Source organism: Salvelinus namaycush, chromosome 2, assembly GCF_016432855.1.
Source record: "Salvelinus namaycush isolate Seneca chromosome 2, SaNama_1.0, whole genome shotgun sequence".
Classification (NCBI taxonomy): Eukaryota; Metazoa; Chordata; class Actinopteri; order Salmoniformes; family Salmonidae; genus Salvelinus; species Salvelinus namaycush.
The window spans coordinates 47,146,215-47,290,393 of NC_052308.1; the positions used below are offsets into that span (position 1 = coordinate 47,146,215).

General features: G+C 43.1%; 1 protein-coding gene and 1 non-coding gene across 2 annotated transcripts; both read right to left on the reverse strand.

The window, feature by feature from the left end:
* Positions 1-5,139: 5,139 nt before the first annotated feature.
* LOC120021955 (disks large-associated protein 4-like) lies at positions 5,140-54,996 on the reverse strand. Its single transcript, XM_038965755.1, has 11 exons — positions 54,043-54,996; positions 53,656-53,985; positions 51,012-51,235; positions 43,985-44,147; positions 39,688-39,952; positions 17,069-17,511; positions 16,173-16,261; positions 14,285-14,799; positions 12,540-12,631; positions 10,110-10,274; positions 5,140-8,846 (listed from the first exon to the last, which is right to left on the reverse strand). Exons 1-11 carry the CDS (start codon positions 54,994-54,996, stop codon positions 8,610-8,612), a joined length of 3,477 nt encoding a protein of 1,158 aa, XP_038821683.1. The 3' UTR covers positions 5,140-8,609.
* Positions 22,117-22,173, reverse strand: LOC120028345. Its single transcript, XR_005473434.1, has one exon. It is a non-coding gene; the product is annotated as a U7 small nuclear RNA (small nuclear RNA).
* Positions 54,997-144,179: the final 89,183 nt, after the last annotated feature.

A 144,179-nucleotide genomic window follows, 5' to 3' on the forward strand; every position in this document is an offset into this window, starting at 1 on the left:
CCCCAAATACAGGTGTGCCAAGCTTGTAGCATCCTACCCAAGAAGACTCAAGGCTGTATAATCGCTGCCAAAGGTGCTTCAACAAAGTCGTGAGTAAAGGGTCTGAATACTTACGTAAATGTGATATATTGTTAATTTTTTTTTTAAACATTTGCAAAAATTAATAAAAACCATTTTTTTCTTTGTCATTATGGGGTATTGTGTGTATATTGATGAGAGGAAAAAATGATTTAGTCAATTTTAGAATAAGGCTGTAACATAACAAAGTGTGGGAAAAAAAAACTTTCCGAAGGCACTGTATATACTGTACCAGTCAAAAGTTTGGACACACCTACTCATTCAAGGGTTTTTCTTTATTTTTTACTATTTTCTACTTTGTAGAATAATAGTGAAGACATCAACACTATGAAATAACACATATGGAATCATGTAGTAACCAAAAGGGTTAAACAAATCAAAATATATTTTTGATTCTTCAAAGTAGCGACCCTTTTGCCTCGATGACAGCTTTGCACACTCTTGGCATTCTCTCAACCAGCTTCACCTGGAATGCTTTTCCAACAGTCTTGGAGTTCCCACATATTCTAAGCACTTGTTGGCTGCTTTTCCTTCACTCTGCGGTCCAACTCATCCCAAACCATCTCAGTTGAGTTGAGGTCGGATGATTGTTGAGGCCAGGTCATCTGATGGAGAACTTCATCACACTCTTTCTTGGTCAAATGGCCCTTACACAGCCTGGAGGTGTGTTGGGTCATTGTCCTGTTGAAAAACAAATGATAGTCCCACTCAGCGCAAACCAGATGGGATGGCTTATCACTGCAGAATGCTGTGCGTTGAATTCTAAATAAATCAGTGTCACCAGTAAAGCACCCCCACACCATCACACCTCCTCCTCCATGCTTCACGGTGGTAACCACACATGCGGAGATCATCCGTTCACCTACTCTGCGTCTCACAAAGACACGGCAGTTGAAACCAAAAATCTCAAATTTGGACTCATCAGACCAAAGGACAGATTTCTATCGCCGTTCTAATGTTCATTGCTCGTGTTTCTTGACCCAAGCAAGTCTCTTCATCTTATTGATGTCCTTTAGTAGTGGTTTCTTTGCAGCAATTCGACCATAAAGGCCTGATTCACGCAGTCTCTTCTGAACAGTTGATGTTGAGATGTTGTATGGTACTTGAACTCTGTGAAGCATTTATTTGGGCTGCAAATTCTGAGGCTGGTAACTCTAATGAACTTATCCTCTGCAGCATAAGTAACTCTGGGTCTTCCTTTCCTTGGCATTCTCTGGTTGAGAGAATGCCAAGAGTGTGAAAAGCTGTCATCAAGGAAAAAAGTGGCTACTTTGAAGAATCTCAAATATAACATTTATTTTGATTTGTTTAACATTTTTTTTCTTACTACATGATTCCATATGTGTTATTTCATAGTTTTGATGTCTTCCCTATTATATGTAGAAAATAGTACAAATAAAGAAAAACCCTTGAATGAGTAGGTGTGTCCAAACATTTGACTGGTTATGTATATAATTATTTTTTTAACAAATTAATAAAAATGAAATATCTTTTCACTTTGACATTATAGAGTATTTTGTGAAGATCAATGACAAAAAGAAATCACAATGAAATGCATTTCAATCCCACTTTGTAACGCAACAAAATGTGGGAAAAAAACAAGGGGGTTAAACTTTATCAGCTTGAGACCCAAATTAGAAATTGAACGTCCTCCTGTGACCCAAATCATCCTCCAACGACCCAAATTAAAAAGAAATAGTGTGTGATTATAGATGTATTCTCATAACTCGCGACCCATGTATCACATGCCCAGGGCCCACTTTGGGTCCCGACCCATAAGAAACCCTCATATAGATTATAGTCTCGGTGGTCTAGATCAAATACTATATTATCAAAATATATCATAGACTGTAATCGGTTTACTCACTATATCAAAATAATCTGACACCCATCAACCCAAAAAGGATGAACAAAATAACCATTGTGAACATTTTGAGAAAGTATTGTGTGCAATTTATTGAATGATATTCTCTCTTCATTATACAGTACATATTTGAACAAATGAGCTCTTTGAAATTGTATAAATAAATCTACAACATTGTAAAAGATTAAGCGGTTCTCTGCGTTCAGATTTAGTTCTTATTTACAACAGAATGTGATTTTGATGAGCACATGGGGAATTACTAGCTGGTCCCAGATCTGTTTCTGCTGCGTTACAATGACCATACGCCAAGACATCACAAACAGATCTGGTACCAGGCTAGTGAATTACTTTATCATAACATGTTCAACTTAGCATGAAACCAATTTACTCAATTCATTTAGTATTTCATAATATGCTTTAATGTTACCAGAGTAGATATAGTCACAGGAATCATAGTAAATCTAATTTCATTTCATCTCAACCTTTTACACTAAACCAAAAACCCTGACATATACAGCCTAACTTGTATAGCATTATCAATAATGAACAAATCCTAGTCAATAAAATATGTGCTTATTTCATAAAATATTTCATTATTGTTTGTTATAGTGCCTCTCTTTTTTGCTTAATTTCTCCTGTGGTAAGAGCGTTGGTTCTTTCCCTCTCCCAACCCTTGTAGGCCAAGGGTACAAAGTAAAGTGGACAGACAATTCAGGAGGGGGCTTATTTTTGCTTCGTAGGCCTTTGGACCAGGGAGTGGCATGACATGTACTCCTACCCTGGAGTACCCTATCTGGGCACCCCCTGAAATGTATTGTTGTATCCTAGCCTTGAGAGTCATGTACTGTAAATCAGTTCAAAGTGACTTCAGTCTCACAGAAATTAGTTTGCTGTGAGTCCAAGTGAGAATGGCAAGTGTCCACCACGACAGTCATGTCTTCTAGAAGTTTGACGATGTAGAAAAACGTTCAAGAAATGTCCCGTAGTCAGAATTCCATAGTGAACACATCCAAAAAGATTGTTGACCACCCTAATATGTCATGCTCACTAACAGCACAGATGAGTCAAGTCAAAACTGGTGATGTGAAAAAGACTTCTAAAGTATAAGGAGGTTAAGTGTGAAAGACAAACAGTATCACTAAATGCAGTAAGGAATTGGAACATGGCCACACTTTACCAATATTGTAAGCCTTGAAAACACCATTATAATAAACAAGAGCTGTTAATTATATGGCAGTCTAAAACGTCTCTTCCTTGTGAGGTTTGCTACCAATGCAGACCTACAACTCATAAGAATATCAAGTGAATACTTTTAATGCAAGAAAACAGCATGGTCAAATGCAGTTTCACGGAACACATCAAGTCAGTATACACTGTGTAATCTACACCAAAGGGACCATGATAATGTTGTTGGTTTAAGAGTACTTCAACTGCCCTTTGTCAATTAGTCACTAGATTTCCTCTAAACAAATCAATGGCTTCATAATTTCAAGCAAAATGTGACATTGTGAATATCGACCAATCCAATACACCTGGGTAAAGCCGATATCTAATCTCCAAAACAAACGCTTAAAACAGTATGTTTTAAAACACCTCGACACTTGTCATAAGATCTTTCATGCCTACAGAGAATCAGGACATTGGTGAAACATCTTGAGGAAATTGGCCTTGGTGTGTCCCTCGGGTTTTGTGTATTGGAGCAGTGGGTTGTTTAAATGTATGAGACAAGCCTCTGCCGTAGTCTCTCAGGGACAGACAGTTGCTGTCATTTACGTGTCCACGCAGATTAGAGCAGAAGTGGACTGTCTTTCTGTCATCCTGTAATAGCTATTTTGTCCTTGACGCACTCCATCCCTCTCTCCCGCTCTCTCTCTGCCTCGCACTCTCACCATATGCATATTCAATTATTTCAATTCCTGTCAGGAACTGACTCAAATCGAAATAGAGCTGGCAGTGTTGACAGATCTCTGTTGTCTTTCCTCTGAAACTAACAGGATTATCCCTGATTAGTGCTTGGATGGGAAACCACCTTGGAAAACCGGTGGCTGGGAGTGGTTTTGGAAGGCCAGAAGGGTTCGGCCGGAGCCCCAGTGTAGTGATAGGGGGAGACATCCATTCTTATCAGTATTGATACAGTCAGTTTCATTATTTTCTTCATATAACCATTACCCTGTTACCGACTTACAATATCAATTGCTTTGTGCAATCTAGCAGGCTCTCATATAGTGCTACAAATAACACTTTTTACCTCTATGTTCACGCTGCCTGAAGAAGACTCGTGTAGTCAAAATGCGTTGCAGTCGTGCGTTCTGGTGTTATATACACTATAGGCTGATCTGCTCCTTATACAGTATGTATTCTTTGTAAAAATGTTCTGTATCGTACTGGCTGCCTACTTGTCTTCTTTCTTGGCCTACCTTCCACTGCCCTCATCTTACCAATATGTAGATTATTTTTTTTTTACCTTTATTTAACTAGGCAAGTCAGTTGAGAACAAATTTTATTTACAATGACGGCCTACCCCAGCCAGACCCGGACGACGCTGGGCCAAATTGTGCACCGCCCTATGGGACTCCCAATGTGGTGCAGCCTGAATTCGAACCAGCTACTGCAGTGATGCATCTTGCACTGAGATACAGTGCCTTAGACCACCGCGCCACTCGGGAGCCTCATGTTATAACAGATTGCGTCCAAATCCAAGTCCAAGGCACTGGATTACAAAACACCAGAGAAACGAGTTGGAATGGTCCAGAATAAGCATGATAAACAAATACCCTCGTCTAACTACATTGGTCACAACAGCAAACCAAGAACACAACTGGTCAGACACACCAACCCCCTTCCTGGTAAAGAATCAAATCACCAATGACAAGTGATTGTCACACAAAGCCTGGAGATGACTTATTCACAGAGAGGGAGCAGAGCCATTGACACCCCGCCGTTTACTGAGCAGAGCAGAGGGGGCCATCAGCAATTCAGGCAAACACACAACAGCAAACAATAGGCTGCAATCAAGACCGACCTTTTCCCAGGAGGGGGTATGATGGCCAATAAACACAGGCCATTCCAATGCAAAGCCTGATGCTCAGGCTATTCTGTCACTGTGGTGGTAGGGAGGAAAATAACCCCAAAACGAGAAACGAGAAATGGAGCAACTAGCTGACAAGCAACCAGGCATATGGTTGGAATGATTTAAGTAAAAGTGAATGTCGTTTTTATTCAAGTGAACACATTGTATATGTCCCCCTGTGGTGACCCTGGTGTTGCAAGCACCATCTTCAACAGACTGAGCCATTGGAACAACAGAAGAACCACTAATTAATTAGCAGGGAAAGGTAGTGTTTGTGGCTAGCAATATGGTGCAGGAGAACATGTTGGGGGATGAGAAGGAGAAATGGAAGAAAACTCATTGGTGTTTACTCTGACATATAGTAAAGATGTAGGTAGAGTTCCCTGTCACTACTGCATGCCCTAGCCATGTGTAGCAAAGGGGAAACCATGTGGAATTGGACACAGAACATTCAATAGCAGTTGGTCATAGTATGTGAGAGATAGTGAGAAGGGGGAGGAGACTACATTCTTCAGTGTTTTGTCAAACAACAAGAAACAAACACAATGAACCAGTATCTGGCTACCACAAAAAGTCTTAATTAGCTATAAAAAAAACAAAAAAACAGTACTGGTTGGAAATGTATGGTCGGAAGCATTTTTGTAATGACCAACTGTGAAAATGCTGTTCCCTGGTAGTATACAGTTCACTCTGCCTTTTTATAGAATTTGTCTCAAATTGCACCCTACTCCCTAAACAGTGCATTACTTTTGAAAAGTAAAAGCTAGTTCACTTTGTAGGGAATAGGGTGCCATTTGGGACACCCCCCTGGCGTCTCCCCACAACCACTGGAGTCTTTTAGAGAAAGCAAAACATTTTAGAGAAAAGGAAATGCCGCACACTCTAGTAGCTCCGATGCAATTATTTAGTCACTAATGCTTTCGACAGCAAGCTGTCTTCATCAGGGTTTCATCATTTGAAAATCACCAACTTTTGACAGGTACCCTTAAATAAATGTCCCCTAGTGGTGAATTAAATACCATTGAATTTCAAACGTATTGATCTCTCACACCCAGATAAAGAATGTATTACTGATATTTTCATTTGACAAAGTTAATATGTTTTGTGAGATGAGAGATTAGGCTATTTGTTATTACTTGACTGGAATCATTCCATTTCCCACTTTTACAGGCCTCTTGAGAGAGTGAATCCCCAGATGGCTATACTTCCCACACAGGCAGAAAGGTAATGCATTTCTTTTTTTGTTAAAGTACCAACAGCATTTTCAAAAAATAAATGATGGCAAAGAAATTACAAAGAGATGTACTATAATAGAGATGTAATCATTTGTCTCAATTCAAAAATGTGTAGGTATCTAGGGATGATATTTAACGTAAATAAAACTACAACAAGTGGTAGGCAGTGGTATGACAGGGTGCTTAGTTAAAAAAAAATGTAATGCAAACAATGTCTTCTTCTACATTCAAGAATGAAATCCTTCCCTCCAAAACTGTCATGGACAATTGAGATGTAGTGCAAACTATTACCTGTAGGGGGGGGGGGGGGGGGGGGGGGTAAGAGAGCTTCCAACATGGTTTCACACAGTGCTACTGAAATAGTCTAAAGCAGTTTCCTCTCCTAGTCTCCTAATCCTTTCTTCAGTCTCCTCGAGTTGTGTCCTTTCCTTTCTCCATCTCTTTTGAAGAGCCCGTCTGGTCAGGAACTGTGATGTGAGAAAAGCCATACAGTAGCACTGAATATGCAGTGCAGTGAATCACGGACCATTTACATGGGTGTGTGCAGTGTGGAGAATAGTCGAATACAATACTGTCATTTAGCAGGCATTAGTCAAAGTTATTTGATGCTTAACCTCAAGTCTGAATTGGCCTTAGTTTCATTTGCTCTCCTATAGAGATTTTAAATGGAATTATGGTTGAAGTGACTGGAATTTGAGGTGGAATTGACCACAACTTTCCCATGCAAACTGAGTAGTGGTCCCGTATGGGAAACACACCAGCATCTGTGCAAACTCATTTACAATATAAAAAACAAGGTGAATTGTAGAGAGGGAAGTTGAGGCAGAAGTTTGGGAAAGAAACCATTTTGAATTATATTGCTGCCGCAACAAGCTGGAGTTGCTAGAAGTACCTACTTTATAAAACCCGCAGACTTTTGAAAATGTTCAATGAAATAGCCACAATGATGCAACATGATAACGTTGTTAAAAGCATCCTGAAATAACAAGGAAACAATACAAAACTCAATCACATTTTTCCCAGCGGGACAGTTCTCAATGGTGGTCCTGTCTAACCCCTCTACGTGCAAGTTTTCCACAAAACCTGAATTATATTCAATTGATCTGATATACCTACACCATGGTTGTATTCATTAGGGAACAACGTAGCGAAATATTTTGCCATGGACAATTAAAGGAGCGTTTCCACCAGGTTTCAGTCATTTTTTCCCCCCCCTGTGTGGTGCCTTATAAAAAGGACCGATTAGTAAATTCACAGACCAATGGAGACACATGCGAGCGCAAAGTGTGGCCATTGTCATGGGACTGTGGACACTGGCTGATGAATACATCCTCAGACCAAAAATGGCAGAAAACAATATCATCTCAATGGAAAAGTAGGATCTTCAAACGTTACTCCAGTAAATACTGATGTGTAAGTGTAGTTTGAGTCAGTTATAAAGTACCGATTGTTTTTTCATATACAACCTTAACAAAGGTTGGACAAAAACATACATTATGTTTTCAATAGATCTCACTTATATATAGAAGTTGTGATATTTGACGTTAAATACCCCCAATCCTCTATTTCCTAATTCAGTTTTCGGTGCCCTGCTTTCCGAAACTGCTCACGAATCTAGAACTGCAGGCAAGGGCTCATACAAAACAGAAGAAAACAATGAGAACAAAAAAGCACCAGGAAGACATTGATAGCTGTGGGTCTGATGCGCGTGTGTGTGTGTGCGCGCTCCTCTGAATAAGTGTGTGTACGTTTGACCACATGGTGGTGTTGTGCAAACTATGGGTTGGCCAAGGCAAGGGAGAGGGAGGGGCTTTGGAAAGCACAAACGCTTACTCTGTCCGCATATTAGATCTCTTATAGCCAAGATACAGGTACATCTAAAATAGTCTTGATATAGTTTCTTTAGGAGATAATAATAATACCATCATCAATAAAAAATGTCATAATTTGCGTAATACTCAAGAGTTTTGTGTGTATGTACTGGTATGTAGGCTATGTGCAACGTTTTACATGTATGCTGTTCTTGTCTATTAATGTTCTGTATTATGACGTGTTTCATGTTTTGTGTGGACCCCAGGAAGAGTAGCTGCTGCTTTCGCAAGAGCTAATGGGGATCCTAATAAAATAACCTCAAAAAAGTTCTAAAAATAGTAACAAAGGCTGTGGTTTAGGTTTTTCCATTGCAGCCTCGTGAGAGGAGACAAGCATTCCCCATATCGTCTACAGCCCAAAAGTTCTCTCTCTCTCTTTGTTTCTCACTCCATCTACTGTAGACTGGCGGCCACTAAGACCAGACTACCCTGTGTGTGGTGAGAAGACCCCAACCCCCCCTCTCTCCCTCTGCCATCCCAGTTTCTCTCTCTTAGAGGCGAGTCTGGGCCTCAGGGACATAGATCTCGATGCTGTCGGCGCTCTCCGTGGCCGAGTTCTGCCGGACCGAGGCGGCCCTCTTGGCAGCCAGTAGGCGCTTGCGGGCCTCCGTCCGCTGCTTCTCCGCCGAAGAGGTGGACGAGGCGGAGTCGGCGCTCTTCTCGCGGCCCAGCACCGGCCTCCCCTTACCGGGCTTCTTTGGCACTGGAGGAGGGGGCTCTTTCTTGTCCTCCTGGTGGTGGTGGGCCACAATGGACGGAGTCAACCACAAGGGGGCAGAAAAGACATGGGAAAGAGAGACACGGGAGAGAGAAGGGGTTGGGGGAGGGGGGGTGGGGGTGGAGGGGGGAGAGATGAGAGAGTGAGAGGATGCAAGGCGTTGTTGCTGTTGGAAGAAAACCTTGTAACTCCATTAAAAGCAGTAACACCCCACTTGTAATATTTTATGACTTTAGGACCAATAAAAAGTATTCAAAATAGCATCTGATTAATAGCTTTCGTGAATGTATGTTCATACATGGTTTCAGTTTGTTTCAGTTTTGGAGATACAAGGTTTTATTCTGAAAGCAACGAAACAACGGAGGGTAATGCAGAGGTTGCAAAAAAGAGCATTGTGAGTTATTTGATTAACGTAGATCTTTGACAGGGACATTTGATTACGGTGAAGCTTTCTACAATAAAATGTACAAGGTGGCTAACTTGACACAGAGCCAATTATATGGACAACACAGATAAAATATGTTGAATATAGGAGATTGAAGGTGACACTTTATCAGAGTAGACACTGAACAAATACCTGGGTGAATAATATGACAAGAACATGAAATGGTCACACTCTATTTGGCCGTACGCCATAAAAGTGTCACAATATTAATGTAACTTAACAAGACATAACACATATTGATGCTGTTATGACGTACAGTTCAAATGAAGTGTATCCCATTCGATGAATCACACTGAATGTAATGCAATGTCACTGCAGAAGGAGTGACACGGCGCGGCATGAACTCAAAGCAGTTGAAGCGCACATCCACCCAAATACTCACCAAAACATACTATTTCCACTACAGTCAATCCAGCAGCCATCAAACTAACTAACCGCTCCCTACACGCGCGCGTGCACACACATCCAAGATAGAGCGAAAGCCAGGCCGCATTCCATGACGTGACGCAACCTTTGCCATTTCCATGCAAGTTCGACTTCAGACCGGAGCATTTATTTTACCTGCGACATGCATGCTCAAAGGAGGGGCTGAAAGCGCAGAAACAGTTCAAAACAAACTGCCCTCTTTGAGATTGAACACCATGCATGTGTAAAGGGAGGTGGCTTCTCTCTAGCCCCCTTTACATTGGGCTGGGAAGCCCCTTTAAAATGTTCCCCTCACACAGGGAGGGGGAGAAGAGAGAGGGGAGATGGGGAGGGAGGAGAGAGGCCAGTTTCGGCGGCTTTCCTACCCCAGTCTGGGCACTGGGCAGCAGGGGTGGGAAGTACCTTCCGCTCGGGGGGCGAGTGGGCCACGGCAGGGGACTGCCAGTCGCTGGACTTGAGTTGGTAGAGCTCGTCGAATTTGAGGCTGATGTCCTCGATGGAGAGCTGCAGCAGGTCCCAGAAGCCCGCCAGGTCCTGGGCTGTGGGCCGCGGGTTGGCGTTCACATTCTGGAGGGAGGGAGAAAAAAAATAAGAGAAATGGGGGAGTAGGTGGGAGAGGGGGGGGGAGAGAGAGAAATAGTGAAAATGTTAGAGGGGGAGAGGGAAATGATGAGGGAGAAAACAAGAGAGGGATAAAGAAGAGATTTGAAATTCATTGAGTCTTGCTTTGTCCACTTTTGATACTAGAGGGAGCTGTCCTACAACACAACGTCAGTGAAGACCTCCGTCCCACTGAATAGATCAGCGTTTCCCAAACTCGGCCCTGGGGACCCCAAGGGGTACAAGTTTTGGTTTTTGCCCTAGCGCTACACGGGTGATTCAAATGATCAACTCGTCGCCAAGCTTTGATTATTTGAATCAGCTGTGTAGTGTTAGGGCAGAAAACGAAACATGCACCCCTTGGGGACCCCGGGAACGAGTTTGTGTAAATCATTCTGTCGGAATGTGCAGATGTTGTTTGTCCTTGCCCTCAAGTGTGCTACTGTATTGCCATTTGATATGTGCCTCCGTAAAAACCTACGCCGCTGTCTTGGGGTCTTCCTTGAAAAAATATATTTCCCCCTGCTTTATAAAGTATTTAAGAAGTCAAATGAAATAAAAAGCACAATAAGTCCCTTAACGCAAGGTAGAATGACCACTTTACATAAGCAGTATACTGACTGTATAGTGACTTGGGTGGCACTCTGTTTTGCCCTGCAAGCTAAGTCTGTCAGAGCTGACGGACGGCTTGACGGTCACACTTCGACTTGTTTTCTCCACCTGACCCACGTGTTCTGTGACTAATGCGCTACCAGACTATTCTTTGTTATGGTTGGGTCTCCCTGGTTATGGTTGGGTCTTGTGTGGCTCAGTTGGTAGAGCCTGGCGGTTGTGGGTTCAATTCCCACAGGGGACCGGTATGAAAAATGTATGCACTCACTACTGTAAGTCACTCTGGATAAGAGAGTCTGCTAAAATGTTAAAAAAAAATAAAAATAAGAATGCTTGCGTTTCCTGCCATCTGTGCAACTAGACTTGGTTTTCAAACCCAATCCAGAGCCTTTTGGCTCGACGCGCTGGCATAATCATGCTAGTTGTGCTTTCAGGATTGTCAGATAGGGGGACCATTCTCGTTCTGTGGGATTTAAACAACACAACAAAATATGGTAGAACTAACTGTTTCCAGCTGAAAATTGTATGTATTGAGAGAAATTATCTGGTTTCTGAATAACATTTCTCCTTCAAAAGGGACATGTTGTGTAATGATAGGGGGAAAAAATCCCAACAGGTAATTGTCCAATAAATACAAAATAATTGGAGTTTATTTGTAGGATAGAAGTTGTATTGGATGTCAGACCATTTCTTCTGAACATAGATGCCTTTTGATAGAATTATATCAGCAAAGGACAGCATAGCCCAAAGGTTCAATACACAACCATTAATGCAAAACACGAGTTCAACAACATGGTGGCATTAAAACTGACTCACATTACAACCGACTCATTGAACACAATCAGTACCTCTTTCTACAATGATACGCACACTGAACTTTATGACCACATGATCATTATTCATAAAAACGGTGTTAACATCCATGGATTCTTGGTCCTCTGTCTGAATAACTGCATGTCTAGTTCTCATTTGAGAGAACGTAAAACATTCAGCCAATGATGACACTGAATTCCCCCGAGAATAGGCTACAAGAGGACGCAACCAGCAAAATGCAGTCGTTTGCAGAATGTCAGTCTTATCCTACTGATTGGGTCTGTCATAGTCTGAGTCCGCTGTACTGAGATCATGAGATCAGTGGAATGATGGGATGCAGAGAGACATGTCCGACTTTTTAAGGGAGCTTAACCACTCAGGTCGTGGAAAAGGCCGAACAATTAATTTTACATTGACCTTACTGCCTGTTAGCATTCAGCTTGTCACTTAGCTAATGCTAATCTCTCAGTCGCATTTCATGTGGCATGTGTTTGCCTAATGATGTGATGTGTGTATGATCAGATGTGGAATTTCTTTTTTTGGTGCTTTTTTGTAATGTCTGGTTATTTGATGTGTGTGTAGAGTATGGAATAGTATTGTTTTGTCTGGGAGTGTGGTGATGTTGTTTTGTCTGGTGATGTTTTTGTAGGGTAGTGTTGTTTTGTCTGGTTATGTGATGTTGTTGTGGTGGCATAACAAACATTGTTTGGTCTAGTAATTTGATGTTGTTGTCATGGGGTAGTATTGTTCTGTCTGTTTATGTGATGTGTGTATGGGTGAGTTGGAATATGCAGAGGTGATACTTACCAAGTTTTGTTCACACAGCCCTCTGAACTGCTCAAATTTCTTGGTCATGAGGAGCTGAGCACTGCCCACTGCACTGCGGACCTTCCCCAACACTGCAGATAACAAGAAACACACACACAGATTGACTCAAACAGACAGACAGACACACAGGCAGAGAGACAAGACAAGACAGACCAGACAGACAGGCACACAGACAGTACAGACAGACCAGACACACAAGACTCACACACTTTGCTGTGCATTTGGAATACAACACTAATCAATGGAGCGCCTTGAATGTCTATTGTTTCACTCAGGAATGAAACCCCAAACTAGGCTAATGGTAATACACTCTTCCCATAGCTACTGATGTGTATAAGGTCTTACTGTACATCCATTTCCGTACTGTCTCAAAAACAACAAGACAGTGTTCTGCCATGTACTGAGTAAATACTTAGAACACTACCATCTTGAGAGAGATGTGGTTGTCTACACACTTCCCCCTATCCCCCTACCCTACAACTACATTGAAAGCTAGCACACAAGGGAATCTGTGAAAAGGATTTGTCACACAGGGAGAAACAAGAGGATTTGCGAGGGAGAACAACCTGTTTTAACCGGAACATTCCATTATAACAGCAAAACATGCCAACAACGTTACCAAAATGAACCCAAGCTAATGTTGGGTGTCTAGACTAGAGATGGATGTTAAGGCCATGTCAAAATGACCATGTCAGAATGACCCCATAAGGGGGGCAACACGAGAGGATCACAATGTAACAGACAGTGTTATCCTCTCTTAAAAAGGCAGCCCTCTTAGCATCTATAGATACTTGAGTCTTCTTCATCCAGTCTTTATGACATGGTTTTGCTGCTGCATCATAAGTAGAACAAACATCTGCATTGGTGAAATCTGACCACTGGATGATAAGTTTATGGCATTGAGAATAGGGACCAGCGGAACCAGGTATTTCTATGGTCCTGCAGTAATCCGATTCGATGTCGACTCGATCTTGCCAACAGTGAGAGAAATGCACATGTGAGCACGCATACACTGTACACGCGCAGATACACACATACGTGACCGTGGCTTGTTCTTGGTTTGTGCTTCACTGAGATGTTGTGTCAGGACTGTGCACTGTGTGTGTGTGTGTGTGTGTGTGTGTGTGTGTGTGTGTGTGTGTGTGTGTGTGTGTGTGTGTGTGTGTGTGTGTGTGTGTGTGTGTCAGGCCTACTCTCTCTTGTGTGCTGTGTCAGCCTGATGTTGAGGCGTTAATATTATCTGGGTCTGTAATCCGGTCCAGAGTAGATTAGTGTAATTCTGGGATAACAGGTCTGTCTGTGTGTTAACCCCAGGCATTACCGCCTCATCCACTGCAGTGTGTGTGTGTGTGTGTGTGTTTGTGTGTGAGTCCTGTGGTTGAACCCTACTTCCAGGCTTTGAACCTTCGGATCAGGTCAGTTCAGGTCAAACCACTTTGTAGATCAGTCCATCCGCATGATGTGGATGTTAGTGGGGGCTCTTTCCAAAAGAATAGGCTACATTATGTCATCTCAGAAAAACTTTGCATAGAGTTGCGTTATGGAGAGGTTTGTCCCGGAGCATAGTCTGTTGTCAGGGTATGACCTACTTTCTGATAGGTTCATGATCATTATGTCTGCAGAGGAGCAAACATTTTCAAATGAAAGCGGTCAATGATAGTTGTAACTAGGGTAGGCAATTGTTTGTATATGTCCTGCAAGAATAGAACGATTAGTTGTCTTACCCTCCTCTGAGAGCTGGTTGTCTTTGGTCTCTTGCTCCATCTGCTGGCACCAGCCCTCCATGCGGCCCGTCTCCGCCTGCAGCAGCTTGAGGAACCAGTGTCCGTCCCTCCGGCAGGCAGGGCCTGGAGGGGGCACCGCATTAGGGTTCCCGCTACCGCTATTTCCGTTCCCGCTCTCCAGCCAGGGGTCTGGAGGGGGCAGGGATGAGGGGTCCAGGGCTGGGTCCATGCTCTCGGAGAAGGAGTCGGAGGAGTCGGACCGTGTGGTGGAGCGGTTGAGGATCTGCCGAAGCGGAGGTGGCGACGTACTGGTGTCAACGGTGGGATTTGATCCGTTGCCCTTGCTGACCTGGCCGCTGCACGGGGGCGACACCATGGATTGGCAGGCGCTGTTGACCATGCTCTTCTTCTCGGCGGCGGGCTTGGCGTGGGAGTTGGCGTGCGAGTTGATGGGAAGGTCCTGTGTGTCAGAGTCTGTCTCCTGCTTGGAGGCCATCCTACTGGAGCGACTGAGCCTGAAAAAACACACAAAACAGTGAGAAAATAGAAAGTGGTCAATGCTCCATCAATATCGATGGCAAAACAGACATTGCATCTCTAATAATGTTATTCTGTCAAAACAATGGATAAGTAGAAGTAAACCTGCAACCTAACACCAACCTGCAATCAAAAGCCAACCAAAGTCAAACCAACCCCAACTGCTTCTGTAACTGAGCCAACCATCCATAACAAAGTCTAGAGGACAAAAATACGACCTAGCCTTTTCCCGCTACAAAACAAACCAAGGAATGTTCTTAACAGCAGGCACTACATCCTCTACTGATCAATACAGGTATAAAAACAGAAGATGGATATCGATCACAGTGTAGCGTTGCCTTGTCGACATGATGCGGTGGTGCACTCAGCTTGGAGGCAGTCGACAGTCGACAGAATATAGCCTAAACCATAGAGATGGATCGAGAGCATACCACACAGTTGACAACGTTAAAATGGTGAAAGCCCTCCATTGCAGTGCACATGCCATCGCAAGGCTTTTGTGGCAAGTTCGATCTCTATCTATCTCTATGACTCATCACGTGTACGGGTAAAGGGCTTGGCTGGGGAATGGTCTGTTAGCGCAAACCCTGACCTTTGTCTGACCTTGGCTACAATGCTACCTTCCGATTGAAGTGATAGAACAGGAAACACCAAACAGGGGAATAGACGTTCATCTGTGGAAATACTATGGATACTTGGCAGACTGAATATCCATGGTTAAGAATAGGATAATAATAATAATAATAGATGGGGGAGGGAGGTAAAATACATACTTTAATTGTTGGTATGGGGTGCCAATAAATAGCATTGATGTTTTAATTAGAAATAGGACTTGGAGGTGGTGTTTTGAAAATGAGTATGTTATCGGTGGACATTCCGGTATGGAGGCTCTTTGTTTAGGCTCTGTCTAAGATATCAACTGAAAAAGGCCACATTCAGATGTATTCAAATAGTGAGATAATTCTGACAACCAGCTGGTATTTGCAAAACAGCATGAAAACTAGGAGGGAGGTCAAAGAGAAGGAACAAAGGGGAGTGAAGCCGAGTGTGGCATGCAAAGACTTCCTGGCATTCAAAATATTGCGAAACTTTGTAAACTACATGACAAGTACTACGCCACAGAACTACAGAATGACTTCCAAATGTCGCATGCGTCATTTAAAAAATAGCTTATGTAAATATTGTGTGCTCTTGGCAACATAGCAGGTGTGTAACTGTTTTCTCACATTATGTATATTTTCTCAGTGTCTACATCAAAATGGCCCCTCAGAAATGAATATATTTAGGCAGCATTTTATTGTGTAGAGGAGAAATGAACGGGAGTCACAAACGGGACAGGAAGTGCACTTACCAGCCGTCGTCCGCCTGGATTCCGATTGACTGGAATCTGGCCAATGGCGGTGTCTCCTCTCGCTGGACTTCCTCCTGAATGCAGTCAACCTAACAACCAATCAAAAAACTGTCTTCAATACAAAGCATTTGTCACCTGGAAAAGGTTAATTCCGGGAGAAAATTTGTGGTGCTCCAGGTCATATGTTTTGCAGTCGATCTGCACGCCTCAGAAGATTGCTACAATATATCATTTTTATGTGGTTCCAGAGACAGTAAACACTTCTGCAGGCATTGTGAGATCTGACCATTTGCATCGCGCAAACCCCCCCCCCCCCCAGCTGCCTCATTCTAGAGACAGTCTGAAAAAAAATCTATATTAAATAATTAAGTGAAAGCATAATGTTTGCCTCAGGCAAGGATGGGGAGAACTCTTGAGTTTTTCATTTTCCAGATGGCACTTTTTCAAAATTCAAATTCAGCATGCCCCATATGAGCTGTAAGCATAAGAAAAATACATGTTTAATTAGCGCAGTTCACTGTTTGGTTATTCTTTAAAATGATCAATGGTTAGGTTAAATAGCCTCCATCAGCCCAATGGTTGCATGCCAGTCCAGTGCTGGACCTAAGCCATACTGCCAAACTTGTACCACAGACACACTTACTCTAGCTTTTTACCTCAAACACTAAGAAACATACTGTGATATTACTGAATCTAATGAAACGTTAATGACTCCACTGTAACACAACTGACTATACAGTAACACCACTGACAATACCATAATGTCACTGACAGTACTTTAACGTCACAGACAGTACCATAACGTCACAGACAGTACCGTAACGTCACTGATATTACCGTAATGTCACTGACTATACCATATCGTCGTTGACTAAACTGTAACGACTCGCTCCAACCTGTATCCCTATGGAGGAGAGCTTTCTCCGGGGCACGATGTCCGCTCGTGGCTCCTCTGCTGTCAGGCTCCCTCTGTTGGCGCCTGTCCTCAGGGGTTCATGCTGGGAGTCATTGGTCTCAGTCCCGGTGGTGGCGTGGTGGACGGTGGCGGCGAGGGGTTCCCGGTGGGTGGCGACGGGCATGGGGATAGGCCGAGGGACACCCCGAGCCAGGCTGTTGGCGCGCGTGCTGTCGAGGCTGTCGGAGGAATTGCTGTGTGCCTGGCTAGACTGGCTGGTGATGGTTTCGCTGCGGCGGTCGCGCTCAGACTGGTGATCCAGGTAGGTGTCCTGGGCCGACTCAGTGCTGCTCTGCACCGTCACAGAGATGTAGGGCTTGGAGGTGGTGCGGGGTGGCACGGGCGGGGGCGCCGGCTTCTTACAGGTGGTGATGCATGTGGAGACTGGAGGGAAGGGAGAGAGAGAGAGTTTTGAGTTTAAACAAGTCTTTATTGTTCAACAATGATATACTGTAAAGCTTTGAGGGTTCAGAGAGAGCAATTCCTATGGAGTGGCGTCAGCGTGAATTTTGAAGACCGCTGTACTTTGTCTGTTCATTGCATACCAACAAAACTGATGTCAGGGAAAATGTCACCAGCTTTAATATAAGATACCTTTATCTCCAAGCAGAAATAAACAAACCAAATGCACGCTAGCTTAGCGCGAAGGAGAAACACCCGCACCAACAGGAATCTTTTAAAGCTGAGAATTACATTTACTGGCACACTGAACATACAGTACATACTGGGCACATAATGTTCTACAGGTGGTTCGCATGAGTCGCATGAGTCAAAGTCCAAATTGCGATTCAGTCAATCAAATAATGAATGCAATTGCATGTGAACAGGAAGTACAGATCACCACGGGCTGATTGCTGAGCGGAGCCTATGGAGCTTTCACATAGCTCGATGAATGAGACAATTGATTCAAGTAATTCCAGCCCAGAACCCCTAGCCCGAAGAACATGATCCCAATCCCACGCTTCAGGTGATGTGACTGACTCAGGACGGATGCACCGAGAGAGAGAGAGAGAGAGAGAGAGCAATTCCTGGTAATGGAGGACCAGTACCTGAGAAGCAGCTCCAATGGAGTGACTGACCATTCAGAGAAGCAGGTGTGGTGTGCTGTTGAATAGCGTCGATCCTGTTTCTTCAGACTGTCTTTGTTTCTCCTTGGCTGTCCCATCGATGCCTCCTCCACTGATCCTCCACTGCCTTTTCAACTCAAACTGCCTCAACTTCATCCCAAGTCAACTGAGGCTTTCAATCTTCGTCATTTAAATGTTTTGTTTGTTGTTTTACCTTTAAATGCGCTTTTGAGATTATTTGAAAAGCACTATACAAGTATTTTTGGGGAAAATAATGAACTATTATTATATATGTAACTCAAGTATGCCTAGAAGGCTCAGTCTGTTACGTTTGTAATTGTGTTTTGGCATTTATTTAAGAGGACCTCAATGAAAATATGTTTTCAACCTTTTTTGTGTCATCCTTGATTAATTTAAATGCATTATCCACATGTCTGGTTGTATTGTGTTTTAAAATGATCAAATAAATCTATGGCAGAGTAGCCACCTCGCTACACTACAGCCATAAGCCGTTGAGGGAGTGATTCCTTTGATATCAATGAAAGCTGATATTCTGAGTCCAATGGCAGCGTCCAAGCTCAAGAATCGTCAAGGTTCAATTCTCGATGGCTGACGCGCGTTCATTCTATCTTGTGAATTGAAATAATGAGAAATAAAATTGATTTTGGCTGGTTTCTGGTGTAGCAGGTAGAACGTCAAATTGACACGATGCTGATGGCGACGCGACACCTGTAAAGTAGCTGAAGTGTAAGCGAAGGGCTGTGGGGATGAAGTAAAGAAAGAGAGAAAGATAAAGAGAGAGAGGAGAAGCACTCCCAACTGAATAGAAGGAGGGTGTTGTGTGGGATCTGTTCTGCTACATCAGCAGATAACTGTGAAGGCCAATTCTACTCATTCCCCTCTTTGTCAACAGAATGGTGACATACAGTACAGCACATGACATGAGGGACATTGTTACGCACGCCTCTATGAAGAAGGAACGCAACACCCTGCTACAACTCAACTCCCCGTGAAGTGAAAGAGGTATGGGACTGCAGGTGTGAGAGGACGACAAAAAGCAAAATTGACCATTTACTAGGATTTTATTCCTTTACACGGTAATATGGGGAAAAGGGGCTGGACGGAACCAAAGCAAATTAAGTAAATGTCAAAGCCCCCCCTCCTATCTAACCTGCCTACCCACCTAATTTAGCACCACCTGGTGCGCTAACCAAAATACAGGGGGTGGTCCGCCCAGGTCTTACCTAGTGTGCCTAGACAGTGAATATACTACAGGTATATGTATGCCCGCGGGCCTCTTGCCTAAGCACTCCCTAGGGGCCTTTCCCTTCCCCCCTGGGAACAAATGAAACAGAATATCAAACAAACTAAGAAACAAAGGACATCAAATAAGCTCTATCTGAGCAACAATCTCACACAGAACATACCAACTGCTCCCAGCAACAACTAATACAGTACATACCAACAACCAACATGCTATAAACCTCAGCCATCAACCTCCTCTCTCAGCAATTATCTATATCACATTCAATCTCTCCAGCAATCTCCTCAGCCTGCAATGATCTCTGCCTGCCTGCCTGCCTGCCTATGATCTCTCTCTCTCTCTCTCTCTCTCTCTCTCTCTCTCTCTCTCTCTCTCTCTCTCTCTCTCTCTCTCTCTCTCTCTCTCTCTCTCTCTCTCTCTCTCTCTCTCTCTCTCTCTCTCTCTCTCTCTCTCTCTCTCTCTCTCTCTCTCTCTCTCTCTCTCTCTCTCTCTCTCTCTCTCTCTCTCTCTCTCTCTCTCTCTCTCTCTCTCTCTCTCTCTCTCTCTCTCTCTCTCTCTCTCTCTCTCTCTCTCTCTCTCTCTCTCTCTCTGAAAATCAGAACACTGGCTTTTATAGCTTCAGAAGGCATTGGTAATTAGAGACAGCTGCGTCTTGACGAGGTGGCGGGGTCAGCTCCAATTAGCCATGGAGTCGACCAATCAGCTGCTTGGGGAGAATTTCAGGAAGCCATCTCCTGAAACACACACACTCAAATACAAACTACAACACAGAAACTGGGGAACGTAACAGACATATTAAGGACGATACTCAGCAATAATAGAATAACTAGAATAACTTCCGCACGAAGTCGGTCCCTCTCCTTGTTCGGGCGGCGTTCAGCGGTCGATGTCACCGGCGATCCACTTTTCATTTTCCATTTGTTTTGTCTTAGTATTACACACCTGGTTTCACTCACCCAATTACCTGTTTATTATTTAACCCTCTGTTCCCCATGTTCGTTTGTGAGTGATTGTTCTTCTTTTGTATTTTTGAGTAAAGTACGTTAATTACTCATTTCTGCTGTCCTGCGCCTGACTCTCTACACCAGCTACACATTACATAAAGGAACTCCCCACTGTTGGATCACCAAATATTATTTTTAAAAATGGTTACATATCATTTAGCAGACACTCTTATCCAGAGCAATTAGAGTAAAGTGCCTTGCTCAAGGGTACATTGATAGATTTTCACCTAGTCAGCTTGGGGATTCAAACCAGTGACTTTTCGGTTACTGACCCAACACTCTTAACCGCTAGGCTACCCGACGGAGTTCCTATTGTGTATTTTCCTTATAGGAACTCCATTCCCACCCACGGCTTACCCCACGGCACACTAATGCTTTTCGAACAACATTTAATAGTGACTTATGGTTAAAAAAAAATCTCTAACTTGCTGAGTCATGATAACTAAGCTCGGTGACCCACAATTGGAGCCATTAGGCTGTGTGTGTGTGTCCCAATCGACAAGGATACTGCCTTTGGATTGGGACACAGCCATAGTCTGGTTCAGTACATAAAGCGCACATTCATGGCTTGTGAGACGTGCTTTCACTCATCACTGTAGCCCACGTGTTGGAGTAGAAGTAGGCTACATTAAACCACTTACTGATGCAGACTAGCTCAACACACCATCAAAGCTTATTGTGAAATAGACACAAATTACTCATTCGAAATTTGTGACAGGCACACGATAAAGTCCACTTTTCCATGTGCATTAAACGATTTTCATCACAACGCATTTTGTGTGTATTATGCAATTTTCTTTCTTCATAACGCATTCGTGTACATTACACGAATTCCAATTTGATGTGGCTAACATTAGCTAGGCTAGCTAGGTTGCTAAAGTTAGCTAGGCTAGGGGTTAGGGTTAGTCAACATGCTAGTTAAGTAGTTAAAGGGTTAGGTTTAGAAGTTAGGTTAAAGGGTTAAGGTTAGGGTTAAGGGAAGGGCTAGCTAACATGCTAAGTAGTTGCAAAGTAGATAAAAAGTAGTAAAGTATCGAAAAAACTAAAGTTATCCGTGATGAGATTCGAACACACATGTTAAACGTTTGCGTTATACACCTACACATCCTCCCTGACCAACTCCCTGCTATCATTTCTGTCTTAAGTAACCTACTGTCTTCATCTGTGATTGAAATGTACTGTATACAAAATCATGTACTGCACATGAAAACATTTCCAATAAGCAATAAGTGTCTATTTCACAATGGACTAGCTACATACACATAACACAATGCCAGTCCAGTACTGCAGTCACTCTCTTATCTCTACACTCGTCTCATAGTGTATGAGTATAGAACAATGGTTACTCTGTTGCAGAGGCTTGAATGGCTAAGGTAGAACATGGAGATAAAATGGCTTCCCTCTATGTAATGCATTCATTGATGAAGATCACACATTTGGTAGAATTTCAGTAGAATGTCCACATGAAGAAATACTACAGTATACTATAATATAAATACTATAGTATTTCCTGCAGTGTTGTTGCAGACTGTAATATACTGCAATATTTACTGTAGGGGGATTGCAGACTGTAGTATTTACTGTAGTGATTTGGGGGAAATTACTGCATTATTTACTGTATTGTTTTCGTTTTAATTATCTTTGATATAGAAGTGTGGGCTTTCTCCTTGAAGAAACCTACTGGACAAATACTTAAAGAGCACATGTTCCACAACTTGTAGGTAGGTAGGACTGGGGTCTAAACGGATATTCCAGAGCTTCTGGCTCCCGAATGGCGCAGCATCTCAGTGAAAGAGGTGTCACTACAGTCCTTGGTTCGAATCCAGGCTGTGTCACATCCGGCCATGACTGGGAGTCCCATAGAGCGGCGCACAATTGGCCGGGGTAGGCCGTCATTGTAAATAAGAATTTGTTCTTAACTGACTTGCCTAGTTAAATAAAGGTTACATTAAAATATAATATCTTATGAGAACACAATCTCATTTACAGCAACAACCTGGAGAATATTTACAGGGGAGAGGAATGAGCTAATTGGAAGCTGGGAATGATTAGGCGGCCATGATGGTCAGATTGGGAATTCAGACCGGACACCAGGGTTAACACCCTTACGATAAGTGCCATGGGATCTTTAGTGACAACAGAGAGTCAGGTCCCCCATTTAACTTCATCCAAAAGACTGCACCCTACACAGGGCAATGTCCCCAATCATTGCCCTGGGATGCTTTTATTTCTTATTTTTTTACCAGAGGAAAGATTGCCTCCTACTGGCCCTCCAATACCACTTTCCACAGCATTTGGTCTCCAATCCAGGACCAACCCTGCTTAGCTCAGAGGCAAGCTAACAGGAGGATGCAGGGTGGGAGGCTGCTGGCTAATCTTTAGGAAACACAATATATGAGCCTATACTTGGCATGTATTTCTCACTTATGGGTGGCACAAATTAGGATTTGGGGGAGGGGAATGGGAAGGGTATATGCAAATTCAATGCTGTAGTATTACTATAGTTAAAAAACGGTAGTGTTTTTGGGGACATTACTGTAATATTAATTATGGTATTCTACAGTATACAATTTTATACTAAGTACTACACATGATCAAGAAATACTGCAGTGTGGGGTATAGTATTCTACAATATGCTACAGTTTACTACAGAATTCTATAGTAAGTACTGTAGTACTCTTATAGTAAACTGTAGTATTTTTTCTTGTGGGTGTATTCAGTAGAAATTTTCGGTCCTTGATAGACAGGGGTCAGGGGTAAAACTAATCCAAAATGGCGCAGTCAAAACTATACAGGAACTTATAGTGATAATGACATTGTCACTGAGCCCTATTCTGTGTTGACTGTAACCAAAGGAGCTGTCACTGCTGTTGCCTTTAGATCACACCCCAATAAAATCCAGTGAAATATGAGTGTGATGAGTATTTCACAAAAAGACAGTGGTTGCTATGTGAAACTTTATTTGACACCATTTATAGACTTACAGACAAAGGATCTTAATTTGAGCCAATATGCTACAACAGGAAAATAATTCTGCAGCAAGAGCAAATGTGAATTATTATGTGGATTATAATATATGGACATTTTTGTAGGGGTTATTACATTTTTCGTAAAAGAAAATCTACTTCAGAAGCCTGTTTTTCAGAAACCTTTTAAAACCTTGAATACACTACAAGTTTTCCTGCAACAATGTGATCAAATTAAGATCCTACATTTATATTAAAAGGGGCAAGCAGGATCCTGTTCCATAGGATGCTAATTTGCGGCTAGCATCATGCTACAGATGACTCTGTGGTGGGTCTATTTAGAGTGTTTGAAAATTAGCGTAGCTGCCTTTGATAAAGGACATTTCTTTCACAAAAAATGCCAATGTTTACTGTAGCCCCAAAAATGGCTTTCACACAACTTTGCTTCCTTGCTTTCCACTCCTTATGGAGCTTAAGGCAGGGTGGGAGGGGATAAGCAGCAAGCCTATGGAGTAGAATTAGTAGGGACATTGGCTTAGTAATAGCCAGGGGGAGCTAGCTAGATAGCATTTTTGGGGCGTGGGGTGGGCAAAGGTCCAAGTGTACAAGAAAAAAAAATCCACAGGAATTTAACCACTGGTGCTTACGTCACCACCCCACAAGACTGTGGATTTTGTGTGAGGACACTTTTATTTCCAATAAAAATTCCTTAGGTGTGTCCTAATGGTCATGTGTCATTTTTATATGACTTGTGGAGACTCAAATGACCATATTTGAATAATATTTGAAAGTGGAGATAAATTTAGCCTGGTATAATTCTGGATATATACACACACACACATATACCCCCTTTTCTCCCCAATAGGTAGTTACAGTCTTGCCCCATCACTGCAACTCCAGTACAGACTCGGAAGAGGCAAAGGTGTCTCCTCCGAAACACAACCCTGCCAAGCCACACTGCTTAACCCGGAAGCACCAATGTGTCAGAGGAAACACAACTGGTGACCGTGTCAGCGTGCATGCGCCCAGCCCACCACAGGAGTCACTAGACCGCAATGGGACAAGGACATCCTGGCCGGCCAAACCCTTCCCTATCCCAGACGACGCTGGGCCAATTGTGCATTGCCTCATAGGTCTATCGGTCGCAGCCGGCTGGGACACAGTCTGGGCTTGAACCCGGATTTGTAGTGACGCCTCTAGCACTGCGATGCAGTGCCTTAGACCGCTGCGCCACTCGGGAGGCCCTAGCCTGGTGTAATTCTACATACCCAGATATGTTTATTATTCACCTACGTGAGTTGAATTTCCTAAATGAGAAGCAGTTATAGTTAAAGGCTAGCTGTACCTTTAACAACAAGCAGGACACATACAATATAGGCCAATGCCATGGCACATCACATTTTGGACATCTAGGCAAAACTGGAGCCAACCGTCCTAAATCAAACCTTCTTCTAACACATTTCCTGAGGCAATTCCCCAAAATGTTTTATGTTTTATGGAAATGTGTACGACTATGACAGCTCTTTTCAAAACAGCTCAAACTTGGTTCGAGGCTGGTCTTTCCATCGACATGTGCAGTATTTCAAACCCTAATATTGTTATGTTAGTAAGATCTCCCTATGACTGTACATCTCAGCTACTCTATGGGCGCCAGCTTTTTAAAAACCCTCGCAGCAGCTTTCAAAAACCCTAGCAGCAGCATAAACATGCGAGGGAACTCGGAAACAAACACTCCAAACAAAAGATCTGTTGTGTGGCTTGATCCACAGACAGCCTTAGCCTCGATGTGTGTCGCGACCTCACCTAATTCATGTTACGTGGTATACCAAAGCTTTTTCGATACTAGTACATGAAAAATGGTTCGGTACTAGATAATAAATTATAAAAAATTCCGGTACTTATGTCAAATGTGTCTCACATCGTCTACTGATTGAGGAGTCTCTCTATCAGCACAGCTGATGTCCCCTTATTACCCGTGAGCACCGTGCCTGCTCCACTTTTAGCCTGCATTGGGAGTCTGGGCTGCATCATGTTAGCTCCCCACCACAGGAGGTGGGTGGCACCTTCATTGGTAATGGCTGGAGCAGAGTATGTGGAAAGGTATCAACAACAAACACATGGTTTCCATGAGTTTGATGCCATTCCATTCGCCCCGTTCCAGCCATTATTATGAGCCGTTCTCCCCTCAGCAACCTCCACTGCAGTCCCCACTCTTGAAGTTAACATACTTGAATAATGCAACACGGCATGTAGAAAAGTTGAAACTGTTATTTACTGTTCGCAAAACAAAATGTCCATGACAGGCTAGAAGAATTTACAATGCAAGAAGATACATGTAGCTTCCATCTTAGTAGGCTAACTTTCCTTGTTTGTGATTATATGCAAACCATAACGTAAAATATTGCTGATTTGAAAGCTGATTGTCACCAAAAACGTTATTAAATCACTTTGTGTCCTCTGTCTCATGTCTCTCCCAATCAAGATCATGTCCACTAGATCCTTGAACTGACTGTGTGTAAATTATGTCATGGGTCTTAAAGAAACAGCACACACTTTTATAAAAGAAGAGATTGCTTTTTCTATGCAAATGTTGTTGATTAGTACAATAAAATAAGTCCCAAATGCATGCACACTCCTATTGAATATGCATTCAACTGTTTTGTGAGAACAGACCTAGGCTACATCTTGATTTACCCAGTTTATCAATAGACTAGAGATTTACCATTCAAATAAATAAAGTACAATTATGTGGTTATGTAGTTAAATATTTGCATTTTTTTTTTTTTTTTTTTACAAAAGTCAAATGTATTATTTGATTGTATAATTGATTCATTAATGCACAACATTCAAAAATCAAACATGTCAAATGTAATGATATTGATCTCAAAAGATCTGCATGGATCAAGTATCATTCTGGACCTTGGCTAATACGCCTTTTTTTTGTTGCCATGGTCTCGTTGTGGTATCAAGTACCGCGATGGTATAGAGTATCTTGACAGTACACCTGGTATCGAAGTCCAACTTCTGGTATCGTGACACTACACCTAATGATGCGCTCACATGGACTCACTCGCGTCTCGCTGTAAAGCGTCAAGCTAGTGTTTGCGTTGCCTCTTGTTGCCTCAGGATAGCTCTAGGTTACAGTAGAATGGTTGAGCTGGAACTACTAAGGCTAGCTCTAGGTTACAGTAGAATGGTTGAGCTGGAACTACTAAGGCTAGCTCTAGGTTACAGTAGAATGGTTGAGCTGGAACTACTAAGGCTAGCTCTAGGTTACAGTAGAATGGTTGAGCTGGAACTACTAAGGCTAGCTCTAGGTTACAGTAGAATGGTTGAGCTGGAACTACTAAAGCTAGCTCTAGGTTACAGTAGAATGGTTGAGCTGGAACTACTAAGGCTAGCTCTAGGTTACAGTAGAATGGTTGAGCTGGAACTACTAAGGCTAGCTCTAGGTTACAGTAGAATGGATGAGCTGGAACTACTAAGGCTAGCTCTAGGTTACAGTAGAATGGATGAGCTGGAACTACTAAGGCTAGCTCTAGGTTACAGTAGAATGGTTGAGCTGGAACTACTAAGGCTAGCTCTAGGTTACAGTAGAATGGTTGAGCTGGAACTACTAAGGCTAGCTCTAGGTTACAGTAGAATGGATGAGCTGGAACTACTAAGGCTAGCTCTAGGTTACAGTAGAATGGATGAGCTGGAACTACTAAGGCTAGCTCTAGGTTACAGTAGAATGGTTGAGCTGGAACTACAAAGGCTAGCTCTAGGTTACAGTAGAATGGTTGAGCTGGAACTACAAAGGCTAGCTCTAGGTTACATTAGAATGGTTGAGCTGGAACTACTAAGGCTAGCTCTAGGTTACAGTAGAATGGTTGAGCTGGAACTACTAAGGCTAGCTCTAGGTTACAGTAGAATGGTTGAGCTGGAACTACTAAGGCTAGCTCTAGGTTACAGTAGAATGGTTGAGCTGGACCTACTAAGGCTAGCTCTAGGTTACAGTAGAATGGTTGAGCTGGAACTACTAAGGCTAGCTCTAGGTTACAGTAGAATGGTTGAGCTGGAACTACTAAGGCTAGCTCTAGGTTACAGTAGAATGGTTGAGCTGGAACTACTAAGGCTAGCTCTAGGTTACAGTAGAATGGTTGAGCTGGAACTACTAAGGCTAGCTCTAGGTTACAGTAGAATGGTTGAGCTGGAACTACTAAGGCTAGTCTCTAGGTGAAACTAGAGGCTGCAGCACTGAGAAACTGTACGCCCTTGTGTCACTCCAAAACCATAGACAATTCATGAATCGTCTTCGTGTAAAGAACTGCAAACTTTCACAGTCTTCTCACTGTAAATGTAAGGAACATCGCTAAGAGTATCCAAAACAAAAAAAATTGTCTTGCACAAATGAAACATAAATCCCTATAACAAGGTCAAGAGCAAGAGGGGGCCTTCACTTGGAATGCAACAACAACACACAGAACGTTTAAAATACATAGGTTTTCACATTGACAACGAACATACCAGCATGACAGGTTGAGCCCTGAATGACAGATGCTCTTCGGGAATGCTCTGGCTTTCGCCAATCCATCACTATTAGCAACAATAACACTGTACCCAGTCGCTTCTCTCTCTCCTCATACACCACAAGTTGCCTCACCTCGCATATCTAGTTCAAATGGTGCCGTCACATTCTTTCCCACAACAGTAGAGCTTTTAGAACTGTACAACAACAGCAAATAGCTTGTGTAAGGACGAGTATAAGTACACATTTACAATGTTGTCATCCATCTCTTCATTGACATACCACCGATAACATAATCAGTAACTACCGTGGTCGGGCCCCAGGGAAAGCGTTTTCTAAAGAGAGACAGGAAAGCAACACATGCTGTTAAAGATGTACTGCCATATCGACCGCTGTGAGTTGTTGATTCCTGTGTTATGTGTGGGTCTGCGGGTCACACTTAATATTGCAAAAACCCTATACCAGAGTAAATATCTGTGTAATATATTATAATGTATGTAATTACCCTGTAATAGGATAGAATTAAATGCTCTTATGGAATGCTTACTATTTTTGCCGACGTTTTAGAAAATGTATTTAAAAAGGTTAGCACTGTGTACAGCAACTGCTTGCAAGTAAGATTGTATGACATAAATTATGTAAGACTAGGCCTATATGAGAAAATATTCCCTCATAGCTACCCAGGAATAAGACTTTTTGTGAATTAGGCAATGTGTTTCCCTGCTGTTTAATGCTATACCTGTATCCCCGAGCTTCTGACAGACATCCATGCCAGGGGAAGATAGTGCTGAAGAGGGACTAGTGACCACTGCCTGTCTGCCACCTCTAATAACAGAGAAGTCGACAGGGCTGAAGGGGCTTGTCGTCGCAATGGCAGCTATGTGACATGCTGGCTCCACTCCAGATTCCAGTCTGTATGTTTGTGTGCATGTGTGAGAAGCATTTTGGATACTTGCTCTGCCCTATGGGGCTCCAAGTGGCATATTATTCTTGCATAATTACAAACAGTCTGCCCAGAATTTATCCTTGTGTGAAACCCCCCCCCCCAAAAAAATCAGCTTTTCTTACAAAAAACCCTAACAGATGGAAAATCATAAATGACCTCTTCTCAAATTACACGGAGATTATTCATGTTGGTTTACATGGTTATTGAGGTTGTGGGTTTTGAGTTTGCCTATCACCTACATCAGGCTAGCTCTGTGACAAAGAGATGGATACAGAAGAGAGGAAACATCTCGAGAAGGAAAAAAAGGGTGCATCTCATTAGTTTAAAGTAGCTTCCTTTAGGTGTCTTCTTTAGGTCATTTGCACAGGACATAAAAAAAAATTGACAGGCGAAAGCAATTCCCTGGAAGGCATCCTCCCCTGCGTCTTCAGATCAGTCAAGATGAAGGAAAGGAGACAAGGAGAGGAAGCCACTTGAGACTTTTGAGATACACCCAATTAAATGTGAAATCTGTGATCTCCTACCAACACGGGACGAGAGTGCAGCTGTCTCCAGAGTACATTTCCCTCCCAATTTCTGGCTATTATGCATAAATCACTCACACACACAACATAAGACAGCCCAATGTGCGATGACTGCGATGACGCAACTAATCTTTCCACCAGTTACGCACATAATGTTGATGCTGACAAAGCTTGCTTTCAGAAGCCATCTGCAAAGCAGTTTAAAGCTTTGCAAACAGTCCATCGAAATACTGTTCCTGCTTAATGGCACTTATTGAATGAAGCTCAGGCTGTACGGGTTGTTGGCTGCCACCACCAAACTGAAATCCTATTAAATAGGAGTAGCTGTTCTGACTTAACCAGAAGGACTAAAACAAAAACAACACTGGAAACCCAGAGCTTTGTTCAAAATGTTTACTCCGAGTGGAACGTGTGGGGACAACGGTCCGGTCTTCTCCTGCCATCTGTATTAACGGTCAAGCTATCAACTAGCGGGACTCTAGTTCACCATGAGTTATTGGAAGTGTAAAAAAATGAATATATCATGGACAGATGCAAACTAAGCAGGATAGTTGTCATGACAAGTCATTCCATCCCACTGGGCACATACTGGTTGAATCAACTCTGTTTCAACTCCCGAGTGGCACAGCGGTCTAAAGCACTGTTTCTCAGTGCTTGAGGTGTCACTACAAACACACCCTGGTTCGAATCCAGGCTGTATCACAACCAGCTGTGATTGGGAGTCCCATAAGGCAGCGCACAATTGGCCCAGCGACGTTCGGGTTTGGCCGGTGTAGGCCGTCATTGTAAATAAGAATTTGTGCTTTACTGACTTGCCTAGTTAAATAATATAAAAATTCTATGTAAATTGTGACGTGGAAAATACGTTATCAACCAGTATTGTTTTCATCTCAGTTCAATCAGCGGTGTCAACATTGAAATGAAGGTAAAACTTCAACTTAAATACATTGACTTAACCTGACTAACAGGCTGTAACATCAATATAATTTCAACACAATCATTAGAACTGTTTATGTGTTGAAAAGTCCACATAGAAATGTAAACATTTTTTAAATCCTATAATCAATATACTGTATCTAAGCCCATTCAATCTGTCCCGTGAGGTGGTTTGAGTAAAATTATTATTATTCGATTTTTTTCAGGAGAATTGACATTGAAATGACTAAAACTAAATCATAACGATAATGATAATAGACTTAAATGTATATTCTCTTTACTCTGTCCAGCTTGCTAACAGTCATCGAAATGAAAGCTAGAATGTTAGGGAAAAGGAAATATAAGGAAATATGACGGCAAGGAAATAGAACCAATTTTAAGTGCGGCCCTCCGGACCTATGTCAATTTGGTCATATGTGTATTTTATTCTTAACTATTCTCCTTCTCCGCTCTCTCAGCAACAGTTTTCTCCCAGTGGTTGCCAAGTGGCCCAATGCCATACCAGCTGACCTGTGTGGGTAGTTTAATCTAATACCAGCCATGAGATGCTGGCAAATTCAACTGTTCCCCCATTGCTCTTACAACTCTCCTTGACTGCCCAAAATATCACCCCATACAGCCATCTGCCTGGACAGTAAGCTTCCGACACAAAAAGACACTCGAACAATTAGGGTACTCCTCAACCCCAGAGTCACTCTGTTGAAACGTTCAGCATAACTTCACACTATTGTATACATGCTACACTGAGACAGAGGTTCCTAAAATAGGACGAAATTGTTTTGGAGGTCGGATGAGCATGGTCACTCAAATTATTGGTTTGGAGGTCGGATGAGCATGGTCACTCAAATTATTGGTTTGGAGGTCGGATGAGCATGGTCACTCAAATTATTGGTTTGGAGGTCGGATGAGCATGGTCACTCAAATTATTGGTTTGGAGGTCGGATGAGCATGGTCACTCAAATTATTGGTTTGGAGGTCGGATGAGCATGGTCACTCAAATTATTGGTTTGGAGGTCGGATGAGCATGGTCACTCAAATTATTGGTTTGGAGGTCGGATGAGCATGGTCACTCAAATTATTGGTTTGGAGGTCGGATGAGCATGGTCACTCAAATTATTGGTTGGTGAGCGAAGCCAGCAACAGGCTGGAAGAAAACCTAAAAACAAGGACTGGGGTCGCAGCAGGCGTATTTGAATGTTAAATAGCAAAAGGAGTTAAGTGCAAGGAAAGTATGGTCGAATCTCATCGGCTCTTAAACCGTTGGGAATTGTTAAAGATGGTCATACCATGTATCATTTATATATTTGATTTGGAATTTTAGGACCCCTTTAGGTATCAATCATTTTACATTTTTTATTATTTGATAAAAAATATTGAATTTGGGCTTTACTACTATAGCCCATAGAAACACATTCATAAATGGCAAAATAGACAGTCAAGAGTCTGTCCTATATCTAGGAGATATAAGAAAGCTCACCAAATATATGTATATTTTTCCCTTGTTTTTGTTGCCATAGAACTCCATACTTCCATTAATTTGAATGGGTTACCTTCAGATGAGTTCAGTAGAGCAAAACGGAGAACATCATCGTGTTCATGAGAGTCTCATCTTTCCATAGAGTGGTCCTATTTGTAGGCCAAACTGTTTGGAAACTACAGACGTTTTCGCGAGAAGACCGATTTTCAGGATGTCTCATGGTCTGACAAACACCGCTGTAGCTCGGCCACCTTCCACCGCAGATGCGGAAGGCCGACATAGGTGGATGCGGTGGATTGAGACGCAGCCCATGCAAAAAACCCAGATATCTTTAAATTGATAGATTTTGATTAGGGTCACAATGTTACTTAGATTGACGCACGGGTGTGTCAATAGACTTTTAAGGATTATAAACAATGTCTAGCCTATGTTCTATTCTAAAAAACAGGGGAGTTTCCGTACAGAAGAGTGGTTCATGGATACATTGCTTGCCCTCACTTACTCTCCCACTCATCCCATGGCTAACACAGAACCGCACCCAGACTACTATCGTGGGGGGCACTTGTCCTCCCATGGGCACACAAATGGTTATAACATTTTCATAATAACAGTACTCCTAATTTCAGCCGTAGAGCACTCTAGTAGGATATACTTGGTGGTGTGGGGGTCCTTAATAATTGATCAAGTGGTGGGTGGGTCCATGAAATAATCCCATAGTGTCCCACTGTTCCGGAGGGAGACCGACACAAGCCCAGAAGCAATAAAAGCATTTGGGGGACAGGACGGGCCAGGGGGGGACGGGACGGGACGGGGGGGGGGGGGGGGGCAGCAGTCGTTATGGCCCTCAGGCATCAGATCTGTAACTAAGGATGGATGGAGGGAGAAAGGGAGAACAGTATTGTTGGGTGGAGGAGCTGCCTCAACGTGTGAAAGAAAGTGAGTTGTAAACCGCTTTAGGTGGTTTATTGCTTTTGTGCTGATAGTCCTCTATGGCGTCAACGATACTAAACAAAACAAAAACGTCTCATGGCACACAATTCCCACTGTCAGTTTTACTCAGTCTTACCTTGTGGCTTAACTCCTACAGTCCCACGTGACACCGGCACATTTTTTACTTATTTTGGTTGTACCATTTGGACTTGTCTATTTCTTCTGCATCCACTGATATCAACCATTGGTTTGTGTGATTAACAGGGGCTGAGCTAGAGCGATGTATGAGAGACAAGGGCAGATCCCGAAGAGGTCCGGGGGCGATTCTTCTCACAAAAAATGTCTATAAAGTTCAAATGGGTTTCACAAAAAACTATTATGACCCATCTATGAAAAGCTGAGACTCTCACGAACACGTACATTTAATGAATTGCTCTATGATGCTCACAAGCCACTCAAGAGTAGTTAGGAGGTAAGGAGTAGCTTCATTCCATAGTAGAGGACTCCTGATATCTCCCGGAGTGATAAGTATAATTTCTGTCTCTATCTGTTGTCTAGTACTGTCTTTTTGCTAGCTAGGGTCATCTACTTTAATAAGTGTTGCCTGTCTTCCCAGTAGCCTACTTGGTGTGTGAACTGCCGACTGCTCATAACTTGCAGATGATTGTTGATACATCAGCCAGGATCAAGGGGCAGGGCAATTTGTGACATGTTTTGGTAATCAGTGGCTGTATTGGAGGGGGAGTTGATTCTCCTCTCCTAAGCTATCAGCAATTTGTACAGGGAGGTGTACTCTTCACCTCTGCTAGACAATTAGCAATTAGTGTTAGTACTTCAGTCTCCCCTGGTTTCTTAGCAGTGGATTCGTCAGTGGCGGTCTCGTCGGCAAAACTAAGACCATCACCGAAAACAAAGACGGTTCTGTCAAGTTGTTCGAGGAAGGAGAGAAGGCACCACTCTCACTTGAGTATCTTACCTAGTTATTTTCAGATGCTCTTTTGTAGCTTTGGCAACTGTTTTCTATACCTCACCCTTTCCCAATCCCCTCCAACTCACAAGACCGGCAATACGCTTGACTTCATCTTTACTAGAGGCTGTTTTCCTACTAATCTCACTGCAAACCCCGTCCAGGTCTCTGATCACTACTTTGATAACCTTTTCTGTCTCCCTTTCCTCCAGCCCCTACCCAGATGACCATGATCTGTCAATCGTTCTCTCGCTCTCTCCTCTTCTATCCTATCATCACTCCCTTCTGCTAAATCCTTCTGTCTCCTGCCTCTTCGACCCTACTCTCCTCCCTTTCCGCATCCTATGACTCTCACTGTCCCCTTTCCTGCTGGTCGACTCGGCTATCCCCTCTTGGTCTGTGGCTGAGTGACTCATTACGAGCTTACAGAACAGAGCTGTGGGCAGCCGCTGTAAAATGGAGAACTAAACTTCTGGAGGACCTATCATACCTTACTCCCTCTTTATCTCCTCTTCCCCTGTATCAGCTGCTTAAGCCACTTTCTATCACTCTAAAGTTCAAGCTTTGGCCTCTAACCCTAGGAAACTATTTTCCACCTTCTCCTCACTCTCTGCAGACGATTTTGTCAACCACTTTGTAAAAGGTTGACGACATCTGCTCCTCATTCACTCAGCCTATTGAGACCACTGGTCCCACTCACACAGAACTAGCCTATGTGTTGATCGCTCTTTCGCTCTCTCCAGATGAAATCTTGCGAGGTATGGCCACCCAACAACCTGCCAGCTCAACCCCATCCCCTCCTTTCTCAAGACCATCTCTGGAGACCTTCTCACTTCCCTCATCAACTCATCCCGGGGTGGCAGGTAGCCTAGTGGTTAGCGCTTTGGGCCATTAACCGAAAGGTTGCTAGATCTAATCCATGAGCTGACAAGGTAAAAATCTGTTCTGTCCCTGAACAAGGCAGGTAGCCTAGGAACAGTGGGTTGTCGTTGTAAATAAGAATTTGTTCTTAACTGACTTGCCTCCTTAAATAAAAATCCATGATCATTGGCTGCGTCCCCTCTGACTTCAAAATGTCGAGTCGCTCCCCGACTCCATCTGATGTCAAACTACAGACCTGTAACTTCTTTCTTTTCTTCACAAAACATCTGAGCGTGCTGTTTCTGATCAACTCTCTTGTTATCTCTCAGAACGATCTTGACCCTAACCAGTCAGGCTTCAAGACTGGTCACTCAACCAAGACTGCTCTGTCAGAGGCTCTCCGCACTGCAAAAGCTGACCCTCTCTTCTCTGTTCTCATCCTCCTAGATCTAGCCACTGCCTTTGACACCATGAACCATGAGATCCTCCTTTCCACCCTCTCAGGGCTGGGTTTCTCAGGCTCTGCACACTCTTGGATTGCGTCCTACCTGGCAGGCAGCTGCTACAAGGTGACATGGAGGAGCTTTCTGCACCATGTATTCCCACTACTGCTGTCACCCAGGGCTTGGTTTTAGGCCCTCTTCTCTCTATACAGTCTCTCGGCTCTTTCATATCCTCACATGGTCTCTCCTATCATTGCTATGTGGATGACACTCAACTACTCTTCTCCCCCCCCCCCCGACACATCTCTGCGTGCCTGGCAGATGTCGGCTCAACCTCGCCAAGACAGAGCTGTACTTCCTCCGGGGGAAGGCCTGCCTGCTCAAAAACCTCCATCACAGTTGACAACTCCACAGTTTCACCCAGCAAATATTCTTGGCGTGACCCTGGACAACACCTTCCCGTTTTCTGCAAACATCAAAGCAGTGACTCGTTCTGCTTGTGCCATCAGACCCCTGCAACTTATACAGAATGCTGATGCCTGGTTCTTAACATTCCCAAGTTCTCCCATGTCACCCTGCTCCTCTGCACATTCCACTGGCTTCCAGTTGAAGCTCGCATACACTACAAGACCATAGCGCTTGCCTACGGAGCAGCAAGAACTGCCCGTTCCTACCTTCAGGCTATGCTCAAACACTACACCCCAAGCACTGAGTTCTGCCACCTCTTGGCCCTCCCACACCTACGGGAGGGCAGGTCCCACTCAACCCAATCCAAACTCTGCATTGTCCTGGCACCCCAATGGTGGGACCAGCATCCCCCTGAAGCTAGTACAGCAGAGTCCCTTCGGAAAGCACTTGAAACCCAACGTCAACACAGGAGGTTGATGGCACCTTAATTGGGGAGAACGGGCTCGTGGTAATGACTGGCGTGGAATCAGAGGAATGGTATCAAACATATGTATGGTTTATAGGTGTTTAATGCCGTTTCATTTGCTCCTTTCCGGCCATTATTATGAGCAGTTATCCCCTCAGCAGCCTCCACTACTCTTTGAAGAGTATCTCAAATAATCTTACATTTGGTATGGTTACTTAAGCTACAAATGAAAGGAGTTTGGTCGGGAAGGATGGGTAGGCTACTTTGTATGTTAGCTAACCCCTAACCTTAACCATAATGGAGTATTCCTTAAAGGGCCGTAGCCATTTCCTGCAGTCAAATTACCTAGTGGCCTCATGGGTGGAATGTTAATATTTTTTCTAATATGATAATTGATAAACTTTTTTTTTCTTAAATAACACCTCTTGTGCTGCCATCCTGTTAGAAGGTAACAATGGTTAAGATGGATTTTCATTGTGTTCCATGGTGTTATTTGCCCCCTAGTGGAGCTTTCTGGTACTTAGACTGTACGCAAACAGGAAGTAGAGAATTCGTTCTGCACGCATAGAAGCAGCTAAAAACAACGCTACGGTGCAGGTCTTTCAGCGTAGTTATTTCTTGTCACGCTTCAGCCTTGGAAAATATTTGTTTGTAAGTTCGATTCAAGCATTTAGCTAATGATGATAATCTTGTTATTGATAGAGTTTCTTACATATCAATGTTGGTTGGTTGCATTTACTCACACAAATTGCAATGCCTTTCATGTATGATGTAAAATATACAATACTGTAGTTTTGTTACCGATTCTAGTGTAATATGCTTTGTTATTCTACATAGATGGTTGTACATTATTAGAGTAATGAAAGGAGTTAGTCAATTACCATATGAGTAGCAATTAGCTATATGGTTTGGCATCATGCCAGATGCATGGTACCTTAGCACGTGCTTTCTATTCATGCAACTTCAAATGTATAATGTACAGCTACAGTATGTCGGTCTGAATTGAATACTAAAGTATATTCTTTTCTGTATTTTGCAGTTTTACAACATAAACGTTTTCAATATATTCATTCAAGAAAAGTCACGCCTTGGGAGTTTTATTGAAGACTTAGTTGTTAGCTATCTGTCTAGTTTTGCATGGGAACGCAACTCAAGGGCAGAATACCTCTGGTGTTTGTCAAATTGTTTTGTTATTTCAGTCTTCCGTGATGTATACTGAACCAAAATATGAACGCAACATGTGAAGTGTAGCTCCCATGTTTCATGAGCTGAAATAAAAGTTCCCAGAAATGTTCAATATGCACAAAAAGCTTCTCTCAAATTTTGTGCACACATTTGTTCACATCCCTGTTAGTGATAATTTCAAGATAATCCGTCCACCTGACTAGAAGCTGGTTAAACATGATCATTACACAGGTGTGCCTTGTGCTGGGGACAATAAAAAGCCACTCTAAAATGTGCTGTTTTATCACACAACACAATGTCACAGTTGTCTCAAGTTGAGGGGAGCATGCAATTGGCATGCTGAGTGCAGGAATGTCAACCACAGCTGTTGCCAGAGAATTGAATGTTAATTTCTCTATCATAAGCCACCTCCAACATCGTTTTAGAGAATTTGGCAGTACATCCACCTGGCCTCACAACTATAGACCATGTGTAACCACGCCAGCCCAGGACCTCCACATCCAAAATCTTCACCTGCGGGATCGCCTGAGACCAACCACCCGGACAACTGTTGAAACTAAGGAGTATTTCTGTCTGTAATGAAGCCCTTTTTTGGGGAAAAACTAATTCTGATTGGCTGGGCCTGGCGCCCAAGTGGGTGGGCCTATGCCCTCCCAGGCCCACTTATGGCTGCGCCCCTGCCCAGTCATGTGAAATCCATAGATTAGTAAAATCGTTGAAATTGTTGCATCTATATTTTTGTTCAGTATATATTTTTTGGATGGATACATATATAATAAAATGTAGAACAATCCACATATATATATATACACACACACATATATACATATACTGTGTATATAAAATAAGATGGAGACCAATCCACACAAAACATATATATATAGTGTGGATTGTTCTCCATCCACCCCTTATTCAGAATATACCATCTTCATAGTCATGGTATTCTTTGTTCAATAGTTAGCTACTGATGAATGAATATCCAACGAATATCCAATATAAAAGGAATTTGACCTCGGTTGACTTAACGTTACACCGCGCGCACTCTGATCTCGATTCCCGAATATTGCGCATCTATAGGCTAAACTGTGGCTTAATTTTACGAAAGTCAACTGTCCTCGTGTAGGTTTACTGTCAAAATCAAATACAGTTACAGTAATGTATCCATCCATACAGTATCCCTTGCATTATACTCGCTAACATTATAGTTTGCAAAGCTGTTCAGGACTTAAAATGAGAACCGATTTGGATGAATTTATATTTCCATAAAAGTCACAGCAGAAGGTAAACATTATTGGCAAAAAACACTTACCCTTGTATCAGATGATAAAAACTGAAAACGAAGCCTAAAAAATGGCTAAAATCAGGATTGCAGGAGCTGTTACTTTGAAACAACAGATCCAACACAGCTTCTGTCAAGGACGATAAATAGAAGCAAGCTTTTGGTAAAGCCTTCTTTGTATTGCCCAGCTCCCAGGAAACGGTGGGAAAAGAGGCGTGGTGATTACGGCCAAGAGCGCTGTAATGTGGAGGCTTTGGACGTGGAAGTAGGCTATCATTTCACGGATACAAAATAGGAAGGAAACTCATGATGGCAATTCAAACCAACTGAATGTGTCTTTCATCCTCTGTATTATGACTGGTTCATAGTCTAGTAGAGAGAGAGAGAGGGGGAGAGAGAGACAGGCTTCAGCCTTCACCGACGCCAACTTCACAGGTGGCCAAGCCTGGACCATAGCCAAGGGTGACTATGACCTTGTCAGATATGGGATAACAACAGGATTTGTTCACAGCCTGATATCATAGACTAGACATAACATAGTAAATGTAAATCTTGCATGCTCAAATTAGTATGATATGTTACATTTGGTATGGTTACATAAGACAGATGGTTACTTGGGTGGATGTACAGTATAACGCGAATGTTTAGCAACCCAAAGGTTGTGAGTTTGAATCTCATCATGGACAACGTTAGCACTTTAGCAACTATTCAACTACTTACTACTTTTTAGCTACAGTACTTTGCAACTACTTAGGATATTAGCTAACCCTTCCCCTAACCTTAACCCTTTTAGCTAACCCTTACACAAACCCTAACCGTAACCCTTTAACCTTCACCCCTAGCCTAGGTAACGTTAGCCAGATAACTATTAACCACCTATCCACCTAGCTAGAATTCATAGCATGTCATACATTTTGCAAATTCGTAACATATAATACGAATAGTAATTCGTAACACACTGTATAATACGAAATGGGTGATGGATGTCCACAAATTAATACATATAAAATCAAATCACATTTATTTATATAGCCCTTCTTACATCAGCTGATATCTCAAAGTGCTGTACAGAAACCCAGCCTAAAACCCCAAACAGCAAGCAATGCAGGTGTAGAAGCACATACCATACGAAACGTAACATATCATAAATGAGTGTCCCAGATTTACGTACAGAATAATACAAAAGGCTCTGAGACCAGGTTGGTGTTCAGGGTGGCGAGTAGTCTGGCAGTAGAAAGCTTACCCTCTCTATAATGATAACCTCAACCATTAGCAGGTAAAAGTTAAAAACTGACCTAAGATCAGCCTCTAAGGTAGGCCTACTCACCAGTGCTGGTGCTGTAGGTACGAACAGTAGTGGCGGTTGGCGGCGGCGAATCCGAGTCCACAGAAGCAGTGTCGTCATCCTGCGAGCATCCGGCCTGGATGGCCCGCAGGTAGCTATGGCTACGAGATCGGAAGCACGTGGGCATGGGTAGATCTGGAGGCTCCACTGCCTGGGAATGAGAGCGTGAGAGTGTGTGGGAATCTCGGAACGACGACTCGGGGCAGCTATCCTCGTAGCGTTGACTCAACATCTCTAGGTCTCGTAGCTGGAAGGAGAAAGACAGGTTGGCATAGGTTGGCATCTTAGTATGGGTGGCAGAGGTAGAGAGAGAGGGACAGCGTTGCATGGCTCCTGCTGCTAGCTAGTTCTCCGGACAGTGAAAGAAAGGCATGGTTTGTCCCGGGACCAGAGAGGCATGGTTGTTAGAGATCCATGGATTAGACCTGGGCTCTAATAGTATTTGCATTTTTCAAATACGTTTCCTGTACCTTTTTCAGGTTACCTAGCAAATTGGAACCAATGGAATAGTCCCGAAAGTGCCAACACCACCCATGTAATACTTCAAGCAGGCTCACGGAAACACTCAGTGTTTTGAATGAAATCAAATACTCTATGAACCAGGTCTGCCATTGAGAGCACAACTGACTGCGTCTGTTAGAGGAGTGAGCTAATTCCAGTAAAAAAAAAATATATTAATTTCACCTTTATTTAACCAGGTAGGCCAGTTGAGAACAAGTTCTCATTTACAACTGCGACCTGGCCAAGATAAAGCAAAGCAGTGTGACAAAAACAACAACACAGAGTTACACATAAACAAACGTACAGTCAATAACACAATAGACAAATCTATGTACAGTGTGTGCAAATGTAGAAGAGTAGGGAGGTAAGGCAATAAATAGGCCATAGAGGCGAAATAATTACAATTTAGCATTAACACTGGAGTGATAGATGTGCAGATGATGATGTGCAGGTAGAGATACTGGGGTGCAAAAGAGCAAGAAGATAAATAACAACATGGGGATGCAGTAGTTGGGTGTGCTATTTACATATTGGCTGTCTACAGGTAAGCTGCTCTGACAGCTGATGCTTAAAGTTAGAGAGGGAGATATAAGTCTCCAGCTTCAGTGATTTTTGCAATTCGTTCCAGTCATTGGCAGCAGAGAACTGGAAGGAAAGGCAGCCAAAGTAAGTGTTGGCTTTGGGGGTGACCAGTGAAATATACCTGCTGGAGCATGTGCTATGGGTGGGTGTTGCTATGGTGACAAGTGAGCTGAGATAAGGTGGGGCTTTACCTAGCAAAGACTTATAGATGACCTGGAGTGGGTTTGGTGACGAATATGTAGCGAGGGCCAGCCAACGAGAGCATATAGGTCGCAGTGGTGGGTAGTATATGGGGCTTTGGTGACAAAACGGATGGCACTGTGATAGACTACATCCAGTTTGTTGAGTGGAGTGTTGGAGGCTATTTTGTAAATGACGTCGCCGAAGTCAAGGATCGGTAGGATAGTCAGTTTTACGAGGGTATGTTTGGCAGCATGAGTGAAGGAGGCTTTGTTGTGAAATAGGAAGCCGATTCTAGATTTAATTTTGGATTGGAGATGCTTAATGTGAGTCTGGAAGGAGAGTTTACAGCCTAACCAGACACCTAGGTATATGTAGTTGTCCACATATTCTAAGTCAGAACTGTCCAGAGTAGTGATGCTAGTTGGTCGGGTAGGTGCAGGCAGCGATCGGTTGAAGAGCATGTATTTAGTTTTACTAGCAGTTGGAGGCCACGGAAGGAGTGTTGTATGGCATTGAAGCTTGTTTGGAGGTTTGTTAACACAGTGTCCAAAGAAGGGCCAGATGTATACAGAATGGTGTAGTCTGTGTAGAGGTGGATCAGAGAATCACCAGCAGCAAGAGCGACATCATTGATATATACAGAGAAAAGAGTCGGCCTGAGAATTGAACCCTGTGGCACCCCCATAGAGACTGCCAGGCCCTCCGATTTGACACACTGAACTCTATCTGAGAAGTAGTTGGTGAACCAGGCGAGGCAGTCATTTGAGGAACCAAGGCTATTGAGTCTGCTGATAAGAATGTGGTGATTGACAGAGTCGAAAGCCTTGGCCAGGTCGATGAAGACGGCTGCACAGTACTGTCTTTTATCGATGGTGGTTATGATATAGTTTAGGACCTTGAGCGTGGCTGAGGTGCACCCATGACCAGCTCGGAAACCAGATTGCATAGTGGAGAAGGTACGGTGGGATTCGAAATGGTCGGTGATCTGTTTGTTAACTTGGCTTTCGAAGATTATAGAAAGGCAGGGCAGGATGGATATAGGTCTATAACAGTTTGGGTCTAGAGTGTCTCCCCCTTTGAAGAGGGGGATGACCGCGGCAGCTTTCCAATCTTTGGGGATCTCAGACGATACGAAAGAGAGGTTGAACAGGCTTGTAATAGGGGTTGCAACAATTTTGGCGGATAATTTTAGAAAGAGAGGGTCCAGATTGTCAAGCCCATCTGACTTGTAGGGTTCCAGATTTTGCAGTTCTTTCAGAACATCTGCTATCTGGATTTGGGTGAAGGAGAAGCAGGGGGGGGGGGGGGGGGGGGGGGGGGGGGGGGGGGGGGGGGGGGGGGGGGGGGGGCTTGGGCAAGTTGCTGCAGGGGGTGCAGAGCTGTTGGCCGGGGTTGGGGTAGCCAGGCGGAAAGCATGGCCAGTGGTAGAAAAATGCTTATTGAAATTCTCGATTATCGTAGATTTATCGGTGTGACACATTTGGATGGGATGCAATAAAATGCACCCAAAAGGACACATTACAGTATTAAGGCTGGGTGAGGGGTCAGGAAAGTGCAGCAGTAACACTTTGTCCCGAATCAACTCCTCATAGCAACTTGTCAAAGTCTAAGGCAGTGAAGAAGCAAAGCAAAGTTAACAACCATGCAATTTTTAACTGCCAATTAGTTTCAGTATCACTTTGCAAGTATTAATCAAAGATGTCTAACTTCTCATAAAAACGTAGTCATTTGATTGACTTACATTAAATTGGTTCGAAACCAGATTAAAGGAGCAGCAGTGCAAATGAAGGACTCTTGAGATTTGACTGAGGGACATGAACAATCTTTCTAAGAGGCGAGTCTAACGCAGTGTTGGAGTGACAGGGACGTGATGAGTATGGTGTTTGAGTTGTCACTTATGCAGTTGGCTCTGTCGCATGCTTCAGTAAATCAAAGAGCAGGGAGTAATGACAGCTCAGAAAGAAAGAGAGAGAGAGTGACAGATAAAAAGAGAGAAAGTGAGAGAAAGAGCGAGGGCATGAGATCTATAGCCTGAACCCCGATCTGTTAAGCGCTGTCTTGCCATCTCCTAGGGTCATCGTCATGTTTGTACTTTGCAGTCCCCTTTATAATAAGAGCACAATGTGTCAGATTAATTGAATGTTATTCTGCTGTTTTTGGTTGATATACAATAAACTCACAGAAAGGTGTTCTGTACCTTGCAGCTCTGAAGATTAGTAATTTACATGTAGGCCTAAATCCACACTCATTTTCCTGAATTCATTAAACGTTGTAAATTCCCCAAGATGGGGTCAAAATGCTTAATACTAATGGATTTTAAAGCCTAGTTTGACAGGCCTTTTGTAAAAGATGAAAGAGGATCCAGAGTCATTCTTCATAACCATGATGACCTAGAAGGGTAATGGATCTTTCTGTGTAAATGGAGGAATTAGCTTTTTTGGCTTAGAACATTGATATGAGAGACATAATGAAAATTGACGTTTTTTTTCAATAGGAGAATTATATTATATTGCAGTCATGTCACTGAAGGCTGTTATCAGAGTAATTGCCCATTTGACAAGGCAAACTCTCATTTCGAGGCAAAAGAGGGGCCTCTTGAAAATGACTTGAGTGATTTGCAGGTGGAATGAGTGGAATGAGCTAGGTGATTTTTGAGAGGTGTATAAATACTCTCTTCTACCTCATTAGAACAGAATCAACTGAGGTGGAGAATTGGAGAGCTAATGTTATACTTCACTCCAAAATCAAAATGTGTCCAATTAAATGTGCCGGAGTCTGGTGTAGAGATAATTCTCAGCCACCCTCCCATCTGCGCCTTCCTGCATCTAACTCCCTTTCTCTGTACATCCCCACTATTCTGTCACAAAAATAATTAAAAGTACGACAGGGGATCGGAAAAGAAGAAGAAAAAAAGAGAGCCTAATGCTGAGATAAGCTCAAGTCCCACGCCAGTTGTATGACCCCAAAGACGCCCCCCCCCCCCCTCCACCCCCCATCACAGGTGACCTCTGACCTGGTCAATGCAGCTGCTCCTCCCCAGGGTGCTGCAGCCGCCACCCTGGCTGAAGTCCTCATCATCCCAGCGGGGGAACAGGGAGCCCCCCACCGGACCCCCCAGACAGTCCAGGTTGTCCAGGCTACGGTTGGTGGAAAGCTCTCTCAGAGCGGGAAGACAGCTGAGGAGGAGGAGGAGGGGAGGAGAGGATGGGAGGAGAGTTGACGTGAGAAGACAGGGGGATGATATCAGAGAGAAGGGAAGGAGAGGAGAGAATGAGCAAAGAATGGAAGAAGAGCCGAGAGGAGTGGGGAAAGGGATTACGAAGGAAAGAAAGGAGAGCAGTAGAGGCGAGGGGCAGACAGGAGATGAAAGGAAGATAAATTCAGTTAAGGTTGCTTCTCATCCCTGGTTCCATTCATTATCATTTTCATTACCTGTCAGCATCATTGCCCCTATCATGACACCTGTGAATAATGTTTCTCCCATCTCATCTCATTACAATAATATAACCCATATACCGTAGCCCTCAAACAATGCAAAGCCAATGATACACTTGTCAAGCATATGTAAAGTTTTATTCCACGCATCATGGTGCCAATATCAAAGAGTAGTAGGGAAAACAATCCAAATTCACTTCATATCAGCAATAATGAATGTGATTACCAAAAGAGAACCTAGTATTTATTTGTCTTTGCTGGCCAACAGTGGTAGCGACATGACATTGCACTTTTCAAGTGATTGTGATGATCCTTCCGTACATACAGTTGAAGTCGGAAGTTTACATACACTTAGGTTGGAGTCATTAAAACTAATTTTTCAACCACTCCACAAATTGCTTGTTAACGAACTATAGTTTTGGCACGTCAGTTAGGACATCTACTTTGTGCATGACACAAGTAATTTTTCCAACAATTGTTACCAGACAGATTATTTCACTTATAATTCACTGTATCACAATTCCAGTGGGTCAGAAGTTTACATAAACTAAGTTGACTGTGCCTTTAAACAGCTTGGAAAATTCCATAAAATGATGTCATGGCTTTAGAAGCTTCTGATAGGCTAATGGACATAATTTGAGTCAATTGGAGGTGTACTCTTGGATGTATTTCAAGGCCTACCTTCAAACTCGGTGCCTCTTTGCTTGACATCATGGGAAAATCAAAAGAAATCAGCCAAGTCTGGTTCATCCTTGGAAGCAATTTCCAAATGCCTGAAGATACCACGCTCATCTGTACAAACAATAGTACGCAAGTATAAACACCATGGGACCACGCAGCTGTCATACCGCTCAGGAAGGAGACGCGTTCTGTCTCCTAGAGATAAACGTACTTTGGTGCGAAAAGTGCAAATCAATCCCAGAACAACAGCAAAGGACCTTGTGAAGATGCTGGAGGAAACGGGTACAAAAGTATTTATATCCACAGTAAAACGAGTCCTATATCGACATAACCTAAAAGGCCGCTCAGCAAGGAAAAAGCCACGGCTCCAAAACCGCCATAAAAAAGCCAGACTACGGTTTGCAACTGCACATGGGGACAAAGATCGTACTTTTTGGAGAAATGTCCTCTGGTCTGATGAAACAAAAATAGAACTGCTTGGCCATAATGACCATCGTTATGTTTGGAGGAAAAGGGGGGAGGCTTGCAAGCCGAAGAACACCATCCCAACCGTGTAGCACGGGGGTGGCAGCATCATGTTGTGGGGATGTTTTGCTGCAGGAGGGACTGGTGCACTTCCCAAAAGATGGCATCATGAGGAATGAAAATTATGTGGATATATTGAATCAACATCTTAAGACATCAGTCAGGATGGGTCTTCCAAATGGACAATGACCCCAAGCATACTTCTAAAGTGGTGGCAAAATGGCTTAAGGACAACAAAGTCAAGGTATTGGAGTGGCCATCACAAAGCTCTGACCTCAATCCTATAGAACATTTGTGTGCAGAACTGAAAAAGCGCGTGCGAGCAAGGAGGCCTACAAACCTGACTCAATTACACCAGCTCTGTCAGGAGGAATGGGCCAAAATTCACCCAACTTATTGTGGGAAGCTTGTGGAAGGCTACCTGAAACATTTTACCCATGTTAAACAATTTAAAGGCAATGCTACCAAATACTAACTGAGTGTATGTAAACTTCTGACCCACTGGGAATGTGATGAAATAAATAAAAGCTGAAATAAATCATTCTCTCTACTATTATTCTGACATTTCACATTCTTAAAATAAAGTGGTGATCCTAACTGACCTAAGATAGGGAATTTTTACTAGGATTAAATGTCAGGAATTGTGAAAAACTGAGTTTAAATGTATTTAGCTAAGGTGTATGTAAACTTCCAACTGTACAGTCATGACCGAAATTGTATGCTAAATAAATGGGATAATTCTATTATTTTATACTAATACAATTGCTCAGAGAAAGAGATTTTGTTTAAGTGGGTCGTTCCACCAATTCAAGTTGATCACATTTTTCGGGGGATTTCACCTAATTTAATATTCTGTCATAAAGAGCACATGTTTAATTGAATTTAAAAACGAGTTTTCCCATCTCAGGAGGTTTAATAAAAAAAATACTATATTAAGTGCCTGGTAACTGCCAAATAAAGTAACAGGGTTGACCATAACAGGGTTGATGATTTAATCTTAAATCAGCCATAAATCCCCTTGTGACAGGGGGAATGGAAGCGTATTGTGTGCAACAGGGAGTGGCAATTGAATGCAAGCTTCACAAGGACATTTTAATTGTTAAAATACTAATTTCGTGGAACGAAAAAGGATAGGGCTCAAAATTATTGGCACCCCGGTTTTCAAACCTCCGGAACCCTCGCTTTGCGAGGATAACAACAAAGAAAGAAATTCATAAATTATTTAACCACAAAATAAACAATTTGCAATGGCCAGTACCCGGACTTGAACCCTATTGAAAACCTGTGGTTTGAATTGAAGCGGGCAGTCCATAAGTACAGATAATCAAGGATCTGGTAAGATTCTGTATGGATGAGTGGTTGAAGATCCCTACCAATGTGTTCTCCAATCTCAGAAAACATTTGAGAAAAAGGCTCAGTGTCATTATCCTAGCAACAGGATGGTGCCGGAGTATTGATAACAGGAGATCCAATCATTTTTAATAATATTTCTCTGAGCAATTGAGCAATATATATTTTTTTGTCATGACTGTACAGACGGGGATCCCTGCAATGGAAGGCGCCAAGCTGGGCATTGGCACTCCTTTATTTGGGGGGGTACTTCGTGTGAGGGCAGAGGGGGCAGTGGGGGTAGCAAATTAGTTTGGAGGAAAAGGCTGGTGTGGTGGGTGCCATGACGTTGGCATGGCGTTGGCACTCACGTGGCATGGGTAACCGAAGAGGTGGGCAAGACCTGGGGGGCAGGGGGAGGGGTGACTGATTGATTGGGGCAGCATCCAATCCAGTGCAAGCGTAAGCCTGCCACCTAATGGTGATTAGCTGGCTGCCTAGCACTGACCTGCCCAGTTGGTGCAGAGAGGACACACTGTGCAGAGGAGACCACAGTGCCTCCAGCTCCCCCTGCAGCATGGCGTAATCCAGGGCTCTGCTGCTCCTGCCAACCAGGGTGGAGCAGACCACGGAGGGAGAACAGGGGTTTGGCGTTTGGGTTTTGGCAGGGTGGGGGGGAGCAGGGTTAGAGTCATTTAGCATGCAGGTTTGACATCATTTACGTATTTTTATGACATTTTTTAAGCAACACTCCTGCTACTTTATCATGTTGTGTGTGTTGTCAATATCAACAAAAAAGCTGCATCTATCATGACGTAACAGAATATATTCACTTTTGCTTTGTGTTTGCCTGGCCAGTATGCTTATAGCTTGTTGATTTGCTGCCTTCTTGTGGACTAAATGTTTACTGTATTCCTGTTCTTGTTACTCTTTTTAAAATTTTGTATGTTTCCAAATAATGACCAGTCTGCAACAACACGTCCCTATGGAAATACATCTGTGCCAAATTCTATCATGCAAAGGTTTAGGATTTTACATTTTGAACATCTTGGCATAGTTCTGTTATAATCTCCACCCGGCACAGCCAGAAGAGGACTGGCCACCCCTCATAGCCTGGTTCCTCTCTAGGTTTCTTCCTAGGTTTTGGCCTTTCTAGGGAGTTTTTCCTAGCCACCGTGCTTCTACACCTGCATTGCCTGCTGTTTGGGGTTTTAGGCTGGGTTTCTGTACAGCACTTCGAGATATTAGCTGATGTACGAAGGGCTATATAAAATAAACTTGATTTGATTTGATTGGCACACGTGTAATGCCATATAACCCTGACCTCAGAGAACATGGAGAACACAAACCGTACAAACATCTTTTGTTCCTTCAAATCGAAGGAGACATTAGAGGAAACCGTAAACACAGCAGCTTGCTCATGGTTGATCCCATTCTCTGCGACTATTAATCAAAATGGGTTTCGATTCGTTTGTCATTATGTGAAAATGAATAGGACCCCCAATACACTGTCCCCCCCTGTGTCTAGCCCAGCGTGTGTCTGTCTGCTTCAGAAAGCATGTAATCTAGAGACAATGAACTAGAAACCCTAGTCAGTCTGTCAGGGGGAGAGGAGGAGACTATAGCCTAGTTTGTGGTGATTCACGATCTGTCTGTGCAGTAGCTGAAGGCGGCATCGTGTGTGTGATGTTCCGAAAATGTGACGGTAAGAGGACTCTATCCTTTCAGGCCAAGCTGCTACGTTGCGGAAATGTTAGTAAATCAACGGTGAGGAAACCATAATCGGAGCTCTGGCATGTGTAGGAGGCAGGAGTCTGACGGTGCTTAATCCCACGCGTGAGTGAGCACAGCTTGTCTGACTGTGTGTGTTAGTCTCTATAGTATGCAAGGCCTGTTTACTGGCATGCCAAAAGCTGGCAGCATGGCCGTCTCCTTCCTGCATGTCACAGCTCTGTTTTGAAATGGTGCCATGGGCTCAGTGTGTGTGTTTGTTTATGTGTGTGTGTGTGTGTGTGTGTTTGTGTGTATGTCTGTGTTTGTATGTGTGTGTGTGTGTGTGTGCGCGTCTAAGAGGGAGTGAAAGGATGTGGATGTGTGTGTATGCTATGTGACATAGCCTTAGTCATCCTTCTCGAGTGGCGCAGCGGTCTAAGGCACTGCATCTCAATGCTAGAGGCGTCACTACAGACACCCTGGTTCGAAATCCAGGCTGTATCACAACCGGCCGTGATTGGGAGTCCCACAGGGCGGTGCACCATTGGCCATTTGGCCGGTGTAGGCCATCATTGTAAATAAGAATGTGTTCTTAACTGACTTGCCTAGTTAAATAAAGATAAAATATACATCATGTAACTGTGTGTGCGTCTGTCTGCTTGCTTGTGGGAGTCTAAGAGAGAGTGAAAGGATGTGTGTATGCTATGTGACGTAGCCTTATTAATGCATATCCTATACAATGTAATTGAGTTGATACTACACTGAACAAAAATATAAACGCAACTATTTAAAAGATTTTACTGAGTTACAGTTCCTATAAGGAAATCAGTAAATTGAAATAAATTAATTAGGCCCATAATCAATGGATTTCACATGACTGGGAATACATATATGCATCTGTTGGTCACAGATACCTTGAAAAAAAGGTAAGGGTGTGGATCAGAAAACCAGTCAGTATCTGGTGTGAGCACCGTTTGCCTCATGCAGCGCGACACATCTCCTTCACATTGTTGAACAGGCTCTTGGTTGTGGCCTGTGGAATGTTGTCCCACTCCTTTTAAATGGCTGTGTGAAGTTGCTGGGTATTGGTGGGAACTGGAACACACTGTCGTACACGATCCAGAGCATCCCACACATGCTCAATGGGTGACGTGTCTGGTGAGTATGCAGGCCATGAGGGGATGGTGGTGGATGAATGGCACGACAATGGGCCTCGGGATATTGTCACGGTATCTCAGTGCATTCAAATTGCCAGCGATAAAATGCAATTGCGTTCATTGTCTGTAGCTTATGCCTGGCCATACCATAACCTGACCACCACCATGGGGCACTCTGTTCATAACGTTGACATCAGCAAACCGCTCATCCACAAGACGCCATACACGCTGTCTGCCATCTGCCCAGTACAATTGAAACCCGGGATTCCTCCATGAAGAGCACACTTCTCCAGCGTGCCAATGGCCATCAAAATTGAGCATATGCCCACTGAAGTCGGTTATGACGCCGAACTGCAGTTAGGTCAAGACCCTGGTGAGGACAACGAGCATGCAGATGAGCTTCCCTGAGAAGGTTTCTGACAGTTTGTGCAGACATTCTTCGGTTGTGCAAACCAACAGTTTTATCAGCTGTCCGGGTGGCTGGTCTCAGACCATCCCGCAAGTGAAGAAGCCAGATGTGGAGGTCCTGGGTTGGCGTGGTTACACGTGGTCTGCGGTTGTGAGGCCCGGTTTTCAAATTCTCTAAAACGACATTGGAGGTGGATTATGGTAAAGAAATAAATGGACATTCCTCCAGTCATCATGTCAGTTGCGTGCTCCCTCAAAAATGTTGACATTTGTGGCATTGTGTTGCACATTTTAGAGTGGCCTTTTATTGTCCCCAGCACAAGGTGCACCTGTGTAATCATCATTCTGTTTAATCAGCTTCTTGATATGCCACTGTCAGGGGGATGGATTATCTTGGCAAAGGACAAATGCTCACTAACAGGGATGTAAACAAATTTGTGCACAACATTTTTGAGAAAGAAGCTTTTTATGCGTATGGAACATTTCTGGGATATTTTATTTCAGATCATGAAACTTGGGACCAACACTTTACATGTTGCATTTATATTTTTGTTCAGTGTAGTTTGGGTTTGCGTCAACTTGAATGTGTTATAAAGTCTACAAACTCTATGTCAGCAAGGCAGTATTGATCAAATCCATGTGGGATACTTTAGCGCTGAGCTTACTTGTCATGCCAGAATTGATATTAGCACGGGTTGCCTTCCAATTGAAAGTCTACATGTTAGTATGCTGACATGAATGCATGTTTGCCTGAATTAATGTCCATGTGGGATACTTTGGTGCTGAGCTTACTTGCGTGACGGTAGCTGGTCGCTCAGAGACTGCTGGGTGGCCCTGAGGTAGCTCTGGCGGCGGGCGGCCATTTTGGGCGAGGGCTTGATGCTGCCGTCTGAGTCGTCGCTGTCCTCCAGGTCACCCATGGCCTTCACGTAGCTGCCACTCCGCATGCGCCTGCATGGGATCTCGTTGGCTCCGGCTCCTCCACCGCTACGACCCAGCGTGTTACTCCAGTCCCCCTACAAGCAGCAGCCCATATATATTCTTATATATGACAATATACCATTATGTAATTTATATTGAGATGATCGTGTGTGTATTGTGATATTCACATAATATCATTTGTTTTGCTGAATTCATTCAGTAATCTAAAGTATCTACAGTATGTTCTAAAGACCCACAACAGATCCCTGAGGGACACCGTCCTACTTTTCTTGACCATAGCTATGGTGTTATCGATTGCACATGTAAATAAACGTTTTGAATAACGTGACCAACTCCTCCCTCAATATCTTTACTTTTAAAACCAAGTAAAAACAATTTGTATCAAAACAATTCTATGGGTAGACACCTATTAAAAAAAAAGCATGTTAATGTCACATGGATAAATGTCAAGACATAAAGTCAGGCTGATAAAATGGAAGATGCACAGTAATCCTACCAAACTGGTAGACTGGGCCATATCTTAGTGAAATAAACTGAGGAAACTGAAAAACAAGACAAGCTGACAGACAGTGGAGTTATAGTAACTAACACTCAAATGGTCCAACACATATAGTAGGTTTATTGTAGTCACAAGGCTACAAGTTTTATGTTTCGATCCAAACAGATCTTTGTCAAACCTGAAAAACTGTCTGGACAGCAAATATATTTGTTGGAATGTTTAACCTTATAAGTGCCAACAGGGGTCAATTTTGACCCTCAAGTGGTCAAAAAAGACCATTTCAGACAACTCCCCCCCCACCCCCCCACAATTTACCATGATTTCTGTGTTAACATAAGAATGTATATTTTGTGCACTTGTTTTGCGTGGCTAAACTGAAAAGGTAGACTCAGTAGTAAACTTAGTGAAAAAAGCACCACATTTGTACCCTGAAAAGATATAGACATAGAATAACATAGTATCATAACAAAGTCATAATACCCATAAAACCTAGCGGTCAAACAGCGAAATGGTTCCAATAGTCCCCCCCCCTCCCAAAAAAAGCCATATTACAACCTATGTGTTGTGATAATTGCGTTGTTTGCTCTATAACCTGTTAGTTCATATGCATTGCGACCGGGATATATATATAGGCCTCAAGGCCTGAGACAATAAGAAGACACAGTGGCAGAATAAATTCAACCACACCTTTGTTTTAGCACAAAACTGGATAGCAACCTCTGTCCAGTGAAGTCCACAAAGCATATTGCATGTACAGTAACAGACACTTACATGACCTACATCATGGTGTTTCTAAAATCCCCTATGGAAAAAATGAATGGTGGTAAAACGATTGGAACCATTTCACTGTTTGACCTCTAGGTTTTATGGGTATTATGTGGGGCTCTATGCAGTGGTGTAAAGTACTTAAGTAAAAACACTTTAAAGTGATACTTAAGTAGTTTTTTGGGGTATCTGCACTTTACTATTTATATTTTGGGCAACTTTTACTTCACTAAACTAAATTATGTCTGAGTGTTGGAGTGTGCCCCTGGCTATCTGTCAATAAAAAAAACAAGAAAAACAAATGCCTTCTGGATTGTTTAATATAAGAAATTTGAAATAATTTTTACTTGACTTTTACTTTTGATACTTAAGTACATTTTAGCAATTCCATTTACTTTTGAAACTTACGTATATTTAAAACCAAATAAAGACTTTTACTCAAGTAGTATTTTACTGGGTGACTTTTACTTGAGTCACTTTCTATTAAGGTATCTTTACTTTTACTCAAGTATGACAATTGAGCACTTTTCCCACCACTGGCTCTATGGAGCTACCCCAGATTTGGCCCCTGGGGGGGCGTGGCAGCCCCTGTAACTAAAAAATAACAAAAAAACACAAATATATATTTAGCATCCAGTCAATGTCTCTCTATACCAAATTGAGAGTCTCATCTTTTAGATGCAATAGGAACTGAATTGATAGCCCATAGCATTCCAAAGTTAGAGCTAAGAGTCTGATGGCACCGGCGCCCATATCGCCTATATCGCCGGCCATCTTAGGTCATACCAGTAGGTCAGATTAGCTGTTTGCCAATTTCTCAGCCTCTGAGTATCACAGAAACAAAACACTTTGAATGAATAACGACACATGTTCATAACAAGTGGCTATGGATGAAATTGATCAAAATATCTGTTCAAACCATGAAACCATACAAAAACGTTTATTTTGAAACATCATATTTGACTATAAATGTGTAATTATTTTCAAAATATATGCTTATTTTGGGGAATTTAAACTATTTACTTGTGTTACAAAATGTTAACAAAAGAAAAAGTGTTATTGTTTGACAGAAAGTGTATTTTTGTCATATTTTTCAATTTGGGGTAAAAAAATGACCCCTTTTAACATCTAAATATGTTGCCGCTTTTAGGTTTAAGTGTCCACTATGCCTTATTCTATCTCTCCACAATTTCTTTATGTCCAGCACATTTCGACAGACATTTTACTCACCTGTCGGCCCACTTGCAGGTAGTGGCAGGCCAGCTCCTGCTGGCACGACTTGGACTTGAGCATGGACCGGTCCAGGGTCGCCGAGTGGCCCTTCTGCAGCACCTGTCTGGGCTGACCCAGGGTCAGTGTTGACCACGAACCCCCCTTCATAAAGTCATTACTGTTCACCCCCATGCTGATCCCACCTCCACCTCCTCCTCCGCCCCCACTTCCGCCCCCGGGTCCTGGCAGTGCCTGTTGATACTTTATGACCTCGTTGTTGCTCTTGGATGAGCTGATGGTGTTGTATCCGCTGTGGACCACGTAGCGGCTCTGGTGCCCCTGCTGCTGCTGTAGTGCCCCCTGCTGGGAATCGTAGGCAGTACCGTGGGTGGCGTGCTGGGTGGCATGCGCTGTGGGTCGTCCCAGTGTCATGGCTATGGGGTTGCGGTAGTTGCTGAGGTCCGCACTGTCCAGGTCGTCCGAGCTCCAGTAGCCCGACATGTTGGAGCGCGGCCGCCGCTTGCCCGTCCCGCCCCCGTCTGACTTGGACCCGCCCCGGTCTTTGCTCTTGGCTCGCTGGTCCCGCTTCCCACCGTCCTCGGTCCCGGATGAGGTCCCGCCGCTGCCACTTCCTGCACCCGAACGCCCGTTGACACCCTTGAGGTTGTGGCCATCCATGGACTGTGACTTGGCGAAGAGCTTCTGGACAGAGCACACCAGGTTACGGATGCGCCCGGGGCTGTCGGTGCGCTGCTTGGAGGCGGCGGAGAGGGCGGCCGATGTGCTCCGGTGGAACTGCAGTGTACTGAAGCCATCTCTGGGCCCCCCAGGCAGCTGCTTGTCCAACTGGTCCAGCAAGTTAGGCGCCAGCTGCCGGTTCATCTTGGCCCCGCCGGAAATGGTGGCAGAACCGCTGGTGATCATGGACCCCCGACCGCTCTGCAGGCCCCCCATGCCACTCGAGCCATGCATCCCTATGCCCATTCCCATGCCCATGGACATGGAGGTGCCCAGGGTTCCCGTGCTAATGCCCCCGATGCTGTCCCCCTGCGGCGGGGAGAAGTCGGACGGGTCGTAGTGGGCGTTGTAATGGATGCGGGGGAAGGTGCTGCTGTTGGACAGCTGGTTGTTGAGGGGGAGAGAGTAGTCCGGGGGCAGGGAGCCCTGATTGTAGTGGTGGTCCACAGAGGGGTTGTAGTGGTGCGGGTCCATGGTGCCGTAGTGGTCCATGCTGGTGGGGCTGAGAAGGTAGGGGCTCCGAGGCAGTGTGGAGGCCTGGTGGGGGTACAGGGGCTCCGGGGGGCCATGGGTGGGGTCGCAGGAGTCGGAGCGATTGCGGTTGGCTCCTAACCCTTTCATGTTGGTCAGGAGGGGCCCCCTTCTAGAAGACTCCCCAGCCAGGGAGAGACGAGAGGCCTGGAGGATGACTCCTGGAAAACAGAGAGAGAGAGAGAGAGCGAGAGAGAGCGAGAGAGAGCGAGAGAGCGAGAGCAAGAGAGAGAGCAAGAGAGAGAGAGGGGGTTGGGTCAGCTTCTACCCAGACAGACACACACCATTTCTTAAATGCAATACATAAGCACAGGCAAACAAACACCCCCATTTATGCTCACAGACAGACTAGCACTGTAAAATATTTTCATCTCAATGAGCCAACACCCCATAGCCTCCCACGGAGAACATCAGTCTTCAAATGTTAAAATGTTGGAAATAGATAGGAACAACAAGACTAGAAGCAATGCAACGTTGCAACCAGTGGGTCAGAAGGTTTGTTTCGTCCACAATTGCTGGCAGCCACAAACAGCTACATCCATGGCATTGTAGAGTTATACTTTCAACTGACGAGAGCCACAGAAAACAACACAAGGAAAACTGTGACTATTGGCAATTCATCTCTCCTTATCAACATTTCTTGACAAGATAATCATAACCTGACATTGTAATCTGATTGAAGAAGAGAGAGAGAGAGAGAGAGAGAGAGAGAGAGAGAGTGTGTACGTAATGTGTGTGTGGATAGTGTGCGTTTTTGTGGTGCGTGCATGGGGATGGGATACAATTTGATTTGATTTGATTTGATGTCGTTGTCATTGCTCTCAGCATAGCATGAGCTGTGGGTTGGCAGCGCACTACATTGCTGCCTGCCATAAGTTGAGGGACAGTGTCTGACAGACCAATCAACCTGCACATGTACTCACTCTACTGTATGCTTATTGTTATTGTTACTGCTGTCCCGTTGACAATTTTGATTCTCATTTTTAAAATGTATATTGTAAATATCCAAAATAAGCTTTGGCAATATGTACATTGTTACGTCATGCCAATAAAGCAAATTGAATTGCATTGAGAGAGAGAGAGAGAGAGAGCGAGAGAGTGTGTGTACGTAATGTGTGTGTGGATAGTGTGCGTTTTTGTGGTGCGTGCATGGGGTTGGGATGTCGTTGTCATTGCTCTCTGCATAGCATGAGTAGCCAGCTAAACCCATCAAGACATCCCTTTTTTTCCTCTCACACGTTCAACATCAAACCTCCCCCTCGCTTCTGTTCCACTCTGATAGCAACACCTCCTGCTACCAACTATCCTCCACAGCCGGGAGGTACCCAGTGCCTTATCACCAGGAGAGCCCTTACCTCCGGGTAGACCCCTCCCTTCTCCCAGCTTCCCATCTGTCTCTTCCTCGCCAGTCTCCAATACATGAGAGCTTTTCCAGCGGGCATCCCTGGCACGGGGCACCAAGACTGGCACGCCCAGTGGTATTGTGATGAGGGTTAAGAGGATTGGTGGCAGGGGGTGGCAGATGGGGATTGGCTGGTGCCCCGCCGCCCGCCTGCCCAGCCCAAGATGGTCTGTGCCAGTGCCCTGCCTGGCAAGGTGGTTAACGCTTGCCATTGCAAAGGGATGGAGCTTTACGGAAGGATGGTTTACGGCGTCAACAACGAGTATCTAATACACTGCAAGTTGTGTCTGATTCATCTGTGTTTTCTTTATGTAACATGGGTCTGATTGATCTATTAGGGGAATGGTTAAATAAAGAAATACAGACTAACTGTCTCTGTTGTCTCCTGTGTCTCTATATGCGCTCTCAAAAACTGCAGGTACCTACGGACACAACAAGCTCCTTTACAACCTCTTGTGGGATACAATCATTTGGTGTAAATATAAAATGCTTTGACCATGTTGTTGCTACAGTATGGCGTTGACAGACTGTGTACAGATTGTCTGTACTGCACACACTTTTTATTCCGCTCAAAGAGATCTCACCTACTGTAGTTTATGGCTGTGGGCACAAGGCCAAGGCCAGGACAGTACTGGATATGAAAGGACACCAATCAGAATTGATCTTTACCCTGGAGTGAGTTTTTGACTACAAACACTTTCTGATTGGCTATAGCGGACTAGTTACAGGGAAAAACAAACTTGTATAGTTAGAGGGGAACAACACTCTGGATGCAGGGTGCAGCACATTGCTTCAGCTCCAACAGTCACAGGAGGAGGCAGCAATTCACAGATTATTTAACAGCAGTAAAAGTGAGCATTCAGTTGAAATACATTAGTAATAAAATGTGTTCAATTTTCTACAACAATCTACTCTACAATATTTGAATAACTGTAGTGACTGTTTTATTAACGGTATCATGCCAGGTCTTTATGCACAAATAATCAATTGCGTCACTATTTACTACACAATGCTATGTCAAACAACAGAGTCCCTGTGATAATAGAGTCCTGCTTCTTGGAAAAGTCAACAATCATTTGTGTAAAGCAAAAACAAGAATGATCACATAAAATGTGCACCCCTTTGGGTCCCCAGGACCAGGGTTAAGAAACACTGCCCTAAGGAGCTGCTTGGCCTTTAAAACACCAATGGTGTGTTTAGTTGGTAAAACGTCTTGCCATGTTTTGCGACAGTGTACTGAACCACATGTTTTCTTACAACTGAGACACGTTTGCTCGATGGGCATGAAGGGGTGTGGACTGGAGGCAGCTAATTCCTGGCTTGCTTAAAATCCGGCTGAAGCGGAGAGCGCACTATACACAGTCACCCAATCAACAGCAAGCGTTACAATACTCCTCAATGTTCTGTTCACATAAACCTTTGCTACATTTCTCTCTTTCTGAATGCAGCAGGTGTAGTAGGCCAATAGTATTTTAGTCGGGATACATAGTAGGTGTACACTGTATATTTAGTGGTATTAAAAGTATTGAACGGGGGAGTAGGTTTTTATCGGGGTGTATGTATCGAAGGTGTATGCATTTAGTGAGTGTGTGTTTATAGGGAATGGGTGTGGATCTACAACTCAAAAGAACAGGGATTTCTGCTACTTTACAATTGAAAATGGACTTGAACAGCAAAGTGAAGGGAATTAAACAAGTTAAGTTTAAGCCTGTAGCCGTACGTTTAGTTTGGTGTGTTTTATGTTTTACACATGTATGGGGTCAATAACGAGTATCTAATACACTGCAAGTTGTGTTATCAATGATTTCTTGGATGCAAAAATGGTCAGATTAATCTATTTGGTGAATGGTTAAATCAAGAAATAAAAAGGTGGAACTGTCTCTAGTCTGTTGTCTCTTGTGGCTCTCTACACACTCTGAAAAAGTGTCAGGGCCTTGTTTTTGTTGTCTGATAGTATGGTCCTCTGTAGCTCAGTTGGGAGAGCATGGTGCTTGCAATGCCGGGACAGTGGGTTTGATTCTCGGGACCATCCATCCTTAAATTGTGTACACGCACGACTAAGTTGCTTTGGATAAAAGTGTCTGTTAAATGGTATATATTATTATATCAAAATGTTATTAAATATCAAGTTGATAGCTCTGACCAACTAATAAAAGTGCATTGGATTCTGACTGAGGACAGGACAAGAGCATAATGGCCCATGCAGAAAGAGCTCATTTGGCTGACGAAATTGTGTCATTTATTCAATGTAACTAGGGTGGAAATAATAAAAGGTATACATTTTCTTACTCTCCATTAAATAATCTCATGCTAACAACCTTGTACGCCCATAAAGAGGGAAGTGGAAAATATGATAAGTGTACTACCACGCTGACTGAAAATGATAGCAACAGACAAATAAATCACACATTGTATCTCAATTCATTTACAGCCCCACGTAAATGGAGTGTGATTTTCTAGCAGGCAAATGAGATGAATGATTCGGAAGGTGCAGCTAGAATACACGCACACATACACACAGGCGCACGTGAACGCATTCACAAACAGGAAAGAATGCACGCGCACACACACACACACACACACACACACACACGCTGGATAACCCAGCTCCCAGAGAGTAGCCTAACTCATCCGTATACGCTAACGATTGGCTTAGCGCATCTCTCCCCACACAACCGACTGCCACTTCTATCCCACCGCAATTAGCATGCGACAGACTCATGCTCATTTAACGTGATTATCAGAGAACTGTTTAAATACAATCTTTCCGCTGATAGATAGCCCAGAGGGTCAACTCCTCACTATCAATTCACAGCACATTTAGCTGACTGTCACATATCGCATCCTGCCACACTGCTTGGCTTGGCTTAGCGTAGCCTCCTGAATGCTAATCAGCGTTGTCCTCTGTGACAAGCATAAGCCATGTGCTGTAGTGGAGGGTATACGCAGGGATACACCATTTACCTTAATATTTGTGGCCATTGCATGTACTCACTTCTTAATCCCCACAATCAATGTTAAAAAATGTTGTTGTCACTGAGCAAATTTCAGGTCTGCTGAGCACAAACTTGAACTTTGTGAAAATTATGTGCAACTTCTAGCGCGCGTTTACTGTGAACACTGAGGATGTACCCGCTTTAAGGTACAGTTTCAGACAGTGGTCAAGTAGACTACTGTGGCTATTTGATCATAATGTAGGCCTACCAGAGTGGCCTACCATCAAAAACAATGGAGAAAATGTATCCCATAACAATTTAACTTGGAAATAGATGTTCTATAATTTCGCCTACAGTAGCAGCAATGTGTGGTGTTCAATGTAGGCCTACATTCCATGATACTTTTGGGCTTGACATTAACATGTTTATCCACTTGTCCTTCAGACAAGGAGGTGACTGAAAATGTTGTTGTGTTTGATGCAAGAACCCACTTTACAAAATAAAATGTATTATTATTGCCGTACCATTATTACAGAGAATCAGACAAATTATGCTACTGTCACGTTCCTGACCTATTTCTGTTAGTTTGTTGTATGTGTTAGTTGGTCAGGACGTGAGTTTGGGTGGGCATTCTATGTTTTCTGTTTCTATGTTGGTTTAAGGGTTGCCTGGTATGGCTCTCAATTAGAGGCAGGTGTTTGGCGTTTCCTCTAATTGAGAGTCATATTTAGGTAGGTTGTTTCACAGTGTTCGTTGTGGGTGATTGTCTCCTGTGTCAGTGTTTGTCGCACCATACGGGACTGTTCGGTTTGTTTGTAAGTTCGGTCTTTTGTGTAGTCATTTTCCTGTTCGTGAGTTCTGCGTTTTATGTAAGTTCGCATGTCCAGGTTTGTCTACTCCGTTTTGTTGTTTTGTTAGTTTATAGTGAAGTTCGTGTTTTTCGTCTTTTCTGTAAATAAATATGTCATCACAACCCGCTGCGCCTTGGTTCAATCACTACTCCTCCTCTTCGGTTGAAGAGGAGGAGAACAACCGTTACAGCTACCCTCTGCCTATTGGCTGCCTAGCTTATTCAAGCCTGTCTCAAAATACAACACTGCCCCTTTAAGACTAAAAAAGTTATTTACCTGACTTTCTTTTCAAAGATGTCTAGAAATGTACACGTTTTGTGCTCTTGTAGGAACCAATCACTCCCCCATTGCTGACTACAAATTATCCATAACTGGGCTAATAACTCACTAACTGGTAAAGGATATAAACAAATGTGCACACTTGGCTACGTGCAGCTTTCACTTTGATCACAAAACAAGCGCATCTACTTACAACTGCTCATGCTGTAAACACAGTCCAGTCCAATTGCACAGATCCATATGGCAATGGTCTATTTGCATATAGGCCTACTGCAGCTCTGATTGGTTATGCAGCACCGATCTGTGTAGAGTACGGGCTAAGTTGTGCCTGTCAATGTAATAGAATCCTACTCCAATGTGTTCTGCCTACAACACAATCTCTTGCATAGTTAGTTTTGCATACTAAGTCTTGCATGGTTTGTTTTGTTTCGATATGTTGCATTGAAAGTGGCTAATATTGCGTTGATTCGATCACAATTCACCCAGTAAAGGGAAATGTTGATAGTGCTAACAAAGGAGGAAAAATCAAGAAAGTTGAGTGAAGTTCAATCTCGTGCTTCTCTGCACAGGCTGATATTTCTTCTGCATGGCAGTTATGGGGAGGTAGTGTAGGGGAGGTATACACTATATAAATTAATAAGGCGGATAGAACAGATCAGAATGTTTAGCTTAAAATGTTGATAAACTATTATTTTTCACATTTTAAGCGCAACAATGAGCACATGGCGGTAAGTACAAATGTTCCAAAATGCAATTTGCAGAAAAACACTTTTCTAGAATTTGCACTGTACATGCGAGCAGTTTCCTGGACAGAGATAGAAATATCTGATAGAAATTTAGAAAGAGGGGAGATCTAAAGATGCAACTATTCTATCATGGGTTGCTACCATGACTAGGATAATGGCTTTGGCTTAGACAACAAAAGAAAGTTGATTTGAAAACCAATAGAACAGGAGACCGCATATACAATACAATATCAACTCGTCTGTAAAAAATTGGAATCTGCACTTGTATGTCAATGATACTGTTGTGTATGCTATTGCACCCACGGTCAACCAGGCTCCCATCTCAACTACGGTCTGCCTTCATTGTGTAACAGAGAAACTTTATTGACCTGAAATGAGTATTGAATACAGGTAACTAAATATATGTTGTTCTCTAGACCACATAAAACTAACTCTGATGATAGAATACAGTGCCCTTTAGGAAAGTATTCAGACCCCTTGACTTTTTCCACATTTTGTTACGTTACTGCCTTATTCTAAAATTGATTAAAAAAAATCCTCAGCAATCTACACAAAATACCCCATAATGAAAAAGTAAATAAAAAACAGAAATGCCTTATTTACATAAGTATTCAGACCCTTCGCTATGAGACTCGAAATTCAGCTCAGGTGCATCCTGTTTCCATTGATCATCCTTGAGATGTTTCTACAACTTCATTGGAGTCCACCTGTTGTAAATTCAATTGCTTGGACATTATTTGGAACGGCACATACCTGTCTATATAAGGTCCTGCAGTTGACAGTGCATGTCAGAGCAAAAACCAAGCCATGAAGTTCGAAGGCAATGTCCGTAGCGGCCTGAGACAGGATTGTGTTGAGGCACAGATCTGGGGAAGGGTACCAAAAAATGTCTGCAGCATTGTAGGTCCCCAAGAACACAGTGGCCTCCATATTTCTTAAATGGAAGAAGTTTGGAACCATCAAGACTCTTCCTAGAGCTGGCCGCCCAACCAAACTGAGCAATTGTGGGTGAAGGACCTCGGTCAGGGAGGTGTCCAAGAATCAGATGGTCACTCTGACAGAGGTCTAGTTCCTATGTGGAGATGGGAGAACCTTCGAGAAGGACAACCATCTCTGCAGCACTCCACCAAATCAGGCCTTTATGGTAGAGTGGCCAGACGGAAGCCACTCCTCAGTAAAAAGGCATGTCAGCCCACTTGGAGTTTGCCAAAAGGCATCTAAAGACTCTCAGACCATGAGGAACAATATGCTCTGGTCTGATGAAACTGAATGCCTGTCACGCCCTGATCTCTTTCACCTGTCTCTGTGATTGTCTCCACCCACCTCCAGGTGTCACCTGTTTTCCCCATTAGTCCCTGGTGTATTTATCCCTGTGTTTCCTATCTCTCTTTGCCAGTTCGTCTTGTTTTACCAAGTCAACCAACGTTTCTCCTAGCTATTTTTCCAGTCTCTGTTTTGCCCTAGCCCTCCTGGTTTTATCCCTTGCCTGTCCTGACGCTGTATCCGCCTGCCTGACCACTCTGCCTGTTCTGACCTCGAGCCTGCCTATCGCTTTGTACTGTTTGGACTCTGACCTGGTTTATGAACTCGCTCCCGTCCCCGACCTGCCTTTTGCCTACCATTTCTGTTATAATAAATATTGGAGCTCAACCATCTGCCTCCTGTGTCTGCATTTGGGTCTCACCTTGTGCCCTTATAATGCCAAGTGTATGACTGCCAAGCGTGGAACCATCCCTACGGTGAAGCATGGTGGTGGCAGCTTCATCCCGTGGTGATATTTTTCAGCGGCAGGAACTGGGAGACTAGTCAGGATCGAGGGAAAGATGAGCGAAGTACAGAGAGATCCTTGATGAAAACCTGCTCCAGAGCGCTCAGGACATTAGACTGGGTCGAAGGTTCACCTTACAACAGGACAACAACCCTAAGGACACAGCCAAGACAACGCAGGAGTGGCTTCGGGAGAAGTCTCTGAATGTCCTTGAGTGGTCCAGCCAGAGCCAGGACTTGAACCCGATCGAACATCTCTGGAGAGACCTGTAAATAGCTGCGCAGGAACACTCCCCATCCAACCTGACAGAGCTTGAGAGGATCTACAGCGAAGAATGGGAGAAACTCCCCTAAAACAGGTGTGCCAAGCTTGTAGCGTTATACAGTGGCTTGCGAAAGTATTAAACCCCCTTGGCATTCTTCCCATTTTGTTGCCTTACAACCTGGAATTAAAACATATATTTTTTTTTTTGGGGGGGGGGGGGGGTTGTATCATTTGATTTACACAACATGCCTACCACTTTGAAGATGCTAAATATTTTTTTGTTGTTGAAAAAAAACGGAACTTGAGCGTGCATAACTATTAACTCCCCCAAAGTCAATACTTTGTAGAGACACCTTTTGCAGCAATTACAACTGCAAGTCTCTTGAGGTATATCTCTACAAGCTTGGCACATCTAGCCACTGGGATTTTTGCCCATTCTTCAAGGCAAAACTGCTCCAGCTCCTTCAAGTTGGATGGGTTCCGCTGGTGCACAGCAATCTTTAAGTCATACCACAGATTCTCTGTTGGATTGAGGTCTGGGCTTTGAATAGGCCATTCCAAAACATTTAAATGTTTCCCCTTAAACCACTTTAATATTTCTGTAGCAGTATGCTTAGGGTCATTGTCCTGCTGGAAGGTGAACCTCCGTTCCAGTCTCAAATCTCTGGAAGACTGAAACAGGTTTCCATCAAGAATTTCCCTGTATTTAGCACCATCCATCATTCCTTCAATTCTGACCAGTTTCCCAGTCCCTGCTGATGAAAAACATGCCACCACCATGCTTCACTGTGGAGATGTTGTTCTCGGAGTGATGAGAGGTGTTGGGTTTGAGCCAGACATAGTGTTTTCCTGGCCAAAAAGCTCAATTTTAGTCTCATCTGACCAGAGTACCTTCTTTCATCTGTTTAGGGAACACCAAATGTGTTTGCTTATATTTTTCTTTAAGCAATGGTTTTTTTCTGGCCACTCTTCTATAAAGCCCAGCTCTGTGGAGTGTACGGCTTAAAGTGGTCCTATGGACAAATACTCCAATCTCCGCTGTGAAGCTTTGCAGCTCCTTCAGGGTTATCTTTGGTCTCTTTGTTGCCTCTCTGATTAATACCCTCCTTGCCTGGTCCGTGAGTTTTGGTGGGCGGCCCTCTCTTGGAAGGTTTGTTGTGGTGCCATATTGTCACGTTCCTGACCTAGTTCTGTTAGTTTGTTGTATGTGTTAGTTGGTCAGGACGTGAGGTTGGGTGGGCATTCTATGTTTTCTGTTTCTGTGTTGGTTTTGGGTTGCCTGGTATGGCTCTTAATTAGAGGCAGGTGTTTGGCGTTCCTCTAATTAAGAGTCATATTTAGGTAGGCGTTGTCACAGTGTTCGTTGTGGGTGATTGTTCTTCCGTGTCTGTGTTTGTACACCACGCGGGACTGTTTACGGTTTGTTCGGTTTGTGTAGCCTATGTTCCTATTCGTGCGTTTTCTTGTTTTATGTAAGTACGTCGTCTAGGTCTGTCTACACCGTTTGTTGTTTTTGTTAGTTTAATCAAGTTCGTGTTTCGTTAATAAAATATGTCTTTTCACTACGCTGCGCCTTGGTTCCCTCAATACTCCTCCTCTTCAGATGAAGAGGAGGAGGACTGCCGTTACACATATTCTTAAATTTTTTAAATAATGGATTTAATGGTGCTCCGTGGGATGTTCAAAGTTTCAGATATTTTCTTATAACCCAACCCTGGTCTGTACTTCTCAACAACTTTGTCCCTGACCTGTTTGGAGAGCTCCCTGGTCTTCATAGTGTTGCTTGCTTGGTGATGCCCCTTGATTAGTGATGTTTCAGACTCTGTGGCCTTTCAGAACAGGTGTATATATACTGAGATCATGTGACAGATCATGTGACACTTAGATTGCACACAGGTGGACATTATTAACTAATTATGTGACTTCTGAAGGTAATTGGTTGCACCAGATCTTATTTAGGGGCTTTATAGCAAAGGGGGTGAATACATATGCACCCACCACTTTTCAGTTTATTATTATTATATATTTTTTCACTTCACCAATTTGGACTATTTTGTTTATGTACATTACATGAAATCCAATTAAAAATCAATTTAAATACAGGTTGTAATGCAACAAAATAGGAAAATTCGCCAAGGGGGGTGAATACTTTTGCAAGGCACTGTACCCAAGAAGACTCTATGCTGTAATCGCTGCCAACGGTGCTTCAACAAAGTACTGAGTAAAGGGTCTGAATACTTATGTAAATGTGATATTTCAGTTTTTTTTTAAATATAAATGAGCAAACATTTCTAAAAACCTGTTTTTTGCTTTGTCATTATGGGGTATTGTGTGTAGGTTGATGAGCGATTTTTTTTTAAATTTATTTTGAGCAATTTTACAATAAAGCTGTAACGTAAAAAAAGTCAAGGGGTCTGAATACGAAGGCACTGTATGTACTTTGAAGGGTGTCCTTATTGATTGTGTCCATGCTTACACATATCTGGGCATCTGGATAGATGAAAATCTGTCTATTAAAAAGCATATTGATGAGTTAGTTAAGAAGCTGCGAGTAAAAATGGGCTTCTTCTATAGAAATAGGTCCTGCCTCTCGCTACATAGTAGAAAGCAGATTATTCAGTTGACGTTCCTATTGGTCCTACATTATGGCGACATCATCTATATGAACACAGCAGCCACTTCATTAACGCCGCTAGATGCAGTTTATCATGGAGCACTGCGCTTTATTACAGGCAACAATTTTAGTACTCATCACTGCATTCTCTACCAGAAAGTCGGTTGGCCCTCTTTGATATAACGTAGCCTGATGCATTGCTATGTTTTCATTTATAAAGCCCTTTTACATAAAAGTCACACTGTACCGAACATCATTACTAAACTTTAGACATACGAGTTGCCACACCCGGTCACAGAGATGGCCAACTGTGTCCTTTGGTCTCTACTGAGTTAAGTAAATCAGCTTTTAGTTTTATTGCACCCTTTTTTCTGGAACAACCTTCAAAATGTTCTTCAATTTGATGTTTCAGTGCCTCGAGGGCAATTCAGAAAGCTGATTGAGGACCTCATTACTGATGAATGTGTTTTTTATGACCGTGTTTGTCTTTCTGCTTTCATTTTGGATTCATATTTTGATGTGTATATTTACTGTAATTTATGTAATTCATCTGTAAAAATGAGCATGGTCTCAGTATGACTCCCCGATAAAATAAAGGTAAAAAAATATATATATAAATAAAAAATAATTTCTTCAATGTTTCTATGGTGGGATTTTGGATATAGGCTACTTTGAAGTAATGTAAGACCTTATAATATTAAGTAAAACGCCCAGGTTTCAAACAATTAAGGAACAGAAACAATATAGTGATGATAATGATAGGGCTAACCGTCTTCTGGTCAATGGAAAGGCTTTCCCAAACACCTTCTCAATTAAATGTTAACTAGCTACAAAGCAGTCTATGCCTACCTGGCAGAATGATATCATGATTATTACATCAATCCAGTGGCCATTTGTTTTGCAAACGGCATCTCATGTGCGCTCCAGAAACACCACTAACCAAACAACAGTACTAGGTGCCTGCACAGTTTAATTAAAGGGTAACTACACTCAAAAAGTTGAAATATATTCAATGTTTCTACAAACCTCAAAAGCAGTCTCTTGATGTGGTTTAAGCATTGTTGTGGACTTATAACATCCAATGTGTGTGTTTTTCTATTAAAAAAGTGTGACTTTGAGAGCAAACACCTGAAAGAAATAAATCAAATCTGAAACCTTGGAATTTCTGACTCAGTTGACAGCCTCATTTAAATAGTAGGCCTACTATTAGCATACTGCCACAGTAAAGCTTGGATTGGCCTGACTGTGAAAAACCAATATGAGATGAATAATTTTAGTTAGTTCAGAGTGTATGTCACTGTTTGTCATATCATTTTTCACACAGGGTCCCGTTTGGGATTTTTTTTTATAGCAAAATTAGAATATACCCACTTCTCCAGGAGCCTCTACACCACTGATTAGGCCCAAATATTGTCAATGTGCAGACTGCCAGTGAAGACACACACACATTTCTGAAGATTTAATGGAGTCAATATGCAGTACGGGATGAGAAAGACTCCTTTTAATTATATTTAGGTCACTTCCAATATAACTTCACATACTGCGTCATTGGCCTAGTTAGTCTACTCCGAGAAGCCCTCTTTTTGGAATAGACTTGGGTTAGGTATTTTTAAGGGACTTGGCGTGCTTATTGCTCTGCCTTGCATTGGCCTAGATGGTGATGATGATATATCTGAACAACCCAGAAAGACAGAAGAGGCTGGGCTGAACGAGTCCAGGTGAAACATTTATTTGTTTAAAAGCACGACACAAATCAATTGTGATTGATTGATTAACGCACGCTGTGTGAGGATGAGGATGTACTCTTCCCTCTTTTGAGAATGGCTCGGGGCTGAGACAACACTTTCTCAGCGCTCTCCTTTTCTTTTTTTGTATTTTCCTATTACTGTAATAAATCACATGATATTATTGAATGAGTCCGTGTGGTTGAAAAGATTAAAGCAGAGGCGGATGTAGGAGACAATTCATTCGGCTATTTCTCTATTTTAGTGGAAGTATTGAGTTGGGTCGAGCTGCTTCGCACTGTAATGATTCATGAAGCAGCGAGGTCAATGTGAAATGTCAAGGTACTTTTCATTAGGAAGAAACTTGTGGTTGGAAATAACACCCGATTAGACCACTCTATTTCTGCAAACGTATAGTACCCTGGTTCACAGCATCATGGTATAGATATCGCCCCACTACCATTATAGCCATAACATCTCTTTAACAAGAGAGAGAAAGAAGAGGCGATTCAAGAGGAGGACAGACGAGATAAAAGGGGGTAGAGCAGGAAACATCACTATGCAGTTACCGGTAGCTGCTTCAAAGACATGCCCTGCTACCGGCTTATTGGAAGAGATTCTCCCTGCCTCGTGCACAGGGGAGCTGCCATCTGCTCATAGTCCAATGGAAAGGGCGAGTTTGGCATGGTGTCCAATCCCTGACCTGACCACATTTCAATCCACAACCATATAAATAATGTGCCCTTCTAACCGTTAGGGGGTGCCATTATCCAATACAAAAAACACTGACTCCATGCATTCATAAGTAAGATGAATTTGCCACTAGAAAGGTCAGGTTTTGCATTTGTGTGTCTTTTCTTCCTATTGGATAAGGTTAGGATTTGGCGCAGGTAAGCTGATCCTAGATCTGTACTGTACGGCAACTTCTTCCCGGTGGCCAATCATAATCCACAGTTTCAATATGGGGAATACAATACAATTCATTTGATTTTTTATTGAACCGTTATCCAGACGAGTCAATTAAGAACAAATTCTCGTTTAGAACGGTTGCCTGGCAACGTCGTTTTTTAATACAATAACACCGGCGTAAAATGCGTCATTATTGTTTTATCTGCTCTGTAGTGGGACTGCTTTGTTCACAATGCCCATCTGGACATTGTTGTTTTACTGCTTTGTTTTAAGAGGTGACAAACTCCAAGGTTAAAAGCCTCGAAGAGTCTCTCAGATGAAAGCTGTTGGATCTAATAAGCCTTGTGGGGAAATATTCATTTTGTTCAAGGATCCGGTTGGCATTGGTGTCTCATTTAGTCTCAGGTGGCTCCCACAAATTGACCTATCAGGAGCAATAACTACCCACAGGAGACATAATACCCACATCTCAAATGATGGTAGCATTCATCTGTCAAAAACCTGTGTTATTAATTTGTCATTACCCAATTAGCATTTGAACATGAATATTGGCAGCCACATGCTTTCATACCAACTAATATCAATAAGGTCCCCACTCAGAAGCCTAAACGTACAAGCGCTGTACAAATAACATTTGACACATTGAGACATCTGAAAATTCTGTGTACACCTGAATAATCCGTAATTCAGTTGTGTAGTCTAGTCTTCCAACATTGTGTCCACTTAGCTACAAGGAAACACACACACCTTATATTTATATTGTCACATACACCGATAGGTGCAGTGAAATGTGTTGTTTTACAGGGTCAAACATACACGGAGTGTACAAAACATTCGGAACACCTGCTCTTTCCATGTCAGACTGACCAGGTGAATCCAGGTGAAAGCTATGATCCCTTATTGATGTCACTTGTTAAATCCAATTCAATCAGTGTAGATGAGGGGGACGAGACAGGTTAAATAAGTATTTTTAAGCCTGGAGACAATTGAGACATGGATTGTGTATGTGTGCCATTCAAAGGGTGAATGGGCAAGAAACAAAATTTAAGTGCCTTTGAACGGGGCCTGGTAGCATGTGCCAGGTGCACCGGTTTGAATGTGTCAAGAACTGTAACGCTGCTGGACTTTTCACGCTCAACAGTTTCCTGTGTGTATCAAGAATGGTCCACCATTCAAAGGACATCCAGCCAACTTGACACAACTGTGGGAAGCATTGGAGTCAACATGGGCCAGAATCCCTGTGGAACGCTTTCAACACCTTGCAGAGTAAATTCACCAATGAATTGAAGCTGTTCTGAGGGCAAAAGGGGGTGCAACTCAATATTAGGAAGGTATTCTTAATGTTTTGTACACTCAGTGTATGTCCTCAAACAGGTAAATCCCAAACTCAAACCCTGAGCCAAGCTGGCCATCTAAAACCAATAGCAAACTTGAAACCTCCAGGTTGCCAGATCCAGACTGCATGGGAGCCTGAGGGCGGGTTACCTCACAGCGGGGAAGGTATAGCCACATCTGAGAAGCGCTGTGTGGAAGATATGTACTTTGTCAGAACATATCTCAGTCATGGAGCCCTGAGCCCCATCTGCTCCACTGGCTTAGAGGACAGGGGTGTGAGAGCGGGGTGTTTGTGTGTGTGTGTGTGTGTGTGTGTGTGTGTGTGTGTGTGTGTGTGTGTGTGTGTGTGTGTGTGTGTGTGTGTGTGTGTGTGTGTGTGTGTGTGTGAGTGTGTGTGTGTGTGTGTGTGTGTGTGTGTGTGTGTGTGTGTGTGTGTGTGTGTGTGTGTGTGTAGAAGAGAGAGGGAGGGAGAATGAGAGAGAGAGGGAGGCAGGGGAGAGAGGGGAAGGAGGGGGGAGAGAGAGGAGAGGGAGGGGGGAGAGAGCGAGAGAGAGGGCAGGGAGGAGGGAGAGGGAGAGAAAGAAGAGGGAGAGAGAGGGGGAGGAGGGGGAGGGATGAGGGAGAGAGAGAAGGGAGGGAGAGAAGAGGGAGCAAGAGGAAAAGGAGGGGGGAGAGAGAGGGGAGGGAGGAGGGAGAGAGAGAGAAGGGAGGGAGGAGGGAGCGAGAGAGAAGGGAGGGAGGAGGGAGCGAGAGAGAAGGGAGGGAGGCGGGAGAGAGAGGAGAATGAGGAGGGATAGAGAGAGGAGGGAGAGAGAGAGAGAAAGAGAGAAGGGAGGGGGGAGAGAGAGGAGAAGGAAGAGGGAGAGAGAGGGGGGAGGAGGGAGAGAGAGAGAAGGGAGGGAGGGAGAAGGGAGGGAGAGAGAGAGAGAGGGAAGTAGGAGGGTCAAAGATGGGAGGGAGGAGGGAAAGAGAGAGAGGAGAAGGAGGGAGAGAGAGGAGAAGGAGAAGGGAGAGAGGGGGAGGGAGGAGGGAGGAGGGAGAGAGCGAGAAGGGAGGGAGGAGGGAGGGAGAGAGGGAAGGAGGAGGGAGAGAGAAGGGAAGGGAGAGAGAGAGGAGAAGGTGGAGTGAGAGAGAGGGTTCGAGGAGGGAGATAGAGATGGGATGTAGGAGGGAGGGAGAGAGAGAGAGGGAAGGAGAAGTGACAAAGAGGGGAGGGAGGAGGGAAAGAGAGAGAGGAGAAGGAGGAGGGAGAGAGAGAGAAGGGAGAGAGGGAGGAGGGAGAGAGAGAGAGAGAGAGAAGGGAGGGAGGGAGGGAGGGAGGGAGAGAGAGAGAAGAGAAGGAGGGAGAGAGAGGGGAGGGAGGAGGAAGAGAGGAGTAAACAAGAGGGGCTGTGTTGAATGAAAACAATCTGAAGGGAAATGCTAAATTTGAAAAATGTGATCTAAAATGAAAGAGGGGTTGAGAAAGAAAGGGAGAGAGATATAGAAGAAGAGATGGAGAGATGCGGTGAGCAAGAAAGGAAGAAGGGAGGAAGATATTGAGGAAGAGATGGAGAGATACGGTGAGAGGGAAAGGAAGAGAGGGAGGAAGAAATGGAGGAAGAGATGGAGAGATACGGTGAGAGGGAAGAGGAAGAGAGGGAGGAAGATATGGAGAAAGAGATGGAGAGATACAGTGAGCGAGAAAGGAAGAGAGGGAGGAAGAAATGGAGGATGAGATGGAGAGATACGGTGAGCGGGAAAGGAAGAGAGGGAGGAAAATATGGAGGAAGAGATGGAGAGGGAAGAGGAAGAGAGGGAGGAAGAAATGGAGGAAGAGATGGAGAGATAAGGTGAGCGAGAAAGGAAGAGAGGGAGGAAGATATGGAGGAAGAGATGGAGAGATATGGTGAGCGAGACACACACACAGACCAGAATAGAAGAATAGCAAACAAACAAAAATGTGAAGGTCAAATGCTATTGCTCGGGGGTTTAAGGTTAAGGTTAGAATTAGTGTTAGGGTTAGAATTACGTTAAGGGTTAGGGTCAGGAGCTAGGGTTAGGTTTAGGGTTAAGGTTAGGTTTTTGGGTTAAGTTTAGGGTTAGGGTAAGGTTAAGAGTACGTGTTAGAGTACAGGTTAGGTTTAGGGTTAGGGGTTAGGGAAAATTTGATTTTGAATGGGACTGAATTGTGTTCCCCCACAAAGTTTGCTGTACAAGATTGTGTGTATGTGTTCCTGAGATTGTGTATTTCATAAAATGTGTGTGTGTGTGTGTGTATGTGTGAAGCACCAGTAGCTCCTAATTACATTAGGCTGTATGCCGTCAGTTCTGGGCTCTGGCCTATTTTCACATCTATAAATTTACCAGTCTTGGTGGCCCAGTCATTTCAGCCAATCTCTGAAGACCATGACACACACACACACACACACACACACAGATTCACCAGCAAAGGCGGGGACGGACTGGAGAATGTTCCGTGCCCTTCAAAAGTTGTTATTTTAAAAGTTTAATTTTCTAAGTCTAATTTCAGTAGTTAGCGTGGCCGTGCGAAATGGAATTCCTCAGATTTCATTTGGGTCTGTTAACGGAAGGTAGAAACATTTACAGTTATGGAACTAAAAATCATTTGAAAGTAGTATAATATAAGTACATTGGTGGTGGATAGTCATTTGCCTCATGGTATGGCATATACATAAGCACGTTTTGCATAGGTATAAAGAAATGGTATTTAACTAACACTGTCTATAGCTCCTATTCTGAATTTCAGAGATATTGCAGGATTTTAGCCACAACAGAGGCTCTAGCTTAACTTTTAGCTTTAAATGGATTGCTAGCCCAGTGCCGATTTAGCCATTCAATTTCACGCTTGTTTACCTTTCATCGGTGACAACATACAGATGCCAGGGCTAGGTTCCACTCTGAAGACATGCACCCTTCCTTCCCATATGCCCTTGTTGACTTCCCCTTGTAGATCAGAGATGGATAGGAGAGGTGAGAGCAACAGGATGGATCACCCTATCATCAGGACACTTCCACCAGAACGAACCAGTCCACTCAGATTCAGGAGGGTAAAGTCATAACGGTCAGAATGGAACTCGCGTCACATTTCTTTAACCTTGTTTCAACAGAGCTTCCCTTTAGAAAACGAGGCTACCCTGATGTGTGTTGCAGTAAACAATTTGGCAATTTGGAGAAACGTTATGAGGTTGTCTTGGACGACTTTACTTTTAGCTTGATTGTGTGTGTGTGTTTTGCACAGTGGGTATTTATATAGCAGGGAATACAACGGACATGGGCAGCTATCCCAGAGTGCCGTGCGCACAGAGCAGAGCAGTAGAGCTGTGTGTTCTAGGCTACAGCTGGGTCTGCTATCTCTAGATCCAGGGCAGATAAGAAACCCTAATACAAACCGACATACAGAGATGCGAGACACATGCACACATACACATGCACGCACGCGCTCACACACAGACGCACGCACATGCACACACGCGCACGCACGCACAGACGCACACGCACACACGCACACACACGCACAGACGCACACACGCACACACGCACACACACACACACACACACACACACACACACACACACACACACACACACACACACACACACACACACACACACACACACTCACACACACACACACACACACACCAGAAAGACCCAGGCAGAAGGCTAAAACATCCCTTGTATTACAAAGCAGCATCACTCTACGCTAGAACACCCCGTCTTGTGCACATTATTAAATTAAGACCATTCCATTACACCTAGTCCAACAATCCAAATAATCAACACTAAGCACTCACACTAGAGCAGTTTCTCTGTCCATCAACTGGCTTGGTCTGCCAGTTTGGATTGGTCTGCCATGTAACACGCTTCTGTCAATAACATGAAGTGGTCAGTATCTGAAGTTAATCGTTTGTAACGCAGATTTTTAGAAAAATACCACGTAGTTGCTCTCCACTTTCTGGAGGACCGAGTCTTGAAATCAGTGGAATTAGAGTATGATAGCTAAGGAGATGGAGAAAATCCTGGTGTTTGATTGCTAATATGCAGACGGAGTCGAAAAGAGAACACACAGAAGGCTGTTGTATAAAACACCTGTCCCTGGATTACATCTTCAAACTAAGGGCAACGATGGCATCTGCGACAGAGGGGGAGAAGCATGTTCATGATATCACTGCGACAACTGTCGATTGACGTAGCTGGTAAATTTGCTCTGGTTATCTACTCCGATTTCAGAGCATTCTCGTCTGAGTGTGCCAGAGTGGAGAATAACTGGGTGCTTGACTGCCATTGTGTGGTCAGAATGCTCGGATCAACCCTACTCATCGGCCAGAGCGTCCAGTTTGTGCTCTGAACGCTCCGAGAGCGAGGTGCTCTGAATCAACGAATGGACAATCTGACAGCGCTCTGAATTTCCGAACGCCCAGACTCACTCTAGCACTCGAGATTACGAACACACCCGTAATATAAACCAGCCATCAGTCTTGAAATCTTTGGTTGTTTAGTACATGGCCTCACATGTGAATCCTTAAAGAGATGGGTGGGGCTAAAGCTTAAGAGGGTGTGAATGATGCTGAGTGGGTGTAGACAAAGAAGAGCTCTCCAGTAGTTGTACCAATAATTCAAGGGCCATTTTCTTAAAAGTAAGGTTACAAGTTTATCAACTTTCAAAGCAAAATTACTTTCCCATTGTTCCTCAACTGCAGTGTAGGATATACTATTTTATAGCTCTGAGTCTCTACTTTTATCCAATTAAAAAACAAAATTTCAAATTTTGCTGCACAAGATTGAATTGAGCCGGTCACAAATGCTTAGCCAATCCACAGCATCCAGGGGTCATGGTGGCCATTCTGACCTGGTCACATAACCTTGACCTTCCACAGGAACTTCCTGTTTTGACAGACGGGTCGGAGGTCACGTTCTGTGTTTCTTGTTTGGGCTATTTCAAATGGGCAGGCAGTGTGACAGTAGTGACAGTAGTGTGACCAGAGGACACAAGTTCAGGGTCCCCTGTCCTCTCAGAGAACTTGGTCAGTCCGTGTATCAATCCCCCTGTGATATCACCATACTGCCCTAACAAGCAAAAAGGCAGTAACTGCTCATTTGGTCAAAAATGAGTTAATGTAATTTTTGCAACATTAAAAACCGCCAAAACCGCCATAAGAACTCCAAAACTGCCATAAAAAAACCAGACTATGGTTTGCAACTGCACATGGGGACATGGATTGTACTTTCTGGAGAAATGTCCTCTGGTCTGATGAAACAAAAATAGAACTGTTTGGCCATGATGACCATTGTTATGTTTGGAGGAAAAAGGGGGAGGCTTGCAAGCCGAAGAACATCCCAACCATGAAGCATGGGGGTGGCAGCATCATGTAGTGTGGGTGCTTTGCTGCAGGAGGGACTGGTGCACTTCACAAAATAGATGGCATCATGAGGAATGAAAATGATGTGGATATATTGAAGCAACATCTTAAGACATCAGTCAGTTAAAGCCTGGTCGCAAATGGGTCTTCCAAAAGGACAATGACCCCAAGCATACTTCCAAAGTTGTGGCAAAATGGCTTAAGGACAACAAAGTCAAGGTATTAGCCATCACAAAGCCCTGACCTCAATCCTATAGAAAATGTGTGGGCAGAACTGAAAAAGCATGTGCGAGCAAGGAGGCCTACAAACCTGAATCAGTTACACCAGCTCTGTCATGAGGAACGGGCCAAAATTCACCCAACTTATTATGGGAAGCTTGTGGAAGGCTACCCAAAACGTTTGACCCAAGTTAAACAATTTAAAGGCAATGCTACCAAATACTAATTGAGTGTATGTAAACTTCTGACCCACTGGGAATGTGATGAAAGAAATAAAATGTGAAATAAATCATTCTCTCTACTATTATTCTGACATTTCACATTCTTAAAACAAAGTGGTGATCCTAACTGACCGAAGACAAGGAATTTTAACTTAGATTAAATGTCAGGAATTGTGAAAAACTGAGTTAAAATGTATTTGGCTAAGGTGTATGTAAACTTCCGACTCCAACTGTATATACCCCCCCGCCACGGTTGTGTCATGTAGGCTGGATGTCCTTTGGGTGGTGGACCATTCTTGATACACACGGGAAACTGTTGAGCGTGAAAAACCCAGAAGCATTGCACTTCTCAACACAAACCGGTGTGCCTGGCACATACTACAATACCCTGTTCAAAGGCACTTCAATCTTATGTCTTGCCCATTCACCTTCTGAATGGCACACATACACAATCCATGTTTCAATTGTCTCAAGGCTTAAAAAAAATCCTTCTTTAACCTGTCTCCTCCCCTTCATCTACACTGATTGAAGTGGATTTAACAAGTGACATCAATAAGGGATCGTAGCTTTCACCTTGTCAGTCTACGAAGGAGCAGGTTTTCTTTGTCATATACGGATGACATTGAGGATGCTACGCTAAGCTAGGCTATGGTTTACGTTTGGTTTAGGCGGTGGACTAAATGTCCTGCAGTGTGAGCTAGTTAGCATTGTCTACATGTACACTGAGTATATCAAACATCTTGATGTTACTCAGTTGAGGTACAAATTTGTTGTTTGTTTGTTGTTGTTTTTTATGGAAAGAATGATTCCATAATGAAGAAAAAGAGGAGAGAGAGCGAGAGGAGGGAGGGAGGAGAATTTGGAGCGATTGAAAGGGGAAGAAAGAGAAGTTCTGCGCTCTGATTCAGGGAAATTGCCTACTTCCCCGGTCGCGACAGTGGGGACAGACAAATAAATCAATCACATCATTCTCTTTCTACTCCTCCCTTCCTCACTTCCATCCCCATTTGCGGAGCTGTTTTTATATTAAGGCCCCATTCAATTACTATGAATATGCATCCGTCCATCCACCCACCCATCCTTGCTCATTTAATGAAAGTAATCTAGGGATCAGTCATGACTGGATTGGTGAAAGCAGTGGACACCTCGCTTTCAGTGATTGAAGCATGTTAGATCTCTTCAAGGAAGGAAAACAGGAAGGATGCTTTTGAAAGGATTGGAACAGGGCCTCAAGTTGGGGGAGGGGGGGTTACATAAGACGGACACAGACAGACAGACCAGGCACACACAGCAACAAAAAGACTATCAATCAATCAAATTGATTTATAAAGCCCATCTTACATCAGCTGATGTCACAAAGTGCTGTACAGAAACCCAGCCTAAAACCCCAAACAGCAAGCAATGTAGGTGTAGAAGCACTATATACTGTAGATTGTGGCAGACAAACACACATACGGTCAAATGGACAGAGAGATAGAAAGACTCAGATAAGATAAACGGAAAGACACATTGACTGACTGACTGGATAGAAGGATGGATATGGGTGGGCCTCGGAGGTAATGTGTGATTAAAGCCTCTTCTTATCCCCTTACTACAGCAACATGGCTCGCAGGGGGACAACCCAGCATGAGATGGCCATGTGTGTGTGTGTGTGCTTGCTTGTGTGCATGTGTATCTATACGCGTGTACGTATGCGTGTTTGTGTGCGTGTGTACATGCTGGAGCATGAAGCATAGATCAGCTTAAACATCAAAGAGAGACCAACATGGTTGTCTGTGAGGGAGAGACGGAGCAAGAGAAGAATGACGCATTGAATATGTTGTGGATGCAGCAGCATCTGAGTGTGAAAAGCAGTGGAGTGGAAAGGCAAAATCCCAACCAGAAATTGATACAGGGGTGAGGGGAGATGGATTCAATGTTTATGTGATCGTAACATTATGATGCGATAGTATAGGCTACTGTCAATAATTGTGGCAAGTTACCGCCATTAGTTCAAATACTGGACGGTATGTCTTTTGATAGCTGAGTTTATAATTCTGTATCAGACCTGGGTCAAATACACATCCATTACATCAAACACTTTTATATACTTTAGGTATGCTTGATTGAGGATGGTCAGCATTCAAGGGGGACATCGTTTGCACTTTTGGGAATATTCTATTGGTCCCATTGTACCGGGCAAGCTAAATCAAGGTCAGTTGTCCTGAAGTATTGAAATAATTGGTACTTGACCCAGGTCTTATGTCCCCGGACACCAACCAGACTCAATATTTGCACAACCTACACACACACACACACACACTTCCACCTATACACACCACAAACTACCATGGGCTGCGTCAGACCACGTACACATCCCAGCCGTGCAACCTTGCACCACACACATATACAGTAGGAGACCCAGGTCTTATGTCCCCGGACACCAACCAGACTCAATATTTGCACAACCTACACACACACACACACACACACACACACACACACACACACACACACACACACACACACACACACACACACACACACACACACACACACACACACACACACACACACACACACACACACACACACACACACACACTTCCACCTATACACACACCTACACACACCACAAACTACCATGGGCTGCGTCAGACCACGTACACATCCCAGGCGTGCAACCTTGCACCACACACATATACAGTAGGAGAGCCACATCAAACTGACAAAATATGAAGCAGTCCTGAAATTGGATATAAGCCGGCACTGAAGCATTCATTTGATTATTACTTCAACTTTCAGACCAGGGCACTTTCTGGAGTGCTGATCTTGGATCAGATCATTGCCTTTCAGATCATGATGAATTAAATGAATGGGACAGATAGGACCTGATCTGATCTGGGACAGATAGGACCAGACGCTTTATGAATACAGACCTTGATCTTTTCACTTGAGGCTTGATTGAAAACGTCTGATGACACAGACTGAAATTCCAGGAGAACTTCAGAATACCCAGGAACCCAACCCGCAGGTGGCAGCTTAGCACAGGGGATTGATTTTCCTTGAACACTGGCATCACAACCCTTCCTTACAAGGGACAGGGAAACAGGCCTGAGAGGTTAGGACTGAAAGCAGCCCGGATCATCCATTTAGAATACTCTGCCTTTTCTCTCCTGGTATGGAGGATGACCAAAGCAAAGAAAGCTCCAATAATCAGAAAATGTTGACACTGGACTGTGTTTTAACTCTATTGATTTGCATTTGAAACGGTGTTCCTGTGATCTTCCATCAAGACATTCATTTCATCCATTTATTCATCCATTTATTCAACCCAGGTACTTACATTGGTTGCTCATTCTTCAGGAGCCAAGGTCTCGATAGAAAGGAGTTTCCTGTCAAAGAAACATATACAAATGATAGGCTTAGTAATGTAAAGGGAATAACCAATGTAACTTAGGTAAACGCTGTGCCAAATCCCAGAGTAACAGACACACACACACACACACACACACACACACACACACACACACACACACACACACACACACACACACACACACACACACACACACACACACACACACACACACACACACACACACACACACACACACACACACACACACACACACACACCTGACTTCTTAGCCAGCATTGAGTTATGTAATCTGATCCTAGACCAGTCCTTAAGGCCTTCCCACACTGTATGTTGGATTCAGTGTTTTACGAATATTACATGTCACACTGTGCGATGTTACCAAATCACGATCTCGATATCAATCTGGCCAAATTTGTACGATTTGCTTCAGCTCTGCTGTCACATTCAGCCGACGTTGGCTAGGTCAACTGCAGCAGCAACGCAAGCCTCCCAAGTGAGTTCGGAAAAACTGAAAGTATGCATCTTAGAAACAGTTTTGACATAGAGACTTCATATGTCCAAAAACGTGGATATTTTATCTGGGACGGCAAAATCGTGGCATAAGACTGCTAAAATCATCTGTGTGGGCCTTTAGGGGCATCTTCTGCCCAGGAGGACCAAGCCAACAAGCCAAAGTAGCGGCATGCGATGCGGTTCCACCTTGTACTGTACCGTACTGTACTTCCCTGGGCTACTACTCATATTTTTCCCGCTGTGCACCTGACAGCATAGAGGACAAAGGCACCGACTCGCTTCACAACATTTCAATAACATTCCCATCCTCATCCATATTAAAAGCCGTCGCGAAACAACTTATTCGTTTGTTAGGGGTTGTCAGAGCATTGGGTTATGGTTTTTGCTGGCTCAGATTCCTCTCAAGACCCAAATGACAACAGCAGCAAGGTGCTTCCACACCTGGGCTTGACCGGGACTTTGGGTGTACTGTGTGTTCTTATACATTATGCAAGAGTGTTTGTGTGTGTGTGCGTGTGTGCGTGTGTGTGTGTGTGTGTGTGTGTGTGTGTGTGTGTGTGTGTGTGTGTGTGTGTGTGTGTGTGTGTGTGTGTGTGTGTGTGTGTGTGTGTGTGTGTGTGTGTAGCCATGCACAAAGGATATGCCACAGCGGATAGAAGTGGAGGTAAGGGCATTGCAGCCTTAGTGTGTGTTTGTGTGTGTATGTGCATGCGTGGGTACCAGACTCTGACCACCATACACTGCTCACTGACCCTGAACTGACAAGTGTGTATTCATGTCAAACGCCATCATCCATAGAGAGAGAGAGAAACTCCTGGGCCAAGGGGATAACAAAGACTTTTATGGTATATTTATGACACTTTTCTCTTTTTTCGGACAGAGCTTGGTGATTTGTGACTCCCTTTCTCCATCCTCATACAAAATATAGGATTTCTACTTCCAGTCCTTCAACAGTGACAGCAAGCGTCCATACTTTGAGCCTCTTGCCCTCTTCTCCACACCCACTTCGACATGTGCCTTTTGAAAATCAAGAGAAACCGGTTTAATTCTTCAAACTGCATAGAACATCACTTTCTTCAAGACTCTGATGCTTTGTTCCTCCTTGCCCACTCTCACCTCACTTATACAACACACATAGAAGAGCATATTCTCCACTCCTTCATATGGAAAAGTATTAAATGTTTTATGCTTCGTTTCTTCCATCTCCCTCTCACGAACTTTTGTAGCCTGTCTTAGATTTTTTGGGGTAGAGCAGCACTTGATGCTCCTTGTACAAGTGCACATGCATGCACGCACACACCCTCCGACATCACATACACACACACTCTAACGCCATCTCTGACAGAGACACTCTGAGGCAGCTCTCCCTGTGTAGTTGAAACATTAGCCTCTGCCCTCAGGCCACTGTAAGCTCTGCCCAAACGAGCCCGCCATGCACCAGAGCTGCCTTTGCTGGGACCTACTATGGGCCTGGATCAGGGAGCCCCAACAGGGCCTAACCATGTCCAAACCCCAGACTATAGTCCCAGAACAACCAGAGAGGGGCACTATAATTCAATGGTCCAAACTGAACTCCCTTTGCTAAGCTAACCCATGCCCAGTCAACTGGCTCCAACCCCAGTCTAAAGGCCCATAACCCAGCCCCAACTTGACCAAGCCCAAGCTTAGTCTACAGAACATTACACTGTACCTGTCCAACATAGTTAAGTAAAAAAAAAAGTTTGTTTATACACCAGCCCAAACCTGTATCAGAGACCCCATCTACCGTTTCTGGGTCCCTACTAGATATCAACGTGTTATAGCTGGTCAAACAAGGGTTAAATAATGATCCCTTAACACCCCAGCTTGCCAGTCCAAATCTGTAAGTCTCATACTGTGTACCCAGCCCTATCTCACCCCCACCTTCCCAGGGTTCCTAGACTTCGGCATACTGTACCTGGTCAAACAAGGGTTAAACAACAAAACCCCAGCCATACAGTAAGTCTCATACTGTATATCCCAGACCCTGATTTACCCGGGTTCCTAGACACCAACATACTGTGGTCAAAAAAGGAAACCTAAGTCCAAACCCTATCCATAAGTCTCATACTGTGTATCCCAGTCAAGCCTCAGCTTGCCGACCTTCCCTGGGTTCCTATTAACATACCTGGTCAAATAAGGGTTAAATAACTAACCCTAACACCAAACCCTAGCCATACAATGAGTATCATATTGTGTATCCCAGCCCCATCTCGCCCCCACCTGTCCTGGGTTCCTAGACATCCTTAGCAGGGCTGGATGGCTCAGCAGGAGAAATTCACAGCAGATGAGTCAGAGAGGGGAGCTAACTAAGCCAAGGGAAAACAGACCACAGCAGCAAAGACTGGAGAGGAGAAAATGCTTGTGTTAACAAGAAGTGCTGCTGTGTCTGACTCAACTTCTGTCTTGGTTCACCATAAGTATGCACAAGTACTGAAATCTCATTTTACCTTTTTTGGTTTAAAAATGAATCTGTTTTGGCACTACATTCCTTGTCAGTTTTTGACAACAGCTAATTTACCACAGCTAAGCAAGTGGGAAAGTACCCTTGAACAATTAATTGATTCAAAAAGTAAGAAAAATTGCATTGGATGAATCTTTCTATTTCTGTTTCCATTCCACACTCACACTTTTCCTTCAGTCTGATTTATTTCAAAACAACTGGTTGTCGCAATTTCTATCAGAGTGAATTTCATATCCTCATAGCCCTCTATCGATTTAAAGCACTTAGTGTAACAATACAGGATCATTTTGATCATAATTAAATCATTTCCTTTATGGCAGCATTATGATTATTCAAACCAAATATGTTAATTGAGGAATTAACGCGGCCATCGGCTCCAAGTGGATTAAATCCCGATAATGATAGTTAATGATGATGGTTGACGATGTCATCCATTCTCATTCATCCACGATGTGCATCCTACACACTTACAGTTAGAAACTTTGTACCCATTTAAGGATGGCATGAAAATCATCTATTTGAGCTGTGGAGAAAGAGGAGGTCCATTGGATGTTCGACACGATACATTAGTGTTGGCTAAGTGGACACGAATAGCATTAGTGTCGTCTAAGTGGACTTGAATTGGAGGAAGCAGACAAATTAATGGCAGTTTATGGAGTATGGCGGTTTAAGTAGAAGCATGGGGAGTAATGTTGAACAGAATTCACTCACTTCTTTTAGCCCACTGCAGATGAATTTGAAAACATACAGGCACAACCATGCACACAACACACACACACATAGAAACACATACACACATAGAAACACACACATAGAAACACACACACACACACACACACACACACACACACACACACACACACACACACACACACACACACACACACACACACACACACACACACACACACACACACACACACACACACACTGTGGTTGTGGAGTGTGAAAATAAGAGCATTAGTAAGCAAATTGAGGCATCAGTGTGTGAAGGACTTTTTGATTAGGCTCTTCATTTAGGAAATGTATAATGAATGTCAACTCACTTTTGGGCATACATTTCTCTCCCAGAGTGAGCATGTGTTTGGGGTGGGAGTCCTCAGTAACGGTAAATGGCTTTACTGAGCATCAATAACAAATAAGCCGGGCTAGACAATCTGGACAATCTTCCTAAAATTATCCTCCGCCATTGTTGCAACCCCTATTACTACTCTGTTCAACCTCTCGTATCGTCTGAGATTCCTAAAGATTGGAAAGCGGCTGCGGTCATCGACCTCTTCAAAGGGGGAGACACTCTAGACCCAAACTGTTACAGACCTATATCCATCCTGCCCTTCTAAAGTCTTCGAAAGCCAAGTGAACAAACAGATCACCGACCATTTAGAATCCCACCGTACCTTCTCCGCTATGCAATCTGGTTTCCGAGCTGGTCACGGGTGCGCCTCAGCCACGTTCAAGGTCCTAAACGATATCATAACCACCATCGATAAAAGACAGTACTGTGCAGCCGTCTTCATCGACCTGGCCAAGGCTTTCGACTCTGTCAATCACCGTATTCTTATCGGCAGACTCAACAGCCTTGGTTTCTCTAATGACTGCCTCGCCTGGTTCACTAACTACTTCTCACATAGAGTTCAGTGTGTCAAATCGGAGGGCCTGTTGTCCGGACCTCTGACAGTCTTTATGGGGGTGTCACAGGGTTCAATTCTCGGGCCGACTCTTTTCTCTGTATATATCAATGATGTCTGTCACGTTCCTGACCTTATTTCCTTTGTTTAGTCTTTGTTTAGTTGGTCAGGACGTGAGCTGGGTGGGTATATTCTATGTTATGTGTTTCATTGGTTTAGGGTTGTCTAATTGGCCTGATATGGTTCTCAATCAGAGGCAGGTGTTTTACGTTGTCTCTGATTGGGAACCATATTAAGGTAGGCTGTTCTCACTGTTTGTTTGTGGGTGATTGTTCCTGTTCGTGCGTTATTTGTGTTTTATATATTCTCAAGTTCAGGACTGTAGCGTCGTTGGGTTTCGTTTTGTTTATTGTTTTGTTCGTCTTAAAAAAAGTATTCAAATAAATATGGATACATAAAACGCTGCGATTTGGTCCTCCTCTCCTTCAACCAACGACAAGAGTCGTTACAATGTCGCTCTTGCTGCGGGTGATTCTTTGATCCACCTCTATGCAGACAACACCATTCTGTATACATCTGGCCCTTCTTTGGACACTGTGTTAACAAACCTCCAAACAAGCTTCAACGCCATACAACACTCCTTCCGTGGCCTCCAACTGCTCTTAAATGCTAGTAAAACGAAATGCATGGTCTTCAACCAATCGTTGCCCGCACCCGCCTGCCTGACTAGCATCACTACTCTGGACGGTTCTGACTTAGAATATGTGGACAACTATAAATACCTAGGTCTCTGGCTAGACTGTAAACTCTCCTTCCAGACTCACATTAAGCATCTCCAATCCAAAATTAAATCTAGAATCGGCGTCCTATTTCGAAACAAAGCCTCATTCACTCATGCTGCCAAACATACTCTCATAAAACTGACTATCCTACCGATCCTTGACTTTGGCGATGTCATTTACAAAATAGCCTCCAACACTCTACTCAGCAAATTGGATACAGTCTATCACAGTGCCATCCGTTTTGTCACCAAAGCCCCATATACTACCCACCACTGCGACCTGTATGCTCTCGTTGGCTGGTCCTCGCTACATACTCGCCGCTAAACCCACTGGCTCCAGGTCATCTATAAGTCTTTGCTAGGTAAAGCTCCGCCTTATCTCAGCTCACTGGTCACCATAGCAACACCCACTCGTAGCACGCACTCCAGCAGGTATATTTCACTGGTCATCCCCAAAGCAAACTCCTCCTTTGGCCGCCTTTCCTTCCAGTTTTCTGCTGCCAATGACTGGAACGAATTGCAAAAATCACTGAAGTTGGAGACTTATACCTCCCTCACTAACTTTAAGCGTCAGCTGTCTGAACAGCTTACCGATCGCTGCAGCTGTACACAGCCCATCTGTAAATAGCCCATCCAACCAACTATCTACCTCATCCCCATATTTTGTTTTTGTTTTTCTGCTCTTTTTCACACCAGTATTTCTACTTGCACATCCTCATCTGCAGATGAGTTTTATATTTATGCGGTTGTACTTTTTTAAATGTAATTTTGTCTGCAAAATGGCTAAATTGTAATTACTTCACCACTATTGGGCTATTTATTGCCTTTCCTCCTTACTTCATTTGCACACACTGTATACAGATTTGTCTATTGTGTTATTGACCGTACGTTTGTTTGTGTGTAACTCTGTGTTGTTGTTTAAGTCGCACTGCTGTGCTTGATCTTGGCCAGGTCGCAGTTGTAAATGAGAACTTGTTCTCAACTGGCCTACCTTGTTAAATAAAGGTGGGGAAAGAAACACAAAAAAAAAACAATGCATCTGTTGGAGGTTTTGCATGGGTGAATCCAACTGAGCGATGATAATTAAGTGCAGAGTTAATTTCAGAGCACGAACGTAGCCAAGGAAAATCTATGCAGCCATTTTGTCTGCAAAAAGCTCTCCTTCTCACAAGGATCTTCAAGAAAATGCGATCATTTTCAAACTTTCAGACTAAGATTTCTGATGTGTACTCAAACAGAAGTGTGCAGACATTAGCTCGCCGGAAAATCAATCAAACCAGGTGTCCATTTCCTGTTGAATGAGGATGTTTTGTTATGAACAATCTACAGTAAACACACAGTTCTCCATTCATACCAATCCGACATTCCTACCATAACACCAGCAAGTATCCGACTTCTGACACCACATTTCACGTACTGGATAGATGGGTTGTGTGTCAGCAATGTGGCCATCTAACTTCTATGACCCTCTCATCTAATCTGTGTGTCTCTCTTTATTGCGCATCTGTCTTTCTCTGTGTGTGTGTGTGTGTGTGTGTGTGTGTGTGTGTGTGGGTGTGTGTGACCCAGGGTGTTTACAAAGTCTTAAGGCTTAAATGAGTTAGCTGAAAAACAGATAGCAGTCTGTTCATGTTTAACCCTAACCCTTCCTCCCCTGTACAAAAACACACACACACAAATATACACACATACACTGCTCCAAAAAATGTGTGCATTAATTCATGCACACAAACACACACGCAGACTATCCATGTCCCTCCTTGTGTAATCCGTGCCAAGCCCAACTCTCGTTCCCAGAACTGGCAAAGTATTTTGTCATGTGGCCCTCTAACGTTATTAAATAGTGTATCTGCAGTGGAAGTAGAACTCACCATAATCCCAAACTCCATGGTTACATGATCAAAGCGACATCAGTAAAGACCTCTCTGTCTGTTGCATTACGCACAAGTGCATAAGTTAAAGTCCACTGAAGTCTGCACCACTGTATCAGGTGACGAGGGCCGGTGTGGGTGCATGTTTTTGCTCCATCTGAGCAATACACTTGATTCTATTGATCACCTAATCATGGTGTTCAATGAAGGCTTTTGATCAAAAGAGTCAGACAATATAAACACAAATGAGGTGGAGCTTTAGGGGTTGAACCCAATTTTGGTGTGGATTCACAGGGCAGCCGGAATAGATCTCTGAACCCACACAAGGAGGATCCCACTTCGGACACCACCGTAGCAAAGCTACTGGAATCAAAGCGAGGCAATGCTCCAAAGCCGAGCATGCTATAATTATGCTAATATAATTGAATGTTGGCATTCGTAGCTACAACTACTGGATTCGCTATGGTCACTATAGTACGGAATATACAGTATGTGCATATACATGACAATGTTCTTCCCCCATAAAATAACATCCTTCATTTTCCCCCATCACATTCAATATATTCCATTTCCCCTGCAGGTAACCATGTCTGAGCAGCATGTCTGACCTGTCTGAGCAGAAAGCTACCTAACAAATGCCTGATAGAATGTACAGTAGAAGTGCTGTAGAAGCTAAAGGCAGTAAAAAGACAACACTGGGCGGCGATTCCGTAGATAAGAGGACTGTTAGAGTGACACTGGTGAACATAAAAACATTTTTTTTAAACTCTTTATAAGCACAGGGGAGGGATTGATAGGGACGTTAACAGTAAAGTCTGTCGTTTACCTCTTACCTGAGGTTGTAGAATAATCCCATTCAAGCATTTCATGCCATGTTGTCTTTGTGGTTTATTGCTTGTGGATCTCTTCCCAACTCTCTCTCTCTCTCTCTCTCTCTCTCTCTCTCTCTCTCTCTCTCTCTCTCTCTCTCTCTCTCTCTCTCTCTCTCTCTCTCTCTCTCTCTCTCTAGCACCATATGATGCAAAATGCATCATATGGGCCAGGTTTCTGTATTTTGAAAGTTACACAGCTTGAAAACTTGATTGCTGACATGCAAAACATTTTTGGGACTATACCAACAATGGACTAATGAAACAAATACCAAAAGAGAGTTTTTGTGGGTTTTCCTTTAACTCGGAGAGTTTATGCAGGTCTTCACATCGCAATACAAACACTATTGATATGAAGCCTAACTACTGAGAGTGCTGACAAGTGCAGTTGTCTGTCGCTCACTTTGGGTAGAAACCTGCTAAATAGTCAATGTGTATGTATGTTGAATATGTTATTTCATGTATATACAGTATGTATGAGTTGGAGGCCGACAGCTAAATGTGTACTCTACAGTCAGAGACACCAGATGACTAATGTGAACGCAACGAGGAGAAGTGATCTGGTCTAAATCCTAAACTAGTTCTCTATCTTCTCCATGACGTTATCAGGACAGCATGTCCTGGACCCACCACCCAGAATACATTTATTTCAAAGAAACAAATAGCACATTCATGGCCCACACTCAAACCCCTTTCGCAGAATAACTTGAAGTAAAAATGAGAAAAGGAATAACTTGCGTTACGAGACAGATATAAAACAGAAATGTTTGTGTTTGGGGAGGATAGGCAACAAGAGGGAGTGAGAGCTCGTACAGGGACGGAATCAAAACTCGCTAGCACTGCTTAAAAACAAAGTTAGAGCGCAATTCCTCAAAAAAACAGCATTTTCAAAGACCTTTCTCCTGAGTACTGTACAGCACAGCCTGAAAAAGTATAACTCGATTACTCGGGAACGGTGTGTGTGTTAGCTGTTTGAGCCTCCCTCTCTGTATTGGTCCTTTGAACTTCCTCATTGCTGAGCGAGGAGGCAGAGGGTTATTTAGCTGAGCGAAAGAGGGAGCCGGAGATACAAAAGAAGGCAAACACTGGCTCATTAGGGCTCCAAAGTCTTGCTTCGAGAAACAGAACGTGTGATACAAAACCCTCTCTAACCGCGTATGGCAAGCCAAAGTCGGGAACACACACTTAGAACTTTAATGAGTTGCTCTGCGTACAGAAATAAAGTACTGAGTAACTGAACAGACTGGGGGGGATGAAGTGTTTACACTAGACTGGTTCAATTGGTCGTTTAAATTGCAAGGCCAACCTTTCAGTCCACCAAGTCTCTCTATTCTATATGTATTCAGACTAAATCAGATCAACCATTAGACGTGTTCACCTGAGTTGGGCGGATATACTTCAGATTCAAAGAATATTGTTTGTCTATGTCGTTCTTGACGGCCGAGTTACACTCAAGGATTCTCTTCAATCCTGAGAGAGCTATTGAAATTGAGTAATTGTGTGTGTGTGTGTTTGTGTGTATCTTGTGTTTGTGTCTGTGTGTGTGCGCTTGTGCGTCTGTTGAGTGAGTAAATATTCTACGCGTCAGATTATTCCTCATTGTATTTCTTTTTAATTATTTGATGGAGACAAAAACATGAACCATTCATGACTTAGTTGTTATGACATGGAGAAACTATGAGAAGGTCAGATGAGATACACAGACTCTAAATAAATCCACTCCCACAGCAATTCGGTATAAAGCTGCCCAAACCGTGCATTGTTTTACACACACACACACACACACGCACACGCACACGCACACATACTGCCTGCTGCTGCATCATAGGGTTAAAAATAGGGTTAAACCAGATGAAAATGATACACACACTGGATAGCACAGATGGCTGGAGTCTAGAGGCACCTGTACTGTATGCCTCACATTAACACTAGAAAAGCCAGGCCTCGAGGGACCCCACTTTGATTTTGACTCAGGATTTTGTCTAATAAATACATTGCATATATGCTATCAGAAAATCCTTGAACTGTGTTTATGAAGGTCTTCGGTAAAAAAAAATGTATTTCACTTTTTTTTTTGCCTACAGTAACATAAACTATCTAGTTATTCTTGGAAAAAGTTATATTTTGAAAACCTCCCGTTAACACCAGGGAAGGGAGGGGGGAGCAGCCAAACAATGTCATTTTACTACATATTAAATATTGTATAGGCAATAATAGGCAAAGGCACAAAATGTATTACCCTGGAAGTTGGAGGGAAAGCAGAGAGGCAGACAGACAGACGGACAGACGTACAGACAGCAGTCTGAATTATTTTAATGCTGACAAGAGCAGTTATACCTGTATGGTACACAGCCTGAGGCCTGTTCTTGCCCTTATGTAACGTGGGCAGTGGAACAACAGGTACATCTCCCAGTTACGCTCTGTGGCCTCTTGGGAGACGTTTGAGACAGTCAAGTACGAAGTCCCCACCACACAGGAACGTGTTTCCCCCTGCCAGCTTGGGAGCAAGGCTGTTACTGTGAATGGCGTCATAAACGGACCGTTTGTATATCTCGCATCCTGCGCGGGACCAACTATCAGGCCTTCCAGTATAGCATTCCAAGTCAGTGTCCACTATAGCCCTCACCCCTTTCAGTATAGCATTCCAAGTCAGTGTCCACTATAGCCCTCACCCCTTTCAGTATAGCATTCCAAGTCAGTGTCCACTATAGCCCTCACCCCTTTCAGTATAGCATTCCAAGTCAGTGTCCACTATAGCCCTCACCCCTTTCAGTATAGCATTCCAAGTCATTGTCCACTATAGCCCTCACCTTTCAGTATAGCATTCCAAGTCAGTGTCCACTATAGCCCTCACCCCTTTCAGTATAGCATTCCAAGTCAGTGTCCACTATAGCCCTCACCCCAATGCCCCGGTTGCCCTGTTGAGGGGATTAAACTGGTCTCACTAGACACACAAGAGGACTGCGGGATGGTTTCTCATGGTGACGGCCCACATCCCAGAAGCGTCACCGTGGTGACGGCAAGCCAGGGGCGCTACCGTTCATGCGCCAGCTGTTCTGATCTCTGCCGTGGGTTGTTTCGTATTAACGTAATTATCTCGGGCCGGGCCACAATACTCCAACACCAGCGTGTCGTCTCTAATCGTCAATTATTGTGGTGTGTAGCCGCCTTTGTGTGAGCCGAGCTACAGTCGCCATTATTACGGCCTCTCCTTCCTAAATGGCAGCTGCTGAAAACACTGGAGGCACTTAAGTCCCAAACATTAGGCTTCCTAAGACCTGTGGGAGACATAAATATGTGTAACCGAATTAGTCACTTTCAATTATGGCGTGGAGCAACACTTAGCCCTCGAGGAACACATCAATTATCGCACAGACCTCAAATCGAATCAAATCGAACGATATTTGTCACATACACGTGTTTTGCAGATGTTATTGCGGGTGTAGCAAAATGCTTGTGCTTCTAGCTTCAACAGTGCAGCAATATCATACAAGTAATATCTTACAATTTCACAACAAATACCTAATACACACAAATATGTCTAAATATCACTGACGGTCCCAACAATGTAGTTCTGCTCATGAATCTCAATACAAAATTATTTTTTATTGATCCCAGGCAGCTGGAGCTCGCATCAGAAACCATTCCTCACTTCCCTTTACTGGAATGATATCTTTAGCATCAAATATAGTGTCAACTCACTCCTAATTTCACTCCTAAAATAGGCTGCAGCCTGTGACTTCTTAGGTTAAAGGAGGTAAATAGACAAAGATAAATAATGACCTCCACCAAAACAAACAACGCGAGTGGGCCGCAGACCGAAACCAGACGTCCCAGATTATTATTTTATTTGTTTATTTGTCAGGGACCATGTACAACATGCCACTGCACCAAATATAGCTAGATGGCTCATTTTCATCTGTAGTCCCTGGGAATCAAATATATGGATGGTTGTCAGTGGATTGGATTTGCAGGGTGGATTGGATTTGCACGGTGGATTGGATCTGATAGAGGGAAAAAAATATGGAGGGATGAAATCCAAAACCGCCCCATCTCTGAGGTGAGTGGCAGCACTGTTTGATATCTCTAGGGATCTGCTTAGAGGGGGGCCGTTTCCTCACGCTAGACAACGCGCTGTGGGGCTGCTGGAAAGTGGGACAAGAACAGACTGATCTACCGTGAAAGCCTATGGGACCACCAAGCACACAGACTACTTGGAGAGAAATCACATTTGATTATCAGTTTTGACGTGCCCATTGTAGCTGCATCTACTGCAGAGGATTTCAGCCTAGTTGTGTTTTTTTGGCATCTAACTTCTGTTTTTAGAGGCTTTAATGTGGTACAGGGGCCTTTGGGTATGCTCACCTATAATGAAATAACCATAAGGGCGACATTATACTCTTCAGGGACATTTGGTGTCCGAAGGGATACAATGTTAAAAAGCGCTGCCCTTTCTTTGACCTAAAATACCCATTTAAGCACATTGTCCTTCTTTCAAAGAGACAGCTTAAAGTAATCACATAGAACACATGGCCAAGCATAGGAAGCAGGAGGACAGAAGGGTAGAGAACGAGCCAGAAAGTACAATAGTGCGCGGGTGTGTTTTCCCTGGCATAATATGGATCCTGATTATCCAAACACACCATTACAATCTGCTCCACTTCTTCCCCAGAACAGGCTGAAGCAGACATCTGGACTGCTCCTCGAGTGCTAGCGCTAATGCTAACATCTGCCTAAGCATTACTGCAACAAGGTTGTTTGAATAAGACGTGGGGCAATGTCAACACGCAGGTGTTCGTCAAGAAGAACATGCAATTACAGTACCCTGGAAATGGATCTAATCACTTAATTTGCCTGTACTGTTTCCCTAAACTGAGGGGGAAAAACTTGAGCAGGGTGTGGATTGGTTTTTGAATTGATGCCTTTAGGGTTGTAGCATGACTCGTATTGGGCAGTTAAAAACCTCTAAAAGTCTAAGCTGTTGGGGGGGGGGCAGGGGGGTACTAAGCTAACATATGGAATTGTTTTAAGATAGTCATACAATGGATCATTTAGCTATTTGATTTAGAATTTTAGGACTCCTTTAGGTATAAAATATACATATTTACTACTATAGCCCATAGAAATCCATAGAATAACACATTCATAAATGGAAAAAAAGACAATGAAAAAATAAATCATAAGGAGTAAGGTTTTGATGTGTCTGTCCTATATCTAGGAGATATAAGTTTAGGGAAAATTATATATTTTTGGTCACATTTAACCTCTTATTTTTGGGGGGCACAAAACTACCTCCATACTTCCATTTTGTTTGTATGGGTTACCTTCACTTGTGGGGGTTGTAGAGCAAAATGGAGATGGACACCACAGCCGATTTCGCGAGAAAAATTTGGGGATGTCTCATGGTCTGACAAACACTGCTGTAGCTCGGTTACCTTCTACTGCAGAGGCGGAAAGCCGACATACAGTAGGCGGATGCGGTGGATTGAGACACAGCCAATGCTACAAAAAAAGAAAAGATATCTCGATCTTAAACGGACACATTTTGATGGCGATTTTTGTATTAAACACATGTGCGTCAATAGACTCTTAGGGATTATTAATCAGGGGGAATGAATGCAGTTTTGTAGTGGATGAGAAACACTCTTGTGTTTATTGCGACCTGAGTCAATTGGGAAGAGGTCTGAGCTAAATGAGTGAACAAACCTAGGCATCCCAAATGGCACCCAATCCCCTATATAGTGCACTACTTTATACCAGAGCCCTATGGGAATAGGGTGCCATTTGGGATGCAGCCTCTATTTCATCAGCAGGGGGGGATTGTTACAGTGGTTCTTCCTTTAAAAGTTGCGTCAAGCGAAGTTATTGAAATGACATGGCGCTGTACGCCTAGAGTCAAACGTAGAGTCAAAGGGAGCCTTGAATAGAACATATAATATATGGGATTGATTTTTAGAAATGTAGCTTGATTCATTTGATGAATATTATGGTTTTTCCATTCCAAGAAAAACGAAAATGCATTTGTTACTGTAGCTGTTTTAGTGTAACTTTCTTATTGGCATAAAGGCCTACTTAAATATACAGTACATCAATCAATCACTTAGTAATTTGTGCATGTCATCACACAGCATACAAGTCATCCATGTCTTTAAATACAGTCAAGCATTTTAGTTATAAAACAAAATAACAAAGTGAGCCTTGATTAATTTTACAATCACGGCTAAAGCGATTTAATTAAGGGTTTCAGTTAGGAAAATATGGCTCTGTACAACGTGACCGGTGAGGAGTAGGCCTAGGCTCCTAAGTGACTGCGAGTGAAGAGCAAAATAATCCTTACATTTACACATCAAAAATCGGATTGATTTATAAAGACCAGTCCCCATGCTCTGTCATTCAGTTTATATTTATTCCCTATTGTCCTGCTGATAGTTGAAATTAACATCTGTAAGTAGGGATCATAGCAGGTATGTTTTGCACACTCAGTGTATATATTTTTGGGAAATTCACACACATATAAAAAACATTTTTAGACAGTGTGCAGATTATATTGAAAGGTTGATTTTGAATAGCATTTGTGTATGTCAAGCGTACTTTTTGTTGGCCAATTTCATCTTACATGCACAATTCCACGTTTCTTAGAAACAAGGAGAAACAGCTTTCCTAGAAAAAGGTGAATGTGTGTTATCAGATTAGGTATTTCCAGAAAAGCTGGAAGCGAGGAAAAATCAGATGGAGAAAAACTTTGGAGCAAATAATACAGACAATACAGACTGGTGCAAAAGAAATTTATGATTGTGGTGATTCCTGTGAATGTATGACCGTGGATTCAAGTTAGGTTTACAGTAATCCTCAACCTGACAGTTGTTGTCCAGTGGCTACTGCCAAGAGACCAGGCCTTAGGATCAGAATGCTAAATAGTTTCAACAAAGTGTAGAGAGAGATCTGGGGCTGGGGGTATAAACTTCAAAAGGCTATATGAATCCTTTTTCTTTGCAGAAATAGTCTATTTCTCAATGGCAGGCCACTCTCTCTGAAAGTTGTAATACATTGTCAGACTCATAGAGAGATGCTTAGCTGGGCTCTGTCATACGTGGGAGCTCAACCTCTTTCTGCTAAAGGCATTGGGCACTTTGTTGAGATGCTTCATGGGAAAGTGGTTCTATCAGGGCCTGTATTCAAAACTAGTCTCGGAATAGTACTGATCTAGCATCTGGTTTGGCCTATAGATGATAATGAATAAGATGACATGGTCCTAGATCAGTTTGTGGTTATGGTCCCGGGGCTCCATGTTCCAGAATGCTCTAGTCTATTTCTATTGGAACACAGTGTAAATGTGCAACCTGAACTCAGGGATAGACAAAACATAGCAAACATAAATCTGTCTCCCTGCATTAAGTATGATATGTTAAATTTCATATGGTATGTATTAATTTGTGTATGTCCATCATCCATTTCGTATGATATGTTACGAATTACAATTTGTATGATATGTTACGAATTGCAATTTGTACAATATGTTAGGAATTTGCTAAACATATGCTATGTTACGAATTCCACTTTGTTGTTGCTAACGTTAGCTAGATGGTTGACGTTAGCTAGGCAAGGGGTTAGGGGTTAAGGCTAGGGTTAGGAGTTAGGGGTTAAGGCTAGGGTTAGGGGAAGGGTTAGCTAACCTGCTAAGTATTTGCAAAAAAGCAAAAAAGTAGTAAGTAGTTGCAAAATTGCTAATTTAATAAAATGCTAAAGTAGTCCGTGATGTATTTCAAACACGCAACCTTTATTTAGTACGCCCACCCATCCACCCCGACCAACCTCCAACCTTTAGTTTTTGACTTAAAAACCTTTAGTCTATTGTAACATACACATTTTAGTGTCACAGATTTACATTTACTGTGTTACGTCTAATCTTTGAGGCCAGGCTGAAATGTGTCATCATTTTGGCTCTGGCATATTATCTCCTGTCTGTCCCCATGTGTGAATATAACTGACACTCCACTTTCTTCAGTGTATGACTCAGCTGGTGATTTGGTGGCAGCTTTGAGAGATCATTGAGTTTGTGACAAGATGATTCACATGGCTGTTGCCATTGCTGGCAATTAAGAATTCAACTTTTTTTCCTCACTTTTCCAAAAATATAATCTGCTGATCCACAAACACAGTGTTATGTGTCAGAATATATTCCTTTCCTGAATTCAATATAGAACAACTACATAAGACTATTTTTGGATTATCCAAAATAATCCAACAAGTGCACATATCATTGGCGATTTTAGCATGTAAATCTTGGTGGGGCAAAAAAATAATAATTGTTGGATGCATGCCAGCAAAGCCACTACACAACACAACATTAAACAATACACTAACTGCATTATAACGGTGACAAAGGTGCCCACAAACCTACAGAGTCCCAACAGCAGTCCCAACACCTTACCACTGCTACACCGGGCTATCAGCGGAGCCTTGTCTGGCAGCGAAACAGTTCATTCAGCCTCATTTACTGCCTTTAAAAAAAATATAGCTGATATGGCTGACTTGCTTAAACAAATGTGGTTTCTACTGACAATTGAGATGTACAAAGTATGGCATAAGGGGATGACAAGCAGATAAGAGGCAATTCGTAATTTCAATTAAGACATCAATGAGCGAGCTAGGACGGACGTAGTCAATATAACCATTTGTTTAGCACTTTTGAAACATACAGCGACAGAATTCAGAACATGTGCCGTTCTTACAGTGTTCTCCCTGTACACCAAGTCCGAACCGTAGGATAAATAAAGGGGGCATATAAGCACACAATGAAAGTTCTTACAAAATTTGATGATTACATTTCTCTAAAACAGATTATAGTCTACATGTGCACCACCAAGACAGAACAATAGGCAAAATTAAGAAGAGTAAATAGACCAAATTATTAGGGTGAGGCACATGAGCTACTAACAGCTTACTACACAACATGCACTTAGTATTACTTTCTTAGCTACAGTATACATATCTCCCTGGCATATTACATCATTTATGCAGCAGCATACAAGACATTTTTGGACTCACCTTGTTGTGCTGTGCTCACTTGAACAGGAAGGTGGCGCGGCGGTCCTTCGTGGGCAAATTTTGTCATCAAAGTCTGGCATTCTCTGGATTTATGGTGTTTTCAAGACAACTGGGAACTCTGAAAAAAAACAAGGTCGAATCATGATGATGTCATTGATCTTCATGTCATAGCTCTAAAAAGAGGCCAGAGTTCCCAACTTCCGAGTTGGATGACCGTTCAAAACGTATTTCCCAGTCAGAGCAAATTTTTCCAGAATTCCCAATTGTCTTGAACTCAATGAAGTCAAGTTTTTGCAGGTCCGAATTAACAGTTGTTTTGTGCGCGGCACAAATCATGCTTCATTGACAGCATGGCCAATGTTGAATGTTTATCATTTTAAACTAGGAAAAGAGCCCCTTAAGCCCTGATTCCTTTCAAACCACTCATTGTTGAATTTGCGATTTCCAACTTGTTGCGTAATGTTATTGTCCAATGGCCGATGAGCACCGATAATTTCTCTTCATTATTTATCTTCATATAACAAGGATTACATAGGATTTTCCAGGAGATTGTCAACTTGATTCATGATGATGACTGCTAGCTAAGATTTTGAAAGTATGATGCTCAGCAATACACAAATTGGCTTTTAGTAACTAACTAAATAATCACACAGAATTACATAAACACACACAGGATAGATTATGCATTGATTACTACATAATGCAATGAACAGTCCCTAGTGGACTAACCTGATATGACGACTTGTTACACAATGAAAGGGGGGGGGGGGGGGGGGGGGGAGAGCAGGAGAAGGAGAAACAAAGGAATTAAACTATCGTACATACAGTTGAATGATACGCTCATCATAAATATGGATATTTAACACCCTAACAACCACTTATTCGGATTTAGAAATGTAATGTACATATTTACGCTTGTATGTCTTTGTCGTCTCGAGCTGTTGAAATCACTCGATCAGTCTGTGGAGAGTAGTTTGACAGAAATCTCTGGGTGTGTAAGTCTCTGGTTGTCCACCAGAGGTCACAATGTACTTAGTAATTGTGGTAGTAGGCTTTCTTTGTTCTGGAAGTGTTCATTAGCCTGGATCCATCAGAGTACCACATGATGGTGGGAGGGAAATGTTCTTCCCGTCTTGTCTTCGTTAGATTGGATCAATCAAAGGTACACACGCGGTGGTCCTCGGTCGAGTTTACTAGACTAAAGTACTTCAACAGCTGCAGACTGAATGTTCCGATGTAGTCTTTATCTTCTTAACTCGAGAGTTTGAGTCTTACCATTTTCTGGTCTGGTAGAGTCTAACCATTCGTTGCGTCCGGCTCAACACCATCCGTATACTGGTCTCAATGGTTGATATTTCAGGGTACAGCTAGAACCATTTTACACGCCAGTAGCAACCTGGCAATGTACTGGTCTGCAGAGATTTTCTTCCTCTCTGTTGAAAGTTTCAGAGTTTCTAACCATTTCGTACTGTTCAACTCACGCTGTTAACCACGCTGGTATAGTATGTTAATTCTCCAGTGAGTCATTTTAAACACTCGCATTGGAGGGCGGTTCCATCACGTTGCCGCCATGTCTGTGCTCACGTGGGCGTGATTCCTGACATGGCAAAAGTCTATATGAAAAACAACTATCTCATTTAGAAGGCTAAAATCACATTTCATCTTCTCACAAATAGTTGTATATTTAATCATATACGTTTTACAACATTTAGATGTAAACCTGACCCCTTGAATATGTACACTTTTAGAGATACAGTTATTTAGTTATACCATCATAACGATATCACAAAACAACAACTGATTTGATATCATTATTGTTTAACTTCTTTGGGCTGCAGGGGCAGTATTGAGTAGCCTGGATAAAAGGTGCCCATTTCAAACGGCCTCGTACTCAATTCTTGCTCGTACAATATGCATATTATTATTACTATTGGATAGAAAACACTCTCTAGTTTCTAAAACCGTTTGAATTATATCTGTGAGTCAAACAGAACTCATTTTGCAGCAAACTTCCTGACAGGAAGTGGAAAATCTGAAATCAATGCTCTGTTCTAGGGCCTGCCTATAAATGTGCTTGATATGTATTAGTATACATGCACTTCATACGCCTTCCACTAGATGTCAACAGGCAGTGAGAGAAGAAATGGAGTGTATAACTTGATCTGAGGTCGAATAAGAGCTCTTGGCATGACGTGACACCAATTTCCTGTTTTCTGGAAGGCGCGAGAAGGGACCGGGTATTGCCTTCTGAAAAGCTATCGTTATAGACGGCTAATATCTCCGGCTTTGATTTTATTTGATAAATGTGATATCATCGTAAAGTATGTTTTTTCAATATAGTTTTATTAGATTATTGAAATTTTTTCGGGACGTTAGGCGTGTTGCGTTGTCTGCGTTTGTTCACGAAGGAGAGCTTAGCGCCACTTTGCTAGCTTTCCGTGCTAATTGACTGGAGAAGAGGACATTCTAAAACCAAACAACGATTGTTCCCGACAAAGGACCCCTTGTACAACATTCTGATGGAAGATCATCAAAAGTAGGACCCATTTTATGATGTTATTTCATATATCTGTCGAACATGTGTACTATTAGTTTGCGCCCAGATTTTGGGCACTCTCTCGCTATAACGTAAGCTGGATGTCGTAATGAAGTTATTTTTAGAATTCTAACACGGCGATTGCATTAAGAACTAGTGTATCTATCATTTCCTATACAACATGTATTTTTTAGTAACGTTTATGAATAGTTATTTGGTCAGAATAGGTGAGTGTCATAAAAATATCCGGACATTCTGGGAAAAAGATGCTACGTTAGCACAATGTATAACCACTGATTTCAGCTCTAAATATGCACATTTTCGAACAAAACATAAGTGTATGTATAACCTGATGTTATAGGACTGTCATCTGACGAAGCTTATCAAGGTTAGTCAAAAATTATATATCTTTTGCTGGTTTGTTACGATCGCTAACTTTTGCTGCTGGTAAATGGCTTGTGTTTCTGGCTATTGTGGTAAGCTAATATAATGCTATATTGTGTTTTCTCTGTAAAACACTTAAGAAATCGGAAATATTGGCTGGATTCACAAGATGCTTGTCTTTCATTTGCTGTACACCATGTATTTTTCAGAAATGTTTTATGATGAGTATTTAGGTATTTCACGTTGGTGTCTGTAATTACTCTGGCTGCTTCGGTGCTATTTGTGACGGTAGCTGTGATGGTAGCTGCAATGTAAAACTGATTTATACCTCAAATATGCACATTTTTTCGAACAAAACATAGATTTATTGTATAACATGTTATAAGACTGTCATCTGATGAAGTTGTTTCTTGGTTAGTTTGGTTGGTTCTTGGTTAGTTAGGTTGGTTTTGTGCATGCTACCTGTGCTGTGAAAAATGTCTGTCCTTTTTTGTATTTGGTGGTGAGCTAACATAAATATACGTGGTGTTTTCGCTGTAAAACATTTTAAAAATCGGACATGTTGGCTGGATTCACAAGATGTTTATCTTTCATTTGCTGTATTGGACTTGTTAATGTGTGAAAGTTAAATATTTCTAAAAAATATATTTTTAATTTCGCGCCCTGCACTTGAGCTGGCTGTCATAAGTGTACCGACATCGGGCTTGCAGCCATAAGAAGTTTTTAAGTCCCACCAACCATTTCCCACATTATTTATGTTAGAAATATTGTGTCAATGTCCAACCTTTAATGTTACAGTGCTGCAACATCTCTCTCTGTTGTAACAAAGGGATTTTTAACTTCCATTTCTGCAGAGTGGGAGAGAGAGTTCCTGCAAGGTATTTACGATCGGCATAAAACTGGCTAAATCCCACAGGAGGGGGGGGGGGGGGGGGGGGGCTTGAAACCTTTGGATAGCCGGCACCTCCATGTTGGAGCTGCCTTACTCAAGAAAACTAAAATGAGACCATGTTTGTATACGACTTTATTAACTCAATACACTACCTTTCAAAAGTTTGGGGTCATTTAGAAATGTCCTTGTTTTTGAAAGAAAAGCACATTTTTTGTCCATTAACATAACATCAAATTGATCAGAAATACAGTGTAGACATTGTTAATGTTGTAAATGACTATTGTAGCTAGAAACGGCAGATTTTTTATGGAATATCTACATAGGCGTATAGAGGCCCATTATCAGCAACCATCATTCCTGTGTTACAATGGCATGTTGTGTTAGCTAATCCAAGTTGATCATTTTAAAAGACTAATTGATCATTAGAAAACCCTTCTGCAATTATGTTAGCACAGCTGAAAACCGTTTGTTCTGATTAAAACTGGCCTTCTTTAGACTAGTTGAGTATCTGGAGCATCAGCATTTGTGGGTTCGATTACAGGCTCAAAATGACCAGAAACAAATAACTTTCTTCTGAAACTCGTCAGTCTATTCTTGTTCTGAAATATGAAGGCTATTCCATGCGAGAAATTGCCAAGAAACTGAAGATCTCGTACAACGTTGTGTATTACTCCCTTCACAGGACAGCGCAAACTGGCTCTAACCTAAATAGAAAGAGGGGTAGGAGGCCCCGGTGCACAACTGAGCAAGAGGACAAGTATATTAGAGTGTCTAGTTTGAGAAACAAACGCCTCACAAGTCCTCAACTGGCAGCTTCATTAAATTGTACCTGCAAAACACCAGTCTCAATGTCAACAGTGAAGAGGTGACTCTGGGATGCTGGCCTTCTAGGCAGAGTTGCAAAGAAAATCTTCTTTAATCAGGACAACAGTTTTCAGCTGTGCCAACATAATTGCAAAATTTGCAACATGTTTGCAAACTGATATGTGACACGTATTAATGCCAAAATAACATGCAAAACAGGCAAACCTAAAAATATTACATTTTAAAACAAAATTTTAAACCACTATAAATCCACCCCACAGTGCCTTTTACTAACCATTTAATGGACACGTAAACTCTGATTTTTGATTTATCAATAACTTATTTTGACCAATAACTTTGCTTTTCTCAAACTAAGTTCACGTGTAATTTGGTTTTATGGTTAATGACAAGAAGATCTTTTGCATATTTGAGCATATTAGCATCTACAGTCCCCAAATCCAGAACAAATTCAAGAAAGTGTACAGTATTATATAGAGCCCTTATTGCATTGAACTTCCTTCCATCTCATATTGCTCAAATAAACAGCAAACCTGGTTTCAAAAAACAGATAAAGCAACACCTTGCGGCACAACGCCTCTCCCCTATTTAACCTAGATAGTTTGTGTGTATGCATTGATATGTAGGCTATGTGTGCCTTTTAAAATAATTTATGTAGTTCTGTCCTTGAGCTGTTCTTGTCTACTGATGTTCTGTATTATGTCATTCTGTATTACAGTATGTTACATGTTTTGTGTTGTCCCCAGCAAGAGTAGCTGCTGCTTTTGCAACAGCTAAAATACTTGTATAGTGTATAGTCCATCCTCTTTGAATGGATCAACGTTATTTTCTCTAACTCTTTAGGGACTATTATGATGAGTCCAAATTTTGAATGAATCTGACTTGTAGTCCATGATAAGTTTTAAATTGTTTTATTATGTTAAGCATTAGCGTTACATAGTCAAAATAAGTGAATTGTTAAGTATCCTTATTTCTTTAAGATATCAATGCCAAACTTAACATGGCTAATTATGTTCATGTATTTGATGACCCTAAAAGTTTCAAGTTTCAATAACTCATGCATCTCTTTTTTTGTAAGGGCTGTCTCTGTAGTGAGTGATACCAGCACACACACACACACACACACACACACACACACACACACACACACACACACACACACACACACACACACACACACACACACACACACACACACACACACACACACACACACACACACACACACACACACACACACAAACACACACACACAAACACACACACACAAAAAAACACACACACAGCTAAACCTGGAAGCACCATTTACACCCCAGCCTACCCTCATTATTCTTGATTCTAGTTAGTAGATAAATAAAACATCTCAAATTAGCTCCTCACTTTTGCTCTAACTTATTTGAGATATTTTCTGAACAGCTTCTCACTTCTTTGTTTCTCCAGTTGTCAGTTCAAGCACACATTGTTTACACACACATTTGTGGCCCCAAATTAAAAAAATGATATTTGGAACTCCACAGGAAATAAGACGTGATTTTTGTTGCTAGGCTACCAGTTACAGTGCTTTTAGCTTGTGGTTTGCACGTGCCTTTATCCAGAGGGAATATAAAAATTACATCAAGTTTCTGAAAGAATGATATGGATTTCATATTTATCAAATTATTGAGCATGTCCTCAAAACTCAAATAAGCATCAGAAATTGTCCTCATTTAGAAAATCAAAATGTATATCAAGATCCTGATATGGACTTCAGTCAAGAGCATACAGTTGAAGTCGGAAGTTTACATACACCTTAGCGAAATACATTTAAACTCAGTTATTCACAATTCCTGACATTTAATCCTAGTAAAAATTCCCTGTTTTAGGTCAGTTAGGATTAAAGGTTAACTTCATTTGAAGAATGTGAAATGTCAGAATAATAGTAGAGCGAATTATTTATTTCAGCTTTTATTTTTTTCATCACATTCCCAGTGGGTCAGAAGTTTACATACACTCAATTAGTATTTGGTAGTAATCCCTTTAAATTGTTTAACTTGGGTCAAATATTTTGGGTAGCCTTCCACAAGCGTCCCACAATAAGTTGGGTGAATTTTGTCCCATTCCTTCTCACTGAGCTGGTGTAATTGAGTCAGCTAACTGTAGGCCTCCTTGCACGCACAAACTTTTTCAGTTCTGCACACAAATTTTCTATAGGATTGAGGTCAGGGCTTTGTGATGGCCACTCCAATACCTTGACTTTGTTGTCGTTAAGCCATTTTTACACAACTTTGGAAGTATGCTTGGGGTCATTGTCCTTTTGGAAGACCCATTTGTGACCAGGCTTTAACTTCCTGACTGATGTCTTAAAATTTTGCTTCAATATATCCACATAATTTTCATTCCTCATGATGCCATCTATTTTGTGAAGTGCACCAGTCCCTCCTGCAGCAAAGCACCCACACTACATGATGCTGCCACCCCCATGCTTCATGTTTGGGATGGTGTTCTTCGGCTTGCAAGCATCCCCCTTTTTCCTCCAAACACAACGATGGTCATTATGGCCAAACAGTTCTATTTTTGTTTCATCAGACCAGAGGACATTTCTCCAGAAAGTACCATCTATGTCCCCATGTGCAGTTGCAAACTGCAGTCTGGCTTTTTTATGGCAGTTTTGGAGCAGTGGCTTCTTCCTTGCTGATTGGCCTTTCAGGTTATGTCGATATAGGACTCGTTTTACTGTGGATATAGATACTTTTGTACCTGTTTCCTCCAGCATCTTCACAAGGTCCTTTGTGGTTGTTCTCGGATTGATTTGCACTTTTCGCACCAAAGTACGTTCATCTCTAGGAGACAGAACGCATCTCATTCCTGAGCGGTATGACAGCTGCATGGTCCCATGGTGTTTATACGTGGTATACGTGGTATACGTGGTACCTTCAGGCATTTGGAAATTGCTCCCTTGGATGAACCAGACTTGTGGAGGTTTTTCTGAGGTCTTGGCTGATTAATTTTGATTTCCCCATGATATCAAGCAAAGAGGCACTGCGTTTAAAGGTAGGCCTTGAAATACATCCACAGGTACACCTCCAATTGACTCAAATGATGTCAATTAGCCTATCAGAAGCTTCTACATCCATTACATAATTTTCTGCAATTTTCCAAGCTGTTTAAAGGCACAGTCAACTTAGTGTATGTAAACTTCTGACCCACTGGAATTGTGATACAGTGAAAGTGAAATAATCTGTCTTTAAACAATTGTCGGGAAAAATTATTTGTGTTATGCACAAAGTAGATGTCCTAACCGACTTGCCAAACTCTAGTTTGTTAATAAGAAATTTGTGGAGTGGTTGAAAAATGAGTTTTAATGACTCCAACCTAAGTGTACGTAAACTTCCGACTTCAACTGTATGCATTGTATGTGCTGAGAAAATATACTTTGTAGGCCTACTGTCAGTTGTTGATATCATGTAGAGAAAACAAGATATCTACATGGGCCTATCTTAGGATATCTAATGAGTGAATATCCATACCAATATCCATACCATGTATGATATCTAATGAGCCATACCATGTGTGATATCTGGAGGGAATCAAAAAATAACTTTTGCATGAAAAAAAATAAGGATATCATATTTGTCAAATTATTGAGCAGATGCTGAAAACTAAGAAACTCATCAGAAATCGTCCTTATTTTCAGCATATCAAAAAGCATATCAAGATCCTCATAGGGACCTCAGCCAGGAGAAGTATATCCGGAATCAATATAGCTTCCTATCTTGAATGTGCTGAGGAAGCACAGATATGCAATATACACAGTCAGTATTTGTCAACATGAAGAGAGAAAATAGGATGTCACATATCTCAGGATATTGAATTAGTCCATGTGTGATATTCAGAGTAATCCCAATATCATATAGGTCTAAAAGGCACATCTGGATTCCCGAATTTGTCAGGATGATGCAAATCCACAAAACTCAAAATACGCATTGGAAATGGTCTGTAAAGAATTAAAAAAATGTGTCATGTAAAAGATATCCCCCTGATATGGACCCTTTTCGCCCGGTGGCACCGCTTGTCGTCTCATTCACTGCCTCGTCCTCACTGACAGGCAGACTGCATTAACATGACAAAGTACGAGCCTCCTGTCGCGTCGACAAGCGGCGCTGCGGTCGGAGGACAGGGAAACAGGTGTTTTCAGCAGCAAGCCGTCAGTCAAACGTGGCGGCGGAGGAGGCTCTCTTTCTTATCTTATGCTCATTGAAATGTGAATGAATCTGTGATGTCTCGCTGTACCTTCAGTTATGTTTGCTCTTACAAAGAAGAATGGAGCATTCCTTTCTAGTATGCTTGCAGGGAAGGTGTTGCCGAAGGACATTTGCACGTCTAAAGCAGAAGACAACGCTACCCGCCAAATGGACAAATTTGAAGTGATGCTGTCTACAGTGACTACAGTTCTGGCCGACCGGTTTTTAACACTTTTGTCTGATGCAGAATCAGACAAGGGAGCATTATGTAGCGAGGTCCCGCCCCGGAAGTGACTCTTTGAATCAACTGTTGTCTTAGTAAAGCTGCCTTATCTCACCAACCCCCTCTTGTCACAACTCTGGGTAACAGAGGTTCTGTTGTCTTTACATCATGTAGGTCTGATATCTGATTGGAGGTTAACGCAACAGTAATGCTATTGGTCAACAGATCAGATTTTGAATCCAAGCAACTCAGATTCTTATAAAAGGGGCTTAGTTTCATGGTCTGTTGTTCTCTCTCGTATCCTGTATCCTGTCCATTGGATAATGGTTGTAAGATATTTTTTTAATTTACCAGGCTTCTAGGCCTCAGGCCTAGCAGGCATCTCTTTGTTCATGCTTTGTCCTGTACGTTAACCTTAGGATCTATATGCCTAGAATTGTGCTTTGTTAATGTCAGTATTGCCTTGTAACTTAAGCTTTATGCCTTGTATGTGAATCCATTAATTTGACAACGCTCTTAAAAAATACTTGCTTTGATATTCACGTCTCATGACCATTCCTTGATCTTAGTCAGCGAAACACATAATACTTGATTGCACATGGGTTTACTGTAAATATCAAATGGAGTCAGATAGTCAGGTTTATCAAATATTAGTTAGCACTACAGCCTTGTAACAACCGTCTGCTTTATGAATGATTACCAAACCAACTGGAGGAAAGCACGGGGATGATCCAGCATATTCCTGACATTGAGGAAGTCTGATAGGTAGATCTTTACTGATGTTTACACCACGTGGATGAATCCAAGCGTGAAATCCTGACCTGGCATACATGTGTTATATGGCATATGAGGTGAGTGAGTTTGAAAGGGCTCCATCTTTTCGAGTATATGTCTAGCAAGTCAATGGGTCGGAAGCCACGTCATTGCTGAAAGTAGGAGAGCCACTATCAAACTCTGTGGACCATTACAACACAATTGTATGACGCGTTCATGTCGACAAATTAGAGCGTTACAAATGTTCCTCGTCTGCTTTGGCACAGTGACAATCTCATGCCTACTCTGCCTTGCAGGGGGAGACGGTTTCAATGTCATTATCTCGCAAGGCTTTTTGTGTCAAATTAAAGAGTCTAAGGGTCAGTTCAAACTGTCATAATATTTTGCGACCCTTTGGGGAACCTAACCTCTCTCTCCCACTCTCAGGTGCACCATCTTTATCCTACATGATCTATTTTTAAGTATCAAACATAGGCGTGTAGTAGTGGTCTATTTAGTCCACTTATTTACGGTTTCCCTCAACAGTATACAATACATCACCATAATTATGTAAGTGAGCCAAGGTCTCCTGCGCACCACATAACAGTGTTTACTTGCTGAGCTGAAGCCTAGGTATTAACTCAGATGGTTTATGCAGGTCTTCACATCTCAGTTCAATTCCGATGATATAAAGCCAAACTACTTAGAGTGCTGACAAGTACAGTTGTGGTAGGAACCTGCTAAAAAGTAAATATGTATACTGAGTACTGTACACCAAACATTAGGAACACCTTCCAAATATCTATTTTCCCCCCTGCCTCGCTACAACGTTTCTCCATGCAGGCAGTCACTGAGTCTGAGGTGCTGAAGGAGCTCCTTAAACTTGACCCCGCAAAAACATCTGGGTCTGATGGTTTAGATCCTTTCTTCTTTAAGTTTTTTTAAGTTTGCTGCCTATCTCTGACCTTTTTAACCTGTCTATCCTCTCTGGGGAGGTTCCCATTGCTTGGAAGGCAGCCACGGTACGTTCTTATTTAAAGGGGAAGTTCAAGCTGATCCTAACTGTTACAGGCCAATTTCTATTTTGCCCTGTTTATCAAAAGTGTTGGAAAAACTTGTCAATAATCAACTGACTGGCTTTCTTGATGTCTATAGTATTCTCTCTGGTATGCAATCTGGTTTCCGCACAGGTTATGGATGTGTCACTGCAACCTTAAAGGTCCTAAATTATGTCACCATTGCCCTTGATTCTAAGCAATGTTGTGCTGCTATTTTTATTGACTTTGCCAAAGCTTTTGATAGGGTAGACCATTCCGTTCTTGTGGACCGGCTAAGGTGTATTGGTGTCTCTGAGGGGTCTTTGGCCTGGTTTGCTAACTACCTCTCTCAAAGAGTACAGTGTATAAATTCAGAACATCTGCTGTCTCAGCCACTGCCTGTCACTAAGGGAGTACACCATGGCTCAATCCTAGGCCCCACGCTCTTCTCAATTTACATCAACAACGTAGCTCAGGCAGTAGGAAGCTCTCTCATCCATTTATATGCAGATGATACAGTCTTATACTCAGCTGGCCCCTCCCCGGATTTTGTGTTAAACACTTAAACGCTCTACAACAAAGCTTTCTTAGTGTCCAACAAGCTTTCTCTGCCCTTAACCTTGTTCTGAACGCCTTCAAAACAAAGGTAATATGGTTTTGTAAAAAGAATGCCCCTCTCCCCACCGGTGTGATTACTACCTTTGAGGGTTTAGAGCTTGAGGTAGTCACCTCATACAAGTACTTGGGAGTATGGCTAGACTGTACACTGTCCTTCTCTCAGTACATATCAAAGCTGCAGGCTAAAGTTAAATCTAGACTTTGTTTCCTCTATTGTAGTCGCTCCTCTTTCACCCCAGCTGCCAAACTAACCCTGATTCAGATGACCATCCTACCCATGCTAGATTATGGAGATGTAATTTATAGATCGGCAGGTAAGGGTGCTCTCAAGAGGCGAGATGTTCTTTACCATTTGGCCATCAGATTTTCCACCAATGCTCCTTATAGGACACAACACTGCACTCTATACTCCTCTGTAAACTGGTCCTTGCTGTATACCCATTGCAAGACCCACTGGTTGATGTTTATTTATAAAAACCCTCTTAGGCCTCACTCCCCCCTATCTGAGATACCTACAGCAGCCCTCATCCTCCACATACAACACCCATTCTGCCAGTCACATTCTGTTAAAGGTCCCTAAAGCACACACATCCCTGGGTCGCTCGTCTTTTCAGTTTGCTGCAGCTAGCGACTGGAACGAGCTGCAAAAAACACTCAAACTGGACAGTTTTATCTCCATTTCTTCATTCAAAGACTTAATTATGAACACTCTTACTGACAGTTGTGACTGCTTTGCATGATGTATTTTTGTCTCTACCTTCTTTCCTTTGTGCTGTTGTCTGTGCCCAATAATATTTGTACCATGTTTTGTGCTGCTACCATGTTGTACTGCTGCCATGTTGTGTTGCTACCATATTGTTGTCATGTGGTGTTGCTACCATGCTGTGTTGTCATGTGCTGCTGCCATGCTATGTTGTTGTCTTAGGTCTCGCTTTATGTAGTGTTGTGGTGTCTCTCTTGTCGTGATGTGTGTTTTGTCCTATATATATATTTTTCTCCCCCAGCCACCGTCCTTGCAGGAGGCCTTTTGCCTTTTGGTAGGCCATCATTGTAAATAAGAATTTGCTCTTAACTGACTTGCCTAGTTAAATAAAGGTTAAATAAAGGTTAAATAAAAATAATATTAAGTTTGCCCTCAGAACAGCCTCAATTCGTCAGGCATGGACTCTACAATGTGTCAAAAGTGTTCCACAGGGATGCTGGCCCATGTTGACTCCAATACTTCCCACAGTTGTGTTGGCTGGATGTCCTTTTGGTGGTGGACCATTCTTGATACACATGGGACACTGTCAAAAAAATCCTTCTTTAACCTGCCTCCTCATCTTAATCTACACTGAATTAATCAATAAGGGATCATAGCTTTCACGTGGATTCACCTGGTCAGTCTGTCATTGAAAGAACAGGTGTTCTTAATGTTTTGTATACTCAGTGTATGTGTGTTGAATATGTATAATGTCAAAGTCGAATAATGTATTTTGAAATTCTTACAAATTAATTAAAAATGAAAAGCTGAAATGTCTTGAGTATTCAAGTATTCAACCCCTTTGTTATGGCAAGCCTAAATACGTTTGTGAGTAAAAATATGCTTGGCAACTCACAAAATAAGTTGCATGGACTCACTTTGTGTACAATAATAGTGTTTAACATGATTTTCTATGATTATCTCATCTGTAAATTAAAAAAGATGACAGTGAATATCCCTTTGAGCATGATGAGGTTATTAATTACACTTTGGATGGTGTATCAAAACACTCAGTCACTACAAAGATACAGGCGTCCTTCCTAACTCAGTTGCCACAGCGGAAGGAAACAACTCAGGGATTTCACCATGAGGCCAATGGTGACTTTTAAACAGTTACAGAGTTTAATGGCTGAGGATGGATCAACAATATTGTAGTTCCTCCATAATACAAATCTAATTGATAGAGTGAAAAGAAGGAAGCCTGTACAGAATAAAAATATTCCAAAACATTTGCAACAAGGTACTAAAGTAATACTGCAAAAATAAACATGTTTGGGGCAAATCCAATGCAACACATTGCTGAGTACCACTCTCCATACTTTCAAGTGTAGTGGTGGCTGCATCATGTTATGGGTATGCTTGTAATTGTTAAGGAGTGCTGTCCAGAAACAACCCCTAGCCCCTACCCCTAGACTTTTATGGAGATCTGAGAGGATTGGACAGGTGTAAGTGATGCAAAAGGAGACCGCTCTTCTCTGTGCACAATGCATCAAAGGTTCCATGATGCAACCTTCTCTGCGGCACAGCCAATCACTTTCTATACAACAAGGCCAGTCTACATAGCCACACCCACAACATCCATCAAGTGCACATTCAAATCATCATCAAATGGAGTGTACTGACCTTTTCCCTGTGGAGGAAGCCCTATTTATTGCACATATATTCCATCCTTGGATGCCAAGGCTGTTGTATTGTGAAAGCTGCCTCTTAGCTTGGATGGATCAATCTGTCCCAAATGTCACCCTACTCCCTATGTAGTGCACTACCTCTGCAATGCATAGGGAATAGGGTGTCATTTGTGATGCAGACTATACATGCCCCCACAAGTGCCCCCTCAATGGGAAACAAACAATTAGCCTTTCAGCGTCCCACTGAGTAGCTTCTAGGGTAAATCGATGTGAAGAACATTCATCATTCTGTATCATATTGTGTCAACTTGTGTTTTTATGAAGAATGTCTTTCGCTTACTGGCAATGTTGTTGCATCGTTAGTAGTGTTTCTGTCAAGAGAGGGAAACCTGTTTTTTATAGTCTGAATTCTTGAGTGTGTTTGGTGTATTTAGCTCATGCTGGAAAAACTTGGGCTGTGTGTGCTCTGTCTATAGGCTATGGGTAACATTTGTGTCACACAAAAGAGCACAACAAATACCGTAAAACATAATTATCTGGAGTGCAATTATTTTAAACCTTTCTAAAACAACATGTGTTATAATAATGTTTCTACATACAGTAGGTATGTAATGTGATGTTACACAGCATATAACACTTACCAAAAATACTTGAATGGTTACCTAACAAATTCAATGCATCTTTTATGGACAAAAATGGTCACATACATAATGATAATAATGTATGGACCACAATAACATATGGTCACAAATAATGCAGTAGCATGCATCTCCTGTTTGAGATTCCATGGTTCCATAGTTTGACGTGGAATGTGACTACGGAGCATTAAAGTCTCTGAATTACGTCCTTAATTTCGCCCCTATTAAACCCTAAAAAGATGGCGCCGAAGACCATGGCTGACATTTTACATTCTCCCAACCAATTGTGCTATTTTGTTAGTTTTTTTGAGTTTTGTGTAACTTATCTCTTGACTTATTTTGAACATAATTGTTGCTGCTACCGTCTCTTATGACCGAAAATAACTTCTGGACATCAGAACAGCGATTACTCACCGCGGACTGGAATAAAAATGTTCCTTTAACTTTTGGGCTGCAGGGGCAGTATTGAGTAGCCTGGATAAAAGGTGCCCATTTCAAACGGCCTCGTACTCAATTCTTGCTCGTACAATATGCATATTATTATTACTATTGGATAGAAAACACTCTCTAGTTTCTAAAACCGTTTGAATTATATCTGTGAGTAAAACAGAACTCATTTTGCAGCAAACTTCCTGACAGGAAGTGGAAAATCTGAAATCGATGCTCTGTTCTAGGGCCTGCCTATAAATGTGCTTGATATGTATTAGTATACATGCACTTCATACGCCTTCCACTAGATGTCAACAGGCAGTGAGAGAAGAAATGGAGTGTATAACTTGATCTGAGGCCGAATAAGACCTCTTGGCATGACGTGACACCAATTTCCTGTTTTCTGGAAGGCGCGAGAAGTACCCGGGGATTGCCTTCTGAAAAGCTGTCGTTATAGACGTCTTATATCTCCGGCTTTGATTTTATTTGATAAATGTGACAATATCATCGTAAAGTATGTTTTTTCAATATAGTTTAATCAGATTATTGAAATTTTTTCGGGAGTTTTGGCGTGTTCCGTTCTCTGAGTTTGTTGACGATGGAGAGCTTCGCGCCACTTGGCTAGTGTGCTTGCTAATTCAAGAGGGAAAAATGCCATTCTAAAACCAAACAACGATTGTTCCCGACAAAGGACCCCTTGTACAACATTCTGATGGAAGATCATCAAAAGTAGGACCCATTTTATGATGTTATTTCATATATCTGTCGAACATGTGTACTAATAGTTTGCTCCCAGATTTTGGGCACTCTCTCGCCATAATGTAAGCTGGATGCCGTAATGAAGTTATTTTTAGAATTCTAACAAGGCGATTGCATTAACCTCTTGAGCCTATGGGGGCGCCATTTCGACTTTGTAAAAATGAGTTCCCAAATTAAACTGCCTCGTACTCAATTCTTGCTCGTACAATATGCATATTATTATTACTATTGGATAGAAAACACTCTCTAGTTTCTAAAACCGTTTGAATTATTTATCTGAGTGAAACAGAACTCATTCTGCAGCACATTTCCTGTCAGGGAGTGAGATTTCAGAAATCGAGGTCCCTGTTCTGAGGTCAGTTTATAAGTCCCCATGTAAGCCATCGGGCTACATGCACTGCATACGTCTTCCTCTAGATGTCAGTAAGCGGGGAGAATTTGAATGGAGTGGATTGCGCAATCTGGGACCCTATATATAGACCGTGGAACGGAAGTACCGTCCTTTTCAACGGTGCGCCTGGCGCAAGAAGACATCACAATGGCGTCCTGCAAACGCTTTCGTTTTAGTAGTTCTATATCTCCGGTCATGTTTTTATTCGTTATAGGTGTTAAAGACATCATAAGGTAGTTAATTTAAACCGACTTATAGCAGTTTATTGCGATTTTCTGGGATTTCTTTGTCATGCGCTTTCACGAGTTGGACACCTCTCCAGTGGGTGGCTATCGTTAGCTGCTATTTCGACAGGAGAAGAGGACATCTTTCAACCCAAAGACGATTGTTCTGGAGAAAGGACACCTTGCCCAAGATTCTGATGGAAGCTCAGCTAATAGTAAGCAGTCTTTATGCTGTTAATTCGTACTTATGTTGACAAATGTCAAATAATAATTCCACCATGAATTATGGGGCGGTCTCGCTTTAGCGCACGCTGTATTGCGCAGTAACGTTAATTTTTAAAATCTAACACAGCGATTGCATTAAGAACTAATTTATCTTTCATTTGCTGTCCAACTTGTATTTTTTAGTCAAGTTTATGAATAGTTTTCGATTAGAATAGGTGCCTTTCCCAAGATTTCTCCTGACATTTTCTTTGCAGCTTGGCTACTTTTCTCATTGTATAACCACGATTTGTGCCGCTAAATATGCACATTTTCGAACAAACTCTATATGCATTGTGTAATATGATGTTATAGGACTGTCATCTGAAGAATTCTGAGAAGGTTAGTGAAAAAATTAATATCTTTTGGTGGTTTATACGTTATTGCTATGTTTGGCTTGAATCAATGCTGTTCTGATGTTTGCTATTGTGGTAAGCTAATATAACGCTATATTGTGTTTTCGCTGTAAAACACTTAGAAAATCTGAAATATTGTCTGGATTTACAAGATCTGTGTCTTTCAATTGCTGTACGCTGTGTATTTTTAAGAAATGTTTTATGATAAGTAATTAGGTAATACACGTTGCTCTCTGTAGTTATTCTAGTCGCTTTGGTGAGAGTTGTGATGGTGGCTGCAATGGTAAACTATGATTTATACCTGAAATATGCAAATTTTTCTTACAAAACATATGCTATACAATAAATATGTTATCAGACTGTCATCTGATGAAGTTGTTTCTTGGTTAGTGGCTATTTATATATTTATTTGGTCGAATTTGTGATAGCTACTGATGGAGTAAAAAACTGGTGGAGTAAAAAAAGTGGTGTCTTTTGCTAACGTGGTTAGCTAATAGATTTACATATTGTGTCTTCCCTGTAAAACATTTTAAAAATCAGAAATGATGGCTGGATTCACAAGATGTGTATCTTTCATCTGGTGTCTTGGACTTGTGATTTAATGATATTTAGATGCTAGTATTTACTTGTGACGCTATGCTAGGCTATGCTAGTCAGCTTTTTTACTGATGGGGGTGCTCCCGGATCCGGGTTTGGGAGGAATTAGAGGTTAAGAACTAGTGTATCTATCATTTCCTATACAACATGTATTTTTTAGTAACGTTTATGAATAGTTATTTGGTCAGAATAGGTGAGTGTCATAAAAATATCCGCACATTCTGGGAAAAAGATGCTACGTTAGCACAATGTATAACCACTGATTTCAGCTCTAAATATGCACATTTTCGAACAAAACATAAGTGTATGTATAACCTGATGTTATAGGACTGTCATTTGATGAAGCTTATCAAGGTTAGTCAAAAATGATATATCTTTTGCTGGTTTGTTACGATCGCTAACTTTTGCTGCTGGTAAATGGCTTGTGTTTCTGGCTATTGTGGTAAGCTAATATAATGCTATATTGTGTTTTCGCTGTAAAACACTTAAGAAATCGGAAATATTGGCTGGATTCACAAGATGCTTGTCTTTCATTTGCTGTACACCATGTATTTTTCAGAAATGTTTTATGATGAGTATTTAGGTATTTCACGTTGGTGTCTGTAATTACTCTGGCTGCTTTGGTGCTATTTGTGACGGTAGCTGTGATGGTAGCTGCAATGTAAAACTGATTTATACCTCAAGTATGCACATTTTTCGAACAAAACATAGATTTATTGTATAACATGTTATAAGACTGTCATTTGATGAAGTTGTTTCTTGGTTAGTTTGGTTGGTTCTTGGTTAGTTAGGTTGGTTTTGTGCATGCTACCTGTGCTGTGAAAAATGTCTGTCCTTTTTTGTATTTGGTGGTGAGCTAACATAAATATACGTGGTGTTTTCGCTGTAAAACATTTAAAAAATTGGACATGTTGGCTGGATTCACAAGATGTTTAGCTTTCATTTGCTGTATTGGACTTGTTAATGTGTGAAAGTTAAATATTTCTAAAAAATATATTTTGAATTTCGCGCCCTGCACTTGAGCTGGCTGTTGTCATAAGTGTACCGACATTGGGCTTGCAGCCATAAGAAGTTAACGAGTCCGACAAGAAGGATATACTGCTTTCACTGGAACAGGCCTAGATCCCCGTAATTTGCTTGAAGAAAAGACGCAGGAAAAAGGGCCGCAGATCGGGCTGCCTTCTGAGAATCCATAGGCGACTGAGTAAACTCCCACTGCCATCCGTTCTTCTTGCTAACGTGCAATCATTGGAAAATAAAATTGATGACTTACGATTAAGATTATCCTACCAATGGTACATTACAAACTGTAATATCTTATGTTTCACAGAGACGTGGCTGAACGCTGATACGGATAAAATAGAGCTGGTGGGATTTTCCATGCACCGGCAGAACAGAGAAGCTAAGACGAGGGTTGGGGGTGTGTGTCTATTTGTCAATAACAGCTGGTACGCAATGTCTAATATTAACTTCTTATGGCTGCAGGGGCAGTATTGAGTAGCTTGGATAAAAGGTGCCCATTTCAAACGGCCTCGTACTCAATTCTTGCTCGTACAATATGCATATTATTATTACTATTGGATAGAAAACACTCTCAAGTTTCTAAAACCTTTTGAATTATATCTGTGAGTAAAACAGAACTCATTTTGCAGCAAACTTCCTGACAGGAAGTGGAAAATCTGAAATCGATGCTCTGTTCTAGGGCCTGCCTATAAATGTGCTTGATATGTATTAGTATACATGCACTTCATACGCCTTCCACTAGATGTCAACAGGCAGTGAGAGAAGAAATGGAGTGTATAACTTAATCTGAGGCCGAATAAGACCTCTTGGCATGACGTGACACCAATTTCCTGTTTTCTGGAAGGCGCGAGAAGTACCCGGGGATTGCCTTCTGAAAAGCTGTCGTTATAGACGTCTTATATCTCCGGCTTTGATTTTATTTGATAAATGTGATAATATCATCGTAAAGTATGTTTTTTCAATATAGTTTTATTAGATTATTGAATTTTTTTCGGGAGGTTAGGCGTGTTCCGTTCTCTGCGTTTGTTCACGAAGGAGAGCTTAGCGCCACTTGGCTAGTTATGCTTGCTAATTCAATTGGGAAAAAGTCCATTCTAAAACCAAACAACGATTGTTCTGGACAAGGGACCCCTTGTACAACATTCTGATGGAAGATCATCAAAAGTAGGACCCATTTATGATGTTATTTCATATATCTGTCGAACATGTTTACTATTAGTTTGCGCCCAGATTTTGGGCGCTCTCTCGCTATAACGTAAGCTGCATGTCGTACTGAAGTTATGTTTAGAATTCTAACACGGCGATTGCATTAAGAACTAGTGTATCTATCATTTCCTATACAACATGTATTTTTTAGTAACGTTTATGAATAGTTATTTGGTCAGAATAGGTGAGTGTCAGAAACATATACGGAGATTCTGGAAAATAATTGCTACATGGTCACATTGTATAACCACGGATTTCAGCTCTAAATATGCACATTTTCGAACAAACCATATATGTATTGTGTAATATGATGTTATAGGACTGTCATCTGATGAAGTTTATGAAGGTTAGTGAAAAAATTAATATCTTTTGCTGGTTTATTCGCCATTGCTAACGTTGCATTGAATGAATGGGGTTGTGTGGTAGGCTATTGTAGTAAGCTAATATAATGCTATATTGTGTTTTCGCTGTAAAACACTTAAAGAATTGGAAATATTGGCTGGATTCACAAGATGTTTGTCATTCTTTTTTTGCTGTACACCATGTATTTTTCATAAATGTTTTATGATGAGTATTTAGGTATTTCAATTTGGTCTCTGTAATTGTTCTAGCTGCTTCGGTGCTATTTCCGATTGTAGCTGCAATGTAAAACTATGATTTATACCTCAAATATGCACATTTTTCGAACAAAACATAGATTTATTGTATAACATGTTATAAGACTGTCATCTGATGAAGTTGTTTCTTGGTTAGTTTGGTTGGTTCATAAGTGTACCGACACCGGCCTGCAGCCATAAAAGGTTAAAGAAGTCTCGAGGCATTGCTCGCCTGGGGTAGAGTACCTTATGATAATCTATAAACCACAGTATCTACCAAGTGAGTTCTCATCCATTTTATTCGTAGCCATCTATTTACCACCACAGAACGAGGTTAGCACTAAGACCACTCTCAACCAACTCTATAAGGCCATAAACAAAGAAGAACATGCTCACCCAGAATCGGCGCTCCTAGTGGCCGGGGATTTTAATGCAGGCAAACTTAAATCAGTTTTTAAACATTTTTACCAGCATGTCACATGTGCAACCAGAGTAAAAAAAATCCTAGACCACCTTTACTCCACACACAGAGATGCATACAAAGCTCTCCCCCAAAAGCCATTTGGCAAATCTGATCATAATTCTATCCTCCTGATTCCTGCTTACAAGCAAAAACTAAAGCAGGAAGTACCATTGACTCGCTCAAAACGGAAGTGGTCAGATAATGCGGATGCTACACTACAGGACTGTTTCGCTAGCACAGACTGGAATATGTTCCGGGATTCTTCCAATGGCATTGAGGAGTACACCACCTCAGTCATCGACTTCATCAAAAAGTGCATCAACAACGTTGTCCCCGCAGTTACCGTATGTACATATCCCAACCAGAAGCCATGGATTACAGGCAACATCCGCATCGAGCTAAAGGCTAGAGCTGCTGCTTTCAAGGAGCGGGAGACTAATCTGGACACTTATAAGAAATCCCGCTATGCCCTCAAACGAACCATCAAACAAGCAAAGCGTCAATACAGGATTAAGATTGAATCCTACAACACCGGCTCTGACGCTCGTCGGATTTGGCAGGGCTTGAAAACTATTACGGACTACAAAGGGAAACACGAGCAGCCCAGTGATGCGAGCCTACCAGACAAGCTAAATCCCTTTTTTGCTCGCTTCGAGGCAAGCAACACCGAAGCATGCACGAGAGCACCAGCTGTTCTGGATGACTGTGTGATAACGCTCTCGGTAGCCGATGTGAACAAAACCTTTAAACAGGTCAACATTCACAAAGCCGCTGGGCCAGACAGATTAGCAGGACGTGGACTCAAAGCATGTGTGGATCAACTGTCAAGTGTCTTCACTGACATTTTCAACCTCTGTGACACCTGTGTGATAATGCTGTTCATTGACTAGAGCTCAGCCTTCAACACCATAGTGCCCACAAAGCTCATCACTAAGCTAAGGACTCTGGGACTTAACACCTCCCTCTGCAACTGGATCCTGGACTTCCTGACGGGCCGCCACCAGGTGGTAAGAGTAGGCATCAACACATCTGCGACGCTGATCCTCAACACTGGGGGCCCTCAGGGGTGTGTACTTAGTCCACTCCTGTACTCCCTGTTCACCCACGACTGCGTGGCCAAACACGACTCCAACACCATCATTAAGTTTGCTGACGACACAACAGTGGTAGGCCTGATCACTGACAACGATGAGACGGCCTATAGGGAGGAGGTCAGAGAACTGGCAGTGTGGTGCCAGGACAACAACCTCTCCCTCAATGTGAGCAAGACAAAGGAGCTGATCGTGGACTACAGGAAAAGGAGGGCCGAACAGGCCCCCATTAACATTGACGGGGCAGTAGTGGAGCAAGTTGAGAGTTTCAAGTTCCTTGGTGTCCACATCACCAACGAACTATCATGGTCCAAACATACCAAGCCAGTCGTGAAGAGGGCACGACAAAACCTTTTCCCCCTCAGGAGACTGAAAAGATTTGGCATGGGTCCCCAGATCCTCAAAAGGTTCTACAGCTGCACCATCGAGAGCATCCTGACTGGTTGCATCATCGCCTGGTATGACAACTGCTCGGTAAGGCGCTACAGAGGGTAGTGCGTACAGCCCACTACATCACTGGAGCCAAAGTTCCTGCCATTCAGGACTTAGGCTGTGTCAGAGGAAAGCCCATAAAATTGTCAGAGACCGCACGGCAAGCGGTACCGAAGCGCCAAGTCTAGGACCAAAAGGCTCCTCAACAGCTTCTACCCCCAAGCCATAAGACTGCTGAACAATTAATAAAATCACCACCAGACTATTTACATTGACCCCCCTCCCTTTTGTACACTGCTGCTACTCGTTGTTTATTATCTATGCATAGTAACTTCACCCCCACCTACATGTACAAATTACCTCAACTAACCTGTACCCCTGCACACTGACTAGGTACCGGTACCCCCTGTATATAGCCTCAATATTGTTATTCTTATTGTGTTACTTTTTATTCTTATTTTTTACTTTAGTCTATTTGGTAAATATTTTCTTAACTCTTCTTGAACTGCAGTGTTGGTTAAGGGCTTGTAAGTAAGCATTTCACGGTAAGGTCCACACTTTTCGGCGCATGTGACAAATAAAGCTTAATTTGATTTGATTTGATTTAGAACACAACTTTTCACCAGGGCCCATTGTAAAAACTAGTGCAATCTATAGGGAATAGGGTTCAATTTGATACGCAGAGATCTTCTCTTCCTGGAAAAGCCTATGTGACAAAGATGTAAGCTTCTCATTGGTTTTGGATTTGCTTGAGTGAGACAGGCTAGTGTAATAATGTTAAAGTGGTTAAGCCCCGCGGGCATCCTTAAAGCTCTTTGAAAAGCTGGGCAGGGAGGGAGGGAGAGAGTGAGGGAGAGAGAGGGAGAAAGAGGGAGGGAGGGAAAGGGAGGGAGGGAGTGAGAGGGAGAAAGAGGGAGGGAGGGAGGGAGGGAAAGAGAGGGATTGAGAGGGAGAAAGAGGGAGAAAGAGGGAGAGAGGGAGGGAGAAAGAGGGAGGGAGGGAGGGAGGGAGAGGGGAACGCAGGGAGAGAGAGGGAGAAAGAGGGAGGGAGGGAGAGAGAGGGAGGGAGAGAGAGGGAGGGAGGGAGGGAGGGAGGGAGGGAGGGAGGGAGGGAGAGGGAGGGAAAGGGAGGGAGTGTGAGAGACACAGAGAGAGAGAGAGAGAGAGAGAGAGAGACACACAGAGAGAGTGAGAGAGAGATATAGGTCCAGGACATGCTGTCCTAAAAACATCATGGAGAAGAACTAGTTCAGGATTTGGACCAGATCTCTTCTCCTCGTTGCGTTCACATTAGCCATCTGGTGTCTCTGACTGTAGAGTACACATTTAGCTGTCGGCCTCCAACTCATACATACTGTATATGGGTCTTTCTATAAATAAAGGGGCCAATGTGTCAGGGTCGACATTTAAAAATGGTTTGATACACATTTAAATAGGATTTTCTTGCAGCTTCACATGTGTAGTTACAGGGATAGAAGTCTAGATAGGCACAAAGAGAACATAACTCCACCTAGCAACAACAAAACATCTACATGTCATTCAAAATGTCACTTGAAACATGGACACCGCTTCCTCTGTCCATGTTTCTTCCACTCCTTGCCTCTCCTTGAAAGTGCATTGGACCCCAGGGAAGGAACCTTCCCTCCTCTCCCCCAATGTGCTTTGAGATGGAGGTGAGGAATGGAGGAAACAAGAGGAGAATCTCAATTGCATTTCCTTGATTCCTCACATTCCCTTTCCTCACCTCCTTCTCAAAACCAATTGGATAAGAAGGTGAGAGGGGAGAGACTTCTGATCTTCTCATCCAATGGGTTTTGAGAAGGGCACGAGGAGAGAGGATGCGACGAATCAAGGAAATGCAATTGACTGAGAGGGATTTATGGGTGCTAAGATATAGAGAGCTCCACCTTACCTTCTGATAGGCTTGGTGGTATTTTGGCGATATTGCTCTGACATGATTCGATTTGTCCACGTTGCCTGACACTGGCCTATAGGGAGGGTGTGTGTGTGTGTGTGTGTGTGTTTCATAGGTGTTAATACATGATTACAATGGAAGCCTCTCTCATGGAAATTCAGTTGAGTGTGGTGTAGGGTTTAATATTTTCCCAGTATTTTACAAATGTTCCAGCCCGAGAATAAACCACTTTTCTCCCGGGTAAACTGGAGACATTTCCTGCCCATGCCGGAAGTGTCATTCAAAAGCATTATAAAGCATATAAATATGTCTGGATTTGATTTGAGCTTTGATCAGCATGAAAATTCAAAACCGATTCTACCTGAGCCAGATGAGCCATATATTAAATACATTTTACGAGCCCTACATTAAAAGACATTTAATGAGCTCAAGCCCCAAGAAGCCCATATGATTGTCTATAGATGTAGCTAGCTATTTGGTCTCTTGGGTAAACAAATGAAACTAGCTTCCGTAGGCAAATCGTTTTGAGTGTGAACTGTATTACTGTACTGTATTGTATTTGTCTGTATTACATGGACTGGATTTGCGCATTTCATACAAACCAGGAGAAAGAAGAAGAGAACATGTGATTCTGGTGCAGCACATGCGGCCTACAAAATTACAAGTATAGGCTAGCGAATTTTATTTTAAATGTAAAATATAATAGGGCCTATTTGTATAATTAGTAGGCTGATAATGGCACATCAACACCTTTATCACAGAAACCCTAGACCAACTCCAATTTGCATACCGCAGCACCAGATCCACAGCTGATGCAATCTCTATTGCACCCACACTGCCCTTTCACACCTGGACAAAAGGAACACCTATGTGGGAATGCTATTCATTGACTACAGCTCAGCATTCAACACCATAGTTCCCTCAAAGCTCATCACTAAGCTAAAGATACTGGGACTAAACACCTCCCTCTGCAACTGGATCCTGGACTTCCTGATGGGCCGCCCCCAGGTGGTAAGGGTAGATAACAACGCATCTGCCATGATGATCCTCAACACTGGGGGCCCCTCAAGGGTGCATGCTCAGTCCCCTACTCCCTGTTCACCTGTACTCTCTGTTCACTCATGACTGCACGGCCAGGCACGACTCCAACACCATCATTAAGGTTGCCGATGACACAACAGTGGTTGACCTGATCACCGACAACAATGAGACAGCTTATAGGGAGGAGGTCAGAGACCTGACCGTGTGGTGGAAGGATAACAACCTCCCCCTCAACGTGATCAAGACAAAGGAGATGATTGTGGACTACAGGAACAGGAGGACTGAGCACGCCCCCATTCTCATCGACGGGGCTGCAGTGGAGCAGGTTGAGAGCTTCAAATTCCTTGGCGTCCACATCATCAACAAACTAACATGGTCCAAGCACACCAAGACAGTCATGAAGAGGGCACGACAAAACCTATTCCCACTCAGGAGACTGAAAAGATTTGGCATGGGTCCTCTGATCCTCAAAAGGCTCTACAGCTGCACCATCGAGAGCATCCTGATGGGTTGCATCACTGCCTGGTGTGGCAACTGCTCGACCTCCGACCTCAAGGCACAACAGACGGTAGTGCGTATGGCCCAGCACATCACTGGAACCAAGTTTCCTGCCATCCAGGACCTCTATACCAGACGGTGTCAGAGGAAGGCCTTAAAAATTGTCAAAGACTCCAGCCTCCCTAGTCATAGACTGTTCTCTCTGCTACCGCACACCAAGCGGTACCGGAGCGCCAAGTCTAGGTCCAAGAGGCTTCTAAACAGCTTCTACCCCCAAGCCATAAGACTCCTGAACATCTAATCAAATGGCTACCCAGACTATTTGCATTAAAATTAAAGTAAATTAGACACTCATTCGGTCTTTATTTTAATGTAGCATTGGCTACGCTGCAGCAAATGTAGGCCTACCTGTCACAAGAAAAAAAGTTACCATGATGAGACAGATGATAGGTCTACATCAGTGGAGCTGCCGAGGGGAGAACGGCTCATAATAATGGCTGGAATGGAGTGTAATAGATGGAATGGAGTGAACGGAATGGTATCAAACCCATGACAAACCAGGTTTTTGACACCATTCCATTTACTTCATTCCAGCCATTATTATGTGCCGTTCTCCCCTCAGCAGCCTCCACCGGTCTACATGCATTGTGAACTGCACTCCATACTGAGATGGGCTGTCTGTCCCCACCCTGAGCGTTGATTCATCATGCAGAGGCCGTAGAGAACCCCGATTTAGACATTGCATATCATTTAACAGTTCCATTTCACGCCATGCTGTTCATATGAATAAATTATTATAATTTACCGGTTTCTCTCAGTTATTTATCCCGGGAAAAGGGAGTGGTTTTGGGCGGTAAATCTCGATAACCAGCAGCCTGTGTGTCTATGTACGTTGACGATTCAACAGTATACACGTCGGCTGCAACAGTAAAAAAAAATATTAAGACACTTAACATAGAGCTTCAGTCAGTTTTAGAATGGGAAACTAGCAATAGGCTGTTGCTAAATATCTCAAAAACTAAAAGCATAATTTATGGGACAAATCACTTGCTCAATGCTAAACCTCGTTGAGCTCTATTATCGAATAATGTGGCTATTGAGCAGTTTGAGGAGACTTTAGGAGGTCATTTTGCAGGGCGCTGGCAGTGCACCTCCTTGCACAAAGGCGGAGGTAGCGGTCCTGCTGCTGGGTTGTTGCCCTCCTACGGCCTCCTCCACGTCTCCTGATGTACTGGCCTGTCTCCTGGTAGCGCCTCCATGCTCTGGACACTACGCTGACAGACACAGCAAACCTTTTTGCCACAGCTCGCATTGATGTGCCATCCTGGATGAACTGCACTACCTGAGCCACTTGTGTGGGTTGTAGACTCCGTCTCATGCTACCACTAGAGTGAAAGCACCGCCAGCATTCAAAAGTGACCCAAACATCAGCCAGGAAGCATAGGAACTGAGAAGTGGTCTGTGGTCACCACCTGCAGAATCACTCCTTTTTTGGGGGTGTCTTGCTAATTGCCTATAATTTCCACCTTTTGTCTATTCCATTTGCACAACAGCATGTGCAATTTATTGTCAATCAGTGTTGCTTCCTAAGTGGACAGTTTGATTTCACAGAAGTGTGATTGACTTGGAGTTACATTGTGTTGTTTAAGTGTTCCCTTTATTTTTTTGAGCAGTGTATTAGACCTAGATATTGTGTGTATGTCCTGTACTGGTATGTAGGCTATGTGTGACGTTTTAAATGTATGTCTTTCAGTCCTTCAGTAATAATGTTATGTATTATGTATTATGTCATGTTTCATGTGGATCCCAGGAAGAGTAGCTGGCGCATTTTCAGTGGCTAATGGGGATCCTAATAAATACCAAATACCAAATGTGGGTGTCTCTGTACTTATTTGTGTGTGTGTGTGTGTGTGTGTGTGTGTGTGTGTGTGTGTGTGTGTGTGTGTGTGTGTGTGTATATGCAGTACATGTTTGCGTGTGTGTGTATAAGTCTGTGTATACACTGAGTGGACAAAACATTAGGAACACCATGACATAGACTGACCAGGTGAATTCAGGTGAAAGCTATGATCTCTTATTGATGTCACTTGTTAAACCCACTTTAAGCCTTGAGACAATTGACACATGGAGTGTGTATGTGCACCATTCAGACGGTGAATGGGCATGACAAAATATTTAAGTGCCTTTGAACATGGTATGCTAGTAGGGTGCCAGGCGCACCGGTTTGAATGTGTCAAGAACTTCAACGCTGCTGGGATTTTCACGCTCAACAGTTTCTCTTGTGTATCAAGAATGGTCCACCACCCAAAGGACATCCAGCCAACTTGACACAACTGTGGGACACATTCGACACCTGTAGAGTCCATGCTTGGACGAATTGAGGCTGTTCTGAGGGCAAAAAGGTGGTGCAACTCAATATTAGAAAGGTGTTCCTAATGTTTTGTACACTCAGTGTACGTGTCTGTGTGTGTGTGTGTCCAATGACAGAAGAACTTGATTTTTCTACACACAGCCTAACTACAGACCACTGGTGTGATGCCTGTTGCTCGGAGTGTGAGTTCTTCGAAACCTAATTTTATAGTCTCGGAGCATCTATGCACATGGAGGACAGTGGAAGAACATTTCTCAGCTTGCTGGAAAATACACACGTGCACATAAAAACAAACCACTCAGCCACCGAGCACACATGCACACACAAACACACTAAACTCATTCATTCACTCACTCAGACTCACTCACTAACTCACAGCTCTTTAGAGGAGTAACTTTTTGACTTTGGTGACATAAACAAGTATTTCCACAACTCATTTTCCATTCCATCGAATTTCAGATGCCTGGTTTTATCTCAATCCAAAAATGCAATCGCAAAATCTTAAACCCAAGCTTATCTCTGCAATTTGTTGATTTCTCATCAAAGGTAGGCTATGCCAGGAAGAACTTAATGCCAGGGGATGAGGTTTTTAATTAAGATTATTGCTAATCAATGGAAAACTCTAATCACATTAGGGACTTGGGTTAGAAACATTCATCTTATCACATATACTGATCTGGCCAAGTATTGATTTTTTGACATCTGCGATAAAATTGTCACTGAATCTATCCAATCTATCCAAATAAGAGTTTAGATTAGTTTACTTTATTTGCTCATAATTAATTCCAATAACAATTATGAAGAACATAAAAGTAGCATGTTGCCTATGGCCTGGCTGGTATAGCACTGCTGTAGCCTCCAGCACAAATGACTATGATATCGACACAGGCTTGAATACGGCCTATTGCCCGCGAAACAACCGCTATCTTTCCAAATTGTCATCCTTTCTCACTATCTGTTCAATCAAATCTGAAAATACCTGAAAATATCTTTCAAATATATAGTCTTTAGGTGAGGTAGAAACCCTGACATGGTATGGGCATGGGAATGATCAGAACACAAAGCATTCTCAAAACATATTTGTGAACGTAGCTGATGATACATTTGTCTTTGTTCACATCTATTTCTGGCCTGTCTCCAGTCTCAGTCTCAGACAGTTTCCATAATCAAGGACACCATTTCTACTATTCCCTTCTACTACCCTCTCAAGCTAAGCTACTGTGTCTCTCAAGCTACTGCAATGCGATTAGTCCACATTTTCTATGGATTTAGATAAGAGCAATTCCATGGTAATGGAGTAATGCTTTGACTCTGTTTTTTTTACTTAAAAAATATATGCCAAACAAAAAGCGTTGATATCAAGTTTAACAAAGCATACAACTCTATGCACAATGACTCCTTTGAGCAACATCCACAGAAACATTTACAAAATCTAATTTAGTGGAAGAACTGTGCAGATGCAAACTTTGGTAACAGAATTATGTAATTACTATTAAATATCTACTCCAAAATAAGATTAAAAGATGTCTGCAGACAGAATGGGGTGTCAGCTATGACATGGAACCTTGAGTTTGAAATAACTGATTTTGGTTATTGAACAACAGTTAGTGAAGTGGATTTACACCTGGTAACGGAATTACGGTAACGGAGTTACATCATGGGTCCCTGATCTGTACTACACAGAAATGCACAATTATGGATATGAATGTCATTCTCCTCATGTTTGACAAGTTTGGACATCACAGTGCAGCATAGCAGAGCACAGTAGAGTGCAGTGCAGTACAATAAAGAAGAGCAGAGCAGTGTAAAGTGGGGTAGAGTAGAGTTCAGTGCAGTACGGTATTGTACTGTATTGTACTGTACTACAGTATTGGACTGTACTCTACTGTCCTCTACTACTCACTGTACAGTACTCTGCTGTACTGCACTGTACTCCCCTTAATTAATATTTGACACCCCTTAATTTTTAAGATGGAAAATGGTTGAAAATTGTAACTGCATATGTCTTAATTTCCCCAAAATTAACACCCCTAGCTTTCATTTGACACCCAATTTGATATGCTCCTTTGAACTTCACTTTGGTGCTCATGGGTCCTTTTCGATGGAAATGCCCATATAGAATTAAGTAAATCAGGTTAGCTATCACTCAAGCCCGCAGTGACTCTAACTCAAGGTTTAGGGGTCTAAGAGAGTCAACTATTTGCTTGTCCCCGACCCCCCTCTATCTGGAAGCGTCCATATTTGGGAGAGAGACACAGGGTTCGCTCAGGGACCTGTCAGTCTGATTTTTCCATCCCTGCTTGAAATCCCGAATGGAAGTCAGTGGAACTCTCCTACGTTGGAAGCCTGGAACAAAGGACTTTTACAGAGAAACGGGAGAGAAATTAGTGATGGGAAGAGAGGAGGGAGAGAGAAAAATAGGAAAAGATATGGCTCCATTGTGAAGATAGAGCTGATATGATGACATACCAAGACAGATGTTTTCAAAGGAGTGAGGATTTTTTAGAAGCCCTGTTCTGCCTTCGTGGGAATGACAAGGACCTCTTGAAATTAGTCTTTAAAGCAACTATTTCTATGCTGTGTTTATAAAGCTATTTTAAAGACTTGCTTGAAAAGTCTTTGGTCCTTTACTTTCCCATGACTTTAGACGACCCCTAAACCACAGAGCACCTGGGCAACTCTTAAATATCTGTTCCGAATTAAGATTCAAAGATGTCTGGAGAAAGAATGGGGTGTCAGCTATGACATGACACATTGAGTTTGAAACAGTATTTGTTTTTTTTGGGGGGGGGGGTTCTTCTAAGCCAGGTAATCCCAAACTAGGGTACGCACAATGCCGCCGGTGGTACTCCAAATAAAAATGTGATTCACATTAAAAAATATATATATACGTATATATACATATTTTTTTTCCTGCTTTTTTTTTTTTTTCAAACAGTACATTTATATTTTCCAACGGGTCTATACATTTGGGTGAGGTTTTTTTCTCACCTGAGTAGCCTCGTTTCACGGGCAAAAATAAATTTAAACCCTTTAGTGTTCAGCGAAATAACAAAACAATGTCAAATACAGGTAGCCTATTCAAATAATTAACATCCAATCACATAACATCCTTTCCATGATGGTGCCGGAGGGTAGGGCAGCCGTCAGCTCTCAACCAATTATGCTATTTTTTGGTTTTTTTCGCATTGTTCGTAACTTGTTTTGTAGATAATGTTGCTGACCGAAAAGAGCTTCTAGACATCAGAACTGGGATTATTCACCTCAAATTGGACGAGGAGTTCTTCAATGAGTCGGATGCGAGGGATATACTGCAGACACCCGACCAGGCCCGGATCCCCGTGATTTGCTGGAGAAGGAAACAGAGGTTTCGAGGCAAAAGATCAGGGTGCCTTGCGAGGATCAGGCGATGAGTGGCTAATCTGCCATTGCCTTCCGTTCTGCTAGCTAACGTTCAATCGCTGGAAAATGAATGGGACGAACTGAAAGCACGTATATCCTACCAACGGGACATTAAAAACTGTAATATCTTTTGTTTCACCGAGTCGTAGCTGAACGACGACATTAAGAACATACAGCTGGCGGGTTGTACACTCCATCGTCAAGACAGAACAGCAGCCTCTGGTAAGACACGGGGCGGGGGCCTATGCATTTATGTAAACAACAGCTGGTGCACGATATCTAAGGAAGTCTCAAAGTTTTGTTTGCCTGAGTAGAGTATCTCATGATATGCTGTAGACCACACTATCTACCTAAAGAGTTTTCATCTGTATTTTTTCGTAGCTGTCTACATATCACCACAGAGCGAGGTTGGCACTAAATCCGCACTAAATGAGCTGTATTCTGCCATAAGCAAACAGGAAAACTCTCATCCAGAGGCGGCACTCCTATTAGCTGGGGACTTTAATGCAGGGAAACTTAAATCCATTTTGCCGAATTTCTATCAGCATGTTAAATGTGCAACCAGAGGGGAAAAAAATATAGACCACCTTTACTCCACACACAGAGATGCATACAAAGCTCTTCTTCGCCCTCCATTGTGCAAATCTGACAATAACTCTTTCCTCCTGATTCCTGCTTACAAGCAAAAATTCAAGCAGGAAGCACCAGTGACTCGGTTTATAAAAAAGTGGTCAGATGAAGCAGATGCTAAACTACAGGACTGTTTTGCTTGCATAGACTGGAATATGTTCCGGGATTCCTCCGATGGCATTAAGAAGTACCACATCAGTCACTGGCTTTATCAATAAGTGCATTGAGGACGTCGCATTCAGTGACTGTATGTACATACCCCTACCAGAAGCCATGGATTACAGGCAATATTCACACTGAGCTAAAGGGTAGAGCTGCTGCTTTCAAGGAGCGGGACTCTAACCCGGAAGCTTATAAGAAATCCCGCTATGCCCTCTGACAAACCATCAAACATACAAAGCATCAATAGAGGACTAAGATTGAATCGGACTACACAGGCTCTGACACTCGTCGGATGTGGCAGGGCTTCCAAACTATTACAGAATACAAAGGGAAGCACAGCCGAGAGCTGCCCAGTGACATAAGCCTACCAGACAAGCTAAATAACGTCTACGCTTGCTTCGAGGCAAGTAACACTGAAACATGCATGAGAGCATCAGCAGTTCTGGATGACTGTGTCATCACGCTCTCTGCAGCTGATGTGAGTAAGACCTTTAAACAGGTCAACATTCACAAGGCAGCTGGGCCAGACGGATTATAAGGAAGTGTACTCAGAGCATGCGTTGACCAACTGGCAAATGTCTTCACTGACATTTTCAACCTCTCCCTGTCTGAGTCTGTAATACCAACATGTTTCAAGCAGACCACCATAGTCCCTGTGCCTAAGAACACTAAGGTAACCTGCCTAAATAACTACCGACCCGTAGCACTCACGTCTGTAGCCATGAAATGCTTTGAAAGGCTGGTCATGGCTCACATCAACACCATTATCCCAGTAACCCTAGACGCACTCCAATTTGCAAACACCATAGTGCCATAGCTCATCCCTAAGCTAAGGACCCTGGGACTTAACACCTCCCTCTGAAACTGGATCCTAGACTTCCTGATGGGCCGCCCCCAGGTGGTAAGGGTAGGTAACAGCACATCCGCCATGCTGTTCCTCAACACGGGGGCCCCTCAGGGGTGCCTGCTCAGTTCCCTCCTGCAGTCCCTGTTCACTCATGACTGCACGGCCAGGCACAACTCCAACACCATTATTAAGTTTGCAGATGACACAACAGTAGTAGGCCTGATCACTGACAACAATGAGACAGCTTATAGGTAGGAGGTCAGAGACCTGACCGTGTGGTGCAAGGACAACAACCTCTCCCTCAATGTGATCAAGACTAAGGAGAGGATTGTGGACTACAGGAAAAGGAGGACCGAGCACGCCCCCATTCTCATTGACGGGCTGTAGTGGAGCAGGTTGAGAGCTTCAAGTTCCTTGGCGTCCACATCACCAACGAACTAACGGACCAAGCACACCAAAACAGTTGTGAAGAGGGCACGACATAACCTATTCCCCCTCAGGAGACTGAAAATATTTGGAATGGGTCCTCAGATCCTCAAAAGGTTTTACAGCTGCACCATCGAGAGCATCCTGATGGGTTGCATCACTGCCTGGTATGGCAACTGCTAAACAACTAATCAAATGGCTACCCAGACTTTTTGCAAACCCCCATACGCTGCTGCTACTCTCTGTTATTATCTATGCATAACCACTTTAATAACCCTACCTGCATGTACATAATTGCCTCAATTACCTCGACACCGGTGCCTCTCACATTGACACATTGACTCTGTACCGGTACCCCCTGTATATAGCCCCGCTATTGTTATTTACTGCTGCTCTTTAATTATTTGTTTTTCTTATCTCTTACTTATCTTTACGTATTGTCTTAAAACTGCATTGTTGGTTAAGGGCTTGTTAGTAAGCATTCCACTTTAAGTTCTACACCTGTTGTATTCAGCATTATTACATTATTATTATTATTATTATTATTATTCAGCAATATTACTCTCTCGCGGGAAACCTTCATTCTTGCGCAGACAATTAGAAACGAAATATGACAATTTGAAAAATAAGCCACAGGAGTTTTTTGAGCGAGAATAAAGAAGACTTTAGAGTAGTAAGACATGTATAAAAGCAACAAACACAATTAATAAGAAGGGAGTAGAAGCGTCTTATATGGTGAGCTACTGAGTGGCTATGACAGGCAAGCCCCGTACTATTGTGGAGGACTTAATTCTTCCATGCTGGGGAAAAGGCCAAAATACAAAACAGACAATTCCTTCATCAAACAACACAGTGACATGGCAGGAGATGTTTTGAAACAATTACTGCTTTGCATACAAGCCAGTGAATTATATGCGTTACAGCTGGATGAGTCAACAGACTTGGCGGGCCTGGCACAGCTCCTGGTATATGTCCGTTATGTTTATGGGGGGTCAATTAAGGAAGACATACTCTTCTGCAAACCACTTCTGCAAACCAGGATATTTTTAAAGTACTGGATAGCTTTGTGACATCAAATGGACTTTGGTGGTCAAGATGTGTTAGTATCTGTACTGATGGCGCAAAAGCCATGATCCATGACAGGGAGACATAGTGGAGTGGTAACGCGCGTGCAAGCAGTGGCTCCCAACGTCACTTGGGTACACTGCAGCATCCACAGAGAGGCTCTTGCTGCCAAAGGAATGCCTGACAGCTTGAAATACAGCTTGAAATACGAAATACAGCTTGAAATTGGACACTACAGTGAAAATGGTTAACTTTGTTGAAGCAAGGCCCCTGAACTCTCGTGTATTTTCTGCACTATGCAATGATATGGGCAGCGACCATGTAACGCTTTTACAACATACAGAAGTGCGCTGGTTATCAAGGGGCAAACTATTGACACATTTTTTTGAATTGAGAGACCAGCTTAAAGTTTTCTTTACTGACCATAATTTTCAATTGTCTGACTGCTTGCATGATGACAAGTTTCTCACACGACTGGCCTATCTGGGTGATGTTTTTTCTCGCCTGAATGATATGAATCTAGGATTACAGGGACTCTCCTCAACTATATTCAATGTGAGGGACAGAACTGAGGCTATGATTATGAAGTTGGAGCTCTTCTCTGTCTGCATTAACAAGGACAACACATAGGTCTTTCCATCATTGTATGATTTTTTGTGTGTAAATGAACTCAAGCTTATGGACAATGTCAAATGTGATATAGTGAAGCAGCTGAGTGAGTTGGGTAAGCAATTACGCAGGTACTTTCCCGAAACGGATGACACTGTCAACGGGTGTATTAGAGGCGAAGTCAGGTGCAGGAGAGTAGAGTGATGTAAACAGGCGCACTTTTATTTTAGTTCCAAAAACGAGAGCACTACATAAATCAAACACGCTCAAAACACGGAACATAACAAAAGTAAAGCGCGTAATAAAACACCACAATAACATGAAACAATTACACACAATACATGATGGGAAACATAGGGTTAAATACAAGTAGATTGATTGGGGAAATGAAAACCAGATGTGTATGGAACAAGACAAATGGATATATGAAAAATGGAGCGGCGATGGCTAGAAAGCCGGTGACGTCGATCGCCGAACGCCGCCCAAACAAGGAGAGGAGCCGACTGGCGGAAGTCGTGACAGACACAAACAACTGGATTCATTATCCCTTTCATGCCTTGCCTCCAGTCCACTTACCGATATCTGAACAAGAAAGCCTCATCGAAATTGCAACAAGTGGTTCTGTGAAAATTTTTATTAATCAGAGGCCACTACCAGATTTCTGATTGGGCTGCTCTCAGAGTATCCTGCCTTGGCAAACCGTGCTGTTAAGACACTAATGCCCTTTGCAACCACGTACCTATGTGAGAGTGGATTCTCGGCCCTCACTTGCATGAAAACTAAATACAGGCACAGACTGTGTGTGGAAAATGATTTAAGACTGAGACTCTCTCCAATACAACCCAACATTGCAGAGTTATGTGCATACTTGCAAGCACACCCTTCTCATTAATCTGTGGTGAGTTATTCACAATTTTCGATGCACAAATACAGTTTTATATGTAAGATGGTTAAATAAAGAGCAAAATTATTGATTATTATTATATTATCATTTGTGCCCTGGTCCTATAAGAAGTCTTTGTCACTTCCCACGAGCCGGGTTGTCATATCGTCGTATTGATGAGACCAAGGCGCGGTGTGATATGAATACATACTTCTTTTAATGACGAATAAACACTGAACAAACTAACAAAGTAACAAAATGAACGTGAAGCTATATAAACCGAGTGCTGACATGCAACTACAGATAGACAAGAACCCACAAAACCAAAATGGAAATTGGCAACCTAAATAGGATCCCCAATCAGAGACAACGATAAAAAGCTGCATCTGATTGGGAACCAATTCAGGCCACCATAGACCTACAGTACCTAGACTTACAAAAACCCCATAGATATAAAAAAAAAAACCTAGACAAGACTAAACACACATACCCACCCTCGTCACACCCTGACCTGATGAAAATAATACAGAAAACGTAGATAACTAAGGTCAGGGCGTGACACTACCCCCCCCCCCCCCAAAAATACGGACTCCCGACCGCAAACCTGAACTTATAGGGGAGGGTCCGGGTGGGCATCTACCCTCGGTGGCGGCTCTGGTTCAGGACGCCACCCTCCATCTTTACACTGGTCCCTCCGCTTTTGTAGAGCTGAACCGTGGCTCATCGCTGGATGCTCTGGACTGTGGCTCATCGCTGGAGACCCCGGACTGGGGACCGTCGCTGGAGGCTCCGGACTGGGGACCGTCGCTGGAGGCACCGGAAAGGATATCGTCTCTGGAGGCTCCGGACTGGAGATCGTCTCTGGAGGCTCCGGACTGTGGCCCGCCGTTGGAGGTTCCGGACTGTGGCTCGTCGTTGGAGGTTCCGGACTGTGGCCCGTCGTTGGAGGTTCCGGACTGTGAAACGTCGTTGGAGGTTCCGGACTGTGAAACGTCGTTGGAGATTCCGGACTGTGAAACGTCGCCGGAAGCTCTGGACTGGGAAACGTCGCCGGAAGCTCTGGACTGGGAAACATCGCCGGAAGCTCTGGACTGGGTACTGTCGCCGGAAGCTCTGGACTGGGTACTGTCGACGGAAGCTCTGGAGTGTAGAAGCGCACTGGAAGCCTGATGCGTAGTGCCGGAACTGGTGGTACCGGGCTGAGGACACGCACCTCAAGGCGAGTGCGGGGAAGAGGCACAGGCCGTACTGGACTGTGGAAGCGCACTGGAGGCCTGATGCGTTGTGCCGGAACTGGTGGTACCGGGCTGAGGGCACGCGCCTCAAGGCGAGTGCGAGGAGCAGGAACAGGTCGTACTGGACTCTGGAGGCGCACTAGAGGCCTGGTGCGTGGTGCCGGAACTGGTGGTACCGGGCTGGGTACACGCACTTGAGGAAGAGTGCGAGGAGCAGGAACAGGACACACCTGACTGGGAAAGCGCACTTGAGAGAGAGTGCGAGGAGTTGGCACAGGACGCACTGGGTTGTGAAGGTATACTGAAGACCTGGTGTGTATAGCCGGCATCAATTGTTCCGGAACTTTAACACATTACGACTAGGAATAAGACTTTCCCGAATTGAACTTATCCCAGAGGCTGCTCCAAGATGCCGCCGGCGGAGAAGAGGTATTTGGAGTAGACTTTTAGTCCGACTCAGGAGACGTGCACACCATCCACCGCTTCCGAGTTTACTACTCGCTAATGTTTAGTCTCTGGACAATAAAGTAGGGACTGGAACATACTCTTTCACTGAATCATGGCTCTCTCCGGATATACTGTCCCCATCCATACAGCCAGCTGGGTTCTCAGTACATCGCGCAGGCAGGAATAAAGAACTCTCCTGGAAGAAGACGGTGGTGTATGTTTTATGATTAACTACTTATGGTGTGATTGTGATAACGTACAGAAATTAAAGTCCTTTTGTTCACCCGACCTAGAATCCCTCACAATCAAATGCCGACTCCCAAGAGAAATATCTTCGGTTATTGTCACAGCCGTGTATATTCCTCCTCAAGCCGATACAATGACTGCCATCAAGGAGCTACTTCTAAATGTTGTGCAAACTGGAAACCACATATCCTGAGGCTGCGTTTATTGTAGCTGGGGATTTTAACAAAGCAAATTTGAGGAAAACGCTACCGAAGTTCTATCAACACACTGATTGGAGTACTCCCTCTGCTAAAACACTCGATCACTGCTACTCCCCCTTCTAGAATGTCTACAAGGCCCTCGCCTGCCCTCCCTTCATCATATCAAATTACGACTCCATTTTGATCCTCCCTTAATGAAGGAAGAAACTCAAACAGGCCACCGCATTTAACCATGACAAGGTGACTGGGAATACGGTTGAATACAAACAGTGTAGTTATTCCCTCCGTAAGGCAATCAACAGGCAAAACATCAGCACTTGAACTAGCTGGCTACCACCCGGTTACTCAACCCTGCACCTTGGAGGCTGCTGCCCTATATACATATATATGGAATCACTGGTCACTTTAATAATGGAACACTAGTCGCTTTAATAATGTTTACATACTGTACTGCTTTAGTAATTTAATATGTACATTAATATGTACAGGTTTTTCATGTTCCAATACATTGGCATTGGGTCTATGAACTGACAAATAAAACAACAATTGACACAATCTGTTTCAATTTAAGCTATTTTATAAAATACTGGCATCAAAAACAATGCTCAATATATGGGGCATTGAACAGTCAGCCTTGTGCAGACTCTACCATGAGGAAACAAAATCACCTTTCTTTTACAAGTCCAACACTCTAACCACTAGGCTACCTGCCACCCCTGGCAGGCTGATGTAAGAATCTGGGTTTGGCAAATGCCAGGAGAACGTTACCTGCCCCAATGCATAGCCCCAACAGTAAAGTTTGGTCTGGGGCTGTTTTTCATGGTTCGGGCTAGGCCGTTAGTTCCAGTGAAGGGAAATCTTAACGGTACAGCATAGAATGACATTCTAGACGGAAAGGGGAAGGCCCTTTCCTGTTTCAGCATGACAATGCCCCTGTGCACAAAGCGAGGTCCATACAGAAATGGATTGTCGAGATCGGTGTGGAAGAACTTGACTGGCCTGCACAAAACCCTGACCCCATCGAACACCTTTGGGATGAATGGGAATGAATAGGCGAGACAGGCCTAATCGGCCAACATCGATGCCCGACCTCACTAATGCTCTTGTGGCTGAATGGAAGCAAATCCCCAGAGCAATGTAGCAACATCTAGTGGAAAGCCTTCCTATAAGAGTGGAGGCTGTTATAGCATTAAAGGGGGGGACCAACTCCATATTAATGCCAATGATTTTGGAATGAGATATTCAACGAGCAGGTGTCTATATACTTTTGATCATGTAGTGTATATTGCCCAACCAGAAATAAATGAGACACTCACTTCAAAATATTTTCTATTAATTATTTTAGCATGTTTAATCTACAACAGCTCAGTTCAGCTCCCATACCCGTTACCAACCGCTGCGGAGTGAATGTCAGTACAATCTGTCCATGCTACAGTATGTGCAGTCAACTAGTATAATTCATGTTTGTGATTTGTCATTATTATTAAAGAGTACTGTCTAGGGCTGGTTCTGGCTTCTGAGACCAATTAGACACTTCGAAAGTAAACATTGATAATTTGTCCTAGCCAAGATCTTTTTTTATGCATTTTTTTTGCCAAAGGAAATATCAAGAGAAAACAACATAAAAACACTTGCCATCACTTTGTTATTTGAAAATAAAATTAGTTAGATTATTAGGCATTGGGCATCATTATAGTATATTAAAGAGAGAATTTATTCAACTCTCCATATAATTATCCAATTAAATAAATGCTTTACAGATGAAAGCCTATACTGTAACCACTGGAATAGCCTACAGTTCTTTGGCACTGCACGCAACCACATGTGGGTTGCCACTCGTCTTGACCCACCGGGGACAGAGGGCAAAAAAATAGTAATGGCCTCTGAACCTTTCAGGTGCCTACTGGACCCTATTCCTTCTACAGTACTTAAAAAGCTACTACCTGTGCATGGCCTTCCTATGTTGAACATAATAAACGGCTCCCTATCGTCCAGATGTGTACCAAACTCACTAAAAGTGGCAGAAATAAAGCCTCTCCTGAAAAAGCCTAACTTTAACCCGGAAAATGAGAAAAACGAATCGGCCTATATCGAATCTCCCATTCCTCAACATTTTTTATGAAAAATCTCACTGCCTTCCTGAAGACAAATAATGTATATGAAACGATCCAGTCTGGTTTTAGACCCCATCATAGTAATGAGACTGCACTCGTGAAGGTGGTAAATTGACCTTTTAATGGCGTCAGACCAAGGCTCTGCATCTGTCCTCGAGCTCCTAGACCTTTGTGCCGCTTTTGACACTGTCGATCACGACATTCTTTTGGAGGGAGTGGAAACCCTAATTGGTCTACATGGACAAGTTATTGCCTGGTCTCTCTGGATGGTTTGTCCTGTGACAAATCAATGGTAAGCTTCGGTGTCCTTTAAGGTTCCGTTTTAGGACTACTATTGTTTTCACTATATATTCTACCTCTTGGTGATGTCATTTGGAAACAATCAACTTTCACTGCTATGCGGACGACACACAGCTGTACATTTCGATGAAACATGGTGATGCTCCAAAATGACCTACTCTGGAAGCCTGTGTTTCAGAGATAAAGAAGTGGATGGCGGCAAATGTTTTACTTTTAAAATCAGACAAAACAGAGATGCTAGTCCTAGGTCCCAATAAAGAAAGATATCTGCTATCTGAACTGACAATTAATCTTGGTAGTTAAACAGTCATCTCAAATAAAACTGTGAAGGACCTCTGCGTTACTCTGGCCCCTGATCTCTCTTTTGATGAACATATCAAGAATATTTCAAGGGCACCTTTTTCCCATCTTCTTAACATTGCAAAAATCTAAAACCTTTCGTTGAAAGATTATGCAGAAAAGCTAGTCCATGCTTTTGTCACTTCTAGATTAGACTACCAGCAATGCTCTACTCTACGGCTACCCGCATAAAGCACTGAATACACTTCAATTAGTGCTAAACACGGCTGCTAGAATCTTGACTAAAACCAAACCTTTTGATCATTTTACTCCAGTGCTAGCCTCTCTACACTGGCTTCCTGTTAAGGCCGGGGCTGATTTCAAGGTTTTACTGCTAACCTACAAAGCATTAGATGGACTTGCTCCTACCTATCTCTCCGATTTGGTCCTGCTGCACGTACGCATGCAAAGGTCACAAGACGCAGGCCTCCTTATTGTCCCTAGAGTTTCTAAGCAAGCAGCTCGAGGCAGGGCTTTCTCCTATAGAGCAACATTTTTATGCAATGGTCTGCCTATCCATGTGAGAGACGCAGATTCGGTCTCGACCTTTAAGTCTTTACTGAAAATGAATCTCTTCAGTAGGTCTTATGATTGAGTCTGGCCCAGGGGTGCGAAGGTGAACGGCAAGGCACTGGAGTGATGAACCACCCTTGCTGTCTCTGCCTGACCGGCTCCCCTCTCTCCACTGGGATTCTCTGCCTCCGAGCCTACTACAGGGGCAGAGTCATTGGCTTACTAGTGCTCTTCCATGCCGTCACTAGGAGCAGTGCGTCACGTTGTGCCAGGCTTTTTTCGCTATACTCGATGTGATCTTCCTGTCCGGTTTTGCTGCAATCGTCTATGTGCCGGGGGGCTAGGGTCTGTCTGTCCTATCTGGTGTCCTGTTGGAACTTAAGTATGGTTAGTGTAATTCTCCCATCTCTCTCTATCTCTCATCCGCCTCCCGGAGGACCTAAGCCCTAGGATCATGCCTCACGACTTCATGGCTTGATGACTCCTGGCTGCCTTGTCCCCAGTCCACCTTGTTGTGCTGCTGATCCAGTTTTCTGCCGTTTTTCCTGTGGCCATGGAGCCCTGACCTGTTCACCAGACGTGCTACCTTGTCCAGGACCTGCTGTTTTCAACCCTCCCTCTCCCTCTCCTTCTCCCGCTCCCTCCCTCTCCCTCCCTCACTCTCTCGCTCCCTCTCTAGCGCACATGCTGTCTCGAACCTCTGAAAGCTCGGCTATGAAAAGCCAACTGACATTTATTCCTGAGGTGCTGACCTGTTGCACCCGATAACAAAAACTGTGATTACTATTTGACCCTGCTGGTCATCTATGAACGTTTGAACATCTTGATGAACGATCTGGTCATGTACTCTTATAATCTCCACCCGGCACAGCCAGAAGAGGACTGGCCACCCCTCAGAGCCTGGTTCCTCTCTAAGTTTCTTCCTAGGTTCCTGCCTTTCTAGGGAGTTTTTCCTAGCCACCGTGCTTCTACATATGCATTATTTGCTGTTTAGGGTTTTAGGCTGGGTTTCTGTATAAGCACTTTGTGACATCTACTGATGTAAAAAGGCCTTTATAAAATACATTTCATTTGATTTGAGACAACAGTTTACTAAGAGCAGGGTGGTATAATGGTTTGTAACATCAATGCAACAGCCGTGCGCTCTGGGCACCAGTAGAGCCAAAGCGAGTGCGTCCATTTATTCACTCGATTTTTTGTTTATCAGCTCCATGTTCAGTTGGCCTAACTACATTTCTTATACATTCCACCTTGGGATTCACTTAATGAATACATTTCTATATAATTGTCCAACAAAGAGCTGAAAATAATAATTGAAAGGTGCATAATTATGGGCTTCACACACATAACCTGCTTATTTGTCTATCACTTTTATAAACTCTGCAATTGCCCATGTTTTTCAACATTAATTCAACCAATTCATTGACATTTTTCATTGTACTTTTTATGGAAAATAAAAATAAAAGATAATTGACACCTGCTGATATCATGTTGCTCACATTGGTGACACATTTTTCAATTCATATATCAATTTCTCCGTTATCATGCCTTAATCAGGCGAAAGTAAATAAAATAAGAAAAAATAAGGAAGCGAGAGAGATCAACAGAAATAAAAGTACTGTGTGCTTACAATGTCAGCGTCTTATGCCTGAAGTTCACCAGATGCATATGCAATTTATTTTGCCGGATGTCTAGCCCGCATTTTCCGTACTTGACGCACTTGCTTCGCTTTTCAACTAGCTAAAAGCAAGCTTGTTGGATTGTGTGTGTGTACGTAGGTTTGTACCACCCCACAATAAAGCAATGCATGAGTTGAAAATATTGAATACATGCGCTACACAGAACGTACCGCAGCCTAGCGGTTAGCGGACTCCTCCACAACAATGAATGGCTTCCGCTCGAACTCAGAGTTTGACGCATCTGTTTGACATGAGGCGTTAGGCTGTATAACATTTGATCTCTCCCAGTCTTTCTACACATATGGGCCATTTAAATTCTTCCCAGCTACTAGGTCTTTACATCCTATGGGGCTACAGAGCTTTCAAAAAGAATTGTCCAGATGATAGCAATTGATTACTTAAACAAATAGATTAAGCCTACCAGTTAATGGGTTGTCATTACGGCTGCATAGCCAATAGTCATTAAAGTGTTATTCATTTAGACATATCGCCTGAGTGGTGCTGTGATTGTCTTTTCAATAGGCGTGTGACTAAAGGCATTAACAACACATACCTTTGTGTAATAGGTCCATCGTTCACCTCATTTCAGTAGCTTAGACAGTTCAATAGTCCTGTACCCCATCTGTCGTACATCGTCTATTGACAGGCTGTTTTAGTCGACACAGTTCCGTCTAGATCCAATGGCCCTCATACATCAAAGGTCAGATTCCTGACTTTTTTGGCTTGGATGGCCAGTCGTAGAACTTTATCTTGGTCCCTATAGTTAAGGAACTTTGCAATGATGCCCCTTGGTTTGCTGATTGTGTCCCCCCTCGGGGACTGTTCGATGTGCTTGTTCGATTGTGGGAGCCTGTGTGAAGTTTTCCTGGCCCAGTAGTTGTGGTATTACCTTTTCCAGGAATTCTTCCATTCTGGTTGTTCCACAGTGTCACACCCTGGCCTTAGTTATCTTTGTTTTCATTATTATTTTAGTTAGGTCAGGGTGTGACATGGGGAAGTTTGTGTGTTTTTGTCTTGTCTAGGGTGTTGTATGGTTTAGGGGGTTTAGTAGAGTAGATGGTTTAGTGTTCAGTGTAGGTGTCTAGGAAAGTCTATGGTTGCCTGAATTGGGTCTCAATCAGAGACAGCTGGTTATGGTTGTCTCTGATTGGGAGCCATATTTAAGGCAACCATAGGCTTTAGCTGTTTTGTGGGTATTTGTCTATGTGTAGTGTTTGTGCCAGCACTATCTGGATTTATAGCTTCACGGTCGTCTGTTTGTTGTTTTTGTTTTGTTTTCCTTCTTATAATAAAGAGAAGATGTATTTTTCACGTGCTGCGCCTTGGTCCTCTCTCTCTCCCTTTGACGATCGTGACAGAATTACCCACCAAACCCGGATCAAGCAGCGTGACAAGCGGCAACAGGATCAAGGCATCAAGGATTCATGGACATGGGAGGAGATATTAGATGGAAAGGGACCTTGGGCACAACCGGGAGAATATCGCCTCCCTCGTGAAGAGCTGGAGGCAGCGAAAGCCGAGAGGAGGCGATATGAGGAGGCAGCACGGAGGCAAGGCTGGAAGCCCGCGAGTACTACCCAAAAATTTCTTGGGGGGGGGCTAAGAGGTAGTGGGCCGAGGGCAGGTAGGAGACCTGCGCCCACTTCCCAGGCTAACCGTGGAGAGCGGGAGTACGGGCGGACACCGTGTTACGCAATAGAGCGCACGGTGTCTCCTGTACGTGTTCATAGCCCGGTGCGGGTTATTCCACCTCCCCGCACTGGTAGGGCTAGATTGGGCATTGAGCCAGGTGCCATGATGCCGGCTCAACGCGTCTGGTCTCCAGTGCGTCTCCTCGGGCCGGCATACATGGCACCAGCCTTACGCATGGTGTCCCCGGTTCGCCTACATAGCCCGGTGCGGGTTATTCCACCTCCCCGCACTGGTCGGGCGACGGGGAGCATTCAACCAGGTAAGGTTGGGCAGGCTCGGTGTTCAAGGGAACCAGTACGCCTGCACGGTCCGGTATTTCCGGCGCCACCTCCCCGCCCCAGTCCAGTACCACCAGTGCCTCCTCCACGCACTAGCCCTATGGTGCGTGTCTCCAGCCCTTTACCACCAGTGCCTAAACCACGTACCAAGCCTCCTGTGTGTCCCCAGAGTCCTGTACGTCCTGTTGCTGCTCCCCGCACTAGCCCTGAGATGCGTGTCCCCAGTCCGGTACCACCAGTTCCGGCACCACGCACTAGGCCTAATGTGCGCTCCCAGGGTCCAGTATGCCCTGTTCCTTCTCCCCGCACTAGCCTGAAGGTGCGTGTCCTTAGCCCGGTGACTCCAGTTCCGGCACCACGCACCAGGCCTACAGTGCGCCTCATCCGGCCAGAGCCATCCGTCTGCCCAGTGCCATCTGAGCCATCCGTCTGCCCAGTGCCATCTGAGCCATCCGTCTCCCCAGCGCCATCTGATCCATCCGTCTCCCCAGCGCCATCTGAGCCATCCGTCTGCCCAGTGCCGTCTGAGCCATCCGTCTGTCCCGAGCCATTAGAGCCGCCCGTCTGTCCCGAGCCGTCAGAGCCGTTAGTCAGTCAGGAGCCGCTAGAGCCATTCGTCAGTCAGGATCTGCCAGAGCCGCCAACCAGACAGGATCTGCCAGAGCCGCCAACCAGACAGGATCTACCAGAGCCGCCAACCAGACAGGATCTGCCAGAGCCGCCAACCAGACAGGATCCGCCAGAGCAGCCAACCAGACAGGATCTGCCAGAGCCGCCAACCAGACAGGATCTGCCAGAGCCGTCAGCCAGCCATGAGCAGCCAGATCCGTCAGCCAGCCATGAGCAGCCAGATCCGTCAGCCAGCCATGAGCAGCCAGATCCGTCAGCCAGCCATGAGCAGCCAGATCCGTCAGCCAGCCATGAGCAGCCAGATCCGTCAGCCAGCCATGAGCAGCCAGATCCGTCAGCCAGCCATGAGCCGTCCAGCCAGGATCCGCCAGAGCCGTCCAGCCAGGATCCGCCAGAGCCGTCCAGCCAGGATCCGCCAGAGCCGTCCAGCCAGGATCCGCCAGAGCCGTCCAGCCAGGATCCGCCAGAGCCAGCCAGCCAGGATCCGCCAGCCAGCCAGGATCCGCCAGCCAGCCAGGATCCGCCAGAGCCAGCCAGCCAGGATCCGCCATTCAGTCCGGTGCTGCCCTTCAGTCCGGTGCTGCCCTTCAGTCCGGAGCTGCCGTCCCTCAATCCGGAGCTGCCGTCCCTCAGTCCGGAGCTGCCCCTTATCCTGGTGCTGCCCCTTATCCTGGTACTGCCCCTTATCCTGGTGCTGCCCCTTATCCTGGTGCTGCCCCTTAGTCCGGTACTGCCCCTTAGTACGGTGCTGCCCCTTAGTCCGGTGCTGCCCCTTAGTCCGGTGCTGCCACTTAGTCCGGTGCTGTCCCTTATTCCAGTGGGGTTAAGAAAGCGGGTAGTGACTATGGTGGGGTGGGGACCACGACCAGTGCCAGAGCCGCCACCGTGGACAGACGCCCACCCAGACCCTCCCCTAGACTTTATGCTGGTGCGCCCGGAGTTCGCACCTTAAGGGGGGGGTTATGTCACACCCTGGCCTTAGTTATCTTTGTTTTCATTATTATTTTAGTTAGGTCAGGGTGTGACATGGGGAAGTTTGTGTGTTTTTGTCTTGTCTAGGGTGTTGTATGGTTTAGGGGGTTTAGTAGAGTAGATGGTTTAGTGTTCAGTGTAGGTGTCTAGGAAAGTCTATGGTTGCCTGAATTGGGTCTCAATTAGAGACAGCTGGTTATGGTTGTCTCTGATTGGGAGCCATATTTAAGGCAACCATAGGCTTTAGCTGTTTTGTGGGTATTTGTCTATGTGTAGTGTTTGTGCCAGCACTATCTGGATTTATAGCTTCACGGTCGTCTGTTTTTGTTTCGTTTTCCTTCTTATAATAAAGAGAAGATGTATTTTTCACGCGCTGCGCCTTGGTCCTCTCTCTCTCCCTTTGACGATCGTGACACACAGCATTTGGGGAAATGTACAAAATGAAGATTTGAATGGCAATTGATGTTCTCCATCCCGTTTAATCTTTCATTCAGACCCAAAATGATGTATTTTTGTTCAGCTACGGTTTTCTGGAGGTTTATTGGAGATTTATTTAAAATGATGCAATTTTCTCCAGGGTTAACCCATTTCCGGCCTCCTCCACATATTTGCCCAGTTTAGTCATATCAGTTTGGATATTTCTTGTCTTATCATCGGATATTGTCTTCATCTGCTTAGACAGTTTCTCATTACCAGTGAAAATTTCTAAACTCACATTAGTCGAATCGGCAATTACTTGGTCCATTGTTTTATTGTGTTTGTTAGTCTCTATTTCTCGATCTAGTATTTGCCATAACATGCAGTTACCAGCATAACGTTTCAGTTATTTCTTAACTTTAGAGTCAAGTTCTTTTAGAAAAAAAAACGGAATGCCAAACGGATCACCTTCACCTGACCACCTCATGATCGCCATATTGTGGGGCTTGTTGACTTAAAAAAACATAGCCTATACTGCCTATATTGCAGAATGTTGCTGGAGGAGATGGCTGCCATTTTGCGGGCTCCTAACCAATTGTGCTATTGTGTGTGTTTATTCACATTATTTGTAACTTCTTTTGTACATAAGGTTTCTGCCACCATCTCTTATGACCGAAAAGAGCTTCTGGACATCAGGACAGCGATTACTCACCTCGTACTGGAAGAAGATTTTTTATTTAATGAGTCAGACGCAAAGGATTTACAGACACCCGACAAGGCACAAATCCCCGTCATTCTCATGCAAAAGAGACAGAGATATCGGGGACGTAGCTCGGGGTGCCTTGTAAGGATCAGAC

Coding starts and splice junctions, on each gene's coding strand:
- LOC120021955 (XM_038965755.1), bottom strand. CDS start 54,996: ATGAAAGGGTTAGGAGCCAACCGCAATCGCTCCGACTCCTGCGACCCC. Junction 53,986..54,042: donor TGGGACGACCCACAGCGCAT/GCCACCCAGCAC, acceptor GGGGCACTACAG/CAGCAGCAGGGGCACCAGAG. Junction 14,800..16,172: donor ATCCAGGCGGACGACGGCTG/GTAAGTGCACTT, acceptor GTGTTTTTTCAG/GCTCAGTCGCTCCAGTAGGA.